The sequence below is a fragment of the Xiphophorus couchianus genome, chromosome 21 (genome assembly GCF_001444195.1).
Source record: "Xiphophorus couchianus chromosome 21, X_couchianus-1.0, whole genome shotgun sequence".
NCBI classification, from domain to species: Eukaryota; Metazoa; Chordata; class Actinopteri; order Cyprinodontiformes; family Poeciliidae; genus Xiphophorus; species Xiphophorus couchianus.
This window is the reverse complement of record NC_040248.1, coordinates 2904139-3032010: the sequence shown is the minus strand read 5'-3', so window position 1 is coordinate 3032010 and position 127872 is coordinate 2904139. Positions and strand designations below refer to the sequence as shown.

Genomic DNA, 127872 nt, shown 5'->3' with positions numbered 1-127872 from the left:
TAATAATGTCTATAACATCAAAAAATTCAACAAAAATGGCCACAAAATGAACGTCCTAAGAAGAATTCTTCATAAAATTTAAAAACCTGCCCCCCCAAAAAATAAACGTTCTTAATGTCTTCAGTCAGAGGCTTCACTGAATTAATGTTATACAGACTGCTACCGGAGAAACTGAAGAAACTTTAATAATGAGTTAGAAAAACGTAGTCATTTCTGTCTTTAAACGGTTAAAAATGTAAATTTTGACCTTTTTAAATGAAGACTAAGCGACTCATTAAAAAGATGTTTTGTTAGTTTAGAGTTTTATGTTCATTAGACATGCATTCAAGTCACTGTGGATGTTAATGTGAGCAACATTAAGCGTCGGCTGAGTGATTGATTCAGCCGCACGTGTTCCTGCCGCAACAAGGCAATAAAAAGATATTTGTAAGATTTAATGAGCTGATTGGGTTACGCTGCAGCTTAAATTTCTCTCAGCTCCCTTATTAGCTAATAATGGCAGATTTTATTCACACAGACGTGTTGCCAGATTAATTTTCTCCCAATTTTGAAGAGTTATGATTATTTTTGCGGGTTTGGAGGTTGGGTGGTTTTGTTCAAGATAAATGAGGTGAACAAAAGTTTTGTCAGTATGTGTGCAGATGAATGCACAGAGAGAGCTTTCTTATTAAGCACCACTTCTGATTCTAAAAGCTCTCTCATTCATCATTCATAAACATTTGTTTTGTGCATCTCTTTCGTTGGCTTCTTTTAGGAAAAACGTGTCCGTTGATTAACCGCGAAGCAGCTCTCCGCCCCGCCGGCTCCTTTTAAAGCCGTTTAAAATGCACTGGTTCTATACAAAACCAAATTTCTGATCTCTTTGCGGTGTGAACGCGTTTCCACGCGCCGGCCACGCGGACCGCCACACGCTGTAATTTGTCAAACAGGCGTTTCATCCATGCTGATATTTTCCATTAAGTGTGGCTTCTGTGTTGACCAGGAAGTTAATTAGCAACATGTTGCTATTTTGTTTTCTTTTTTATTCGCTGGTAAACAGCTTGTCAAGTCTTTTACCATATATTTTACATCTTGCTCTGGAAACAGAGATAGAAATGACACATAGAAAATAATTAAAAGTGATGTAAGGAGAGATTTCTGCAAACGAGGTAGAGTTAAGTGGAAGCTAGCTAATGAACTCAGAATGTCAAGCTCGGATTTATCCGTCCGTTGGGATTTTTATTTTCTCTCTGCCGGCCCTTAGCAGTGTTGTTTATGTCTCTTCACGCCGTTCTGATGGTTTAATAAAGATTTCTGAGCTGCTACATGACCCAGCAGCCCCGCTTCTTAAGTCCTCGCTGTTGAATTTCTCTGCATTGATGTCGGCTGCAGCTTAAAAACTCCCCCACCTCTCAGCAGCTTCTCCCCTTTTTCAACTTCTGCACATTTTGTCACATTAAAACCACAAAACTACATGGAGTTTATTGCCATTTTCATGTGGTAGACCTACGACAGTAAGCATATTTACACAACCAGTCGCCTTAATAGCAAAACATCTGTGTTTAATTTGATTTCTGTATAAATGCACATGTTTATATCACAATTAAAGAATAGTCTAAGTTTGGTTTCATACAAACAATGTTGGGGTGAAATTTTTCTTAATTGCAGGCTGTTCAATTAAATCTAAAATATAAGGTGCAAAACAAAATATTCATCCGGGGTTTTGTTTTAATTTAATTTATCTGCAACAGGGACAAAAAACATCCCATATAATAAACTTGGAAAAATTAAAAAGAAAGAGTAAATTTTCACCAAAAAACTCAGAAATTTTTAGATTAATCTCAGAAAATGTTTAGTAAAAAACTTTAAAATTTCTGAGTTTCAAAACTTAAAAACTTTGAGATATCACAATTTTAATCTAAACAAACAGACATTTCAGAGTTTTAAAAGTCGAAATTTAGAAACTTTCTGAATTTTAAGTCTAATTTTTTTTACTTTTAATTCTCTATTTTTTCTATCTGCAATGAACCTAATATCCTATTATTGTTGCTAAAAAAACACACCAAAATATCCATAAAAAGATGAAGCGTTTTCGACGGTTTGCTGGTTGTTTTTTCTTTGAATTTACAAAAATTTACTGATCCATTATCTACAGAGATCTGTTTATTTTTTATTAAAATGTTCTGTTTAGTTTATTGTTTATCTAGCAGGTAAACAACAAAGTTTAATAATTTTTGCTTTTATAATTAAGAAGAAAAATACAAATAATTTTGTTCAACTTGACATTTTTGGCCCTAACTTTTCACACTAATGCTGTAAAATGTCACTAAACATGGAATATTGAACATGCATATAATTTATTAATACTTTATAAATATTTCATTGTATTTATCTCAAAGGAAAAAAGGAACATTTAATGTTGTTTTAACTCGGGTCCAAATATTTTCAATATTTTCATGGCATGATATGCTACTCCAGTAGCAGTCGGTATTCCAACAAATCTGCAGAGGCCTCTGACTTAGTATTTAACACCTAATAAAAACTGTGTTTTGATTTACATGCAAAATATAACATCCAAAAAAGCAAACAAAAAAATGAAATCAGCCAGAGGAAAACTTTTTCACAACATGGAGAGCTTGGTTTGTTTTACAAAGAAATGATAGAGATGTCACTCATATTTCACATTTTTATAGTTAAAACATGAAGAAAATCATTTATCCTTGTTGTTGCAACTTTACATTTTGCTCCTTTTGTTTGAAAGACATAAAACTTTAATAAAATACTCTGTAGTTACTTTATTGTTAGCATTGTGCTGCTTTCTCCCCTGTGTTTCCTGATGTGTGATGGAAGCCATGTTGCAGACAGATACTTTAAGACACTCGTCCCTGTCAAGAGAAGTGGAGTTTTGATGACTACACTGAGCCCTCTGTGACAACTGAGGATGAAGAATCTGCATCTTCACATCCCAAACGAACCTCTTCTCTTTCTAGTGGATGAGGACGGCGAACTGCAGGAGGGTGATGGACTCCCAGCATGTGAAAGGTCTGACCTCATGGAGGGGGTGTCAAGAAAATCCGAGCTCATCCCACTTCCCCATGCTGGAGATTTTAGTTTAACAGTAATAATAAATAAAGTTATCTTTAAAATGAATCACTCAAGTGACATCAGGGCCCAGCAGTAGACTTAAGTGTCAATAAAGTTAGTTTAACAGTAATAATAAATAAAGTTATCTTTAAAATGAATCACTCAAGTGACATCAAGGCCCAGCAGTAGACTTAAGTGTCAATAAAGTTAGTTTAACAGTAATAATAAATAAAGTTATCTTTAAAATGAATCACTCAAGTGATATCAAGGCCCAACAGTAGACTTAAGTGTCAATAAAATAAATCTAGTTGTGTGTGTTGTTTTTGTCTCATGCAAACTTTGCTTTAATTCTACTTTTTTCTATCTAATCATAAAAAATCATAGTCAGTCAGAGAGAGTCATTAAACAGGAAAAGCAGGTTTCCTGGAAAAAGAGGAAGTTTCCAGCCTGCAGATTTATAAAAATAGCTGAGACTATTTCTTAGTTTAAAGCATGAAAGTTTTAAAGAATGAAATCTAAACATTATTAGTAATTGGATAAGATTCAAAGTAAAATACTTATATTAATATTGGTTTAATTGTAATAATACTTACACTTACATTTGTGGGAACACTTACAAGAAAAACAAGTAACTGTAACTTTAGTAGTAAATAATTAGAATCATGTATTATTCTTGGTTTCTTTTCAGAAAAACATCTGTAATAACTCACATTAAGATTATAATAAATATAATTAATAAGTTATAGTTATAAAATTATAAATGAATGCTAAATCAGAGAAGCTAAAGAAAATAAATGTGATATAAATGTGATTTTGACATTGAACTTGAAATGGTGTAAAAGGTTGTAAAACTGCAATTAAACATCACTGATATGTTGGAGGTAGATGGTAGGTGAAAGGTGACAGGAAGGGAAAAAGGGGAACTAACAGGAGAGCAGAGATGATCAGCACCTTATATGGAAACAGGAGGTTGAGCAACCCTGAGACATTGGCACAGACATCATGACATGATGTCTCTTAAGACAGTGACGGATATGAGATCATCTGTCTAAGCAGACGGATAAACCCTATAAAAGGTGGGTGCAAAAGAGGAACCGTTCGTTGGATCCTCCGGGCAGCTTCGAGCCAAGATCGAGATGGACAAAGAACTCTGCAGCTGAAGAAGAGCCGGGGCCACGGAGCCGGAGACTGTCCTGCACATGGAGACCAACCCGTCTGGCCCACAATCTGTGGCTTCGAATCGCACTTCTCTCATCGGCTGGGTTCAGACCCCAAAGACAAAGATGAAGACAAAGACAAGGAAGAAGAACTGGTGCCTTTTTTCCTGCCAGCACCAAGTCCTGTGTGACCTCAGCATCCATGCGGAGAAGAAGCTCATCGGACCTGCGGAGATCCTGGCCTTCGCCGATCAACATCTTCCTCCTGTTGCAACACCTTCTTCATCATCGTGCCAGGTCTGGGGTTCGAGGCGCCAAACTCCGTCCGTCTCTCTCTAAGGTTCCTTTTTTAGTACTCAGTATCAGCAGTAGGGAAAGATAGACTAGATGACTGATTTTACTTATTTGATTATTTCTGCTACTGAATTAAGCTGTACTGACCCTTGCAAAAATGCCTTACTAATAAAATATTTAGCATAAAGAAAATCTAAAGATGTTGTGGACATTCAGTTAATGAGTCACCTTAAAGTTCTTTGATGGTTGTAAAATAGCTGTGATGTTTGATTCTGGAGAGGAAAAAGTGGAAAATGTTTTTAGGTTGCTGGTAGCCCATATTTAAAACCTCATCCTTGGGACTCGCCCGAGTTACTAAAACCTACCTGGTTCAATAACAAATGCAAGTTGCAAAATAGAGAACGAGCGACCGTTAACAGGTGTGCTCTGTGAAACTAGTTGGCTGTAGGCTGCTCAGTCTGGCTAATTCACAGGGGGAAGAAGGGTGGGACACCTGGATGTAGGCCGTCAGATAACCAGGCGAATCGTTTCTCGAAACCAGCTTAAACAGAGTTTACTTCAGTTCTGGACAGGGTAAATCCCAGCAGATTTAGGAAACTCAACGGACCCGTTAGACGGAGAGCTGGTAGCACATCTCCCCTCTCAGAAGAGGAAGTACGAGAGTGAGAGAGTAGAGACAGAAAGGAGGGGGGGGGGGTGTTGCGCAACAACATCCCTCACAGTAATAACAGTTTACTGTCTTTCCTGTCATCTGACTGCTGAGTGCCTCCAATCTCTGTATTTAAGAACCTCCTAATTGGCAACCCAACTGAACCTAATGGATCTCTAAAAGTCTATTTGTCGCTGATTCTCCGCCATATTCGACTGCTGAAGAATTACTGCAGATTCAGATGATGCTGCATGTGAAACGCTGTTGGTGTGTGTGCAGGAAGATGTTAAAAAATTGACTGGAGGGAAATGGATTCTATTTCTCGTGTGTACAGGAATGTTTTTGCGCTGTATATTGTTCATCTGTGCCCCCCGCTGCGAACAGCTCGGTATCTGTGATTGTATCTGGTTGCTGTATGCAGGCATTCCCTCTCACAGATTGCGGCGGCTCTGTGATGCGCCCGGCTTCAGACTGCAGAGGATGCCTGCACTCCAAACTGCTTTTTCTCCTGCAGCTATACAAGATGTTCACTATCAGTGCAGATTATTTCCAGCCAGGCCTATAGCTTTCATGTAAATATCAGTGGGAGAGGCGTGTCGGGAAGATAAAAGGCCAGATATGGGAGTCCCATCAGTGGTGTAGGGGGAGGAGAGGGGCTTGTGTGCGTCAGGGTGAGGTATTGATGGATGCTGCACACTATGAGCTGAAGCGTCACCGTGTGAGATTGACATGTCTTTGTAAGTAGCAATCTAACATTCGGCTATCCTGCTTTTTGGCTGTCTTCGGTTTCTAATGGACTGAGCCGGTTTTAAAGTTCCAACACCTGAAGCTTTCAGGTTGTCCAATATGGAGGAAAGAAAAGAGTTCATCCATTCATCTGTCGATTACATCAGGCACCCTTCAATTCTGGCGTTGTGTCTCCAGTCTTTTGTGAGTCTGTTGTTTCTCCGGTCATTCGTGCGTCGGTACACTGCTTCTACGATCCTTTTAGCATCCGTTTGTCGTTTCTATGGTCATCCGTCTGTCCGTTTGTTGTTTCTACAGTCTGGTACGTCCATCAGTCGTGTCTTTGGTCTTTTGTGTGTCCATATGTCGTTTCTCCTGTTTGTCGTTTCTACAGTCTCATGTGTCCATCGGTCATGCGTTGGCTCAGCGTTTTCACATTCTTTTGTGTGTAAGTCCATTTTTATTTGAGCATCCGTATGTTACTTCTGGAGTCTTGTGCATCCATACATTGGTTCTCCCTTCTTTCGTGCACACGTATGTGCTTTCTACTGACATTTGGACATCCGCTAGTCGTTTCTGTGGTCTCATGCATCTACCAGTTATGCATCAGTCCATCGTTTCTACAGTCATTTGTTTGTTGGGATGTTGGCTCTACGATCTTGTGTGTCATGTCTAGAGTCTTTCGTCCATCCTTGCGTCTCTTCTACAGTCATTTGTATCCATTGTTTGTATGGTGTTTTTGGTGTCCTTACGTAATTTCTCCAATCTTTTGTGCATTTGTTCATTGTTTCTCCCTTATTTTGTGTGAAAGGTCATTTCTCAGGACCTTTGTGCATCCGTCCATCATTTCTCCGGTCGTTTGTGTGTAGGTATGTTGTTTCTGCTGTCCTGTGTCCATCAGTTTCTCCGGTCATTCTCCGAACATTTTGCAGGCAGGTTTCTTTTCTCTGGTCGTTTGTGCGTCGTTTTTCCAGTCAGTTGTTTCTGTTGTCTTTCTTGTTTCATTTCTTTGGTCTTTAGTGCGTCCGTCCGTCCGTCCGTCTTCCCAGGTCAGCCCAAAAACACAGTCCGTCTGTGTCCTGGGTCTTTCTTTTGGCTCTCACTAATTTACACAAAAGGAGTCCAAAACAAGTACCTAGTGCATAAATGCCTGTTTTGTTACTCTAAATATAACATTGTGTTTTCATGAGCTGTAAACCATAATCATCAAATGTAACCACAATAAACAGTTATAAATAGAATAATTTCTCAGTATCCCAATTTAGTGAAATGCACCTGTAGGTGAGGAAGAGTTATAAAAGCTTAAATTGGAGCCAGATTACCTGACTGCGGGAGCAGCAGTTGAATTGACCCGTCGCGTCCCAGATAACATTTTTAGATGATTTAACAAATAATAAAATAATAATTCATCCAAGGTGAGGCTGATTTGAGTTTTTCTTCTCCTGCAATCAGTCAAATTGAAGCCACATGGTGCCTCTGTGCCATCAGTGATGAACGTCCCCTCTTACCTTGAACTCCAGGGTCACGACCTCGCCCTCCCAACATCTGATTTCGGCAGGTTCGCTCGAATCAGACTCTGTGTTTATGCTAAGTCGCAACGATTGGTTTCACGGCACGCCGAGGATAATTACCAAGGGTTTTCCCTTATTGAATGGTAATTACAAAAGACAAATAGACTCGAAGCGTCTGACTTCCTGAGCGGAACGGCTCGGCGCGTGTGCAGCTGTGGGTGGCGACGGCACCGAGAGTCAGCATGTTTGTTTCTGCAGCTACGCACTCCGAGTACTGAGATAATTACATTTCAGGTGGCTGCTTTGAAAACCAATGACACAACTGTACAGTTTACAGCTTCATTTCAGCCATTTTCTGACTTGTTTTACACATCAGCTCAAATTAGGGTAATAAATCAACGGAGTACCACTAAATCCACAGTTTCTGAGCTCTTTTCTTAACTTTTTTTTCTTCTTTTTTCTGGATTAATATCATAATGACCTTTGACAGTTTGCCATTTCAAATGCTGGCTCGTTCCCGCGGCCGGTATGGACTTAACACGCCGTCCCTGTAATTGACTTCTGTCCAGGTCCTGACTGAAGGTCGCTCCGGCAGCCAGACAGCAGAGTAATTAAAATCTCTGCTGCTCTTTAAGGCACTCGTTGAAGTCCACCCTTCATTTAGAAAATCATTAGTCATGCTACAGCTAACCCCAGCTTTATATCACAAAATTTCGCATTCATGAACAATGTATAATCATTAGCGGTGTCTGGAGTAATTGAGGGTGGCAGTGGGGAAACGGCTACCTGATGACGACAGGTAGAGGCTTCGCTTCTTCAGTCACAAACTGATGTGAAGAATTACAGGGGATCTGTCATTCAAAATTCACATTTTTATGTTTTTTATACTTTCATTTTGGTCTCAGCTGCTTCTAAAATCTGTTTAAAACAAACTACCAATAATTTTATGGTGTTTTTTTGGTGTCTGGAAATTTAATTGCACCAAAAACTTCCCGATTATTGAGTCACTTTTCATTGGCACTGTGCTCGTTACTTAGCAACCCCAGCCGAGCCCAATCTGTTACCTAGCAACCAAAGCGAAGTTTCTGCACCTTTGGTCAGATGGTTTTACCGCTGTGAGCACAAACATTTCCCCTCTTTCTACCGAGCCTTTTCAGAACCCGAACACAAGGTAAAAAGATTTATTTTTATTTCTTTTGACAAACTAGTGTGCCCACCCATCCTTCAAAAGCCTTAAAGTGTAAGTATTTTTGTAAAATCCATATTTTTCACTTCTTTATACTTCCAGTTGGGTCTCTACTGGTTCTAAAAACAATGCAGCTGGTTTTTGGCAATGAGTTGATGTTTTTGGGTGTCTTTAAAGCGAGCCCTTTCTAACACTTCAGAATTGTTAAGTCACATTCTTCAAGCACGTCACCGTTACGTAGCAACCCTGCAGAGTTCTGTCCGTTACCAAGCAACCCAAATGGAGCTCCAGCATGTTTGATCAGCTGGTTTTACCACTGTATGCGCTGTACAATGGCTGCTGGAAAAGACAAGTGTTTTGTTGTTGATTTACCTACCATCCAGGAACGACTTGCTGCATTCTTGTTGATTGTGCAGGAGGCTCCACTTTTGCTTTTCGAAGATGTAAGGTTGTATAATTTTGAATCTGTTTGCAGTCATTTTTACCTGTGAGTGTAAAAGTTGAGCAGCAGCAGCTCATTTGGATTTGTAGCGACAGAAGGCTCTAAAACAGCTCACTCAGACTAAGAATGATTTTATGCAAAAAAAAAAAAAATTAATAACCATGTCTTGAATAGCCTATCCAAACCTGACCAAGGAACCATAACAGGTCATCTGAACTTCAAATAAGCTCTTGTTGCTCAGCTTTGAAGGCGATTAGATCCATAGCCGTTGTGTAAATATTTAATCATCTTCTGTTAAACAATGCACAGCAGAAGAATCGCTAAGTTCAGCCCAGTGTGTGCTGAAGGTAAGCCTTCAGTCATCAGCAGCTTTACTTCTCTGATTGTTTCCTAAAGCTTCTCCAGATCCAGTTTTAACATCAATAGAGGACAAATGTCTCAATTCATTTACTGTTATCAAAGAAATGAGTCAGCTGGAAAAACAGAGAACAGGATAAAACAGAGGAGATGAGCTGAATACTAAAGGCCAGGAAAACAGGCTGGTTCCTATATAAATCCATCCTACCTCCATGTGAAACCCCTTTAAACTTCTATCTGCCCATTTTACTACGTCAAACAGCAAATATACCTTCATATTTGTGGAAAATCTACTGCAGAAGTTTGGAATGGGTTGGTTTTATGGACTGCTTTTACAATGAAAACAGAGAAAATATGGTTCCAAACACCAACAGCTCAGTGGAAATGTAGTAAAACAACACAGAGAGATTTTTTAATTGTTCTTTATCACATTTTCTGTTAGTTTTTTGGTCCTTCCTTGGATTTTGGAGCCTTTTTTAAGCCTAAACCACAATGAGTGAGTTTGAATCAATAGAAAGTTGCCAAAGTCCAAAGAAAATACCATCTTACCAAGTATTTTTCATCTAGTTTCTAGTGTAAATATCTTTGTACATTTGAAAGAAAACGAAACTAACTTACAAGTAACTTTTCAGCAACATGTTTTAAGTCAGTGATTCCTTGACATTGATGTAAAAGTACTACTTAAACTGGCAGGTTTTTTAATTTAAACATTTTTCCATTCATAAGTGAAATAATCTGCCAATAAAAATAGCAAGTTTTCATCATTATTAAGGAATTATTGACTTAAAACATGTTGCTGAAAAGTTACTTGTAAGTTAGTTTTATCTTACCTTCAAGTGTACTAAGAGATTTGCATTAGACTGGACCAAAAATACTTGGTAAGATTTTGTTTTTTGCAGTGTACAGCAGCACTAAAAATACCATGACATAAAAAATCTGAATCATTTCAAACTTCCACCTGAACGTTTGTTTTCCAAGCAGTGAAACCTGCTGATCACTGTGAGGAAAAGCTGTGCGAATCGAGTCCCAGGCATTTGTAATTAGTTCGACTCTTCAAACCTTTTCCAACAATCAGCAGCCATTGACTCCACTAAACAAATACCTGGAGCTCTGAAAATGGAGTTCAGCAAAACATCTCCAGGTAATGTGTTTACCAAGTGAGGACAAGATGAGGTTAGGAAGACCAAAAACCATCTGAATGACTTGGTCATAAAATAGTTAGAAACATGGATCAGACACAGGTCTCCTTAAATTATTAAACCTTTGAAACCATTTAAATAATTTTTTGCTTTTGGGTCAAGTTACAAAAGTATGATAGTCTTTGGAATAGTTTTGCATCCTTTGGACCAGATCATGAAATTTCTAGAAAATTAGTTTGTTTTTAACGGACATTTATAATGTAAAATTCACATTTTGTATGCTTTGGTGATTTCTTTTACATTTCTGCTGCTTCTGAAAAATACCCAGATGTTTTTGGCAATAGGTTAATATGTTTTGGTGTCTGGAAAATTATCCGTTTTCCAGCAACTTCAGCTGAGCTCCCACAAGTTTGGTCAGCTGGATTTACTGCCGTATGCGCTGCACAATGGCTGCTGGAAAATACGAGAGTTTTATTGTTGACTTTCCATCCTAAAACCACTTGCTGCATTCTTGTTGTTTGTGCTTTGGGAAAATATTTGAAATGATTTATTGAGAACTCATTTTGTAATATCACAAAAAACCGAGAAGATGATTTGAATTTCCTCTGAACCAAAACCCAACAGCTTGTAACTCGTTTCCAGTTGAAAAACTGTTTAACAGACCAGAGACCAGTCCAACAGCAGGAAGTGGACTACACAACAGGGCATTATGGGTAAATACAACCAAAATAAACGTTCTAAACTAGCGCTAGCAACCGAAATGGATCTTAAGACAACCTAGAACTGCTAAAACCTGACGTTTACATTTCATGAAGATGGAAGTTGTGCTCAGTGTCTTCTTGGGTTTTCATGCCGTTTCCTTCAGTGGTTTTTGGTGCAGCGCCCCCGCAGGCGAGGAGGGGAACAGGTTTTTCAAAGGATTTGGTTTGTTTGACGTAGAACAGTGTGAAAGAGAACCACAGCAGCTGGAAATGTAACAAATGTTGCGACTTTGGTCCTCAATCGAACCGAGTCTACTGGACTATGAGGTGTGAAATCACCATTAGACTTTGTAAGGGCAAAGTGAAGAAGATGGAGATGCACCAACACAACCAGCTGCTTCATCCAGACACTATTCTCCTTCCGCAACGCCAAGACAAACTTCTACCGTTATTGTACTTGGCATATAAAATAATTGTGGTTTGGACTTTGAAACAACGTAACCATAACAGGGAGAAACTCGAGCAATCACAGCTTTGTTCTAGTTGGCTGTGTTGAATGAAGGGAGGACAGACGCATCAGAGCAGCCTGCGGTGCTGATGGAGTTGGGCCCATCCTCGGCCTTGCCAATCTGTCATCCGCTGTGTGTCCTGCAGGCTCGCAGAACAAACACACACATTTCCACACACAGCCGGCGAGTCAGCCCATGAATCAGTCATCTCCTGCTCTTCTGCGACCTCAGTCTCACCACCGTTCGTTGCCTGACTGATAAAAGCAGCAGGCCATCCTGTCACAGCCTTCCTGTCCATTTGGAGTATCCGCTCTTTGATTCCTGTGTGACCTGCAGGTACGAATCATTCTATAGGTTAATTTTCCTCTGCCTGGTTTCTGTTACAAATGTGCACTGTCTGTGTTCTGTTAATGTCAAAAAACTAAATTTTGTAACTCCTGTGTTTTCGTTAAGAAATTAAAATCACATGTGAATAAGTTTGTTATTAAAAATCAATCGGCTGTGCTACACACAGTCTTGTTGCCATAGCAACTGGCAACGACGTCACTTTATGTTTCAGGATTCAGCACCAAACAAAACACATTTCCCACACAAAGAATGAAACATTCAAACCATTACAGTTTTATGTTTTCAGGCTTGATGTTCTTTTTGTGATTATTAGTAAGTGATCGCTTTGGTTGATTACCTTCCTCTGCTATTAGAGCTATTAGCTCATCTAACACAGTGGTGGTTGATTAGCTAATTTACACACCTGCTCTACAGATGATCTATCAGAGATGGCGAGTGGATTGTGTGTTTTTATTTTGTAACTGAACCAACACACTGAATTCCACATCACATCTGCATGTTAAAGTTGTCATAGTCAAGCTAGCATAACTGAACTACTTTCCTCTCCCTCCCTATTTATTTCTTAATAAAACTTTTTCCTGACCTTGATATCTAGTTGTTGTAGTGTTAATAATTAGTATTTTTTCTTTTTTATATCATTTAAGATTTTGCTCATTATATTGACACCTTAAACCAATGCTAGCCGTCGTTAGCGAACAGCTTTTTGCCCTCCACCTGGGAGATCGGGCGGGAACTTGCGCACATGACATCACGCTGCAACTGGTCTGTAAAAGGGTTATGGATTCAACACGTTGGAATAACACAAGTTTTTATGAACTGCACAATGTCTGGGAAAAATCTAAATCAAAACATCATCCCTCTACCACTTCCTGTCGTCTTCTTCGGCGTTTCCACCAGTACATCTGGCTGTAAATCACATGACTCGTGTGATGCAAAAAAAGTATTTCTAACTGCAGTTTTGCTAAATATACTAATTTTGACGAGGCCGAAAAATCATAGTGCAAAAACTTTTTATAGGAAAATGTGCATCTTTTCAAAATTGGCTCGGCTCCCTTGAGCTAATTTGTTTTCATAATTCCAGTTTGCACAATTTTATGACTAATTGGAACACAGTTAGTGACACTTTTGATGCATTTGAAAGACCAACGCTATCTGACCTCCATTTTCATTCAACCCTTCAAGCTCATCAGTAGTGTAAGTACCAGTGCGCTGGTTTGTTTACTTCGTCAACCTCAGTGCTTTTTTTTTTTTTGCATTTGGCTCATTTTAAGGTGGCCAATTATCAGCCAACCAAGCATCGGAAACAAAGTCACAGAGTCGCATGTGGCCGGTTAATTGGACAACTTTGGCTAACCTGTCATCTTGGCAGGTTAGATGTTTTAAAGATGCTGCAGGGGGTAGAGGTAGGTGGCTATGCAAACACCTCTGATTTGATGCCCTGTAGTGTCCCTGCAGCTGATTATTATTGATTTGTTTGCAGGAAGTTACAGAAAAGCAGATGATTATTAATGTTGCCGTCAGTTTGTCTCTTTCTGCAGGAAAACACATGCCAATATCCGGCTCGTCTTCCAATAAATTAGCGTGGTTGCGGTTTGTTTGTGTTCCTCCACTTTCTTTTCTTCCAGATAAGGAAGTGGAGAAAAGGTCTTCCAGCACTTAAAACTTAAAGTATTTCTTTAGAAATGTGGACAGGAAATCTAAACATACTTCTTTCTGCTAAGTCTATTACATTTATGAAACTTACCTAAAAATTATTGTTGTAAGAAAAAGATGCTACTGAGTACTTTGAGAGGCACTGACAGAAAATGCTGAGTCACTGTGATGACTCGTTAAAGTGAGCAAAATTTTAAAGGTGACCTATTATATTTCAGGTTAGGATATGTTTATGAGCAACACAAAACATGTTCATTACATGTTTTGCACAAAAATCATTCTTAGATAATGAGATTTTAGTCAGAATTAATAGTTTTGTGGTGTCTTGTCTCTTTAAATCCAACATCCCCCAACTCAACGTTTACACTCTCACTTGAAAATGGCTGCAAACAGATGCGCAATTATACACCACCACTTCTTTGAAAAGCAGAAGTGGAGCCTCCTTCACAACCAGCAATAATTCAGGAAGTTGTTTCTGGATGGTAGGTCAACAACAAAACTCTGGTCTTTTCCAGCAGGCATTGTACAGCACATACAGTGGTAAAACGAGCTGACCAAATGTGCTGGAGCTCAGATTGGGTTGCTAGGTGACGACGCTGTGCCTGTGGATTGTGACTTAACAATCAGAAAGTTTTTGAAATGGCTCATTTTCCAGACACCAATATACATCAATGTATTGCTTTAAAAAATGTCTAGATGTTCTTTTTAAGTGCATGGAAGCAGTAGAGACCAAAATGTAAGTACAAAAATGTGAAAAATGGGAATTTTGCCCAATAGGTCCCATTTAATATCGGATCATATTTACTCATCGGACCAAGATTGACATGCTAAAAAATGACTAACAGATGCCGATACCGATGCCAATATATATCCTTACTTAACTTCCAGGATGAACCTTCTAAGTTGCTGAAAATTAGTGGAAAGTGAATATATAATTCCCTGAATTCCCACATACGCAGGTCTGTCACAATAACTAATTTTGCTAATCAATAAATTGTCCCAGAAGTTATTCCGATAAACGATAATACAATAATTGTTATTTTGAGATCATTTTTCAAGTAATATAATGGTAATAAACACATTCTTAAAAATCAATAAACTTTAATTTCTAATGAACATTTAACACTGGAAATGTAAGACATTTCAAATAAACAAAACAACAAATAAAATCAATTATGAAGTCTCTGTAAACAAAATTGTCCTTCAGAAAAAGGGATAGTTGAGACCAAAACACTAAACTCAAGTCTTTTTTTAATCCAGTTTTTGGTAGAAAAAGAGATACAATAACTTGTAGAAATGGAAATGATTGAGTTTGTTTTCACTTATCGTGCGATTAATTGATTTATTGTTTATTATGACAGATCTACACGTAGGTAGAAACTCCCAACGTCCAATGATGACTGAATTATAAATATATGACTTTTAATAACTTACTGTGTTATTCACATGTAATTTTAATGTCATTTGTTATTTAATGGAAACACCACAGCAGAATATAGACATTTGTAATGTGAGAATCTTTACTCAACGTCGTTTCTTTCCTTCCCCCACAAAACGTCGCAGTAACTACTCATTCTGGACGATGTTGTCTGTTTTGCCAGCAAATCAGAGTTGGAGGTAAGCAGCTTCTGAAGCCGCCTGATGAATAAAACATTTCTAAAGACAATCAAACTCTGTTTGACACGTACAGTCAAATCACATCCCCGGCTCTCCTGATGGCTGTAGGCTAGAAGCGCCGGCCGGCTCTGCTGCTTGTTCAAAGTGTCGCGGGGGAAGTGAGAAAGAGAAGTCCATTATCTGCTCCCTCTCACTTAAACAAGGTGTCCCCCTCCCCACCACCACCAACCCATCACCTATGGACTTTCTCCCATGGTTCAGCAGCAGGGAAGGCTGATAATTGCTTGGACTGCTGCACAGTCAGAGCAACACTGTTCTTTTCTTACCTCATTAGAGACACCCATACAGCCGCGTTGAAATTTCAATAAGCCGTTTGATTCCAACCGCTTTGACATTTGTGAGATATTACATCGACTGAATGCAGACGCTGTATTTATATTTCATTGGCTCGACTTGTATGACAAAAAAACACATGTGAGCGGAGGATCAAACATGCTAGGAACGGTTTGTTCACACGGTTTGAGCAGCATGTATGTTTCACGATAAATATGGGGTTTTTTACCACTTTGGTTGGTTTAACTGTATAAAACTAAGCACTTTAATCCACCTACGCTTTCAATGGGCAGAGCGGTTTTGATCAAAATGCCTGTAATTGATTTGGAAGGCATTGTAAACATTGCTTTAATAGTTGTTTATACTTTAGGTTAGAAAGTCCCAGTGCTTTTTGCATTCATAATTCAGCAGATAAATGCTCTGTTTGTTTTAAAAGCTGAAAAGATTTCAAGAAAATTAACCTAAATGTAAATGCGTAACTCGCTGTCTCAAAGTAGAGCACCTTGAGACAAAATAGACGTTGTTTATTAAGACAAAATGTTTTTCTATGAAGAGACGTGTGGAAAAAATGCTGGAAATGTGATATTTCCCTGTAATTAGTAAATCACAGGGCTAATTAACATGTTTGTCTTTTCTCACTGTTTCACACATTCAGACACCTTTCACTTATTAAACACGTATTCTTGGCGCACAAGGTAAGGTATTATTTTTATGCTCAGTCTGAATGTGTTTTGCCGTATTTTTCTCTCTGCATTTATCAATTTACAGAACCAAAACTTAAATTAGACCCATGATGGTGGAGTTTATGTGTATGTGAGTAAATATGACTTATTTCTACTGTCAAATAGACATTCATTTATGTAAATAATGTAAATTTCAGTATGATGCAAATTTGACACACTAGGCACTTAAGGAATAAAAAAATATTTTTAACCTCAGTATGCTGATTATTTTATTGATGCTGCTTTTGCTGATACAAAACATTGAAATTTAGTCAAAATACACTGTAAATTAGCAAACAATTAGAGATAAATTGGTGTTTAAACACAATTATAATTTGCACTGATGTTACAAGAGCTGCTTTTAGTGATAATGTGAAGAATTCAGTAAGAATAAAACTGGAAAATCAAATATTTTACTTCTCTAGTGGAGAAAAGCATTAAGTTGGCTGTATTTTAGATGTTTAAAACAAAAAACTAATCAATAATTATCCATACCGACTGATTTTGATAAGTTTTTCAGCCGTATCTTCCAGCCCTAGTTTTAACTCCAAAGTATACTTCACAAAGTAAACATAAAGCAGCATAAATCTGACTTTTCCAGAGTTTTACGTTGAAGAAAATGATTGTTTCAGTGAAGCAATCTATCCCGAAGTTGGCTTGTTAAATAGACATCATGATCCGGGTTGTTATCCCTGGAACGACGGGGGAATCACTCGTACGGATATGCGGTTTCGTTCTTATCTTTACATGAATTCATCTGATAGGAAAAGCTTTAACAGAAGATGGAAAAAGCCACACGATTCTGGGTGTGAGCTCGCCACATAGGGAGTTCTTCACACAAGAACTGAATGTAAAGTGGATCATTTGCATCTCACGCCTTAAGACTCACTTTGCATTTTATGTAAAATTCTCATGATTTGATCACATTTGCAAAATCAGAAAGGAGAAAAAAATGTGATAAAAATGTAAAATATGTTTCAGTACTTTTGTACTGACATATTTTCATTTAGGTGAGGAATAATGAGGGTTTTTCAGGTGTTGGTTTAGATGTTCCCTCCAACCAAACAACACCTGTCTGTTTTACACCGAGGACCTGATTCAGCACTGCCTGCCTTCTGCTGCGTAGCTACATCTCCATAATGTTTTGGTGCTGACTATCGCTCTTATACTACAGATATATCTGGAAAATTTACCCCTGAAGCAAATTACCCCTTTTCTTTTCTTTTTCTTTCATCTTTCATCCACTCCCCCCTTTTTATTGTTATTATACAGCCTAATAGATATAGTTTGCCTGTGTTTGTTAGTGATTATATGGGTTGGATGAATTCCCAGATTGCTTTGGTTTTGTTTTGTTTTTTCTGCCATTTGCGAGGCCTTGTGGGATATAACTAATGTGGTGTTGTGCTTAAAGGATTGTAGTGTCTGGTGCGAGTGTACCCTGGGTCGCGGTGAAGTTAATTACCTGGGATTGAACAGTTACTTTGTCGCTTCTCCTGGGATCCAGTCAGCCGGCAGGAGAGAAAAGCGATGAGTCCTGAACTGGCCGTATATTCAGGTCGCTGTGGAAGATATTTTCTCTCCACATTTAGTTCTTATTTGTTTGTTCTGGATGTCATCGCATGGCTAAGAAAATATTTGTTGTTGTACCATTTAGTTACTCATGTATCCCCAAAATAAAAACTTTGAGAAAAGTAAACACTTCTGCCCATTCAGACGTCAACACCAGAGTAAACTACGTTGGTAAAAGAGAACCAGCAGAGGGTGCGCTAGGCTGATAAGTGGGACTTTAAGTGTGAGTTCACACCAGCCATGTTTAATTGAACTCCAGTTTGTTTGTGTAGAACGTCCGGTTCAGTTTGGGAGGTGTGAATGCGTAAACAAACCAAAAAGGTGAACTCTGGTCCGCCTTCAAACCTCCAACCTGGCTCAGATGAAGTGAACTCTGGTGCAGTTTCAATGTGAACGCCAAAGGGACTGGAGACCACTCCAAAAGCAGGAAGTTGACTACAACGCAGGGCATTCTGGGTAAATAAAACCAAAACAAATGCAAGAATCTAGCGCAAGCATCTGAAATGGCTTGAAATCCTACAACCACTAAAATCTGATGCCACTCCATTTTTGTTTACATTTTGTAAAGAAGGAAGTTGCGTTCAGTGTCGTCTTCAGAGGTTTTTGTATTGTTTTTTTCAGTGGTTCTCAGTGCAGCGCCCCCACAGGCGAGCAGGAGAACAGGTGTAGTGTGAAAGAAAACCACAGCAGCTGAAAATGTAACATGTTGCAACTTTACTCCTCAATCTAACCGAGACTACCGGACATTTTTGCCAGCCTCAGAGATGGGGGGAAAGGACACATGTCGTCAAGCAGATACGACACAAGTCTGATTTTTCTTTTCCCCGTGCACGACCTATATCTAACTTTCTCATGGCAGTCTGAACGGCTCAATTCCGATCATTTCAACCCCAAAATATCCAATTACAGTAAACTCCGTATGTGGCACTGATTCTGATATGAACCGGATAGTTTTCATATTAGCATTCATATTTCTTTTTATCCAACTTTTACGTCATGTGTGAAGTTTGATTGCGGTTGCATTTAATTAGTATGAATGATTACTCAGCAAATTATTCATTTGCTGAGTAATCGAACTTCTGTTCCTGTCTGTTATGCAAAAATAAATCTGCATATGAATTTACTTCAGCCAAACCTTCTCAGTCATTTTTGTCTCTTCAGATCTTCTGATGCACGGTAGGATGTTTTTATGCTGCAAGAAATTTCCTCATGTTTAATACTGATGTTGAGTAACTTTGTAATTAAATTAGTGTGTGGTTACAGGTACTAGATAACTTACACTTTTGCACGCAAAACAATTTACGGGTAACAAACTTTAGCAAAGAAATATTCAAATCAAACTTGGCCCATTTTGTATTTTTATGTAAGCTGAAAAAACTTTTTTTTTTTGTATCCAGCTACGAAAAACACTTATTTCTTGATTTATCACTCTGTCATTTTACCATAACAATATTACTGGACATAACAGAAATACAAAGGAGAAGAAACTGTTTTTTAAAATAAAGTAAACATTTTCCCCCTGCAGCTCGTAGAGTAAAGTAAGATTTCTCTTCTCCTTTCATCCCTGATTAAAAAGGTTTATGATAACCCGGATTTTGTTGTTGCAAAGTTGCAATTGCTTTCCTGAGCAGAGTGTAATTATAAAGCTAATATTACGGTGAAGCTCTGAAAACAAAACCTTGATTGCAATTAATTGGATTTAGGATTTAATGTGCTTTAATTTCCATGAACACCTGAGAGAATTCAGGGCTGATGGAGGAAAGCAAAACTCATTAAACTTTGTACAGTCATCACCTGGACTTCAATGGCAACGCCGCCGCAGAGAAGTCGACAATTTTTACCCCGCAGGATCTGAAAACAACAAAAATAAAAAAATCTCTTCTGAAAAAGGAGTGTTTTAAAGCGCCTAAATGTGGAAGTTGAAGAAATAAAGAGGGAGAAAACATGCAGAAATCCCTCTGAGCGTTGGAGCGTTTATCAGGGGATATGTATCCCAGACTAGTTGGCAAGTGTGCAGTGAAGCCTGCCATGGTGTCACGCCGCACTGTGGCTTTTAATAGGAACACGGCTTAAGAGGCCCTTACATCTTTCGTTTCACTTGAAGTTGTCACTCAGTAATCCCTCGGTAAAGTGTAATGCTGCTGGATTAGCGCCGCAACCCCAGATTTCCAAATTATCATCGGAAAAAGCCCTTTGAATGATGTCGCTAATAGGAACCAAATTATGCAAAAAAAGGAAGAGGGGCACTATTTCCTTTTTTTTTCCAATTTTTTCCCTCCCTGCACTCTTTCAATTTGTCACATCAGTTTCTCTCTCTCTCTCTCTCGTTCTGTAGAACTTTTATAACAGGCAGATTAGCATGGCGCTGTGTTCGTGTCCACTGGCTGCTTGGAAGAGGAGTCAAAAAAAAAAACACAACATCACAGGAGGTTTTATTAATAGGGGGCAGACTGAGTCCATCTGTGGTTGAGCTCAGGCCTAATCCTTCCCTCTCACTGAATGAGACTGTAGAAATTCCCCGTGATAGCTCGTGTCAGCGGCTCTTGGAGTGGGCGGGGAGGATGAGCAGCGCGAGGAAGAGAAGGAAAAGCTGCCTCCTCCCACCGCCGCCGATCCCTGGAGCCATCTTAACCGAAACGCCAAAACTAGAGCTGAAAGCCAAAACATTTCCCCGTCTTTCTGCCAACTCTGTCCAGAAGCCACACAAACACACACACACACACACACACACACACACACACACACACACACACACACAGTCCAAAGTTTTCCCTTTTCACAAGCCAGGGTGTCCGCACATCCTTCAGAACTCTTTACATTTACATTTTGCATGTTTTTTGTACTTCCATTTGGGTCTCGACTGCTTTTAAAAACAACACAAACACTTAAAAAAAACACCCAGCAGGTTTTAGGCAATAAGTTAATATTTTTTGGTGTCTAGAAAATTAGCCGTTTCAAAAACCTCCCCATGTTCTACGGGCATTGGGCCGTTCCCTAGCAACCCCAGCAGAGTTCCGCCTGTTACCTAGTAACCCAAGCTGAACCCCAGCATGTTTGGTCAGCTGGTTTTACTGCTTTATGGGCTGTACAGTGACTGCTGGAAAAGAAAAGTGTTTTGTTGTTGACTTACCATCCGGAAATCACTTTCTGCATTCTTGTTGGTTGTGCAGGAGGCTCCACTTCTGCTTTTCAAACACATACAGTTATATACTTGTGCATCTGTTTGCTGCCATTTTCAAGTGCAAACGTTGAGTTGGGGGAGGTGGGATCTTGGATTTAAAGAGACAAGTCACCACAAAACTATTAATTCTGAATAAAATCTTATTATCTAAGAATGATTTTGTGCAGAAAATGTAACGAACATGTACCGCTAACTAGCTGCTAATATAACATTGCTAACTAGCTAGCTAGCTTTACTCTATGAAGTTTACTGCCAGATGGCTGGATGAAGTTTGTACATTTCTGTAGAGGTATATGTCTTAACTTCATTCAAAATAGTCTTGAAAAGTCTTAAATTCATCACAAGTAACGTGGGCGAAGTTCATCCATTTCTGTAGAGATAAAAGTCTTAAATTCCATTCAAAATGGTCTTAAAAATCTTACATTTGTTTGTTTTCACCACTGGCTCGACCCACATAATTTCTTATATTTCTAGTTTTTTTTATAGTCTTAGACTTCATTGGAGTTGATTGAAAAGGTCGTAAAAAGTCTTGGATTTGACAGTTCCTGCCTCCTCCTTCGTGTCTCTCACTTTCACCAGCTCCATGTTCTCTTGCTGGACCTGAAAGACTTCCTCAGAGACCTCATCTGAGTCGTGTTAAAGCTCGTTTTACTCTGCTGTTCCTGACTTTGTCAGATTTGTATCAAAAAGCCCTGGATAGGAATCTACCAGAATGCCTCCAATTGTCCATCTTTTTTTCTTTTTTTTTTATTCCATCATTGCTGATAAAAGAGGAGAGCAGGGCGTGTTCCTGTCGTTCCACTTCTCTCTCCAGACGCAGCCAGGGGACACAGGAGGAGGGATGATGGGAGCTTCAACCTGCCCTCACAGCACAATTGGGCTGCCTGCCATGGGCCTCATGATTTATGATGCCATCAAAATGAACACCGTGTCTTTTTTTTCTTTTACTTCACCAAGGGTCACTGTGTTGTCTTAGATGCTGCCATCTCCCAGGGTGCCGGGACGCTCTCTGAACCGAAACAGGGATGACTTACAGTGGCTTTTGTCATGTTAGAACCAGAAAACCTTAATTTGTTTTATTGGGATTTTATGGGACGGGATAATTAAAGTAGTGCATAATTGCGAAGTGAAGTAAACTAGAGGGGTTCATATGTATTCACCCCTGATTAAATTGTCTTCACAAGTCGCCTAATTACTAATAGCTCTGGTCAGATGTAGCTTCATCCATCTTCCATTGACCTCTGACCTTTCAAAGTTCCTACAAGCTGCTCTATTTACTGCTTAGTAGGAGTGTAATGCTATCCAGTATGTTGTTTTATACCTGAATACATGCAGGATGTTTCTGTACACAACCAAGAGCACAGGGCAACAATCGACCTATCAACCTTAGAGTCACATTTTAAAGAAATAATAATTTAAAAAATGAATGAATCAAACCAATTGAAAAACCTGTTCCCCTCCTCGCCTGTTGGGGCGCTGCACCAAGAACCACTGAAGGAAACAACAATAAAACCCTCTGTAGACCCAGAGTGTAACTTTCTTCTTCATGAAATGTAAACAAAAATGGAGTGGCGTCAGAGTTTAGTGTTTGGGGGATTTCTTTTTTGTATTTAGTAAACAACCATCTCTCCTGCTGGCGCTAGCCTAGCTTGTTTGCTTTGGTTGTATTTACCCAAAATTCCCTGCGGTACAGTCCACTTCCTGCTTTTGGTGCAATCTCCTGTCCACTTGGTGTTCACAGTGGAACCGAACCAGAGTTCCCACCTCCCCAAACGAACCGGACTTTCTAAATAAACAAACTACAGTTGGATTAAATCGGACTCAACAGGATTGATGTGAATCCACCCTGAAACCAAACCGAGAGGAATCCCGGCTACCACTAAATCCTGCTGTTTGGGACTGACGTTTTTCATGCACCAACTAATTTCCTTCAATTGAAACGATGTCAAGTTGAACGCCCAGTTTACCGCCTCTTAAACACTTCTAACTGCATATTTTAATAGCTTACACATCAAAAATACATGAATATGTATTAATACAAACAGTGGAAACGTATTAGCACTAGGACCGCCAAACCCTGACTTTTGTGTCTTCTGGTTGTATTGATAGTATTTATTTAGCAGTATGAGCCACACATCATGCTTCCTTTTCTTCTTTTTAGTAAAATTGTCTAAACATATTAGCCCTTTTTAATATGCTTTATATTCATGTTCTACTTTGTGTTGGTCTCTCACATGAAATCCCAATGAAAGCCGTTGAAGTTTGTGGAAAATGAAGAAGTTTGAGGAGCTCCCACAAGGTGCTGTGTCTCCGGCAGTCTGTGTCCATTTATCTGCTGTGGCTGAATATGATGTTAAAATGCAAATCTTGAATTTTTAATATTCTGTTTCATTCCTGGAAGCTGTGATGGAAGTCGTTTTCTCCCTTTGTTGCAGAAAAGGAGCGCTATCTTAGATGCAGTGTGCCTACATAGTCTTTAGATGTTAGCACCAATTACCAGAGGAACCTGTAAAGCCGTATATCTACACAGGAAGGACTGCAAGGCTTTGAATATCACCTTAAATTGCAAGCTGCTGAATTCATCCCCCTTACATATGCATGAAGCGTATGAAAACTCTGCAGCGGTGGGGAAAGAACTCCCTCAGTCTTTGCAAGGCTCTAGAAGAATCATCATCGTTTAGCAGGACCCGGTCTGGAGAAGTGAACGTGACGAAATCTTTTTATAACACTCATCCAAACCGCCGCCGCCTCCTCCCAGCCGGAGCACCGCCAGTTCATCCTCTGATGGAGGGGAGACGGATTTGTCCCCGTCAAAGGGCTCGGCTCGGCTCGATTAGCCGCGCTCACTGAGCATGCCCAGAAGCAGAGGCCCTGCCGTTGAGAGGCGGAGAGGCATCGGCTCCGGTCGGGGAGGGGTCGGTTAATGAGTGCACGCTTCCAAACATGGGGTGTCATGCAGATATGAACCCCGCACCCCCGGCAAATATCGCTGCACATTTGATACAACCCCCCCGTGCCGCTGCGTTTCGCCTGTGGCGGAGGTCGCCTGAACCGCGGCTACAGATTTAACATCCGAGGTCCCGTGGAGCGGGAGGTCCCGAAAACTGCCGATTAAAATCCTTTTTAGACGCTCGGCTGTGATTTATTTTACAGCATAATGCAGAGAGGCTCGGACTCCCAGCCTCCAACTTTATTTTATTTTAATTTGATTTTTTTAGCAAATCAGGGCGTTCGCACAACCTTCAAAAGTTTGAAAGGGGACGTAGTTTGCAAAATTCACCTTTTGTAGATTTTTGCACTTCTGTTTGTGTTTCTACTGCTTCTTAAAACAACCCATGCACTTACAAAAACAACACCCAACATCTTTTGGCAATGAGTTAAGGTTTTATTTTTTTATTTAATTTTTTTGGTGTCTAGAAAATTAGCCATTTCAAAAACTTCCGGTGTGTAATGTTATAAATTACCTGGCAACCCAAGCTGAGTTCCAGCATGATTTTACTGCTGTAGCACTGTACAATGGCTGCTGGAAAAGACAAGTGGTTTGTTATTAACTTACCATCCAGAAACCACTTGCTGCATTTTTGTTGGTTGTGCAGGAGGCTCCACTTCTGCTTTTCAAACATGTGCAGTTGTATAATTGCGCATCTGTTGGCAGTCATTTTTCACATGCGTTGAGTTAGGGAGTGGGACCAGCACCTTATTTGGATTTAAAGTATCAAGAGACCCACCCCATCTCAAGGTCATCTGTAACCAAGCATCCTTCAATAGTCTTGAAGGGGCCACATTATGCAAAATTCATATTTTGCATGTCTTTGTGCTTCCATCTGGGTCTCTACTGCTTCTAAAAACAGCCCAATGTTTAAACAAACCCACTCAGGTTTTTTATCGCAGTAAGTTAATGTTTTTTAATATCTAGAAAAAGAGCTGTTTCAAATACTCCAGAATGTAACGTCACAACTTACCTAGCAACCCCAATGAATCCCTGTCCCTTACCTAGCAACCCTCGCTGAGTTCCAGCATGTTTTTTCAGCTGGTTTTCCCACTGTATGCGCTGTACAATGGCTGCTGGAAAAGAGAAGTGTTGTTGCGTTACCATCCAGAAACCACTTGCTGAATTCTCGTTGATTGTGCAGCAGGAAACATTTCTGCTTTCCAAACATGTAGAGTTGTATAAATTTGCATCTGTTTGCAGCCATTTTCTCGGGCGAGTGTAAACGTTGAGTTAGCAGCAGCTTATCTGGATTCAAAGTGACATTTAACGTTTGATGTCCTGTGAAGCAGGAGGTCCTGAAAACTGGAGCTTAAATTCCTTTCCAGACGCTCGGCTGTGATTTATTTTGCAGCGTAACCCAAAGTGGCTCGGAGTGCCAACCTCGGTTGAAACCAACACTCACGGGGCGCTCCGGCTGCAGAGTCATGACATTTTTATGCTCCTCAATAAACACGTCTATTAAAGTCAGATGACTCGCCTCAGACTGTGACTCATTTAAGAAGAAAAGTCACATCTTTGCAGTATTTTTTTATTAGGAAAATGCTATGTTTGCCAGCAGAGAGTTGGTGATCTGGGATGAATTAGCCTTGTGGCTCTTCGAGTTATTGCGAGTGCCTTAAATCATCCTCATTGACTAATCTGCTGATCAGCGTGAGGCGTGGCTGCCGATCTGTCAGGAGAGAATTATGTTTGATTATCGCGTCCCGTCAGGAGAGTCTCTGTGCAAGGTCACAGGGATCCGCAGAAACGGCTGTTTGCTCTGCTTCCCTCAGACTCCACTAAGCGGAGAGTAGTCACAACAATTTGTTGCGGGGATGTGAGAAAATAAACTGTCCAAAGATGGATCCTAATCCCTGCACTGTGAGCTTTTTCTCAAAAGGGAAGAAAAATTGCAACACCATTCACAACTGATTTTCTGCTGATGCTGAAAAGTGCTCATTGGAAACGGCAAAAAGGTCGTCCGATAATTGGGAACTGCTCATAGCGCCGTGTTCAGCATGTAGACATGCAGACCAGGGAGATATCTGCTTAAAGTAAATACGCATTATCATGTAAATCTGCACTTTAATTGACCTGATTGTAAAACCAGAACCTCTACCTATGGGGAAGTTCTGAACCAGACCGGATGTTGATTTAGTGTTTCTTCTTACAGAAACGTTGGGCAAATACACATCAGATATAATAATCAATGATCCAGTTATTATTAATCAAAGGCAGATCAATCAGGTGCTTCTTTTAGCCTTGATTGAAAATGATGGCAGATGGGATCAGTGTTTCAGCAGTTTTGCAGTTTTCTGGGAGTTTGATTCAGATTAGAGAATAGAAACATTCATCCATCCATCCATTCATAAATCCATCCATCCATATATCAGTTCATCCGTCAATCCATCCATCCTTTTGTCCGTCCGTCCATCATCCTGTCTTTTCGTCCATGTGGTCTATCCTACTTCGTGTTGTCAGTTCGGTTCTATTAACATGTTTTCATTGTTCCAGATGTTTAGTTCATGAATTTAAACCCAAAATCTTGTTAATCAAACCAATCCTGATTGGGTTTGGTTCTATTCAGGCCCATGAGACAGACCCAGCAGCCTCATCATCAGTTTAAGGACAACAGGTGATAAAGACGATGTTTGGAGTTTAGAATGAGCCAATCGTAGGCCTGGATTAGCTTCCTTCCCTCTGGACTGGCACAGCGATCGGAGCTCATCATGTCCTATGTTGTTACTGTCAGGTTCACAAAAATACAGAGAAACTTAAACTCCCCGAACATGGAACCAGGGTTCCACTACTAAAAAACTAAGAAACTTTTTCCTTAGATCTTAAAGGAGCTTCATTTCCATTCTAACTTTTATTTCTGTCCACTTTTACACAAGTTTATCAATTATTAAGTCTCAAACGGGCACTCAGAAATCGACTGCATGGACTAAAAGAGACAGGACTGAGTGATGATCCATGTCGGTTGGACAGCTGGCTCCTCGCTTAGCCCCGCTGTGTGGGGACGCCCTCTCTGGTCCTGCCAGAAATCATAAACTGGGCTAATTATGTGAAAACTCCTCGCTATCCTGATGTGCCCCATTACAGATTTCTTCTATTTTCTATTGTTTGTCAAGCTTAAAAGCTTCAGTAAATTAAAAAATAAGGGAAGAGAGCTACCCAAACTAATCTGAACCTATGTGGGAAATGTAATCGTACCTTTTAGTAAATCATGAATTGTAATTTATCACTTCTGTTTGATTTCTAAAGCTGCATACAGACTAAATCTAAGCAAACACCAGATTCATCTTTACCAAACCTTTACAGAAGGTTTGTGTTTGTTTACGTTTAGCGTAACGCTAACAAACACACTAGACATGCTTGTTTACGTCTAGCGTAAAGCTAACATAGCATTGTGTACGTTTACGTCTAGCTTACAGCTAACCTAGCGTTGTGTTCGTGTACGTCTAGCATAAAGCTGACCTAGCTTTTTGTTTGTTTACGTCTTGCGTAAAGCTAGCCTAGCGTTGTATTCGTTTACGTCTAGCGTAAAGTTGACCTAGCATTGTGTTTGTGTACGTCTAGCGTAAAGCTGATCTAGCTTTGTGTTTGTTTACGTCTAGCTTAAAGCTAACCTAGCATTGTGTTCGTGTACGTCTAGCATAAAGTTGACCTAGCATTGTGTTCGTTTATGTCTCACGCAAAGCTAACCTAGCGATGTGTTCATGTACGTGTAGCATAAAGTTGACCTAGCATTGTGTTCGTTTACGTCTCGTGTAAAGCTAACCTAGCGTTGTGTTCGTTTACGTGTACCATAAAGTTGACCTAGCATTGTGTTCGTTTACTTCTAGCATAAAGCTAACCTAGCGTTGTGTTTGTTTGCTTCTAGCGTAAAGCTAACCTATCATTGTGTTCGTGTACGTTTAGCATAAAGTTGACCTAGCTTTGTGTTTGTTTACGTCTAGCGTAAAGCTAACCTAGCGTTGTGTTCGTGTACGTCTAGCATAAAGTTGACGTAGCATTGTGTTCGTTTATATCTTGCGCAAAGCTAACCTAGCGTTGTGTTCGTTAACGTTTAAAGCTAACTTAGCATGTCTGCTGTGAAACGTAGTGTCAGGAACATTATGAGCCAGGTTTGCATCAACTTATTTATGCACATTTTGAAACATTGCCTTACAAATGTTCATGAAAATGATCAAATTTGAAATAACTTAACATAGAACATCTTTTATTAGATATAATAATAATAATGGATGAATGGTTGGATTGTATCCATCCATCCATGCATCCATCCAGTTTATCCATCCATCCATCTGTCCATCCAACCATCCGTTCTCCCTCCTATAATAAACTCTCTGATCCCTCTGATAATAAATGTATGTAATTTTACATACCCAATGTGGAGGAACCTGTTTCTTCCCTCCATTCTCAGGGGGACAACGTCTCTCTTTTATTTTTATTTCTACCTTTTCTTAAGTTAGCAGCTTGGTCAGCAGTCAAAACAAATGCGAATCATTCGGCAACGTCAAACCGCATTTGAGCCCCGAAGCCCGAGGCTTTGGAGAAACAATCCGCCGAGTCGTTGAAAACTTGTGACCATCATCTGTTTCAGCTGCGAATGCATGAAAACAGTGAGCCGATTCAAAGATAATTACACAACGTGTAACATCTGAACTGTAAACAAGCCTGTGTCTGAATTAATTCATTATGTTAAGTGTTGCTTTATCTGAGCTGCAATGACTGAAGGAATGCGGATGACTCAGGCAGGCGACTGTAAATGTGCTGCTTTATTTGCTGCATAGTCATATATTTTTCTTTCCTCAGAGTAGAAAGATCCAAATGTTTTCCTGTGTGTTTATTTCTCCTGGGAGCTGAGAAACTAAGTTGATAAAAACTTATCTTTGCCCCAAAGAACAGCGCAGTATCTGGTTGTCTTTAAGGAAGGCTGTGATATGTGCGATGCTGAGGCGCCTGACTCCTCTCTGCTGCCTTGTTCACTTTGCTGTAACGTATTGATCTTTTTCTGGGATTGTTTATAGGACTCCGTGTGTCTAAAAGGAGAATTATTGATTTCTCTTTTTTTAGGGGTTCTGCCTCAGCAGGACTCAAAATCCCACCTATCAAACAAGAGATTTGGGCTTAAACACAAAGCTTAGGAAATTATAGTTTTAAAATAGTTTTAGGTTTTTTGGTGGTTTGTTTAAAGAAAAGCAATTAGTTATTTTTGACTCGGATCAATAAATAAGCGTTTTCCACGTCTGAATGTTTCAGTGGAAAAAGCAGCAGATTTCTCTTCATCCGTCCATCCATTCATCATCCTGTCTTTTCGTCCATCTGGTCTGTCCTACTTCGTGTTGTCAGTTCGGTTCTATTAACATGTTTTCCTTTGTTCCAGATGTTTAGTTCATGAATTTAAACTCAAAACCTTGTTAATCAAACCAATCCTGATCAAACCCCAAGTATCACCACTGTCGGGTGTTTTTACCGAGGTCGCCCTTCACGTCTCCCGTCTCAACCCGGCTCTGCATAAACGTTGTTTTCTCCTTAAGTAAGACGCTGGATGAACAGCTCTTTGAGGTTTTCTTATCTGTAAAGGAAGCATCAAACTGACCCAGCAGCCTCATCATCAGTTTAAGGAGAACAGGTGATAAAGACGATGTTTATAGTGTAGAATGAGCCAATCGTAGTCCTGGATTAGCTTCCTTCCCTCTGGATTGGCAGAGCGATCGTAGCTCATCGTGTCCTCCGTTGTTACTGTCAGGTTCACACAGACTCTGGCAAGGTGAGAGACACATTAATGAAATATGGATGCCTGTAAACACAGAGACCCACAGTCCTGGCAGCTCTTTCTCTCCCTGCCTCTCTCTGTTTTCTTTTATTATTATTTTCAAACTGATCCTGAAGTATCACCACTGTCAGGTGTTTTTACCGAGGTCGCCCTTCACGTCTCCCGTCTCAACCTGGCTCCCCGTAAACGTTGTTTTCTTCTTAAGTGAAACGCAGGATGAACAGCGCCGTGAGGTTTTCTTATCTGTAAAGGAAGCATCAAACACTTGAGGCTGCATTCACACCAGCTCTGTTGGTTCACTTGGATCAAACTCCAGTTCATTTGTCTAGAAAGTGCGATTTGTTTGGGGAATCGAACTCTAAAAAAGACAACTCTGGTCTGGCTAAAAACCTCGATTGAAGTTGAATTCTGGTACAGCTCCAATGCATATGTGAACATCAAGCGGATCGGAGACCGCTCTAAAAGCAGGAAGTGGACTAAATCGCAGGGTATTCTGGGTAAATGCAACAAAAACAAACATGCTAGCCTAGCACTAGCGGAAGAAATGGCTTGAGGTCTTTTATCAAACATAAAAGAGAAATCCAACAATAGCTCAAATCTCAGCTACTCTATTTTTGTTTACATTTCCTAAAGAAGGAAGTTGCACTCAGTGTCTTTTTTGTTGTTTCCTTCAGTGGTTCTTGGTGCAGCGCCCCCACAGGCAAGGAGGGGAACAGGCTATTCCTCGCAGGCTGTTTTTTACTGTCATTTAATGGCGACAGGCTGTTAAATAACCTGCAGAGAGATGAAAAATAATAATAATACGGAGGCGATTCAGCAGCAGTGGTGCAGTCAAGGGCAGCGGTTACTCATCTCAGCCTGATCTCCTGATAGAACGTGATGCCAAATGCGGACGTCCCTTTGGCTCGGTGCATTTTGCGCTAAAGGCAAAGAGCTTGATGTTCGCTGGAGAGGACAGGACAGCAGCAAAGTGGATGCTTGGAGAGCTTCCAGGGATTAAACTCATGAATCTAACAGCAGCCAGTGGTCATCGTGACACAAACAGTGCATGGGTGGGAACGTGCGTGCAGCAGCGCTGCGGCGTAGCGCGGCGCTGCTGCGGATTTGGGGAAGCGGGGAGGGAACGAGGGAAAGCCATAAACGCCTGCAGAGCGCCCTTCCATCTTGATGCTGCACATTTGATGGGTGCTACATTTTTATTAGAGATGACACATGCTTTGTGGCTCGTGTCGCTCCGTGGCTCCGCTAAGTGTTTTGAAGAAGAATGTGGCTCAAATGATGAATAAAAGATTGGTGTATTTGGGGTTTTATTTCCATGACATTAGGGACTTTTTGTCTGCAGGATGTTTGTATATTTGAGGATTTTATAGCAGATAATCATGACCTCATTATCCCCCTGTCTGAGAAAATTACTTGGATTTACTTTAGACTCTGATTTTATTATCTTGTCATGTGCGCTGAGCTGCTTTTGCAACATCTTGGCTTAATTATGAGGCGGTTTATGTTTGCAGAGTCTGCTGTTTTCAGACCATAAAGGCAGTAAATCCTTAAGCTGGACAGGCAGCCGGATCCACTGACCGTCTGGATGGAGGGAAGTTTTCCCAGTTTTCACCAAATCAGGCTGGAAATGATGTCAGTTCAGTTTTAGAAGAAGAAAATGTTTCTATCATCAGTTTGTTTATTCAGTTATTTATCCTTCACCTGTTTATTAGTTTGATTATGAATGCATGAATCCATCCATTCATCCCTCCATTCATCCCTCTGTCTGTCCGTTCATCCATCCATCCATCCATCCATCCATCAGTCCATCCATCCATCCATCCATCCATCCCTCCCTCCTTCCGTCCATCAGTCCATCCATCCATCCATCCATCCATCCATCAGTCCATCCATCCATCCATCAGTCCATCCGTCCATCCATCCATCCATCAGTCCATCCATCCATCCATCCGCCATCCATCCATCCCTCCCTCCTTCCGTCCATCAGTCCATCCATCCATCCATCCGCCATCCATCCATCCATCCATCCATCAGTCCATCCATCCATCCATCCATCCATCAGTCCATCCATCCATCCATCCATCCATCAGTCCATCCATCCATCCATCCATCCGCCATCCATCCATCCATCCATCCATCCATCCATCAGTCCGTCCATCCACCCATCCATCCATCCATCCATCCATCCATCCATCCCTCCGTTCATCCGTCCATCCATCCGTCCGTTCATCCGTCCATCCGTCCATCCATCCATTCACCCATCCATCCGTCCGTTCATCCATCCGTCCATCCATCCATCCATATTAATCAGTTTTTCCGTCTCTATTATTTTATCCATTCATAGTTTCTGTTAGATTCTCCAAAACATCTTGATTTTATCTACTCAAACTTTTTACCTTACAGTTCTTAGGCTTTTTTAAAATCTGTTTTACCTCTGCTGTCTCCGTCTGTCATGGATGTTTTTTCTTCTCAGTCGCCCCAAAATCCTCGAATTCAAACTGCAGTTTAATCCCATTAAGTTTCATTTCTAATCTTTTTGTTTCAAACCTGCGACTAAATTGTCTCTTTAGGTTTTCTTATCTTCCACATAAAACACCGCAGACCCGTTAAATAACAGAATGTTTATTCGAGGTTTAAACTCTTCTCACTGCTTCTCTTCCCCATTTCCCCCACTAGAAGAAAAAAAAAATCAGGAATCACCATGGCAACCAGTGACTCAGCATTTCTTCTGGGTTCCTCCTCAGCATGATCTTAATCCGTCATGAAATGAACTCAAAATCTTTCATGTCTACCTGAAGCTTCTCCTTCTTCTTCTTCTACTCTTGTTCCGCTTCCATGTTTAACCTTTTAGAGAAATATGAATTGCATAAAAGCTTTGTGAACGCCTTCTGCGCCGTCAGCATGTGAACACAGAGTGACACGTCGGCCACGTCTTAACGCCACATGATGCTTCCCTGAATCTTTTTAGTGCACTGCTCTTCTTTAAACCTTCATGTTGAGGTTTTTTTTTGTTTATAACCTGATCTACCTCTTTTACGAATCACACTTTTGTTTTTATGAATGAGCAGTACCTTCTGTTTTCAGCCCAAACAGTGTATTAAAATGTTAATGTAGCCCCTGTTTTGTTTTTGTTTGCCATCCCAGAAGCTTATGAGGCCACTCTGTGCATCAACAATCAGAGGCAGAAAACAAAGATTACAGGCTAATCTGGTCAAAGCAGAGCTCTGGACGAAGCATTTATGAGCCGCTTTAGTTTGATTACACTGAAACAGAGGAGTTTACAGGCTCAAACAGATCCCAGCTGATTGGTTCAGGACCGGAGGAAGAGGAGGAGGAGGAGAGGCTGACCCGTCACACCAACTCCTGGATTTAAATACAATCAGGAGCCTGATAACCTTTTATTATCTGTCTGTGCCTACCACTGGCCCCAGCATCCTGCATACAATCACCTGATTAGCAAAATAGATGAATGAAATTAGCTACAGACACTTGAATTGTTTCATTTTGTAAAGTCTTAAAACAGTTTACCTTTAGCCTATTTTGTTTTTATGTTTGTTTTGTCCTTTAGTTTCTCTAGTCTGCCTCATATTTCCCATTATTCACCTACTTTGCCGCTCATATAGGCTCTTAAAGGGGCAGTATACATTGTACTCAGGCAATGTCTCACTTCCAGGGCCTTTGTAACTGTCAGCCATTTTGGTAGGCAGTTACTAAGACAACAATAAACAAGCCACAAGCGTAGAACTATCTCTCGCCTCCTTGCTATAACTTAAAAATAATCTGAATATATTACAGTTATTGCTGGATTACAGTTTTTGAGTTCTCTACCCATCTCTGTGTAATACTGAGACAAATATCAGGGATATTTACTGCCAAACTAGCTAAATTAGCTTAGCTAATGTAGCTTTTATCTGCTTGCTAAGACGGACATGTAGCCTATGTGTTTGTTACTACATGTACTCTGCCAGTCACCAGAACTTTGTTATTCAAGTGAAGAGCTCCTGTGTCCTTTACAAATCCAAAATATTGATTGTATGCTGATCAATATTGATTGATTCCAAGTGAAGCTCCTCCACGTTGTACGAACGCTTCCTGTTCACCACCTAGTGAACTATGTCAAAGAGGAGGCAGCTTGTCCACATTGTTGGACATGTTTCCTTCTCCATCTCATACGAGTCAATCCTGACAGCAGCATTTTGTTGATGCATCTTTCTCTTGCACACTGGTCAAGAGTGCCTACCAAGATGGCGGATCACTTCTGGTTCAAACTTGTTTGAATTACATATTATCTACAATCATACTATAATGTTATTTCCAGATGAAAAACATACCTGAAGTGTTGCCTTGATTCTTTCATGCTTGTATGAGAAATCTTTTAATCTCCATGGCAACCAATCAGCTGAGTGAACACAGCTCCTTCAGACTAGTCAACAGCAATTAGCAAACACCTGGTGGAACTGCTGACGTCATTATAGGAGCTACTTTTTAGTGAAACGCTGGTAAAAACGTTGCTAAAGGGTTAATAGAGGAGCCATGTTGTGATGACTTCCTGGAGGCGGAGCTTCGGAAAGAGCAGGAGCCTCTTAAAGGGACAGAGTCCTAATTTTAAGGTGTTATATTATAAAGTCATATTAGATATACATAGAATTTTTATAACAACTGAACATAGTTACTTGATTATGATATACAATGACAGTATGTGACTGCAAAACACCTGACACTGTAAAACTTCCTCTTTAATTTTTCACTTTTGAACATTGGGATTTTCTGTCTTTTGTTCCTGAGTTTTGTAGATTTTATTCATTAATCTCTACTGATGATGACAAAATTACCTAGATTCTTCATGAGGTTATTTATGTTTTTCACCTTTAGGCATCTAGAAATGGCAGCCAAAGTTGAACCAGACTTGTTTTCTTTTTGACGTATTCGGGTGTTTTTCAGATTTTCTTTTTATTTAAAATCTGTAAATTCATTTCACAGATGTATAAAACGTTACAAAGCTTTCCCCTCACTCTTCCTATATGCATTTTAATCATATTGCATTTAAAATTTCTGAGTTTAAACTAATTTTCTGGTATTTAGCAAACGGAAATGAATTGGATATTGCAACCTAAAATGGGAAAAGTTAGGTGTAACGTTTTACAGTGTAGAGAAATCAGTTGAACTTTTTGAATTAAATCAACTTTTCGCTGATTTTGCTCTCCGGTATAGCAGCCCTTTGTTTGCTCTCCACGGAAATTGATCATTTATTGAATAATCACGACGCGCCATCAACCTCTGACTGTTAATCAGAAATCAGAAGTTAAGCATCGTGTTTACGCAGCCTCTCACTATCTCCCCTTTGTTTTTCTCGGTCCATATCGGGGTGTGTGCGCGTGGGTGTGCGTGTTTTTTCCTTTTTTTCCCTCTCCTCTGCCTGTTCTGCTGGAGGGACTTGTGAATGGCAGCCAATGGGAGGGTAGAGTCCCCTCAGCCTCTCTGACATCCACACAGCGAGAAGTGATGCAGCGCCGCTGAGACGCGCAGTCGGGGCGGAACAACGGGCAACAAAAGCCGCAGCGAGCGGATACTCCGCGATCCGGCGTGCGGGGTTTTCTCTTTTGCGGTTTTTCTTTTTTTTTACTATTTTGTGCGTCGTGGGAAAATCTCTCTCCGCTGGAATAAACTTCAAGAATCAGGTAAGCGCGGATTTGCTTCGCTTTTAACTTCCAAAACGCAGATTAATTATTATTATTATTATTATTATTATTATTATTATTATTATTATTATTATTATTATTATTATTGTACATCCCTTCAGCTTAAATACCAAACATGCTCCGCGAAATGACAGTGTCCGGATTTTAGCGAGAGGTCCGCACGTCTTTAAGCCTCAAACGGAGCAGCAATGACTGCGTTTGTTAAATCAAAATATTTTCGATGCGCATCCAGGTTTCTTTAACTTTTCCGATGCGTATTTCTGCGGGGACGCGTTGCGCGTCCTGCGCCGATCAGATGCGCATCTTTCCTGCTGGTTTGTACCCGCTGGTGGCGGATCCACGCCGCGGACAGACTTCAGATGATGTGGAGTTTAGTCAAGTTGTCTAAAAACACCGCGTCCTCCAGGGTTATTGACAACCACGACCTGTCTGTGAATGTTTAATGTCCTGCCTGAATAATGCAGCGCGGCTATAAAAGGCTGTTTTACTTAAGCCTGAGTGATGGGGCGATGTGTGCAACCCAGGGAAAAGTTGCCTCCAGATTGCTCAACCTTTTTGTAAAAAACTGAGGTAATGTGTCTGATCGCAGCCAAGAAGTTGGATGAGTTTCTGCTTTGAACGGACGGAGTTTACATTTGAAAAGGAAGAGGGATTTTTTTTTCTGGTCTTTTTGTTTTTGGATGAAGAACTTCTGAGCTGCCCTGTGAAAGGCAAAGCCGGTCCGACTGGAGCAGACGGTCCAGGTTTGAAGTTCAGAGATGAAAGGGACAGAGGTGGAATCTGGCTGATCAAAGTCAAGCAGAGGAACATGGGCGGCGCTGCATATTTAAACCTGCGGGTGTGTGGGTGTGTGTGTGTGTGTGTGTGTGTGTGTTTTCCACCAGTACGAACAGGTTAACCGTGGGGAGCATCTCTCTTTCTCCTGTATATCTTCTCCCGGAGTGTTTTTGTGGGATTTTCCGACTCAAGATGAAGGGTTAGTCGTTGCTCTGACGTCACAGGATGATGGGTTTACCCCTCGGCCAGGCGACTATGACCGGTGACCCGAGCTGATTGCATTATTTGTGCTCCAGATGGACCTCATATCGAGCATTTCTAGTCGTCTGCACAGCAACATCTGGAGCTAATGGAGTCCCGTCAGCCGCTGTGGATCCTAAAAATGATCCGGTTCCCTCTGTGGTTCCGTCTCAGGCCCTCTGGGTGTCGAACCGGGTTTCCAGGGTCGTGTTTGGGTCGTTTAGTCAACATTTCCTCCATTTGGTGACAAATCAACTGAAGTTATTTGATGCCATTCATTGAAATGTAACATTTGTTTCTGGTTTTCTCAGTTGTTGACCGCATGGTGTCTTTTATGACTTTGTATTGTTGTTTTTATGACTAGAGCTCTTTGAACTGCCTTGATTGAAATCAGGATACTGGAGTTGCGTTTCATTTAATGTCCAAAGTTTTTGCGACTAAAATAAAGTGAAATGCTCCATAATGAGATGGATTCCTAGCAGAGAGCAGGTGGACAGACACACTTCAGGTCCGCTTCTCTTTAACCACGCAGACAAGAACAGCTGGGACAGATATTACATTTTGTCAACTGTCATCGTCAAAATCATAAAAACACATAAATATGTTTAATTTTCCATCTACTGTTAATTACTGTTGGTTTAAAGGAGCTCAGTGTTTCGGTTGTTTTGCCGTTTTTCCCAGATTTGTTTCCTCATAGAAGCTGAATGTTTGGTTCTGGTCTTGTAGATTAAATGAGTCTAAATCTGAGTCACACAAAATGTTGCCAAAATCTTCTATTTCAGTTCAGGTGTTTTACCTATTTTAGCCAGAAAATTAGATTCACTAACATCTTTATTTAACACAAAGGAATCCATTGAAAGTCACTCTAACCAAAGCTAACAACCGTAGCATATATTAAACCAAATTAAATATTGTCTCTATTGATTCTTCAAACTGTTTGGTTTCCTTCTACAGTCCAATAACGTTCATGTTTGCTTATTTTTACTAACTTTGGGCATGTGTGTTTTTATGTCTGAATGATTCATAGATCAGAGTTTCACTGCAAAAACACAACATGTTACTTCAAGTATTTTTGGTCTAGTTCTAGTGCAAATATCTTAGTACACTTGAAATAAAACAAAACTAACCCACAAGTACCTTTTCAGCTTGTGGTAAGTCAAACAAAATTCCTTAATTTTGATTTAAAAAGTACAAATTTTACTGGCAGATTATTTCACTTATAACATAGAAAGAATGTCTTGTTTTAAGTAAAATAATCTGCCATTTTTTCATCATTATTAATGAATTACTGACTTAAAACAAACTCCTATATTTAGCTGAAAAGTTACTTATGAGTTAATTTTGTCTTATTTCAAGATATTTGCACTAGAAATTAGACCAAAAATACTTGGTGAGCTTTTGTGTTTTTGCAGTGTAATCCTTGTGTCTCTAATTTAGCAGAGATTTTCACAATAAAACTAACTTAGACATCTTGGATTAAAATGTCTAAGCTGCAAAAATTAATCTTACCAAGTATTTTTGGTCTAGTTAATAGTGAAAGTATCTTAGTTCACTTGGAATAAGACAAAACTGACTTAAAGGTAACTTTTCAGCTAGAAATAAGAGCTTGTTTGGAGTCAATAATTTGTTAAAATTGATTAAAACATTGGAGTTCCACTGTTTCCTGTTGTAATCTGCCAGTGGAACAAGAACATTTTCCTCAATATTAAGAAATTATTGATTTAAAACAAGCTTAAGAGTTACTTGTAAATTAGTTTAATCCTCATTCAAGTGTAAATTAGACAAAAATCCTTGGTAAGATTTTGTGTTTGCTGACATGTGGCTTAAACATCAAGTAGAAAGAAATCTTTGTGGTTGTATGTTGGTTGTTTGAGGGCATAAGACTTTTCCTTCATGTGACAACAACCCATGATTCTCGTGTTCATTGCTTGTTTTCCTCATAAGTTCAGGAAGTTAATGTTTGGGTTTCCTCACAATTACAGTAGCAACTTCATGACTCCCGATGAGACAGATTCCCTGCAGAGACGTCTGTTTGTGGAACAGTAAGGACTCTAGAAAGTGTCGCATGTATAGATGGACGTCTCGCCTTTTAATACGAATTCAAACAGGAAGCAGAAACTCTGACGTGAGTTCATGGAGCAATCAATATCACGGCCTTCTGGGCCGTATTTGGTTACTTCAATGGGTTTTTGAGTGAACAACTAAGGATGTGGGTTGAATGTTTGAGGTTTTTAGAACCAAACAATACGGAAAAGAAAATTAGGATGCAGTAAAGTCAGTCTGTTGATGTTACTGCAAAGATTTGAGGACTCTTAATAGACGATAAGTTGTTCCAGAAGTTATTGCAATAAACAGTAATATTGTTTTCAGGTAATTTGAAATTATTGAGCTCGTATTAGTTTATCATGCGATCAATTGATTTATTGTTTATTTTTAAATTATTTTGTTCAGACAAGGTTTTAATAATTTTGGGTTTTCTGTTACAGTTTAGTTTTATTTTGTTGTACTTTTTGGTTTTACTTAATTTTTTTGTTTGCTAATTTTTTGTTAAGCATTATTAGTTAAATATTGATTCGTTTTTTTTATAAGTTACAGTAGTAGATTTAATATTTTCATACTTTGGTCAGAATCAAGTGCAGAATTAAAAATGGGTCAAAGTGTTTTGATTATGTTTACATCAGTAGGATAATAAATACTCAATAGAAGAAACCATTTTCAATCAATCAAGATAATTAGCAAAGTACATTTCAGCAACAAGGCAGTTCAATCATAAAAACGTTAAACAACAACATACAGTCACCGTTTGAGAAACCAGTCACAAACATTTTGATGAGTTCCATCGTCAAAGTCATAAATTCACGTCAAATATGTTGGTCAATCTTCCATTGATTATGGTTCAAAAGTTTTTATTTTCAAAAAAAATTTTCCAGTTATTGTTAAACAACTGACTGACTTTGCCGTTTCATCCCAACTTCTGTCATCCGGCATTTTGTGGAAAAGCGTAAGTGTCGCCAGGAGGAAAGAGTCAATTTCAATCAGACTGAAAAGCTAATAAATAGATTCATAAACACGAAAATAAAGAACGCTATGTTTTAGTTAGCTTGAATAATACACAATATAGTTCCAGTTAGTTGTAGTTTTCACCATTTAATTAATGTCTTTATTTATCTGGGTCATTAGGTGAACATGTGCACCATGTGAGCTGGAAAGAAAGAATCCCTCGGAGACGCAGTTGCCCGTTTGAGGGCATTGGTCAACATTTCCTTCATGCAATGAGAAGTTGCTTTGTTGCGTTGATCATTCGTTTGTCCGTTGGAACAAATTTCCTCGCAGGCAGAGTGGGAACTTCATAACTCGGTCTTTGCCTAATGAGACGGATTCCCTTCAGAGACGTCTATTTATGGCACGGTTGGAACTGTAATTGGAGGGAAAGCAACCTAAAGGGAAGAGATGATATTCGACTTCTGATGCGTGACATGAAACGATAACATTACTGTTGCTATGGGCAACGGACTCCACAATGTGGAGAGAGATTTAGGTCAGTAGCTGCGTTTTCATTACAAATGTGTTTGCTAAACTTCGTTGATATTCCGCTCATGTCAGAAAAACACAATTTGTACCTTACAGAGTTTCCAACTAACTAAGAACGTGATTAAAATTACAGATGAATAACTTGCACAACAAGTCATTAAAAATCATCCTCCAACCACTTCCTGTTGTCTTCTTTGTCATTTCCACCAGTAGTAGCATCCTCTGTAGATCAACAACAAGATCTGGGAAAAAAACAACAGAATTCAGATTTTTTTTTTTTCTCATAAGTTTGACATCTTTTCTCACAATTCCAATTTTGTTTAAAAGATTTCAGACTTTTTTTCCTCAAAATTTTGGCTACTTTCTCAGAATTTTGAAAATTTTTCTCAGGATTTTTAATTATTTTTTTGAATTCCGACTTTTCTGAGAAATCCGTTTTTCTCTTCATAATAAAATGTTTTTCAGAATTTTGACTTTTTCAAACATTTTGAAATTTCTTTTTAGAATTCTGACTTTTTCGTCAAAAATAAATAATATAAAATAAATAAATATATATATATATATATTTTTTTGTTTACTTTTTCTCAAAATTCTCACATTAATTCTGATTTTAAAGTCAAAGTTATAATTTTGTCAATTTATGCCAAAATCCAAACAGCCAAACATTCATATGTGTCGACGTCAATTATGTCGTTAGCAAATAAAAATAATCACTTAACTGTTTCTTCCATGTGATAGGATTTTCACGTTATCCACACAGAAAGTCTATCCCAGATGAATTTACCACAGTAGATTTCAGAGTAGTAGTAGTAGAGTAGTTTAAGAGTAGATTTACTTGATGGTGCAGAAACTTGATGAGAAAAATATCCTCTTCCATATCGATCATGTGACTCGTATGATGTGAAAAAGGTGTTTCCGTTGCTGATTTGCGCCATGCACTAATTTTGATGCGGCCGAAAAAACCCATCTCATCCTCCCTTAAAGCCTTTCCTCGAAAAATATGATTTGTTTTTAAATTTTATGTGTTTCCATTAATTAAGCTAATTAATTTTTGTAATTCCAACTGTAGCTATTTGTCCTTCAATGAGACGTGAAGATAGATTTTGTAGTTCACACCTTGCTGAACAACAGATAATTATCTCTTCCTGCTTTGTGTAGGTAAACTCCAATTACACATAATTAAACTCATACATTGATTTACTAAATGACCAGACAGAGATGCTACGTTTTAGGTAAAACTGATGAGCAGCGGCTCAGGATCTGGTCCTGGGAATCCAGAGTTTCATTATGAAATCACTTAGATTGCTGTTATTTGGATGTGAGACGGAATAGATGGCTGCCAATGTTGAATAATACAAGCTGCCAGCATATTTATTTTTTATTTTTTTATTTTTATCCTCCCTCCTCTTAAACTTTGGCTTGGCTCCACAGCTTTTCTAATTACGAAGTGTCTGAGAAATTGCTTCACAACCAGAAAGCCAGCAAGCAGTCGAACTGCATCACCAACAAAACCCTGACAGACAGAGGTTAGCGAGCTTTTTTTATTTTTAAAAAATGTATTTTTATTGGGCAAACACATTCCTGCGTTCCCTTTAAACTGGAGGATGCACACATTCAGAGGGAGGCAAACAAACGACGTACAAAAGAAGAAAGGTGTTTGGTACTCTGCGCGCTTCTCAACACAATTTAACAAGATATATTATTGAGCCAGGAGGCAGCGGAGAGCCAGCAGTGGGCTGCAGTCTGACAGGGGCAGATAGTGATTTACAACAAAGCCCCCTGGACCGTGGCACAATTCCAGAGTCACGGAAATGACACTCCTGAAGCAGGCCATGGAAGCCATTTCTTACCTTATATCACCTGAGGACATTATCGTATCGTTTATCATTTATCGCAATGAATTTCTTATCCTGAATCATCGTTTCTCAAGATAAATTAAAATTAAGGCTGTTTAAAAACTCTCTGTGTTGTTAGTTTTAACTTTTTTTTTTCTAAAGAGCATTAATACATTTTAAAATTTGAAATGCGGTTTTGATTTACAGTTTAAAAATGTAAATCATGTTTTTTTTTATGTGACTGGAGTCCTACACTGCAAAAACACAAAATCTTACCAAGTATTTTAGGTTGAGTTTCTGGTGGAAACATTTTACTGCGGCTCGGGCGGTTGCTGAGGCAAAAACTCGGGCGTGGGAGGAGTTTGGAGAGGCCATGGAGAAAGACTTCCCCACGGCTTCGAGGCGATTCTGGTCCGCCATCCGGCGTCTCAGGGGGGGGAAGCAGTGCAGCACCAACACTGTTTATAGTGGGGATGGTGTGCTGCTGACCTCTACTTGGGACGTTGTGGGCCGGTGGGCAGAGTACTTCGAAGACCTCCTCAATCCCACCAACATGCCTTCCACTGAGGAAGCTGAGCCTGGGGACTCTGGGTTGGGCTCTCCAATCTCTGGGGGCGAGGTCGCCGAGGTGGTTAAAAAGCTCCTCGGTGGCAAGGCCCCGGGGGTGGATGAGATCCGCCCGGAGTTCCTTAAGGCTCTGGATGTTGTAGGGTTGTGTTGGTTGACGCGACTCTGCAATATCGCATGGACATCGGGGGCAGTTCCCCTGGATTGGCAGACTGGGGTGGTGGTCCCCCTGTTCAAAAAGGGGGACCGGAGGGTGAGCTCCAATTATAGAGGGGTCACACTCTTAAGCCTCCCTGGCAAGGTCTATTCAGGGGTCCTGGAGAGGAGGGTCCGTCGGATAGTCGAACCTCGGATTCAGGAAGAGCAGTGTGGTTTTCGTCCTGGTCGTGGAACACTGGACCAGCTCTACACCCTCAGCAGGGTCCTGGAGGGTGCATGGGAGTTCGCCCAACCAGTCTACATGTGTTTTGTGGACTTGGAGAAGGCGTTCGACCGTGTCCCTCGGGGAGCCCTGTGGGGGGTTCTCCGGGAGTATGGGGTACCGGGCCCTTTGATACGGGCTGTCAGGTCCCTGTATGACCGGTGTCAGAGTCTGGTCCGCATTGCCGGCAGTAAGTCGGGCTCGTTTCCGGTGAGAGTTGGACTCCGCCAGGGCTGAGCTTTGTCACCGATTCTGTTCATCACTTTCATGGACAGAATTTCTAGGCGCAGCCAAGGTGTTGAGGGGATCCGTTTTGGTGGTCTTAGGATCTCATCTCTGCTTTTCGCAGACGATGTGGTCCTTTTGGCTTCATCAGATCGTGATCTGCAGCTCTCGCTGGAGCGGTTCGCAGCCGAGTGTGAAGCGGCCGGGATGAGGATCAGTGCCTCCAAATCCGAGGCCATGGTCTTGAGCCGGAAAAGGGTAGAGTGCCTTCTCCGGGTCAGGGGGGGTGTCCTGCCCCAAGTGGAGGAGTTCAAGTATCTCGGGATCTTGTTCACAAATGAGGGAAGAAGAGAGCTGGAGATCGACAGGCGGATTGGCGCAGCGTCTGCTGTCAAGCGGGCGCTGTACCGGTCCGTCGTGGTGAAGAGAGAGCTGAGCCAAAATGCGAAGCTCTCGATTTACCGGTCGATCTACGTTCCCACCCTCATCTATGGTCATGAGCTTTGGGTCGTGACCGAAAGAACGAGATCGCGGATACAAGCGGCCGAAATGGGTTTTCTCCGTAGGGTGGCTGGGCTCTCCCTTAGAGATAGGGTGAGAAGCTCAGTCATCCGGGAGGGACTCAGAGTAGAGCCGCTGCTCCTTCACATCCAGAGGAGCCAGTTGAGGCTCGGGCATCTGGTCATACAATGTTCTTTCTTTGTGATGACTTCAATTTTTTTGCCTTTTCTTCAAAGTGTAACAATAAAATTTTATGTCACATTTCCAACAGCTTGAACTTCACAAAGTTAAATGCAAACAAGGTTAAGTAAAATGGAAAGTGGAACAATCAAATGTATCAAATATAAATCATATATCAAATCAAATATATAAAAAGTGTTAAAAAGACAATAAAACAATAATAACAGATAAGCTGTAAGAAAGTATTTTGGAAAATGCCTTTTGTAAGTGAATTAATCTTCCAGTAAAACTTGTACTTTTGACTTAAATCAAGCTGAATATGCTGCTGAACAATTACTTATACGTTAGTAAGATTTTGTGTTTTTGAAGTGTTGTTTTACAATTTGTTACTCTATTGGGTTTTTATTGTGAAAATCACTTTGGAGTCCCTTGTTACACTTCAAAAACACGAATTCTTACCAAGTATTATTGGTTTTATTAGTAAACTTGAAATAAGACAAAAAAAAAACGTACAAGTAACTTTTCAACAACATATAGAAGCTGGTTTTGAGTCAATAATTGATTAAGATTGTGTTTTTGAAGCGTATTAGAAATGGGTGTCTTTCAAAAAGAAATAATAAATACTTTTCAGCACCATAAAATATTGTGATAAAACTTTGACGCCAGCCAGAACAACCCCGAACGTCCAAGGACACCAAACATCCACCTGTGTGTTAATATCGAGGCGTAATCGATTTCTGGGCCCTGTTAAGACTCCGGATTGGATTTGGAATTAAATCTCTGTATCCAATGTGAGGTTTGGGCGAGGCGGTGGCGGCGGGGGCAACAATAATCACCTAATGGTAGAAATCACAAGTCGAGATCACTATCAAAATCTCATCAGCTGTTCCTGGCTGCAGGCTGAGCTCGCCGCCCAATTTCATGGAAATTTGTTCGCGGGTTTCCGCAGACGCCACGCAGACACTCAGATTATGTGACGGAGGTGAAAATACAATTTCCTGCAGAGGTAAAAATGTAACGCACACCCTAATGTGTTTGCATTTCGTCCAGATTTCCGGCTGCAGTCCAGAAGGAGCTCAACGTTTCTTTCCTTTTTCACTAAGTCAGGAAAAGCAGAGCTGGAAATCCCATTCGGAAGTCATTTCTCGAATGTTTTGGCGCTGTTGCCTTCAGGTAGGAAGAGTTTGAGTGAGTGCAGCAGACAGATCATGTCCGCCGGTCCTACCCCCCCCTTCTACTCCTTTACTCTTCTCTAGTTGGATTCCTGTCTGAGCAAAGCCCAGAGGCTTAACTCTGGCTGCAGTAAGTGGACTGAGGAACGCTAAACACTATCTGGGGGAGGCTGCTGAACATGACAGCCAGTTAATAAGAGTATGGAAGAAGAGAAAGGAGGAGAAAAGACTCGGTGCTGGCATGAAGGAGGAGTGAGAGGACGGTACGCAATCATGGAAAAATATCACGGTTTTATAGTTCCAGCCCTGAAATGTGTTGCTTTGCATTTCTTTAGCATCGGCGATTTGATTCTTGGATGTTTGCTGATTTTTGGGTTGAAATTAAACCTTCGGTTTCTGTACTTTGTCAATATTCCGCCAATGTCAAAAAACCGCAATTTTGCAATTTCCGCTGTTTCCATTAAATAAGAGACATGATTAAATAAGTTTGTCATTAAAAAACATTCATCCTCTCACCATTTCCTGAGTTTTTTTAATTGCCATGTTTCTTTTAAGCAAATTTATTTTTGTAATTCCAATTTGTGTATTTTTATGTGACATGAATAAACAGCTAAAGTCAATTTTAAGCATCTTTTAGATCAAAAGTTTAATACTGAAATTGTATTCGCCTCTAATGTGTGCATTTATACTTTCTTGTTTAATTTTTGGCAAGTAATCAAAAGAAAACTTTTGAAATTAAGAAATTTCCAAATATTTTTCCCAGAAAATTTATTTAAAAATTTCTGAGTTTTTTCTAGAAAATTCGTGACTTTTGGAGCTCTGAATGTTTTTTGTTTTATTCCTGGAAAATTTTAGAGATTAATCTCGAAATCTCCGCTTTTTTTCTAACAAGCTTGTGACTTTTCAGATTCTGAAATTGTCAATATGTGGGTTGATTAAAAAACTTCTGAGATTTTTATATATTTTTTAGAAAATTTCTGAGAATAATCTTCAAATTTCTGTGTTTTTTTAACAAGTTTTTGACTTTTCCAATGCAGACATTTCCAAGTTTTTTCACATTTTTTCAAGAAAATTCTGAACTTTTTGAGCCCCAAAATTTACTTGTTTTTTCTGAAGAATTTTATATTAATCTCAAAAAAGTTTACATTTTTCTGTAGAAATTTACTCCTCCTGTTTTTTCTAACTACAATGGACCAATACACCGTCATACCCTCGAGATATAGGAGCTTATTTTAACAAATCTGACTAAACAATTGGGACGTTTTTGAAGTGGCTCATTTTCCAGACACCAAAAAACATTAATTTCGAAAAGCTGTTTTTATATGGAAGCATAAAAAGATGCAAAATATAAATTTTGCATAATAGGACTCTCTTAATGAATTATTGACTTAAAACAAACTCCTATTTTTTACTGAAAAGTTGCTTGTAAATTAGTTTGTCTCATTTCAAGTGTACTGATTTATTTGCACTTGAATCTAGACCAAAATACTTGGTAATACTTTCTGGTTTTGTAGTGTATATCTTGAAACCGGTGCCCAGACATGACTGTCTGAATATTGGGATTTTTCTCAGTAAATCAGTTGGTCAGGTTAGTGGCATAATATTGGTTGTTGGTTGGTTGGAGGGTAGAGGTCGATCAGGAAGAGAAGAAGGGATAAAAACGGAGGTAGAGTTTAGAAATGGGGAGAAGGCAGTAATGATGCTTGCTTTGCTTCAAGAGCTGTCAACTTCAGGCAGCGCCGGCTGCTGGGACTCTCTATAAGACGCCTTGCGACTTTAACCCCTCACACTCTGGCAACAGCCCGTAATTGCGTGTGTGTGCGTGTGTGTGCTGGAGTGTGACTCGGAGTGTCAGTTTTTCTTGGCAGCAGTGAGAGCAGAGTGATGTGATTTTCCCTCTAACAGCCTCCAGGAGTAATGATCCAGGTTATCTGGGATGACGTGGAACACCTCAACCCGCCGGCCATCGGATCGCCACAAACCGGCCCGGCAGCTCCAGGGAGACGGTGTGTGGTGGCGCTGCTGCGCGCGCAGCCCCTTCCTCTGTGGATGATAGCCTGCTGTCTGTGCTGTGAATGATATCTGGACTCTATGTGCTGCACAATGCCTGGTCTTTATTTTTCTGGGCTAGCCGTATTGCTAGTTGCTACAAATGAGCAGGGAGACACACCAGCAGAGATCCTGTTTACTGTCAGTCCCCTGAGCTACCAGAGCTACCTGAGCTACCAGAGTTACCTGAGCTACCAGAGTTACCTGAGCTACCAGAGTTACCTGAGCTACCAGAGTTACCTGAGCTATCAGAGTTACCTGAGCTACCAGAGCTATCAGAGTTACCTGAGCTATCAGAGCTACCTGAGCTATGTGAGCTACCAGAGCTACCTGAGCTATCAGAGCTACCTGAGCTACTTGAGCTACCTGAGCTATCTGCTGTTGGAATTTTGACTCTCATAATTGTCTTTTTATTATAATTATTAATATTTTTTCCTAAAATCTCTTTTGCCTCAAATTCTGACTTTATTTTGTCGAAGTTCTGGTTTTAATCTTAAGACTCTCAGAAACATTTTCATTTAAATTTATAAAAACTAAACAGCTTTTGTTTTTCACTTAAAATTCACTTTTTTCAGATTTCCGATCTTTTTCTCAACATTTCAATTTTAATCTTAGAATTTTGACGTTTTTCTCAGAATACTTTTTTCTCAAAATTCCAACTTTTCTCTCAAAATTATGATTTTCATCCATGAATTTAGACTTTTTTTCTCAGAATTCTTTCTTCTTCTCTCAATTTTGACCTTAGTTCGAAGTCCTGCCGTTTTTCCCCTCAAAATGTTTACTCTTTTTCAAAATTTAGATTTTATTAATCAAAATTTTTATTTTTCTTAAAATTTTAACTTTTTTCTTAAAAATCCTGATTCTTTTCTCAAAGTATAGTAATAATCTCCTAACTGATTCTTCCTGGTGTCTGGACCGGCCAGGGTTTTGCTGTGAAATCACGTAGCTTTCGGTCTTTGGGTTTTGTGCAAGTTGGGTCAGTGTCCCTCCCTCTGTGGATCCAGTCTGCTGTCTGTGCTGTGGAGGATATCTGGTCTCTATTGTTCACATTGTGTTGCACAATGCCTCGTCTTTATTCTATTTTTTGTGCTAGTCATATTGCTAGTTGCTCCAAATGAGCAGGCGAACAGTAAGCAGAGGTCCTGTTGCTGTCGGTCCCCAGAGCCAAAGAAAGGAGAGGTTCTGCTGTTGTTCTGCTGCCTCTCAGAACATCAGGACGGTTTATTGTGAGCCAGGCAAACAGAAAACCGATACGCACGCTACCTGTCGAATCAAAGCGAGCGCGCCGCGGTGGGACCGCGTATTCCTCTGGGAAGGACACAAAGCAATAATAACATCAGGCTTGTGTTTCAGGCGGGCGTCTCTCCGCCAGCAGGAGGAACTCGTCTCCTTTGTGGAAAGGTCGTCGCCGCCGACCCCCAGCAGCGTAACGCTGAGCTCTGACACGACAAACTGACAAACGGATGTGGTTTGGGTCTGCAAGGCCTCCAATTACTGCTTGATGCCGCTGTCTGTCAGAGACAAACGGGGCAGGAGACCTCCGAGTTGAGCCTCGCGGTCTGCCGTAGTTGGAGTGGCTGCGAGCGCTCGCCTTTAATTGAGTTTGATCGAATGAAGGCAACGTCAAACTCGGGTTATTGTTCGCCTCAGGGCAACGCAACAGAATTCAATCTATTGTTGGAGGGGAAAGATGCCGGGAGAGTTTCTTTGAAATGGGAAAACTGCATTAAACATTCCATTTGTATTAATTACATTGCAACGCTCATTAGCATGGCGGCTCCTCGGAGCGGCAATATGAGGGGCAACCGTCAAACCCGAGGCAGATCGGCTGAATACCAGCTGAGTCTGAAGCTTTGGTCCTACGAGGCTTCAGTCACTCAACGTTCAATCGATTGACGCTTTAATTCAGTCTGATGGTTGCAATGTGCAACCGGATCTTCTTTCAATGTCAGACCTTCCAGCTGTTCCATACTAACCCTAACTATTTATGTGAAAAACCAGAAGTATTCAGACCCAACTCAATAATTTTCATTTGAAAGATTTATCGTTTTCCTCTTTCTACCAGGGGTGATAAAAGTCTTTGGTCTCAACTCGTACAGTTTTGTTTAGAGATTCCATAATTCGTTTTATTTCTGTTGTTTTTGTTCATTTTTTTTATATTTCAAATGCCTTCCACTTCCAGTGTTGAACGTTTGTTACATTTTAAAGTTTATTGATCTTTGAGAATGTGTTCTTGCATTATCACCATTTTATTGCTTGAAAATGGTCGCCAAGCAACAGTGTTATCGTTTATCGCGATAAATTCTGGGTTGTTTTATCGTCCAGCAGTATTTGGTATTGTTAAAAGCCAAATCCGACCCAAATCCAACGTTTTCATCCACCAAGACATCAGATATTAATTCGGATTCGTCTGCAGTCTGAACGATGATTTTACATCATTGATGTGAGATTTGAGCCATGATTCTACACCGGATGACGATGGACGTAAACAACGGCTGAAATTTGTTTTTATTGCAAACAGTTTTCATTTTCTTCATGTTCTAAGTGAAATAATCTTCCAGTGGAACCAGAATATTCTCATCAATATTAACTTAAAACAAGCTCCTCTCTTTACTGATAGGTTATCTGCTAGCTAGTTTTGTCTTGTTTCAGGTGTATTAAGATATTTGCTATAGAAACTGTAGAAATACTTGGTGATATTTAGTTTTTTCAGTGCATGTGGACGGGTTGGACAGTCAGACGCAGTGAGGAACCTCCCTGGTTATGTTTAGCAGGAACTCCCAGCGAGTGTTTAATGTTGAGAGAGCGCTGACAGATTTAAGTCAACAAACACGTTAAGGCGGCGGAGGTGTGTGTTTACTGCTCCCTGCCACCTTGTGAGCAGCTGTGTGTGTCTGTGTGTGTTTACATGGAGAGCAGGACGGATTATTTTTTCCACTTTTATTTATTGAACCACAGGGAGGTCTTCGGTGTGCGGGTTGCTCTTTTCTCCCGGTGATTGAGTTTGTGTCTACATGTGCGGCGAGCGCGTCTGAAGGAGGTGGCGGTTGGTACACCGACCCATAAATCAGCAGACGAGACGGTGAGGGCTGTTCCTCTCAATTCTGAAGTAATCTCAGAAAACTGACTTTTTTTCTTAAATTTCTGCTGTACTTTTCTCCTAAATTCCAACTTTTTTCTTAGAATTCTGACTTTTCAAATTTGTGACTTTTTTCTCAAAATTCCAACTTTTACCATTAAAAGTCCAAATTGTTTTCAATATTCTGACTCATCTTACAATTCAGACTTTTTTCAAAAATTTCAGCTTTTTTTCTTTGAATTCCGACGTCTCAAAATTTTGACTTTTTCTCAGAATTGTGATTTTTTTTCCTCAATATTCTGACTTTTTCTCTCAAAATTCTGACTTTTACTGTCAAAAGTCCAAATTTCTTTCAAAATTCTGAATAATCTTATAATTTTTGACTTTTTTCAAAATTGTGACTTTTTCTCTCGATATTCCATCTTCTACTCTCAAAATTTTGACTTTTGTATCTCTAAATTTTGACTTTAAAGGGAAAAAAAGTGTGTGTGTTTACATGGAGAGCAGGACGGATTATTTTTTCCGCTTTCATTTATTGAACCACAGGGAGGTCTTCGGTGTGCGGGTTGCTTTTTTCTCCCGGTGATTGAGTTTGTGTCTACATGTGCGGCGAGCGCGTCTGAAGGAGGTGGCGGTTGGTACACCGACCCATAAATCAGCAGACGAGACCGAGGCGGTGTGGGTGGGAACCGGGCCGCGGGGGAAGGGGGATGCAACCCGGCGCTGTCTGACACGCGTGTGGAACGGGGCTGACAGGAAAAGTTGACAGATGCCTCACTGACGTCCATTATTTATGAGAATGAGGAGAACCACGCTGCAGGTCGGGTTCTGACGTCGTTCTCTGCGCGGGGCGATGAGCCAGTAGTTGAATACATATGTCCACTTTCTGACTCAAATGCACAAACAAGAGGTCTGAGGAAAGGTGGTGAGTTTCCCTCAGGTGTTTACATTTACACCCAGCTTCCACACATGGTCTGTATCTAGTTATTAATTAGACTTTACATTCCAGTGAAGTCGACTACACGACTAATTCAGGATTTTATTTCAAAAACACAAAATCTTACCAAGTATTTCTGTCTAGTTTCTTGTGCAAATATCTTTGTACACTTGAAATAAGACAAAACTAACTTACATATAACTTTTCAGCAAGATTTACAAGCTTGTTTTAAGTCAATAATACCTTAGTATTTATGAAAAAATATTGGCTTGTAATCTAGTGTTTGCTCTAATAGCTAAAGCTAATGCGAAGTCAAATCTAATTGAAAGATGATTCATTGTTGATAAAAGTTACAATGAATCATCTTTAAGTGTTTGTAATGAACCATTCTATCATACTTGAGGAAAGATTCCTGATGCTAACCATGAATAGCTCTTTGTAGCGTTCTGTCGGATCAACATTTCCAGCCACACAAACACCGACTTTTTCTTTCCTCTTCCTCCTCACATTCATTTTCTCTTGTCATTTCCTCACTGCAGTTCAAATTGAAAGGGCTGAATGTTACTTATTGCTCAAAAATTACAGTTCTGGCTAGTTGGTGCTAGCGCTGTAGCACCTAGCATACAACAAATACAGTGTAAACAATATGGCTTCGTCTGTGTGACACGTTTTTATTGCAATTTATAATAACCAAACAACTTACTGTTTCACTCAAAATTAACTTTTTTCTCATATTTCCCATTTTTCTTTCTCAAATTCTGACTTTTACTATCACAATTGCAGCTTTCAACAGTTTAAATTGAAAGTCGATTGTCAAAAATTACAGTTCTGCCTAGTCGGCGCTGTAGCATCTAGCAAAGAGCATAAACAGTATGGCGTTGTCTGTGTGACATTTTTTTATTTAAATGTATAAAAACTAGACATCCTTCTGTATTTCACTGTGTTGTTCTTACATGTTTCTCAAAAGATGTTTTATTAAAACTGATGTGCGTCTTTTAATGGACGTTAGCTTGACGTGAAGCTCCATGTTTGAGGTTTTGGTGAGAGAAACCACAAACATGTCCTTCCCGTCTGCAGCCCGTCTGGTTCTTCTTCTTCTTCTCATTTTTCCCAGTTTGGATGAGTGGGTTGGCGGTTCCTGTATGCTTGCTTTATAGACTAAAGCGCCGTCTTCCCGGCCTTGTCGTAATAGAGGATTCAGCTCATAAAGCAGCATCATGATTTGCAATAAGCAGAGTTAGGGTAGAGTAATGAAGGCGTAAATCAACTGGGCCTGTCTCTCTCCTTTTTTCTTCTTCTTCTTCTTCTTTTAATCTGATGTTGGCAGTTTCCCTCCCTTCTGTTCTGTCCTCCTCCTCCTCTGCTGCTTCTTCTTCTTCCTCGCCTCTCTCTGTTTGCAGTAATGGGAACCCTGGCACTCTGTAATAAAGCCGAGCAGTATTAGTAAACAGTTTCAGCAATCATTATGCCTGGTCTGACTCCTTTATTTTTTGTTTGCGAGGTATTTCTTCACCTCGCAAGGCGCTGAGGTTGAAGGGGGGGCTGTTAATGAATGAGAAAGGAATGAGGAGTATTTAAGTCCAGGCTGGGAGACGGAGAATCAGGGACTGTTCTTCGGGCCGCCTCATAAGAACGCCTTTGTTTTCTGCGGGAGTTTGGGACAAAAGCCTTCCCTTTTCTGTCAGAGGCAGCTCTGGGAATGTAAATGCAAATGTGCAGCATACAAGCTGTGCAAAAGAATCAATCAAGCATCCATGGCAGGAAACATAATGCCCCCCCATCCCTCGAATAAAGCAGAGTTCCTGTTCAGTCTGCAAAGACACAGAATTTGATTTCAGCATTTTTCAGGTCTGGATGCATGTAGAGAAAGAAATATTTGTGTTTTTTTTCTTCTCTCATGTATCATCAGTCAGTAAGCAATCCATTTCAGTTTATTTATATAGCAGAGCACTGCAAAAACACAAAATCTTACCAAGAATTTTGGGTCGAGTTTCTAATGCAAATATCTTAATATACTTGAAACAAGACAAAAGTAACAAAGTAACTTTTCAGCAGGACAGAGGAGCTTGTTATATTTAAATAATTCCTTAAAATTGGAAAAGAAATACCTGTTCCATTGGTAAATTATTTCACTTGTTACAAGACATTACAGTATTTTTCTTGTTATAAGTTAAATAATCTCCCAATAGAACTGCAACTTTTTCATCAATATTAAGGATTTATTTTCTTAAAACAAGCTCCTAATATTTGCAGAAAGGTTTCCTGTTAGTTTTGCCTTATTTCACACGTACTGCGATAGAAACTAAACCCAAAATAAGATTTAATTTACCAATCTTCCCAGGCCGCCATGTCTGTTAGGATCACCAATGCTGGAAAAGACAAGTTTACTTGTTGACTTAACACCCAGGGGCCACTTTTTGCATTCTTGTTGATTGTGCAGGAGGATCCACTTCTGCTTCTCCAAGTTGTACGGTTGTATAATTGTGCTTCTGTTTGCAGCCATTTTCACATGCAAGTGTAAAAAGGTAATTGTCATGTTTTGTGTAGGCCAGAGATTTATCCTAACCTGTTGAAGGAAGTGCAATATGTCACCTTTAGTGCAGCGGAGGTTCGAGGAGGAGAGCAGCGGGAACGTTTCACATAGAACCGTATGTTTACGTCGGAGTGGGATTACTCCCCTCCACGTTGCCGTCGTTTAACTTCAGCCAGCCTCTGCGGACGCCTTAATGCGGTATCGATTGTTTATCTGCGCTGCTTCAGCTGGACCGGCGTGAGGCGGCAGCAGATAGCGAAGGAAGCGACACCCTGTTTTTGACCGGTCGCTGCTGATCGACGATCTGCGGGCGGAAAGCAACCCCGGCTCAACTAGCTGGCAACAGTCCAGGTGTGAAATGGAAACAGAAACTGGAGGTGGAAACGTCTCAGCAATGTGGCTTCCGCTTGATAAGGCGGCTGTTGTGACAGCGAGGGTCCTCCGCGCCCGCAGCCCATATGGCCGACTACAGTGCCGCTCTTTAACCTAAAAGGTTGCGGCTATTGTTGAGCTAACATCCCCACCCCCAGAGGAGACTGGTAATTACAAACAATCTGGAATCCGGGGGGAAAAGCGAGCGTGATTAAAGATGTGTGCACTGCAAAGTTCAGAGGCCGTGGAGCGGCTCGGGATTCGGACGCTAACGTAAATCAATCAGGGTTCTTTTCCTCATTACAGGGATAGAAAAACAACCTGAGCTTCATTCTGCGTTTACCGTCAGGAATAATAAATTGAGGAAGAGAAAGCTCAGAGTTTAGATCGTGTTTGTCATTAAGACAAGGCACAACTTTACTAAAGTTTACCTGTTTGGAACAGAAACCAGCAGCAAAACAGTTTATTTAGAACTTTACTGCAAAAACACGAAGTCATACGAAGAATTTATGTTTAGTTTCTACAGCAAATATCTGAGTTCACTTAAAAAAAGACAAAACTAACTTACAAATAACTTTACAGCAAGAAATAGAAGCTTGTTTTAAGTCAATAATTTCTAAGCACTGATTTAAAAAAGTCTTAGTTTCACTGGCAGATAATTTCACATACTATAAGAGAAAAAGTGAAATAATCTACCAGTGAAACCAGAACGTTTCCATTAATACTAGGGAATCATTGGCTTAAAACAAGCTCCTATTTCTTGCTAAAAAGTTACTTGTAAGTTAGTTTTCTCTTATTTCAAGTTTTATAAGATATTTGCAGTATAATCTACATGTCAATATCTGCTTTCTGTTGCTTTCTCAAGCGCAACCCAAATAAAAACCAGTAATTTGTTGTCATCACACGCACAATGTTATTACTTTCCCTTACGGAAACATCTTGTTCCGGCTCTTGTGCCGAATAATGAACCTTCAGTCCTGAATTATGGTTTCAGATTGTGTCAACATAAACACAACGAACAGCAGACTTCTGCTCCACACCACTTCTGGGAATTAATTGTCTAAATGGGAGCTTAAAGTCATTATCTCCTCTTGCCAGTTCTTCAATCCTGCACTCACGGCTAATAAATGGAGGTCCGATTTCGCTAAATGTCCCCCGTGTAATGATTAATAACGCCTGGTACCCTGGTGGCGCGCAGATGTGGTCGTGGCAGCGGAGACGGCTCAATCGGCCGTTTGCACACGAGCCGTCGCCTGTTTGCTCTGCTGTGCGATCGCTGGCGCACATGTTTGGTCACCAGCAGCCGTTTGGTCAAACACAAACGCAGAGGGAGAGAGAGAAGGAGGCTGAATGACAGCTCTGCTTTCCCCCACTGCGGCCTTTGTGGGAACACTGGTGGTGATGGGAGCCTCCGACTTCATGCAAATCAGTGTTTGCTTCCCGAGTGCAGTCAGGCGTGTGAGTTTTTTTCTTTTTTCAGTCTGGAGCCAAAAGGCCGGAGCTGGAATAACATCCACTCTGAGCCTTCTAATTAAAGGTTGTTATTTCTGTATATCAGTTAATAATATTGCCTCCCCCTCCCCCATCGCCTGGATAGCCGCATCGTTTGCTTTTTAAACGAGTCGTGCGTCTGTGGAAGCAGATGCATTGATTGGGGGAGCGCGAAAGGTCAAAGTCGGCGCGGAGAATTGAAAATCAGCAGAGGAGTTGTGCCGCCACGTCCGCCTCGGCGTCCCCGTTGTGACAATTACACGAAGGAGGAGCGACGCCGAGCCGCGTTTCCACTCAGGCGCTTTATCGACTGTATCAACGGGTCAGACGGCAACAAACACGACTGTCACACGTCGACCCATCATGCAGCTGAAACAAAGACATCACCCGCCTAAAATATGGCCCAATCCAAGCCTGCGTGGAGAAAATGAGCCTCTGCTCCACCATTTTTACCGAGAGCAAAAACCTTTTTATGAGCCAACCCAGACAGTCAGGAGCATCTGTTTGTTTCTCTACTTTGATTGCACCGATTTGAATATCTGGGCCGATATCAAAAGCTGATATTACTATTGCTGTTGTTATTTCATTACACTTTTGAAACGTAAAAAGAAAACTATAATCCTTTGCTACCAAGATGGAAGTAAATACCTGTTACTAATATCAGCCCAATTGTATTTATCGGACCGATACCAATATGTTAAAAAATAACTAATATCGACCGATTCTGATGTTGGTGAGGTAAATTGTTTAAAAAGTATAACGTCTTACACGCAGGATCGGTTTCAGAAAACCTTTCAACATGAACCTGCATAAATTGGCCACTAAGAGTTAGTTTAAACACTCCAAACCTGTAGGGGGCAGTGTAGCGCAAAGCTAGAACTACATCAGCCAATCAGATGGAGGGTAACATTAACTTAATCCATTCTGTATGTCGACTTGAGCTTTTACGACAAAATTAGATAAAAAGGTAATGTTAGCTTTATTACTGTCATTATGTTTGTTGTTGCTAGCATGTTGAGTAATATTAACTTAATTCGTTTAGCATGTCATCTTTAGCTTTTAAGATAGAATTAGCTCAATTTAGCTGCCATTATATTTGTTTATGCCAACATGGTTGGTAATATGAACTTAATCCATTCACTGAGTCACCTTTAATTAGCCCCAAAAACTCATGTTAGCTTAATAACCATTATTATCATGTTGGCTTTACACTGACATGCTGGGTTACATTAACTTAATCCTTTCACGGAGCAGTCTTTATCTTTTTATACATTAGCTTAAAACGTTAATGTTAGCTACAATGCTTTTTGGTTGGTTCATGCTAGCATGTTAGGTAGCATTAATATAATCCATTTAGCAAGTTAACTTTAACGTTTAAGACAAAATTAGCTTAAAAGATAATGTTAACTTAAATGCTATTATGCTCTAGCATAATGATAGCATTACTGTAGCTACATTGACATTAAGTTAATGTACGGAAACACTAATTTGGGAAACATTTAGCAAGTCAACTTCAACTTTTAAGATAAAATTATCTAAAAAAGGTAATGTTAGCTTAATTGCTGTCATTATGTTCCTAGCATAATTAATTGATTTTGGTATCAACAACAGTAGCAATGGCAGCTACATTAATCTTAAGTTAATGTAGGCTTAGGTTAACATTTACTTGGGTAACATTAACTAAATTTATTTAACAAGTTAACTTTTAACTTTTAAAACAAAATTAGCTAAAATGCTAATGTTAGCTTAAATGTTATGTTTATCTACATAGATAAGAGTCCCATAAAGTGTTGTTAATGTTTTTAAATAAATTTTGAGGAAAATGAAAAGTTATTTAGCTTTATGGCTTCTGAATGTAAAAGTTGCTTCTTTTTGTGCTGGTGGAACAATAACGTCTTTGTAGCTCTTCTAAAAAATGTAAAGATTTTTGGTCTCATCTCAATAAAATCCATTGAATTCTGTTGTTTTAATGTAGAGAAGCACTTCTGCTTCGGCACTAGAGCGGATTGAGGGAGGCCTTTTTTCAAAATGAGCTAAGAGCCTCCTCTTCACCTGGCCTGTTACTCCCTTGTAAACACCGGAGCTTATAGAGGCCCCATCTTTGTTTTTGTCAAACTGACAGCCGGGAGAAGGCGAGGGGAAACCGTGAAGACAGAGCTGAGAGCAGAAAGCTGGCAGCCTGCAATTTAGTCCAGACTGAGCAGACATAAAATCAAGCGCGCAAGAGGAATGGTTACTTCAGGAACCCTCTGCGGCTCCTAAAGTAGGCCACTCCGTCGATGGCTGTAAGAGCTGAGTGATGCAAGCCCTGCTGAGGAAATAACTAGAAAACAGGCAAAATGGCTCCCATTGACTTGGCCTAGATTGTGTGATTTATATGGGTTATTTGCTATGCATTTGGGCAGCGAGGCGAGCTAATGTGTTTGCAGTGAGCTCTGGAGCAGGACATCTGACAGGGACAGTATGAGATAATTTATTGGAATACCGTCGTCTGTTTAAAGGGACAGGCTCGTGTTTCCGTCCTGCAGGATTCCCAGGAGGCGGTTTAATCCGGGACAAAGTTGTTGATCCAAATGGATGGAGAGAAACTGGGATTTATGGACTTCAGTGCAAAAATACAGCATCTTATCAAATCATTTTGGTCCAATTACTAGTGCAAATATCTTAGTGCACTTTAAAAAAGACTAAACTAACTTATAAGTATTTTTTTAGAAGGAAATATGAGTTTGTTTAAAGTCAAGAATTTAATAATAATTATGAAAAAGTGGCAGATAATTTTGCTTAAAACAACAAAATTGTCCTAAGTGAAATAATCTGCCAATGAAACTAATAATTATTCATCACTATAAGGAATTATTGACTCATATTTATTTTTTGAAGAGTTATTTGTAAGTTAGTTTTATCTTATTTAAAGTGTACTAAGATATTTGCAATAGAAACTAGACCGAAATGCTTGGTAAGATTTTGCATTTTTGCAGTGCAAATCTTAATAAATGCCATCTTTATGCACTTTACAAATATTTTTAATCTGCAAATATCTTAGTATTTAATGAAATAAGACAAAAGTAACTTAAAAGTACATTTTTAGGAAGATGTAAGAATTTGTTTTTGGTCAATAATTTCTTAATATTGAAGGGAAAAGTCCTTAAAAATGTAATATTTTAACAAAAATGATCTGCTTGTACTTTTCATCAATGTTAAGGAATTACTGACTTAAAACAAAGTCGTGTATCTTGCTGAAAAGTTACTTTTAAGTTACTTTCTCTTATTTCTAGTGTACTAAGACATTTGCACTAGAAACTAAACCACAAATCCTTGGTAATATTTTAGATTTGTGATGAAATCGGCTTGTTTGGAGTAGGATTGGAATAATATTCCTCCTTAATGTTGTGAGAAACTGAAACAGAAACAACTGCTGAGAATAATTGTTGCTAAAGGTGTTTTTTTTCCAAGCTGTCGGCTCACGTTGCTAACTGTAGAACCTCATTTTATTCCCATGATGGTAAAAATTACTCCAGATTCTGCGTGCTTACCCGTTAGCATGTTTAAAGTAGCTTTTGGTTTGTCCCTCGTTATTGTTTTGCTACAGTTTTAACAAAAAACAATTCAAATTATTCCTCCTTCTGTCCTCAGGTGTGGTATTCGTTTGTGCCTGAACATGCAATAACATCCGTTAACTGGAATCATTTCGGTGTTCGTGTCTTTCTGGGAATCTTAATGTGTAATTTAGAAGCAGAGAAGGGGGACTTGTTGCACCAGTAACTAAATTCCAGTGTTGTTGCGTTGAATCCTAATTTGGACTAAGAATCCTCTGGTGTTTTTCCTGCGATCCGTTCCAATTTCATCACAGACTTTCAGAGTTTTATGATGATGATGAGGCTTGTTTTCGCTGAATTTTGTTATATTTTCAGTGAAGTCCCTTTTGTTTACTTGGGGGGGGGGGAAGTCATTTCCAACACAATGCGACGCTGTGTCTAGACACAGCAAAACAAAAGATCAATATTAATGTATTGATCAGTTTTGAAGGCATATTTTGGAGAAACAACAACAAAGAAAAACAGGTTTTCTTCATGATGCACCAAACAGGCGGGTAAATATCCTGCGTTTGGTTATTAGCACGATACATAACGTTTTTCAGAATGAGATGTAAGTACATCAGCAAACCTGTTAATAATGTGTCGCCTTTAAGCTAAGAGAGACAAAGGTCAAAGGGCATAAATCATAATTGACCTTATCTGTGTACAGGCAGAATTATTTATTTAATATCAGAAATTGTGAAAAGGAAAGTGAAAGGTAACAAATTAGAACAAAGAAAGCTAAGAAATTAGCCAAAAGTTGCTTAACAGTGATACAAGCAGTAATTTGAAGATCTAGTATAATGACACCCAGTCCAGGGATTTAAAAGCGTTGTCTGTCACCAGAAACTCTATCATTCTGGCTGTATTCAATGATCTTATTAGTTTTGCTTCTGTCCTGACCAGCATTAACTTGCTTTCCAATTAAAAATGAGTGCAAAACTTTGTGAACATGATGAAAAAACTCAATTTTGCGATTGCTGTTTCCATTGAATCAAAAAAGCGACTAAAATCACACCTGAATAAGATTGTTCACATGATGAGTCATTTTATGTCAGAAATTGAGAAAAAGAATCTGAATCCAAGGATGGTAATAAAGCAGCCAAAAGTTGATAATAGTGATGAGACCTAATAAACTGACACCCAGCTCAGGATTTTAAAAGCGTTGTTTGTCTCCAGATCGTCTGTTGTGGTAAAAGCTGTAATGAGAAACAACTTTGCTCCAGTTCTGACCAGCATTAACAGTGTTTCCTTTACAAATATCTTCAAATATTTTTCTTACTATAAATTTTCAGACTAAAAAATTCCAAGGAAGAAAATATAAGTAATTTGTATTGGCGGCGGTGGGAACAGTGGCAAAGTTTAGGAAATACTAATGATAACATCAGGAGTATCAAAATCTCCAGGGAAGAATATTATATTTTGAAACATGTATCAAAATACTTCATATCGTTAGGATATATGAAGCTGTGAGTTTTAGTTTCTCACTTAAAAACATTTTTTTGTGACAAATTAACCTTGCACTTCCTGATTTTACTGAGGATCTGATATGATTTGTTCTTTGCTTGACTCCCCCTAGTGGTCTGGAGCAGCACTTCCGTTTTGTGCAGCGAGTTTGCAGTTTTTTGCTCCTTTTTCTTGTGATTGCAGCATTTTTTGTTTGCATTTGTTTTTGTGTTTGTGTGTTTTGGAGTTTGTGTCACACACCTGTCGCCTATTATAAAAAAATACGTCTAAAAAATTCAAACAAACATTTTTGTTGCTTTTCTTTAAAGGAAACTAAACATTTTAATAAAAATAGGCCAAAGTTCTTGCAGTGAAATGTTTGTTAGAAAATAATGTTTATTGGTCTATGATTGCGTGTTCTTGCTTCATTATGCCATTATTATCATTACATTACCTGAAAATTGTCTCAAAACAACAATATTATCGTTTATAGCAACAACGTCTGGTACAATTTATCGGCCAGCAAAATTTGTTCCCAGAAAAAGGAAACCCTTTAGGTATATTTTTATATTTTATTAGCTTTCTGATCCAGTTTTTGCACAGATTCCTGTTAGATTTGTGGAGCAAAAGTTCATCCAGCTGCTGAGTTTTGGGCGGTATTCAGCAGGGAGCCGCATTGTGAACCACTAACCCACATGGGCAACGAGACAAATGGGAAGCCCCGGATTTGGGTCGGAGCTGCATGAAACGACACGGAGTCGGAATCAAACCGGCGGGACGAGCAACCTGCTGCAGACTCCTCCGGACGTTAGCCGCCTTTAAGGGCCTCCTCTGCGGATTGCGATGTTACCTGTGGCTTCACTTCCTCCCCCGTCTCTTCCCTCGCTCGACCCCTGGCTGACATTCTCCTTTCTCACTTTTAATTGCACCCAGGGGGTTTTCTGCGGGTTGCTGTGGAAGTCTCCGGCTCAACAGGCGCGCCGGGGCGCTTTTTGCCGTGTTGCTCGTTAGCGGGGGGTTCGCTTGGCGGTGTGGGACCGGAGCAGAACCTGGGAGAAGTGAAGCTAAAAAAACCTGATTAGGATTAAAATACTGGTGGGAATGACACACACACTGCAAAACACAACATCTTATCACATATTTTTTTAGTTTCTAGTGCTAATATCTTGCTACTGTTGAACTAGCATTAAACTAACTTACAAACAACCTTTCAGCAAGAAGTAAGAGCTTGTTTTTAAGTAAATAATTCCCTAATATTGATGAAAATGTTCTAGTTCTACTGGTAGATTACGTTTTTATTTTTAACAAGACATTTTTCCCATGTTATTTTCTGTTTTTGCAGTGTAACAATGCAGTTCAAAGTCCTTTACAGCATAAAAAACATTATACAGTAATAAATTGTGGAACAACTGCAAAAATATACAATTCTACAAAATACTTTTTGTCTAGTTTCTTCTGAAAATATCTTAGTACACCTGAAATAAAACGTAAAAAGTAAGTTTTCTGTAAGATATAGGAGCTTTTTAAAGTTAGTAATTCCTTAATATTGATGAAAGAGTTTATATTTTTGTTTATTTTTCTGGTATTTTTAGCCTTTCTTTATACAAATCAAAAAAGAAAAACAACTTGCAAGTCTGAAAAAAAATGCAAAAGCAGAAGAGAGATGATGTTTAAATTTCTATCGATGGCAACAACACAAAGTGTCGACTGAAAAGTGAAAAGTTTCCGACTTTTGAAACTCTTATGTAAAATTTGCTAGAAAGAATTTTGAAATTTTCAGATAAATTTCAGAAATTTTCTGGAAAAGTTTCAATTCAAACATGTTTTGACTTTAAGAACATTTCTAAAATTTCCAAATTTGTTCTAGAAAAATTCGTAGATTATTCTAAAAATGTGAGATTTTTCTAACAAATTTGGGGACTTTTCAAACTAAGAATTCTTTTTAGATTAATCTCAAGATTTCTGGAATTTTGTTTTTTACTTTTAAATGTGAAATTTTCTCTCTTTTTTTCTAGAAAATTTCTGAAATCTAAAAATTTCTGAGATTCTTCTAGTGAATTTTTGACTTTTCAAACTCAGAAGTTTCCAAGTTTTTTCTGGAAACTTTCTGAGATTAATCTCAAAATTTAAATTTTTTTTTCTGGAAGCATTTTTTACTTTTAAAACTTTCAAATTTATTCTAGAAAATTGTAAATTAATCTAAAAAATAAAAAATCCAGCAAATGTTCAACTTTTCAAACTAAAATTTAATCCCAAAGTTCTAAATGTTTTTGGCATGAACGTACTGCTGTTTTTCTCTCCTAACACATCGTCGTTTTTATCCTCCCGTTGTGTTTTTGCAGTGCAGTTTCATTCAGACCTGCAACAGGAAGGCCATTAGCCGGCCAGATCCAATATGTATTGACGAACGCATTTGTGCGCGGTGTATCGTCCCCGTCTCTATCCTGACGCGTCGCGGTTCGATGCGACCGATAGATACATTTAATAAATAACCGCTCTGATTCCGAGACGTTATCCATTTTGTTTTCCAGCCAGGACTCATTCAGAAACTGGCAGCAGACACATTAATCTCCGCATTGCATGAGTCTTATTGCTCCGTGCCAACTCAACACAATCTGTGACAGGCAATTTAAAGTAATTTACTTTTTTTTTTCTTTCAATTTTTCATCAAGCTTTTTTTTTATGCAATCAAACGGCACATGATATGTAGCGACGGCGAGACAAAGAGGGAGAAAACACAGGCAGCCTCGTCTGGTTGTAAACACTGGCTCTTAACTGAGAGAATATAATTATGGTGTCATGTTCTATTACACACCTTCATTATGACGCCGCCGCGGGAAGATGAGACCTGAGGCTGTTTTTAAAAAACTCGCCTGGAGCCACTTGGAGACGAGGAAGACGCCGTCCTCTCCGTTTCAACGGGATCGTCATGGTTACAGAGGCGGTTTGGATCCAGACTCTTCAAAACGCTCCTCACTCTTTGTTTCGCGCGTAAAACAAATCCTGGTCATGGAAAATCGCTGTTCGACATGGAGAAACACAAATATGCATATCAGAGGATTTTAATGAAACTGTACAGATAATTTTTAAGTTGTTTCCAAATTATTATATTCATATTAAATGTGGAAAAATGTCTAAAAAGTTGGATTAATTTTATCTTTGACTTTCATTCAAACTACAGTTAACGGAGAAACATCATTGGGCTCTAAGGCAACATTGATGAAATTTTTTTTATAAAGAATAATATAAAAAGTTGCAAAAAACAATCTTGTAAGAATTAAAAATTTAACTGTAAAAAAAGTTTCAAAAATATATTTAAAATGGGAAAACAGTTGAAAGAAAATTCACATAAAATAAAGACATTAAATATACATCTGAAAAGTAAAAAAAAACACAGGTAAGCTACATTAAAAGAAAAGAAACAAACAAAAAGGAATTAGAAAATAAAGAAAATATAGTTTAGTCAAATTTAGGTTAATCATTAAGAAGGAAAAATACCATTTTATTTAAAAAATATAAAATTTACTGCAGCCTTTACTATGCACATATATAAAAAACATCCTTCACCTCAGTCCATCGAAGAACTCGTAATTTAATATTAGTAATTTTATGTTGAGATACTTATATTTTTAATCCATATCTGCTGGAGGAAAATGTTACAGAACCACCATTTTATTTGTATTTTTATGTTTGGATATGTTTTCTTGTATTTGGTGTTGATGTTTGAACAAAATTATGTTTAAAAATAAATAATACAAAAGGATATTTTCCCATTTAATGGTCCTGTGGATTCGTTTTCATTGTGGGACAAAAACTGCAACATTTCTAACATTTTCAGTGGCTGCGATTTGCTGTCAACCAAACAATACTAATTTAAAAACCTGTTCCCCTCCTGGCCTGTGGGGGCGCTGCAGCTGGTGTTACCACTCTATGCGCTGTACAATGGCTGCTGGAAAAGATGAGTGTTTTGTTGTTGACTTACCATCCAGAAACCACTTGCTGCTTTATAGTTGGCTGTGCAGGAGGCTCCACTTCTGCTTTTCAGATATGTAGGGTTGTATAATTGCTCATCTGTTTGCAGTCATTTTCACATGTGAGTGTAAACGTTGAATTGGGGGCGTTTTTCACCTTGTAAGACATTTTTCTCATATTTTAATAATAAGTTTTGCTGGACGATAACTTGTCCCAGAAGTTATCTCAATAAACCATAATATTGTGGTTTTGAGATTATTTTCAAGTAATAAAGGGTAATAATGGCATAATAATGCAAGAACACACTCTGAAAGATCAGTAAACTTTAAATTCCGATGAACATTTAACACTGGAACCAGAAGACATTTTAAATATCCAAAATAAACAAACAAAACAACAGAAACAAATCAAATGAATTATGAAGTCTGCCTAAATAAAATGGTCCTAGTTGAGGCTAAAGCGCCAGACTGAAGAGTTTTATCATCCAGTTCTTGGTAGAAAGAGAAAAAAAACAATACATTATGCAAACAGAAATAATAAAATTTGTTTTAATTTGTCCTGCGATTAATTGATTTATTGCTTATTGTGATTATTGTAAATAGTATTTTTTTAATCAATCTTAAATGAAAACAAACTCCCATTTCTTGCTGAAAAGTTAATTTTGTCTTATTTCAAATGTTTTAAAAACTAGACCAAAATTACTTGTCAAGGTTTGCGTTTTTGCAGTTTTTTGATCTTTATCCTTCCTGATAAATTGCATCGTCTCCATTTGAGTCAAAATAAAATCCTCTGCCAGCTTCTTCTGCTCACCAACGTGAAACAGAAACGTTTTTTTTCTCGGCCACCAGCAAACATGGCGCTCGCTCTTAACCGGCTCCGACATTTTGTGACGTTGCAGAACAAAAGCTTCCGCTGACTCGCCGTACGTCGTCGCTTTCTGTCGCTTTCGGCCGTTTTTACAGCTGCGGTCAAAGGTCGACGTCTCCTCGCCGAGCAGCCTCGGCTTTTCCACTGTGACATTCTGAAGAAGTCTGTGGGAAAAGAACCGGGCCGGCGGAGCGGAGGGACCGGCGGTGGAAAGCTTCCTGGGTCGGCCCCAGAGACCGGCTGGTATTTCCAACCAGCCCTACAGCAAATCGATAGCTCAGAGTCCCACACGCTCCTCAGCAGCGTCAATTAACTAAATTCATAAAGTCGAGTGTGCTGGGAGCTGGAGGAGGAAAAAAGAGCCAAAAGTGGAGAATCCATCCAGAAAATTTGGATAAAAAGCTGCAACCTTGTTCCATTTGCTGCTATATCTGGTATCTTCAACTATTCTCTAGCAATAAATTCTGCTTTTTCCTTTTACATCATCCTGTCCCTCCATCCCTCAGTGTCCCTCCGAGTTAAAGACCTGGTGCTTTTTATAAAGCTTGACAAAATTAAATACAAAATGCCGATGTTTAGTTTGTGGGACCAGAGCAGAACCCGGAAGAAGTGGAGATAAAAAAAAACTTGATTAGGTTTAAAATACTGGCGGAAAAATGACACACTGCAAAAACACAAATCTTACCGAGTATTTTGGTCTAGTTTTAAATAAGAACTAAAGATGAGAAAAACTAGCATAGAAGGAAGAAAACTGGATGATAAAAGTGCTCAGTTTGGTGTTTTGGTCTCAACTGGCTCTTATTTTGAAGGTCAGTTTTGTTTACAGAGACTTCATAATTAATTTTATTTGTTGCTTGTTTGTTGTTGTTTTTTTTATATCTAAATTGTCTTCCAGTACCAGTGTGAACACTACAAAAATCAGAATCTTACAAAGTAGTTTTTAGTGCAAATATCTTAGTACAATTGAAATAACACAAAACTAAATTACACATAGCTTTTCAACAAGATACAGTAGTTTGTTTTAGTCAATAATTCCTTAATATTAAAAAATTATTGATTTAAAATAAAATCATATTTCTTGCTGAAAAGTTACTTATAACTTAGTTTTGTTTTATTTCATTTGCACTAGACACTTGCAGCAACAAGAATTATGTATTGTAATTTGGAGAACTACTTGGTAACTACTTAATTTACTTGAGTGACTTTTTTAGAGAAAATGTACTTTTAGGAGTATTTTTACTACGCTGTACTTTTTTCTTTTACTTGAGTAATTTTATTATGAAGTATTTTTACTCTTGCTCGAGTAAAATCTCTGGATTTTCTACCCACTGAATGAAAAACAAACATATTTTAACCACAAATTTACCAGACACAGACACACACCAGCAGTTTCCGTTAGTTTCATAATATTTTTTATTGAAAGAAACTGATTTGGAAACATTTTCTTTGTTATTTTTGGTTACTTATATGAGTTTTTGTCATTCTGGTCCATCTGATGATGTAATTTTTTTATTTTAAATGATATTTTATTAGTTACCCAGTAATTTAATAGAATTTTTACCAAATATGTTTTTAGTAATCTTTTGGACGGCTACTTTTTACTTTCACTTCAGTAAAAACATGTTGAAGTAGTGCTAATCTTCCTCCTTGTTTCTGGTTATTTGTTTGATTGGCTCTAATAATGTTTCTAAAACAATAACTAACTTTCCACTCCGGATGGGCCTGGCAGTCCGTGTTTTTTCCCCTGGCTGTGCTGATTCAGGCAGAGGACACATGCAAAGTGACTGGCTTTCAGCAAGCAGTGATAATGCATATGAGGGAGGAGCTTTAAACTGCAGCGCAGGGGGAAAAGAGAGGCGGCGGACCTCACCCCGGCTTCAATCTGCCTCCTAAGGGGAAAGCGGGCCGAGCCGTAACTGCCTGTGGAAGACAGGGCGGGTAATGGATGGGGCCGCTGCTGCTGACGCTGCTCTGACGGGACGCTTTTAACTCTCCTTCAAACCGGCTCCTCTCCCCCCGTTAGCGTTGTCACGGTAACTACATCTGATGGTCTGACTTTAAGCACCTGAATGCTGAAGTTCCTGTTTCTGCATCTGGAGGGCAAAGCGCCGGGAACAGGAGTTAGCAAAGTCTGCAGAGGAGCCGGAGATGGGAATCAGAAATACTACCAGCAACTTTTACACTGCAAAAACACAAAAGTATTTCTTGTCTAATTTCTAGTGGAAAAATCTTAGTACATTTAAAATAAAACAATGCTAACTTACATGTTCAGACCTTGTGACGGTGGTTAATGTCCGCCTCGCCACGATTTGACTGGTCTGTCGAGGTTCTCATTTAAAAGGAGACCTATTATGCAAAATTCACATTTTGTGTGTTTCTGTATTTCCATTTTGGTTTCTACTGCTTCTAAAAACACCCCAAGAGCTTAAAAACATCAATCCAGATTCTTTTTGGTAATAAGTTCATGTTTTTTGGTGTCAGGAAACATGCTGTTTCGTAAACCTACCAAATGTTAAGTCACATTCTACGAACACTGCGCCGTTACCTAGCAACCCACGCTGAGCGCCAGCATGTTTGGTCTGCTGGTTTTACCACAGTATGCGCTGTACAATGGCTGCTGGAAAAGACAAAAAGTTTTGTTGTTGACTTACCATCCAGACATCACTTGCTGCATTTTCGTTGGTTGGGCAGGAGGTTCCACTTCTGCTTTTCAAATATGTACGGTTGTATAATACCACATCCGTTGGCAGCCATTTTTACATGAATGAAGATATTGAGTCGGGGGGGTAAAAGTCTGAGGTTTGAGCACATTGTTCTGTTTTTTTGTTTGTCTCTTCACTTGGAAGATTTGCTGCACAATACCACCAGTTAGCAGCTGTGCTTTAGCACTGAAAAACACTTGTCAGATGCTACAGCACAGCTGCTATAAAGGTTACAAAAAGAAAACTAAACCCACTGTCACCAGTGACTGTTCTGAGTTTCTTTTATTCTCTCTTTTTTATCTCATGTTGCAGTTTTTCTGAAGGTCCACTCTGCTTTAAGTGGGCGTGTTAGAGTAGCAACAGAAGAAAAAAAACCGAACAACAACCCGACTCGAGCGTCTTTAGGTGCCGTTGGACTTTGTGCCCCTGGTAAACTCTGCGATGGGGCTTGTGGGTGTGAAGTAAACAAAGACAGTCAAAACGTCTTTCAAAATCACTGCTGGAGGAACAAACGAGAGCCATAATAACAGCTGAAAACGCTCAAGTGTATCAAACTCTCCATTATGTTTTGAACCTCTGTAAACAGCTTGACAGACTGGCACGGCAGTGAAATATGCAGCTTGTTTTGTTTAACGGCCTACAAAGACGCCGACATCAAACCCCCCCCTCCCCTGAACAGAAGTTGGTACAAAGCCGTCCCAGTCGGCGTGGCGAGGCGTCTGCGAGTTTAAATCTCAGCGGTTGTCTTGTGTGAGATTGCTTGTTGGTTTTTCTTCTCGGCGCTAACAGATTTCTTTAGATACGAGAACAAACTGGTGTGGAGATGTGACGAGCAGCACCGCACTGCAAAAACATACTTTGTCTAGTTTCCAGTGCAAATTTCTTAGTGCACTTTAAATAAGACAAAACTAAATTGCAAGAAACTTTTCAGCTGGAAATAGAAACTTGTTCTAAGTCAACATTTGGACAACAACAAATTGTTAATTCTGCTGGCAGATTATTTCACTTTAGATATTTTCCTCCAATGAGATATCAGTGCCATAATAAGAATAAATACATGAAATAAGATTATGAGAACAAAGTTGCAGAAAAAGAAAGTCGAAAGTGCAAGAATAAAGTTTTAAAATTACATAAATAAAAATGTAAGAGAATATTTGAAATAACATAAGATTAAAGTCTAAGAAATACGAGAATAAAGTAAAAAAGAATCAAGTGAAGTTGAAAAATTATGAGAATAAATTCATATAAAAATAGTTGAAAATCCACAAGAATAAAGTACAAAAAATACGAGAATAGTTAAAATAACACAAGAATTAAATCAAAATATGACTTTTTTCTTGTATTATTATGCGTGCTTGTTTATTTTTGCACTTTAATAATTCCAAGAATAATTTATTTTTATTTTCTATACCCTAATATTTATTTTCACCATGTAATAAGTATTTATCAATATTGAAAAGTTACTTGTAATTTAGTTTTGTCTCAATTCAAATGAATTAAGATATTTGCGTTGGAACTGGACTAAAATACTTGGTGATATTTTGTGTTTTTGCAGTGATCAAAGCCGTGTTTCTCGTATTGTAGAGTAAATATCGCGGTCGAGTGAAGAACTGAAAAACAGCAAATGGTTTTTCTTTAAAGGATTTCTGCTGCTGCTGCTGCTGAGGTTTCTCTTTGTCGCCTCTGTTGCCACTTCATCAGGATATGATGCAAATTGCTGCAATTTCATTAAAATACAGACTTGTACAAAACATGTTTGTCCTGGTAACTAGTTCCCTGTTTTCACGGCGAGCTGCAGCTCTGCAGAGGAAATCCTGAATGGCCCAAAAATCAAACTGAGAAGCTGCACAACTGGATGCGTTAGCCGTGGGATTCCTGTGCGGATAAGGGAAGTAATGACTGTTTGAGGCCAGTTGTTGGCAGGTGGAAGAAGGACGTGGAACAAGATGGATAATGCTGGACGGAGTGGGGTGAGCGGCCATGGGTTTCGTTTTGTTCCTGTTATTCCTGGATGTTGGGCGGTTTCCAGGCAGCCAGCGTTCCTCAGCTGCAGCTTGGGAGGAGGGTTATCAGTGGGTCGGCTGGGGAGCGTTTCCAACGCGTTTCCAACGCTCTGCCGTATCGCGCCTGTTCAGTCCGGGCGCGCCGTGTTGGGCATGTAGGCAGGATGTCTCCGGACATGAATTAAGTACCCTGACCTGCATGCAGGAGAGGAGCCAGAAGAGGAGAGGAGAAGAAAAGAGTTACACTGAAAAAACACAAAATATTACCAAGTATCTTCATCTAGTTTCTACTGCAAATACTTTAGTACACCTGAAATAAAACAAACTAACTTAAGAGTAACTTTTTAGCAAGATATTACATGAATAATTCCTTAATATTAATGACAAAGTTTTACTTCCACAGGCGGATTATTTCAGTTTAATGTTAGTGCCACTCTAACAAAAAACCAAAAATAAAAATTACGAGAATAAACTTATACAAGAATAGTAATTTTTACTAGTTTTACTAGTAATGGCAATATTACCTTTAGAAGTCATGGTAATAGTAATCACTAGTATTACTAGTCACTAGTATTGTAAGTAAATCTACGTTTTCTTAGATTTACTTCTAAAGTAAACTGTTTACTTTGTAATATAAAGTAAAGTTTATTTTACAAAATAAAGTCATAATATGAAGACTTTAATCTCACCATTCTATATTTCCATACAAGTTTATTTTTGTATTTTTTTCTACTTTATTTTTATACAACTTTTTTCTCCTAATTTTATAAATTTAAGTTTTATTCTTTTTTTTTTTTAGTATGGCCCTAAATCTCTGTTGTAGGAAAATGTCATGCTGTAGTTGAACTTGTACGAACTCTGTTCCGCCTACAAACCTCGGTTTGGTGCGGTTGAGGTGAACTCTAGTGCAGTTCAAATGTGAACGCCAAGCAGACCAGAGACCGCTCCAAAAGCAGGAAGTGGATTACAGTGCAGGGCATTCTGGGTAAATACAACCAAAACAAACGCGTGAATTTAGCACTACTGAGAGAAATGGACCACAAGTCTTTGGAAAATCCTCCAACCACTAAAATCTGACACCACTTTATTTCAGTTTACATTTTGTAAACTGAAATATTTACAAAATGTAAATATTTCAGTTTACATTTTGTAAAGAAGGAAGTCACACTCAGTGTTTTCAGAGGTTTTTATGTCGTTTCCTTCAGTGGTTCTTGGTGCAGCTCCCCCACAGGCGAGGAGGGGAACAGGTTTCTGAATTGGTTCATTTGACTCAGTGCAGTGAGAAACAGAACCACAGCAGCTAATAATGCAACATATGGGGGCGTGCTGTGGTGGCGCAGGGGGTTAGCACGCCCCACGTTTGGACGCCTTAGTCCTCAACGCGAACGTCGCGGGTTCGACTCCCGGTCCCGACAACCTTTACCGCATATCTTCCCCCCTCTCCTCACCCTCCTTGCTGTCTGCCTACTGTGGAAAAAATACGAGCCACTAGCGCCGCAAAAACTCTTCTGAGAAAAAAAAAATGCAATATATGCTGCAGTTTTTCTCCCAAATAAAACCAAATCTACAGGACTATCACGTGTGAAAACAGCCAGATGCTACTTCAGTTGCTACCAGATTGCTACCTAGAAATGCATATTTTAGTTCTGGATTTACCGTCTGGTCTCAAGCATCTACATCTTTAGATTCATCTTACAAAGACCCGCATTAGTTCTGGTTGTTTTTATTGTATTCTGTTGGTGAAACATGTCAGAAGCACAAAGACGGAGCGCTGGGCTCCACATCAAGCCGTTCGCTGCAAAAGGTTTGGGTTCAGGGTTTAATTCAGCTGTTCAGGATGCAAGTCCAAGACGCTGACAGGAAAAACGTCTAATCTGATATTTATCCAGTTATGCGGCTCTCAGTCGGCCGTCAGTCAGTTAGCTGACAGAGAACCTGGATCTATAACGGAGCTTCTGGATGGGATTCAGCATTTCTGTCCCAGGTTTTCCTTTAGCCTTGAGTTAAATATTTAATATTTCATGATAAATAAAGAGAGAGTAGACGGCCGAACATAACAGAAATGCTTTGAGAAATACTGTTGGAATTGATCGCACTAAATGTGGAATCATGGGATTTTTCGGTGGCAAAGAGAAAATCTGAAGAATTTTAAGGGTTTCTAAATCCACAGTGGAAAAACACAAAATTTTACCAATTTGTTTGGTCTAGTTTCTTATCTTAGCACCCTTGAGATACAACTAAACTAACTAACTTATGAGGAAGTTTTCAGCAAGAAATGGTTTTAAGTTAGTTATTCCTTAAAGAGAAAATATTATGAAACATCAAACATTTTGTTATTTAAGGTCAAAACTTTTTTGGCAACAAGTTCATGTTTTTTGGTATGTGGAAAATGAGCCATTTCAAAAACCTTCCATTAGGAATTGTGCTGTTATCTACTGTAGCAACACATACTGAGCTCCAGCATGTTTGGTCAGCTAGTTTTACTGCTGTATAATGGCTGCTGGAAAAGACAAATGTTTTGCGGAACCACTTGCTGCATTCTTGTTGGTTGTGCAGGAGGCTCTACTAATGGTTTTCAAAAACATACAGTTGTATAATTGAGCATCTATCTGCAGCCATTGAATGTATGAATGTAAAAATTGAGTTTGGGGCATTTTTCACCTCAGAACAAGACATTTTGTGACATAATCTGCCACTAGAATTGATGCTTTTTCATCAGTTTTAAGGAATTATTGACTTAAAACAAGCTTCTATTTGTTGATGGAAAGTTACTTGTAAGTTAGTTTCCTCTTATTGTGATTGTACTTAGACATTTGCACTAGAAACTAACCAAAAATACTTAATCTCTTTTGTATTTTTTAAGAAAAGCTGATACATTTTGGTCTTTTGAACTTGATTTTTGTTTAATTTCATCTTTAAAACCATCAGAGTTGAGTTTAAGCTTCTTCCCCATCTTGCGTTAACAGCCTGTTTGCCTGTGTTTTCGTTCCAGGCGCTGACTGACTGCTGCCCAACGTGAGTCCTGCCTCATCCTGCCTCAGCAGATCACAGCATGAGAGGCGAGCTGATCCTCTGACCAGGAAGCGGTGGATGCGAACCAGCGGGGCGGTTTGAGGCTTGCTGCTGCTGTGGTTATGGATCGGAGGAGACTCTGCGCTCTTATGATGCTGTGGGCCGTGGTCCTGCAGCCCGGACAGCTCAGCTGTCCGGGCTGCAGCCTCAGGGCGCTGCGAAGGACTACAGGGGGGCGGAGAGGGCTGACGGGTCAGGACGCCAACGGAGTCCCGCTCCGGCGCTCCAAGCGGGGCTGGATGTGGAACCAGTTCTTTCTGCTGGAGGAGTATACTGGGACGGACATGCAGTACGTGGGAAAGGTAAATCTCTGCATGTTTCCCTTAACACAGCCTTTTATTTATTTATTTTTTGTTATTTTTAAACTTAATTTAAAAAGTAAAATATAAATGTGTATGTTTTAAAGTAGACCGATTATGCAAATGTTAAATTTTGTACTTTTTTATGCTTCTAATTCGTTCTCTAATGCTTCCAAAAACAATCTAAAAAAACCCACCTAACCTTTTTTTTGGCAATACCTACATGTTTTTGTTAAAGCCTTTAAAAAAATCTCCTGATTGTTATGTCACACTCCATGTATACTGTGCTGTTGCCTAGCAACCGAAGCTGAGCCCCAGCATGTTTGGTCAGCTGGTTTCACTGCTGTATGTGCTTTACAATGGCTGCTGGAAAAAAAGAGAGTTCTGTTCTTGACCTACCATCCAGAAATCACCTGCTGCATTCTTGTTGGCTGTGCAGGAGGCTCTACAAATGCTTTTCAAAGATGTACGTTTGTATAATTGTGCATCTGTTTGCAGCCATTTTCATGCTGAGTGATTGTTTCACTTAAAACATGGGAAAAATGTTTTACACTTAGTGGAATTAGTATTTTTTTTCATCAATATTAAGAAATTATTGACTTTGAAAAGCTGTTACTTCTGGCTGAAAAGTTTCTTAAAAGTTATTTTTGTCTTATTTTAAGTGAACTACAGTATTTGCACTAGAAACTACACAAAAATACTCTGCAGAAATGTATTTTGCAGTGTTGTCTTCTATTCAGTGAATGTAAATATCTGTTTTTAACTCTATGTTGTGTCAGCTAATGTGGACGTGCCTCAACACTTTGACGTCTTCCTTACTCCATATTTCTACAATCTCTTTTATTTATTTCTTGTATTTTATTTTTGTCGGCTCCAAACTTCAGACACAGCTGAGTAGGAACAACTAAGATTTTTTTGCCTCACGCGGTTGAATTACTTTCTGGAGTTTTATAATCCGTACCATTATTTCAGCTGACAGCTCTTTTGTTGGAGGCCAAACTTCCCGTCAGTAAAGCAGCTGCAGCAGCGCGTTTCGTCTGCAAGCGCTTCGTTTTAAACTTTGAAACAGTTTGCATATTTACAACTGTTGGTTTTAGTTTCAAAATGCAAAAAAGAAGCAACATATTGGCTGTAATAGTCTATGGTTTTTGTCCTATATGGTTCAGCTGAGATATTTTTCTACCTATTTCTTCTTTTAACTTTGGGTAATTCAGGAAATACTACCTGAGTAATTCGATAAATATGTGGAAATGCGGCACTTTTTCCTATTAATTTAGGAAAAATTCCCAATATTGTGTGTAGAGGAGTAAGACAGATCATCAGGGCCAGACTAAGAGAATAAAGTCATAATATCAGCAGAATAAAGAAGCAATGCTAGAAAACGTGCCTTTCTTTCTTCAAAATAGATACACAAAGTCCTGATACTGATAATAATTTGATGCTGTTGTGTTAAAAAGTTAATTATTTTCTTATTTTTCTCATTTTAATGAAGTGGTAAAATTACTTTTCCTGTAGCAGTTGCTACAAATTTACTACTTCATTCTGGTAATATTGAGACTTTATTCTTGTACTATTTTCACTTTCTCGTAATAGTTAGACCGAAAACCGCTCCAAAAGCAGGAAGTGGACTACAGCACAGGGCATTCTGGGTAAATATAACCAAAACAAACGTGCTAGCCTAGCATTAGCAGGAGAAATTGCTCGTTGTTTTTCACCCAAGAAAAGAGAAACTCTACAAATGCTCAAATCTGACTCTTCTCCTTTTTTGTTTACATTGTGCTCAGTATATTATTCTGAAGTTTTCATGTTGTTTCCTTCGGTAGCTCTTGGTGCAGCGCCCCCACAGGCCAGGAAGGGAACAGGTTTTTCAGGTTCAACACAATGTAGCGTGAAGGAGAAACCGCAGCAGCTGAAAATGTAACAAATGTTGTCTTATTTTAAGTCCCGGATCGAACCAAGTCTACTAAATGAGCTTTACCAAGTCGACCGAGGAGAGTCTCTGCCAAACGAAGGCTCCGTTTTGTGCCTGAGACTTCAGGGATCGGCCCGTCTTCTGGTGGCTGACGTGACGCGATGCTGTCGTTCAGTCCTTCAATCCATCCTGAGGCTTTGTTTGCCGTTTCTTGTCCAAGTCGCTTTCCACTGGCTGCTTGCTTCGTGTCATTTCTGCTCACATCAAGTCAAAAATAACTTCCTCTGAAGGTATTATCCGGTCCGGCCTCATGAAAACTCGCTGTCGACCCAGATATCATTGGCAGGGAAGATTTGGGGGGGGTCGGGGGGGGATTTGGGTTGTGTACAAGAAATTGGGTGATATAATGCTTGCTTTACATGCAGCAGAGCGGAAGTCAAGCTATTGGCCTCCTCTTCCAATCTACTGTAATTGAGGCGATTGTGGAGCATTGTGGCAAGGTCAGGGAGACGGAGCGGGGGGGAAGAAAGGCAGTTTTGTGCTGGGAGTTGAATGGACTTGGCGCTTTGCATTCCAATCGCGTCTCTGCTGAGGATAGAGTCATCCAACCAAATGAGATTCTGCAACATACGTCCTCCCCGGCTAAAGGTTGACTTTCAGTCCTGGACAAAAAGGATTACAGCCACAAAAAAAAGAAATTGAGTGAGTGGAGATCAAATGTAAATACAAAGCTTGATCAAACCACTTTGTCTTTAGAGGCCGGTGATTGATGTGCCACTCGTCCTTTGAGCTTGTAAAGCGACTAATAGCAGAAGAAGAATGGATTATCAGAGTGTGGTGTACATTTAGAGAGCCAGAGGCCGCGGCCTGAGAGGCCATCTCCACTTAAGCACCAACCTTCCAGCCGCATACTTAATCAAGACCCCGGCACTTGCGTTTTTCTCTGAGTACGTGCAGCTGGATGCTTTCCCTCATTGTCTGCTCCAGTATCCAGTTTTACCGCAGGATTGCATCTTTTCTGATTGCAATTACAGTTCGTTAATTGCCAGATGAAGTACGGGCGGGGAGCTCTTAAAGAGGGAGAGCGGCTTTCGACTTGGGCGCATCTGCGTCCTCAGGTAGAGGGAGGCCGACGCTTTCCGGGAGGAAAATCTGGAGAAGCACAAAAGAAAACGGCTTTTGTCACGATGAGTGACATCACATCAACGAGGGGAGCGCAGCGCGGGACAAAAACGGGCTTTGTTTGTGCCCAAAAATGAACAGGAAACAACACAATGGCAGGTTATTATGAACAAGAGGGCAGCTCTTGATACTTTGAGTTAGACTGAATGAAGAAACCACACTTGAATTACAGCATCCTGCCTCTTGTTGTTTGCGGCCTCTCCCTGCCGTTTCTTTATAGAGTTGTGAAGTGCTAACAGATGAAATTTCAATCTTGTTCTGAACAATCTTAACAAAGACAGTTGGGAAAGAAAGAAGGAATTTGGACAATTCGATCAGGACTTGCAGGAAGAGGCGTGGCTTCAGCCTGCAGAACAATTTATCGAGCAGTTTGAAATGCTCCTTTTGTCCTTTTACAACTGCAATTATTCAGTTTTTTTATTGTTATTGTTTCTTTTTTATTTCATAAGAATGTGACAATAGAAAATACAAGAAAATAGATGCAATGCAAAAAATACAAAATCTTGCCAAGTATTTGTGTCTAGTTTCAAGTACAAATATCTCAGTACTCTTAATATGAGACAAAACTAACTTACAAACAACTTTTCAGAAGATTTAGGAGCTTATATTACATAAATATTGATGAAAAAAATTATAATTCCAGTTATCAATATTAAGAGATTATTTAGCTAAATCAATCTCCTACATATTTCTGAAAAGTTACTTGTAATCTTGTTTTGTCTTATTTCAAGTGTACTAAGATATTTGCACTGGAAACTGGACAAAAACTGTTTTCCAGTGTTACTAGTTGTGCAAATTTTGATCCAATCTAAGACTGCAGTTCCCCTTCCTGGCCCCCGTAGAAGAGAACCTAGACACGGCCCTGCCCGCAGGATTTAAAGATACTCTGAGTTATTTTAGGAGTTAGTTGCTGGTAATCTTGCTTTATTAGCTGATGAGTTTTTTTATTTAATTTTGGTGAAGTAGAGGAAGCGAACTGCGGCTCTCATTAGCAGTCGAGCCGCGCGGCGTTCTCAGAGGAGCTGCGCTGTCACCGGGGGAAGGGAGTGTTTGTTTATTTCATTATTTCTTACTTTACCAAAGGGCACATATCCACTGAAAACGGTTAATGGCCTGTGGTTGAGGAGTGTTTGTGCTGCACTATCATATCTCATAAAGTATTTACAGCCTCTGATAGGCCCCAGTGGTTCTGGGCCTGCTGGGTAGACTGCTCTACACAGTCCCTCGCAAAGAGAGCTGCGCGCTCTGCATGCAAACAAACAAACAAACACCGGTGCAACATGCAAACAGCCGCCTGCAGCTACTGCTTACAACTCACAGGAAAGACAAAGAGAGGTTGATGAGCGCAGACGCGGCGCGCCTCCCCGTCCTGCGTGACTCAGGAAACCTGAGGGAAGGGGCTTGTTTGTGATTTTTGTTGTTGTTTTGTGTTCATGCGTCCCTCATTATCAGCTGCTCACCTTGCAGAGAGGCAAGGAGTTTGCGACGCGATGCAACATGGCGCCCTGCGGCGGCGGCGCCCTGGCGGTGATTGTTGATTAGCCGATACGTTTCTGAGCTGGGCGGTTTCCACGGTGACGTCTGTCCGAGGAGTAGTTTGGGTGTGGAGCGAGAAACTGCAACACATCCGGTAATTTTCGCCGTGATTTCACCTGTTTCTGAAGCGCGTTTATTCACGGTTCGCTTGAGGTTTCCGCTAACACGTGTCTGAACAATAAAAAAAAAAAACAACAACAATTAAAAACAAAAAAAAATAAGTTTAGCATTTTCTCTGAAATGTAGTGAAAAAACAACAACAAATGAATAAAATCTCACTAAGTTACAAAACTTTTTTGACTTTTTTGTCAAAAAAATAAACATTTTTACAACAGAGAATTAGGGCCATGCTAAGAAAACAGAAAATAAAACTGTTAGAATAAAGTCATAAATTTAATATTATAACTTTGATCTCTTAATATTATGACTTTATTCTCATAATTTTACTTTTTTATTTTTTATTAGTATTCCCCTAATACTCGGTCGATCTATTTTAACTCTTCATTTTTTAATATTATAATTTGGACTTATTCCATTTTCATTCATTTTAATTACTACACTGCAAAAACAAAATCTCACCAAGTATTTTTGGTTTAGTTTCTAGTGCAAATATCTTGGTATGCTTGAAATAAGACAAAACTAACTTAGAAGTAAATTTACAGGAGATTGATTTTGTCAATAATTCCTTGATTTTCATGAAAAAGTTTTAGTGAAGTGATTAATCTGCCTGTGAAACTAGTAATTTTTCTATCAATATTAAAGAATTTGGGCATAAAACAAACTATATTAGTTAGTTTTGTCTTATTTCAAGTGCACTAAGATATTTGCATATAAACTAGACCAAAATATCTGGTAAGATTTTGTGTTTTTTCAGTGTGATCAACAGTGTGGATGTAACTTTTTATCTGACAAAAACCAACAGCGTCTGCGTAAATCCAATTAGTAACTAGTAACTAAGTGGAGTTGTATTTAGCTAATTCATTACAGGATGTTTTGCCTGATAAATGTAAACAGAGGTTGATGGTAGGTTTATGTAGATGTAGGCAAATCTCCTCTAGGTTGTAGTTCAGTTCTTATTATTGGTTTTGCTTTGTTTGAACCTACATTTAGGTTTCTTCTGATTCTGAAAACAGTCCAAGTGCTTAAAAAAAAAACACCCGACTTCTTTTTTCCAGTAAGTTAATGTTTTTTGATATCTGGAAAACGAGACTCGAGCAAAGCTACAGCACTTCTGGATTCGAGGTTCTCTCTTTAAAGGAGTGAGAATCACTCCTTTAAAATTCACATTTTGTTTGTTTTTGTTCGTTCGTCCATTTGGGTTTCTGCTGCTTCTGAACAGTCCAAGTGATAAAAACGACTCGCAGTCATTTTTTGGCAAAACGTTATGGAAAACAATCCGCTTTAAATACTTTCTGAATGTTGAGTCACATTCTACGGACACTGCTCTGTTACCTAGCAACCCCAGCCAAGCCCAGCTCGTTACCTAGCAACCCGAGCTTAGCTCCAGCTCGTTTGGTTGGCTGATTTTACAATGGCTACTGGAAAGTACAGGTGTTTTGTTGTTGACTTACCATCCAGAAACCACTTGCCGTATTCTTGTTGGTTGTGCAGGAGGCTCTACTAATTCTTTTCAAAGATGTACGGTTGTATAATTGCTCATCTGTTTGCAGCCATTTTCACGTGGGAGTGTAAACATTGAGTTGGAGGGCGTGGCCAGCACCAGCAGCAGCTTATTCTGTTTTAAATAAGCAGCTCATTCTGACTAAGAATGATTTTGTGTAAAAAATGTTTTGTATAGACCATCGTTCTGTTGTAACCTGTTCAAGGAAGAGTGATGGGGCACCTTTAATAAATGCAGCTTCCCACAAACGCTAACCAGCTGCTTTTGTTCAGACTTTGATGTTGTGAAACTTCAAACTAAAGCAACATAACCGCTTAACTTGACCCGCGCATCGCGATGGGATCGCTTCATTTGCATCAAAAGCTCTTGTAGCTCCTTGTGTGACTGGAGGACCTTCTGCAGTTTGCATATGCTTTGGTGCAGGACCGCGCTCAAACTGCTTCTACATTCAGACGTGACACAAAAACAAAAGATGCCTGGGGGAGACAAATATGTGCTAACTGACATTTCACCTTCGACCTGGAGTTGTTTCCATGTCAGCAGTCGTTATTCGACGGGGGCTATTTTTGTGCTCGGTCTGAGGCTACCATCTGGCTACGACAAAGGCAGCCAGTTCTCGACACGTGGCCTTAAAGGCTAACTGGCTAATTGCCCTAAGCAGGCCGTTTCCAGTGCCATCTCTTTTGGCCGAACTCGAGTGAAGCACAAATGGTGGCCAGATCGAGCCTGCGCTAACATTTGCTGCACTCAGAGCTGATTAATTTCACAAACAAAGACGGCTCCCTGATAAGTTCTCACGCACAGATGTCTGATGAGCACCACTTCACTCTTCAGCCCTCTTCAGACTGGAGGATGAAGCATGTGGGAAGAGATACGAATGTTTTTGCTGTGAAAGAAATGCAAACCAGGGGAAATAATACTTCTCATTTTCTCAGAAGGTAAACACCTGTTTGCAGTTCCAAATGCTCCAAGTATTCTCTAAAAAAAACGACGGTTCACGATTCGTGACATAAATTTTAATTGATACAACTCGAGCAAATCCTCTGACATAAAATAAAATTATTAAAATTTATTCCCCAAAAATGGTCACTTTACTTATAGAAGTTGAATCAGCACCTATTTAATTATGGGTGGTTTTGGTAATTGCATCTTTAGATGAGTACAAAAAGAAACAGTATTAATATTATATATTCCTGCACTGCAAAAACACAAAATCTTTAGTCTATTAAATATCTTAGCACACTTGAAATAAGACAAAACTAACTTTCAAGTAACTATAAAGCAGAATATAGGAGCTTATTTTAAGTAAATAATTCTTGAATATTGATTTTAAAAAAGTACTAATACAAATTACATAATATTTCACATAGGAAAACTGTCTTGTTATAAGTGAAGTAATCTGCCAGTGGAAATATCACTTTCTCTTCAATATTAAGGAATTATTGAGCCTCTAAGCTAATTCTGTAAAATTATGCTACTGAATGCAATTTTTACTGCAGTAACATAGGCTAAGAATATGCTAAGCTAGTCAGCATCAGGTGGCATTATTGACCTTTCTTACTGTACCTTAAAATATGCTAACTAGCTTTTCCTTCTTTCTTTGCTAAACTAATTAGCAATTTGACAAGTTAGGATGCATTAAACATTTAAAGTTGTTTCCGAATTTTACTTTTTACTCTAATGTTAGACTTTACAAAGTTAGTAAAGCTAACTTTAATTCTCCCTATCTTAATTTCTAAGGTAATACTGTAAAATTACGCTACGCAATGAACTTTTTACTGTAATGTTAGATATGCTAAGAATTTGCAAAGCTAACCAGCAGCAAGTAGTTTTATTGAACTTTCTTTATCTTCAATCTAAAATGTGCTAACTTTAAGTATGCTAACTAGCTGCTAGCCTCTTTTTACTTAAGTTAATATACACAAAGCTAAGCTAGCCATTCACTAGATTCAGTCTTTTTATTTGGTAAGCCAGTGGACTGTGTGCCAGGTTAGTATGCATTAAACGTTTAAAGCTAAGTAGTTGTTGAGTTTTCTCCATGTTTCACTTTTTACTCTAATATTTACGACAGCGTATTATGGGCAGGGTAGCCAAAAAACTCAAACATTTTGAGATTTAATCTCAGAAATTTACTGGAAAAGACATGAACATTTCTAAGTTTTTGACTTTAGGAAATTTTTTGAGAACATTTTTGAGATCTTTCTAGAAAATGTTCAACCTGTCAGACTCAATTTTCTTTCTAGAAAATTTCTGAAACTAATCTTGTTCATTTACTCCTTTTTTTATATCTACCACTGCGCCAAATATGCCATCGTCAATATTAGATTTTGCACAGTTAGCAAACCTAAACAGCTTCTAGATAATACTGTGAAAATATGCTAGCTATAAAACTTTTTATTCTAAGGTGAACTGATAAAACATTGATTAGTGAATATTTTCTAAGCTATAATGCTCCAAGGAAACTAATGCGCTCTTAGTTTGTGTTTATTTATTTCATTTTTCTAAGCTAAGACGAGCTAACTTATGCTAGCAACCTGTTAGCTGCAGTCTTCTCCTCATACTTTCCTTTCTTATAAAATGGAAGTTTTATTATCGACACGGTGACCTAATGAGATGGTGCTTTCTTTTTACTGTCTCTCTGTCTTGAAAAGACTAAGACCCACAGTGCTAATGGATATAGCGTCATGTTCTCTGCCTTTTTTTACAACAATTTGGGACCATTGGGGGGCAAAGGAGAAAAAGCAGGCTATTGATGTGCCGGGACCTTTTGGTGACCACACTGAAAGCACATGTGGCTTTCTTTTCTCCCCCTGTGACAGTTTAATTGTATTTTCAATATAAATTGATCAAAGGGCCATTGTGAATGCACATTGGGCTGCCACATTGATTTCCACATAAGTTTCTTTTCTTCTTCCTCCTCTTAATTTGAGGAGAAGGCCAGCGGTACTTTTTTCTCACCGGCAAGGTGGGCAGCTGGGAGGGACGGGGTCACAGCAGCAGGCATTGGAGTTGGATCCTCTGAACTGCCTTGTAATATCTTTCACAGAGGATGAGGAGGAACTCTTCAAAACCTCAAGATCTCTCTGTTTCCATAGAAATGACAGCCGACACGGCGCGTGTAACACTGTCTACCTCGCATCTCAGCCCAAAGGAGACGACTCGATGGTTATTAACTGAACAGTCGTGCAGGCAGAGATAGGCAGCTTGATAGACAATCATAGAAAAGGACATTGCAGCTATAACAGAGGGAGGAAGATAATAAAGTTGAAGTGGATTGTTTTCAGCCAACCGAGTCTGTGTTTGGAAGCAGAATATTCTCCCGCTGCAGAGCACTGCAAAGGAAATTAAATCCTACCAAGTATTTTTGGTCCAGTTTTAGTGCAAATTTCTTATTCCACTTCAAATAACATAAAACTAACTTACAAGTGACTTATACGAGCTCATTTTAAGTCACTAATTCAATAATATTGATGAAAAAGTGCTAGTTAATATGGTAGTTTAATTCACTTATAACAAGAGATTTTTCCCATGTTATAAGTGAAATAATCTGCCAGTGGAACCGGTTATTTTCATCCATATTAAGGAGTTATTGACCCAAAACGAGCTCCCATGTTTAGGCTTGTTGCATAAGACATTTTGCTGGATCAATCAATCAGTTAAATTAATCAAATTTCAACCACGAGACACCTCAAAGGGTTTTACATCATAAAAACACAAAATAAAAAGTCATTACATTTTCTAACTGTCGTTACAAATCAGATTGTTGATTAATGTTTCATTGATTATGTTTCAGCTCTAAACCTTTAGATTTAAAGGAACTCAGTGTTTCAGTCGTTTTCCAGTTTTCTGGAAGTTTATTCCAGAAAACTGTATTTTCAATGATAAATTATTCCAGAAGTTATCGCCAAGAATCATAATGTTTAGTAATTTTGAGACAATTTTCAATTAATATAACGGTATAATAGCAAGAACACATCCTCAAAGATCAGTAAACTCTAATAAACATTTAACAACTGGAGCTGGAAGACATTTCAAATATCCAAAATAAATCAACAAAACGACAAATAAAATGAATCATGAAGTCTCCGGAAACAAAAAAGCACCAAACGGAAGAGCAGTTTGGGTAGAAAGAGAGAGAGAAAACAGAAAAACAATAAATCACGTCAATGTAAAATATTTATTTCTTGCTGAAAGGTTATCTATAAGTCAGTTTTGCCTTCTTCCACAAGAAACTCGACCCATAGGATTGTGTGTTTTTGCAGAGAGAAGAGTCTCTCTGGCCAGGATTCAAAGCGACGGTGAATGAAACAGTCGAGATCCTAATCCAAACGTGGTGAAACTCTGCGACGCGCTCGGCTGAGGACGGTTAGGCAGCCGAACAAAACAGTGTTAAATACTCTAATCCAGAAAGCTGTTGGCCTCGCATGTGCCAGGCCCGATAAAACTCCATGAATTAGTAAAGCCTCCCAGCACCTGCGATGAAAAGCTTTTTAATATATGATGAGACGGGGAGACTTGGATTCCCACGTGACCCAAACGCGACGCAAGTATCTCCACCCTCGATCTGTCCTCGGTTTGGGCCAAAGGCGGCAGAAAGTCACACTGAAAACCGGGAAGAGATGCCAGAATCGAACCGTCTCTTTAGTTTATTGTGTCTGCAAACATTTTGACCCTCCGTGAAGTTATAATTATCATATTCATGATTATTGAAGCGGGGTGAAGGAGGAGGAAAAGGGGGCTGGACGAGCTTTTGATGAGTTCTCTGAGATAAATATGTTAAGGGGGATTTGGTGGAGGAATTAAAATGTCAGCGCATGCTAAGCTGGTGTTCATGTGGAGAGGGAGAAGCAGTGGTTCATCGTTTTATCACGGTACTTTATCGTGTTTTATTGGGATAAACCGACACAAAAGAAATGGAAATCAAAACAACTGAAAAATAAAGTAATTTCATTTAAAAAGTCAGGAATTTGTGATTTAATCTCATTATTAATGCAGATGTTTTATTTCTGGCTTTAAAGGCAGTGGTGCCCTTAAATGGTGGGTTAGGGGGGCCATGGCCCTCCTGGGAAATTGTTTTATTTTTGTCACATTTCTAGTTTAAACATCTTATTACACTTAAAATTGGACAAAACAAACTTACAAGTTACTTATCAGCAAAATATAAATTGTTTTAAATCAATAATTATTTGATATAGATAAAAAATATTGACAGATTATTTCACTTATAACAAGATATTTTACCCATGTAATGAACTATCATTTTTATCAATATTTAGCCATATTGACTTAAAACAAGCTGCTATGTCTATATATGCTTGTCTTATTTCGACTTTACTGAGATATTTGTACTAAAAACGAGACAAAAATACTTCTTCAACCAAGTAAAATGTAATAAATAAATACACAAAAATAATAATAAGGTCTATGGTAGTGGTGGGTCTGTAATTAATAGAACTTAATTGCACTGCAAAAACAAAATCTTACCAAGTATTTTTGTGTAGTATCTAATGTACATACAGTACAGACCAAAAGTTTGGACACACCTTTTAATTCAATGAGTTTCCTTTATTTTCATGACTATTGACATTGTAGATTCACACTGAAGGCATCAAAACTATGAATAACACATGTGGAAATATGCACTAAACAAAAAAAGTGTAAAACAACTGAAAATACCCCTTATATTCTAGTTTCTTCAAAGTAGCAACCTTTTGCTGTGATTACTGCTTTGCACACAGTCTGCATTTTCTTGATGAGCTTCAAGAGGTCGTCACCTGAAATGGTTTTCACTTCATAGCTGTGCCCTGTCAGGTTAATAAGTGGGATTTCTTGCCTTATAAACAGTCATGAAAATAAAGAAAACCCATTGAATTAGAAGGTGTGTCCAAACTTTTGGTCTGTACTGTATATTAGTACATCCATCCATCCATCCATCCATCTTCTTCCGCTTATCCGAGGTCGGGTCGCGGGGGTAGCAGCTTCAGAAGGGAGGCCCAGACTTCCCTCTTCCCTCTTCAATTGCATACAGAGACTGCAGGGCAATAGCAGATCTACTAGAGCAGCTTCAGATGGAAATTGTAAGGTCCCCTTTCGAAGAACCGCTTTTGCTCAAAGTGCTCTCCTGTCCTTGAGAGGATTTTCAGTTTTAACTCACTTCCTGTTGATTTAAAGTCTGTAACCAGTTTTAGTACGTTCAACAAACAAACAAAACTCTGGTTATGTCAAAAACAGAACTGTACCCATTTTTGATGTTTCACTGTTTGTAGATGTCGTCAACGTTATGCTGTGCTATTTTAAATGATTATCATTTTAACTTTTAGAAGTACTTTTTAAAAGCCCATCTAGGGACAAGTGCTGCGAATTAGCACTATGACGCAAACATGGGACTGCTGTTTTGTTCAGTTTGTCTATGTCGATGTGTGTCTGTCCCTGCCAAATAAACTAAAAATAAATAAATAAAAAGATCAGATGTCAAATTTATAACCACATTTCCTGGGTTCCTGCTCCGGGTCATATTTGAAAAAATCCGACCTGTGTTGTTCAGACTCATGAAAATATCAGATTCAGGTCAAATAAAGGCAAAGAAAAATATGGAACTGAGTCACTTCAGGCTCCAATGTGAACGTAACTCAAGAGTTGTTTAATGTAATCAATTTTTCAATATTTTATTTTATTTTTTTAGCAAAGGAGCATTTATTGGGTTTTCATACATTGTTGCTGTGGCCTTGTTCAATAAACATTTGTGATCTAAATCATTTGAAACTTGGTAAAATCTGAGCAAAACAACATTACATATGTCGTTGTAATGTAAACAATTTTATCCTGATACATTTTTCAGCCATATAATCCGGGCCTACAGCAGAATAATGAGAATGTTTCTTTTCTGTTTGGATTATTGGAATGGTGTTTCTATAGCTGTGTTTAAATACCTGCTAATTTTTGTTTTACCTGTAAAAGAAAACATGGTTTTAAATTACCTTGTATGAATGGTGCTATGCAAATAAACTTGCCCTGCTTGGGAACGTATATTAGTACAGTTGAAATAAAATGAAACTAACTTTTCAGCAAAATATAGAGCGCGTTTTATGTCAATAATTCCTTAATATTAAAATGTACTAATTCCACTGGTATATTGTTTAATTTAAAGTAAAAATGTATTGTTACAGGTGCAATAATCTGCACTTTTTCACTAATATTAAGGAATTATTGACATAAAACAAGCTCCTATAAATTGCTGAAAAGCTACTTTTTAGTTAGTTTTGTCTTTTTTAAAGTTTGTTCAGGTATTTGTGTTAGACACCAGACATAAATACTTGGTAAGAGTTTCTGTTTTTGCAGTGTATGAGCTCAACAACATATATTTATTGTTTTATAATGAGCTATTTAAGTTTTTCAACCATCAGAGTGCATTTACTTTCCAGTTTTGGGTTTGCGTAGGCTGCTCTTTCAGCGACGGCGGCGTTGTGAAAATCTCCACGACCGAGATCGTGACGACAAGAGTGCAACAGTCGCAGCGGCAACGAATGCAGCTTCTCTCGTGGCAGATTTTTCACAGAGGCGAGGTGAAGCCACGAAGCGTGTGTCATCATAACACGGTGACAGTTTACTAAAGATGATACGAATCTGTTAAATGACACCAAACACGCTCGATCAAAGCTGTCAGCGTTTATTTGCCAAGGCCCAGATTGGTCGGACCGCTGATGTTTGTGTGCGCCGCGTTGAAAAGTGCGACTCTGCTTTGAAAAGTGCTTTCTGCTGACAGTTTCTGGTACAAAGTGTTCATCGCAGGGATGTGTTTTTGACAGAGATTCCCTGTCAGTCAAGCAGTCAGCCAGTTCTCTCACTGTTATTTTTATTTTTTATTTTCCTTTTGCAGCTGGTGATAATTTTATTTTCCTGCTCAAAAAGCTGCAGTGTGGTGTTCATAAAAGCAAATTAAGCAAATGTGAAAGCTCTCACGAAGCTGAGTTTGAAACAATTAGCAGCAGAAAGTGGCAAAGTGGAAATTTATTAAAATGAGCATTACACAAACTGCTGCACTGCAAAAACACAAAAGTATTTTTGATCTAGATTCTATCTTAATACACTTGATAAAAACTTACAAGTAACTTTCCAGTTTAAGACAATAATACCTTAATATTGATGAAAAAGTTGTAGTTCCACCTATAATAAGGGAAAAATGTCTTGTTATAAGTGAAATAATCTGCCAAAGGGTCAAGTATTTTTTTATTAATATTGAGAAATTATCTACTTAAACCAACCTCCTACAGTATATCATTCTGAGAAGTTACTCTGTTATTAGTTATTACATATTTGCACTAGAAACTAGTCAGCCTGTAATGATAACAAATATTACAAGACAAAATATTATACTGTTGTTTTAACACTGTTTTCAAGTAATATTTTAATAATGGCATAATAAATGCAAGTTTTATCTCACAAAGACTATTAAACTTTAATTATGTAAAGAACATAACTAGAACTAGAAGATATTTTAAATATCCAAAATAAAACACAATTTTAAAAAAGAAAACTTAATTAAAATCCACACATAATCAGAATCAAAATAGTTAAGCTAATTTTAATTTATTATTAGATTATTTCAGTATTTTTTCATTATAATGGGTTTAGAAACTAGACAATAATACATAAGTTTCCAAACGGGCCTTGGCCCCCTTTGGCCATCATTTCAGAGCACCACTGTGCAACAGCTCCATTTGTAATGACAATAATTTACTCTCTTTATTAATTAGGTGTCTTCAAAATGAAATAATTTGCTCTGAATCTATATTGGTTATCTGTTTTGTTTTTCTTTTCTTTTCATTTCTCATTTAATGTGCTACTTTGGGTTGGTTTTTGATATAAAATACGTTAAAATTTGATAACATTTTGAACCACTGTATCTCCAAGAAAACCAAGACTACTTGGTGAGAGTTAGTGTATTTGCAGTGTATTGTTGCCGATTTGAAATGCTTTTGCTTTGTTTTGTAGCTCCACTCGGACGGCGACAGAGGAGACGGCAGCGTGCGTTACGTCCTCACCGGCGAGGGCGCCGGGACGCTGTTCAAGATCGACGAGAAGTCCGGCGACATCCACGCCACCAAGAGGCTGGACCGCGAGGAGAAGGCCTACTACATCCTGCACGCCAAGGCCGTCAACCGGCTGACCAACGAGGCGCTGGAGGGCGAGTCCGAGTTCATCATCAAGATCCACGACATCAACGACAACGAGCCGCGCTTCACCAAGGACCCGTACATCGCCCGGGTGGCCGAGATGTCCGACGTCGGTACGTTTCTCAAACCTCCGGGGCCTCGGGTTCGTCTGGCGGGGGATTAGGGCCGGTGTAGATGGGGAAAAAACAGGGAGGAGAAAAATCAAGGACATTCCTGAGTTTGAAAAGTTTTAAAAAATTGCCAGATAAACTCGGAAGTATTTAGATTAACTTCTGAAATTTTGTAGGAAAAACTTGGACATTTCTGAGTTCAAAAGTAAAAAAAAAATCCAACAGTCAAAACTTCAGTCAAACTTTTCAGTTTTTTTCTAGAAGATTTCTGAGATTAATCTCAAATTTTTATTTTTTATTTTTTTCGGTAACAAATGTTCAACTTTCCAAATTCAGAAATGTCAAAGTTTGTTCTAGAAAATTTCTGAGACTTAAGGCTTACAATTTTTGAGTTTGACCTCAGAAATGTCAAATTCTTTTGTAGAGCATTTTTGGGATTAATCTAGCAAATTTCTATTTTCTCAAACTTATTAATTTTCTTGTTTTTTCAAGAAATAAAAAAAAAATTGGCAGAAATTTACTCCATCATTTTTTTAATCTACAGTGGCCCTAATACATGGTTGAAAGTGTGACACCTCTGGTTTAGATGGTTTCAGTTTGGTAGATTTGGTTTGATTTGGGACCAAAGTTGAAACATTTGTTCTACTTTCAGCTGCTTTCGAATGATCCAAAACCTTTGAAAAACCTGTTCCCCTCCTCGCCTGTGGGGGCGCTGCACCAAAGACCATTAAAGGAAGCAACACAAAAACCTCTGAAGAAGACACTGATCTCAACCTACTTCTTCAGAAAATGTACACAAAAATTAAGTAGGAAAAATTTAGTGGCGGTAGGATTTCTCTTTAGTCTTTGGCTAAAGACCACAACACATTTTTTCGCACCAATGCTAGACATTTGTTTATTTTGGTTGCATTTACCCAGAATGCCCTGCTCTGTAGTACAATTCCTGCAGGAAACCCAGCCCTAACGATGAGCTGTCGTTCGGGATGTGAACCAAAAATGTTAACTTTTGTCCACCTACAAACCTTGAACTCGGTTTGGTTGAAGTGAACTCTGGTGCTGTTTGAATGCGTATGTGAACACCAAGTGGGCCAGATACCGCTCCAAAGCAGGAAGTGAACTACAGAGAAATGACTCATGGTCTTCAGCTATAGACTAAAATCTGATGCTAAAGAAGTTGCAAGAAGTTACATTTCATGTCACTTTCTTCAGTGGTTCTCTGTGCAGCGCCCCCACAGGTGAGGAGGGGAACAGGTTTTTCAAAGACTTTAAATTGTTTGACTCAGCACAGTGTGAAAGAGACCAGCAGCAGCTGAAAATGTAACAAATGTTGCAACTTTGGTCCCAAATGAAACCGAGTCTTGCGGACGGTATTAGAAATTTTCCTGGAAATAAACTTGAATTTGTGGGAATAAATTAATATATTTTAGCATAGTCTCGACCAAAACAAACAGATTGCATATGTGAGTCCTATTCCTTAATATTTCATGATATCCTGCAAGTCTTTTTGTCTCTGCAGAAGCTTTTGGCTGCGACCGACTGGTAAAAACCTAAATTGATCAACATTTACTCAGGTGAAGGTTGAGCTGCATTAACAGGATTATGATTCAGATGTTATAAAACTGCGGATCAGTGGGATTTGATCAATCATCATAATGACGCCAACTCAACAAAGAGAGCACGTCTAATTAAACGAGCGACGAGGAGACCAGACTAAACAGCCGCTGCAGCAGATAATCTTTTAAACACAGTATTGTAGTCTATTAAAGCAGAATTTAATTGAATTTAATTAGCAGCACTGTCGGCTGTGTCACTGCAGAGAAGTGTGGATTTTAATCCTTGCGGCTCCTGAAGCCGCACCATTTGCACCGTCACTCTCCTCTGAATGAAAGTTTAATTCTGGGTCTAAAAGCGGCTCATGAATATAGATAAACAACACAGAAAGGCTCCCAATCGATAGCAGCATGAAAAACATAAGAAGAGTGTCTCGGGGCGACTGCGGTCAGACATGTGACACAGTTGTCACTCGGTTCAGCGACCCCGAGTGAGAGAGGGCCGGCACTTATCTGAGGGCAGCACGGGTGCCCATGGCAACAGGCGAGGTGTGATGTCAGCGCATGGCAGAGCATGTGTTCACGAGTGACTGCGTTGAGACTAAAGTGACACTCGCTTTCGCTTTTATTGCTACAGACAGCGTTGCCACAATGAACACAGGTTGATCAAACCTGGGCTCCTTTTTTTTTAGAAAGGAGGAGATGGCGCTGTCCAAATAATGAGCAATTAGTCAGTTAATCGCAGGATAAATTTGTTTCCGTTTGCATGATTTATTGCTTTTCTCTTTCTAACAAAACCTGGATGACAAAAGTCTTCAGTCTGAATCTTACGAAGTGTTTTTGGTTTAGTTTCTGGTGCAAATTTCTTACTACACTTGAAATAAGACAAAACTTAAGTAACTTTTTAACCACAAATAGGAACTTGTTTTAAGTCAATAATTCCTTAATATTGATGAAAAACTATAAGTTGCATTGGCAGATCATTTCACTTATAGCAAGATGTTTATTCCCATTTTATAACTCAAATAATCTGCCCGTGAAACTAGTACTTTTTCATCAATAATAAGGGATTATTGACTTAAAATATGCCTATATGTTGCTGAAAGCTTATATATAAGTTAGTTTTGTTTTATTTCAAGTGTACGCTAAACACTAACCCAAAAATACTTGGCAAGATTTTGTATTTTTGTAGTGTGGTGCTTAAAGAACAGTTTTGTTTACAAAGACTTCATAATTAATTTTATTTGTCATTTTTATTGCTTTGTTTATTTATTTTGGACATTTCTTCCAGTCTCAGTGTTAAATGTTCATTGGGATTGAAAGTTTATTGCTCTTTAGAACCTGTTCTTGCATTATTATGTCATTATTACCATTATACCACTTGAAAATGGTCTCAAAACAACAATATTATTGTTTATCGCAATAATTTCTGGGACAAATTAGTATTGTGACAGGCAGAAAAGCACAAAACCTTTAATAAATTCAATGTTCTTGGACTTATTTTATATAAATGACTATATCTGGCGCTATCAACTTTTTGGGGGGTTTTAAGTCTTTTTTGGGTTGGAAACTGTCAGACCTGGCAACTCTGCGCGCGGACGATTACAGGCAGAGAAAAAAGCAGCAGCAGAAGAAGAAAATCCTGTGATGTGATCGCTCCTGACTTAAAGATTTAAAGGTGACTGATGTGGATCTGTGACAGAAAAAAAGCCTCTTTGAGTCTAACTCCATTGTCAGAGGTATTAGCGATCAGGGTTCGCTGAACTTCCTGGAGAATCTCCCTGAAGAGATCCAATCTCCCTGAACCGCCGCCGAGCTGCGCCTCAGTCTGACGGTTCTGGTTTTAACGTCTCCCTTCGCCTCGGCTCACATCAAATTAGCAAACTTCCATCAGGTCGCTCTCTTCTTCTGTTGCACAATTCTGTATTTATAGCACTTTGCCATTAAATATTTCTACTCAATTAATTTCCCTCTGCATGTAATGAGGCAACACTTGGCCCGCAAGGCGCCGTTTGGGAGCTAGCGCTTGGCTAACGGTCTCCCTTTGTTCTTTCTGGAGGAGAAACTGGATCACAAATGTTCACCTGCACAAATACTCACCGCTCCACTTTAACTTTTCTACAGTTTATCACATTAAACATCCAAAACTGTGTTTGCTAGGGTTCTGCTAGAGATGAAGAAAAAAAGTGTAAGGGATGCGTGATTTATCGGGATTAACATTAGTGTAGGTTAACATTGGTTTCTGTCAATGCTAGCCATTTTTAGCAATGGTATTGGTCGATTTTTTAAACATATGGATATCAACTAATGTTAGCCATTTTTAACTTTGGTACCAACCTTTGTTAGCCATTTGTTAACATTGGTCTTTGTTGATGTTTGTTATTTTTTAACATTGTTATCAACCGATATTAGCTGTTCTTTAACATATTTGACTGAGGTTAGCCATTTTAGCATTGGTTTCTGTCAACGTTAGCCATTTTTAACCTTGGTATCACTGACAGTAGCCATTTTTTAAATATATTTTTTCTGTCAATGCTAGCCATATTTTAACATATCAGTATCGGCTGATGTTAACCATTTTTTAACATTGTTTTTTGTTGATGTTCACCATCTTTTAACTTCGCTATCAACGCTGTTAGCCATATTTCAACATTAGCCAAGGATAACTGTTTTTAGACATACTGTATCAACTAATCCTAGTAATTTTTTACCATATCAATATTGGCTGATTTTTTGTCATTTTTTAGCATATTGGTAACAACACTAGATTTTTTTAACATCAGGATCAGCCAATTGTAGTAGTTTTTTACATACTGTATTGGCCAATATTAGCTGTTGGCTAATGGTAGCTATTTTTAAAGTCTTATCAGGATAGCCCAATTTAAATAATTTTTTAACAAATCTGTACCCATTTTTTTATATATCAGTATTGGCCGATATATATTTTTTGCATTGATATCAGTCCATATTTTTTTGTCAGTAAATATCAGGCATCAACCGAAGTAAGAATATGATAATCAGATATCGATATTGGCCCAAATTGTCAAATATGAATCTAAATAGTGTGGCCTGCATTTACATTCAACCTCCTTTAATCTGATTCTCTAAAGCAAATTGTATTCAGTAAAATCCAAATAAAATACATTAAAACTCACAGCAGTAGTGCAACAAAATGTGAAGAAGCTGAACATTTTTCCAGGCTCTGTATTTGTTTCTCAGACTCTCTGGAACCACGGAAACGTTGATGGGCGTCTTGGGGTTTGCAGGCAGAGATATGTTTACATTAGGGCCAATCGATTAGCCGCTGAGATCAATCATGTGTGGGGATATACGCGGCGTCGTGATAAGGATTGCTTCTGGTAACGCAAAGAGACAGAAACGATCATTCACATTCAGAGGAGGACCGGACGTCTCATCAGACGGAGCATCGGCCCGACCGATTACCCAGAGGCTCATTCTTCAGCCGCCATGTGAATCATTGTCCTGATGCTGTTTTCTCGCCGCAGGCACCTCGGTGATCCAGGTGACGGCCACGGACGCAGACGACGCCACCTACGGGAACAGCGCCAAGGTGGTGTACAGCATCTTGGAGGGCCAGCCGTACTTCTCCGTGGATCCGGAAACAGGTCAGCGTCGCCTCCAAAGGTCAAACTTTAACGCCTTTCACTTCAGTTTGCCGGTTTTAAGGATTATTTACAATAAAACTTCACAATAAGACCATAAACACTTTATAAATGATTAATAACTGTTTATTATGCATTTATTAGGGATGAAAAGGAGGGAAAATCTACTAATTCATTCGTTCACCTCTTTTTTCTTAATTTTTACTTTTATTTTCTTTAGTTTCATTCTATGTCATTATTTCTTCTGTCCTTCTAATATTTAATGTCCTGGTTTATTTTATTTTTTTAGCTTAGTTTTTGTTCTTTTAGATTTTCCTCCTAAAATCCAGAATTTTTTAAATGTACTTTTGTATTTTTCTTTTTTATTTCACTGTTTTTTTCATATTTTTAATTTTAAAAGATTTATTTTTGAACTATTTTTATAATTTTCTTTTGATTTGCTTCAACTTTTAAGTATAGTTTTTTTACATTATTTATTACTTTTACTTCTTTCTTTTCTTAATTCATAAACTTCTCTTATTTGGATCAAATAACTATGAGAAAACGGATGCTTCAGCAGGCAATGAGCCATTTTGATAATATTTTATTAATTACTTTTGTAAATCAAAGTTTCTTTCATTGGATCCACCTAAACGTTTAGTAAAAGCTGAAAGTGGAATCCTGGTGGAGCAGCTGAGCTCCAGAGCCGCTCCACCTACAGACTGGGTGCTGCCTGCAGGGCGCCATTGTGAGGAAAACACAAGCAAACAGAAATATTCAGAAGAGAAGCTGAACTAGAACAATCCCTGACAAGAGAACGCAGAGAAACCAGCCTGGTTTTCCCAGAAACCCGCCCGCCTCACCTCCTCTGAAGCTGCCGCCGCCGCCGCCGCCGCCGCCGCCGGGCGGAGCGGGGAGGGGAGGGGAGGGGAGACGGGATTTGCTGCAAATCAGCCGTCCTAAAGATCTACTTTTAATCATTACTGCGCGCTTTGGAACACATCCCGCTCGCATCTAAACAAAAGAGTCAGGGAGAAAAAAGCCATTTGCAGATTAGTGAGGGGATTAACAGTAATATGGTTTATCCCACATGTGGTATGTAAGCTGACATCCCCTCTTACACAAAGACATGCCTGGACATCGCGTTATAAGCAGGATTTGTTTCCCACTCCTCCTCTTCTTCTCTGGGTATTGTAGTCATTAAGGAATGACAAAGGTAGAAGCAGGAAGTGAACTCGCCTGACAAAAACGAAAGAAATCCTCCACCTTCTCCTTCGTCATTTTAAATCATTGTCTGCTCAAACTGAAGCTGAACCTCTGATGGTTTCGCTTCATTCAAGGTGAAATTGATTTATTTAACGTATTTTAGCGTTGCTATCAGTCGATGTTAGCCATTTTTGAACATACTGATATTGGCCAATGTTGGTTATGTTTAACATATTAATATCAGGTGATTTTGGAAATGATCGATGTTAGCCTTGTTTTAGCCACTGCAATTGGTCGATGTTAGTCGTCATTTAGCATATCTATCGACTGATCTTAGCCATTTCTAAACATTGGAATTGGTTGTTAGCCATTTTAAAGGTTAGGTGGTTGTTTTAAACATCAAAATTGGTCGATGTTAGCCATTCTTTACTGTTGGAATTGGTCGATGTTAGCTGTCACCATTGTTAGTTTTCTTTAATCATATCAGCACGGGCCGATTTTAGTCACTTTTAACACAGCTGTTCTAGTTGATGTTATCCGTCGTTTAAGATATTTGTGTCGACCCTTGTAAGTTATTTTTCAATATATGTGTGTAGGTTGATGTTAGCTGTTTTTAGCATTGGTATTATACCGGTGTCTGCCCCCTGATAAAATGCTTGTTTTTCATTGTTTTCCATTGAAAACCAAAGAAAAGTTGATTCAAAACATCCATCTCTTCCCTCGTCGCTTTAAATCCTATTCTTCTCTTCCTCGAGCCTCAATCCCTGAAAGTTTTGCTTTATTCAAGGTGAAATTTATAAATTTTGCATCGTTCTGAGTTTGAACTCCCACCAGCTTCTTTGCTTCAAATGAAAGCGTTTAGCAGCAGCCTGGATTTAGGGCCTGATGGGAGCCTGAGCACACCTTTTCAGCGTGCTGCCAATTACCACCTCGCTCTGTCCCGACGCCAAGCCGAAGGGGTTTCAAGGAGCAGGCGACTCCTCGGCGCTATAATGCTGCAAACATCAACAGAGAGGAGACGATAAACGATCCTGGAAACTTTCAGATGTTGCTTCAACTCTTAGAAAATTAAAGATTGTGCTTTTTAGCTTAAAAAACATACAGTGATTAAATTATTTGTTTTCAAATAACAAATAATTTATTTGTTTTCAAATAATTTAAAAAGAAGGAGAAATGTTATTGTGAACTGAAGTAAAAAGTGCTTAATGTTTGATACTTTATATTTTAGGCTGTTTTCTGTTTCTAGCACTAGAATGGCTTGAGTTAGTCCACTTTGACATATACCTATTTCGGCTTAGATAGTCCAACTGGCCTGAATGATTTTATCTAGCAGGTGCTTTTGTTCAGTAAATAGGGCCATTACCTTATCAGTACCCTGGTAATGGCCTCAACGCATCTCACAGTTGCACAATTGTTCCTTAGACTTCGACTTCGACTGACTTTGTTGTCATTTTGCATGCACGGTGTATACAGAACGAAATTTCGTTGCATACGGCTCAGGATAATGTTTGAGGTTCCAATGTTGTGAGTAAAATAAAATACAGTATAAAATATGAATATAAATCTAAATATAAAATATAAAGTGCAGGACTGACAGTAAAATAGAAGTTATTTAGCTCTGTACATATGCAAGGTATAAAGTGGAGACCAGTTTTTGAGTGCAATCCAGTTAAGAGTTCAGCAGTCTGATGGCAAGTAGGAAAAAGCTGTTTCGGAACCAGGTGGACCTGCACCGGATGCTGCAGAACCTCTTTCCAGAGGGCAGCAGGGAGAACAGTCCATGGTGGGGGTGTGAGGGGTCACTGATGATGTTTCGGCCTCAGGACACGCATCCTGCATCGATGGTTGACCTGACACTTCGCCCTTTTGCCTGAGCTGGGTGTGGAAGGTTGTTGCCGAAGCAGTTTCTCCTTGTGTGCCTTCTTCTCACTCACATGAGAGTTACCGAACTCTTTTGCAAGCTCAACCAGGAAGTCCACCCGTCTCTCCTGCACCCCAATGCATGCCTGATAAAGCACATGTGCATTCAGTGCTGCCATGTCAATCATGTTTGCCAGGTTTGCTGACCAGCTGTCACATAGTGATGGAACCTTGGTCACCCCCCGCAAGATTATGACTGAAATAAATGCCATTAGTTCTTGTGAACTAAATAGGTGAAGCAGTCACCTATTTATCCTCCACAGCACAAAAGGCTGCATGCAAATTTGCATGTGCAAAGTCTCCCAGATTTCTTTTGCTTACACTTTTTGCATGATTTTTTTGAGGTGGATCAACACAATTAATTTGGTTAGTTTATTTCTAAACTGTCATGTTATACCCTCTTAGCTTTATTTCAAAGAGAAACATTACTAATTTCTTTTAGAAAAACCTTTGCATATTTTTTGAAACAGATTGTATGTTTTGCAAACTCTATGTACATTTGGCAAAATGACCTGGATAATGCAGCACCACATCATGGATCAGCTGCAAAAGGTCACATCTCTCCAAAAACACTTCATGTATGCTTCAAAACTAAACTGAAGAGCATTACCTACAGGAGATCTGATCTCCTGCAGGTATCATAGATACCCACCCCCAACATGGACTATTCACACTCCCACCTTCTGGCCCGACGGTCAACGGCCACATTTACAATTGAAGAAGGGATGCTAATTTGAGCCATCAGAGTCGTCAGGGTGGACTCCGGCCTTTTGGCCCTGTTGAGCCGATATGGGAAGGACTCGAAAACTGAGCCATCCTAGTGCTAGTTGTGAGTAAAGCATTCATCTTGTGCAAATGCAGCCGAAATTCTGTTCAGTAGTCATGAAAAACAAACAAAATAGGAAAAAGAAACGTGTATAGTTTAAGTTACAACAATGTTTAATTTCCCTCTGGGATCAATTCAGAGTTTCTTTTAATTGAACTGAATAATTTTTTTGTGCTTATCCATGATCAATAAAGACGATCAAATCAGTTCAAGCCTGATTAAGCTGAACCAGGTGTGAATAATCATCTGTGTTAATAAACTGAATCTTTAGCCGTCTTACTAAATTACATCTGGGTTGTAATGAATAAACTGAACTGAATTTAACTTTATTCTTTTTTCATTTAGTAAATTATATTTTATTTACTTTGATTGACTTAGATTGAAAATGACTCCGTCTGATACTGAAACAAACTGGGCTGAATTGGACTGTTTGTAATCTGATCATGTTGCATTGAGTCACTTTGAGGTTATTTTGAAATGTTTTGGTGTGAATCAAACTGGACTAGACTTCAATTGGATAATTTGCAATTGGTTCAATTCTATTGGTCTTCTTAGACAAACAGCTAATTGTACTAATTTAATATACTAAATTGTACAATATTTCAATAGGCCTAATTAAAATTTGCAGCATTGATTGGGATATATGTAATTCTGACGCAATATCCTGACATTGTGTCCTACTGGTAGTATTTCTTGCATGTCCTTCAGTAACATATATCATGCATAACCAGGGGTTATTTGTATATTTCTACAGATTTTCATAGGGAAATTAAATGGGAGAAATTTTCATGGTCCAGTCCAACCAAAAGTCAGGTGCAAGAGCAGTCAGTGACCACATCAGCAAATAAACAAGTGGAGACTCTTAGTTTGCCTTCACAGCAGCCATGTTTAGTCCACTTTAGTCCAACTCCATGTCTGGTTTGTTTGGGTCGGTGTGAATGTGTAATCAAACTCTGAAAAAACAAACTCTGGTTTGAATGCATGTGTGAAAGCCAAGCGGACTGGAAACCACTCCAAAAGAAGAAAGCAGGCTATAGCACATTGCATTCTGGGTAAATACAACCAAAACAAACGAGTTAGCCTAGCGCTAGTGAGAGAAATGACTCATGGACGTTTACCAAATATAATAGAGAAATCCTACAATTGCAAAAATTTGACGCCACTCCTTTTTTGTTTCCATTTTATGAAGGAGGAAGTTGAGTTAATGTCTTATTCTGTGGTTTTTGGTGCAGCGCCACCACAGGCGAGGAGGGGAACAGCTTCTTCAAAGGCTGTAGATCTTTTGACTCAGTGCATTTTTAAATAGCTAAAAATGTAATAAAATGTTGCAATCAGTGCTGGGAGAAAATCTTGTTTAAAATATTTGATATTTTTAAAAAGTGGCTTCTGTGAGTTGTACTACAAAGTATTAGGGCCATGCTACAAAAAGTTTTGTTTAACTACAAGATGCTGTAGATTCCTCATTTTAATTAAAAGTTTTTTTTGTCATGTAGGGGTTTTCATAAAATAATACTCCATTCTAATATTACAGCTTAAACGTTATTATTGAATTATTTCATATTTATTGTTGTACAACTGTAATCTGGTAATATTGTGACTTTATTCCCAAAATAAAAGAAAAAATCTTAGTCTTGCCCTAAAACTTTGTCATAGAGTTAATAGAAGCTGTGAAACAAGATGGCCGCCCTGGGCATGCTAAGATGAATTACAGAAAAGGAGTACGTAAAAAAACAAACTGATTTTCTGAAAATTAAGTCTTCGAAAAGCAAAAATTAGCAATTTTGGTTCCCAATTTATTTGAGTTTGTAAAACAGTTTTTGCTTCCAGTGGGTTTGTTTTTTATAATTTGGGAGATTAATCTGGAATTAATCCCACTGTTTTGTTGCTTTTTTTGTCCCCAGGTCTGATCAAGACGGCGCTGCCCGGCATGGACCGGGAGATGAAGCAGGACTACCAGGTAGTGATCCAGGCCAAAGACATGGCGGGCCAGATGGGCGGGCTCTCAGGGACCACCACGGTCAGCATCACCCTGTCGGACGTGAACGACAACCCGCCGCACTTCTCCAAGAGTGAGCACAGGCCTTCTGGACACACATACACACACGCACGCACACACACACACACACACGCACACACACACACACACACACGCAGAGTGACCAGTCAACAGCAGGAGTCGGTGCCAGGCTGGCAGCCCCCATCTGGTGTCAGTTTCAGAATGAATTTGGATTATTGCAGGGAGCTCTGGGTTGTGTGCGACTGCGACGCAGCTCTTAAAGGCACAGAATAATTAAATATAGAGCCATATGACGGAGCGAAGGGTCCCGCAAAGTGCATCAGATCAGGCCTGTAATCCCTATTAAACGGAGAGAGAGCATTCCCTGGGTTTTATCTCCACTCCTCTTCCTCGCTCTTTGTCTCTCTCCGACTATTAAGTCGTTGCTTCAGCTTTTTACTCCATAAAACCGCTGTTCTCACTTTAGAGCGCCAACCAGCCTCGGTGCGTTCCTCTTCCAGCCATCAATCCACATGCAGGCCGACTCGCCTTTCTCCTCTCACTCCCGTCTCTTCTGTGCATCTGTCCACATCGGATGGACAGATTACCGTCCTCCTAGATCCCTCCAGCCTCGCTCTGTTTGGTGTGGCAGGACAACAGGGCTGCAGGGATCCCAGCAAAGCCTCCAGTTAGCGTTGGCGGGTCTCACCGGGAGCCCCAGGGCCGACAGAATGATGGAGAACAGTGGAGGTTCGTGGGACAATTTTAGGAGTGAGTTAGTGCGGAGGAGAAGAAGAAGAATTCCTCTCCTGGTGTCTGGGTGTTGCATTCCTCCGTTCATAAAACACTCCATCCATCCACCCATCCATCCATCCCTCCCCTCGTCCATCCACCCACCCATTCATCCATCCATCTGTTTTTTGCTGCAGTCTGACCTCTGCCCACTAAATCCTTTATGACCTTTTCTATAAATAGCTTAGAAACTGACAAAACAGGGATTGAGGGGATCTGTAACTCTGAGCCTGGAAACGTATTGAATTTCCACGTTCACGCGCGGCGAGCCCGGTGGCAGACGCTGTCATCTCCATGGCGATAGAACGAGGGAGGATGGAGAGACAGGCAGACAACAAAAAATAAATAAACGATATAGAGAGAGAGAGCAGAAAGAGGAAGAGAGATTGTAACGGGACACCCAAAGGAGGAAGAGTGTCAGGGAGCGATATCATTGTTGTCTGCCGGAGTGATGCCTCTTCTTCTGCTCCTGATGCTAAATACCTGTTAGCCTCGGGGAAACCTTCGCACAGAGCTTCCCCCTTTCAGTGAATGTGTTTGGAGTGAAGTGTCACACAGACCTGCCGACTCAGGCGTTGCCAAAACACTGTCAGCATGTTTTATTAGTGAGTGTGTGCTGTTTGTCTCCGCGGGCTGCACGCGCGTACATCACAGCCGATTCGTTTAAGCATACTGGATGCCGCCATCAATCCGTCGCCTCGCCCTGAACCAGGAAATCATTTGGCGCATAAAAAAAGAAAAACCAAAAACAAGGGGCAATTAATTTATGTTGAGCAAATTGGCCTTGGATTTATGCTGCGCGGGGCTTGTAGCGAGTCGGTTTGGAAGCGAAAGATGTTTTACATCTAACGGCGATAAATCTATTCACACGCTCCCGATTCGCTTCGACCTGAACTCTGTGACTCACCCACTTACCAAAGCTGCTGCTTTTCACATTAACAAGGTCAGAAAAGACATTTTCTCTCTTAGTAGCTCCTTCTGGGAGGAGCTTTACCTTTTTTTTTTACCTGTTTTTATTTTTTAAAAATCAACATTTGAAAAGATTAAAAGATTTGACCTCGGTTGTCATGACCACACACCTCTGATTGTTTCCTCTTCATATTTGCTAAAAATGTTGAATGTCACATTTTACATGTTTTTGTACTTCATTTGGGTCTCTACTGTTTCTAAAAACAACCCAACACTGCAAAAACACAAAATCATACCAAGAATTTTTGTTTAATTTCTAGTGGAAATATCTTATCATGCTTGAAATAAGGCAAAACTAACTTACAGGTAACTTTTCAGCAACATAAATAAGCTTGTTTAAAAACAAATACTTGTCCCACTGGCAGATTATTTAACTTGTAGCAAGACGTTTCCCTTTATTATAAGCAGAATATAAGCAGAATAATCTTCCAGTGGAACTGTAATTTTACCTCAATAAGACAAAACTAGCTGACAAGTAACTTTTCAAGAAGATGTAGGAGTTTGTTTTAAGTCAATAAATTCATAATATTGATGGAAAAGTACCAATTCCACTATAGATCATTTCACTTAAAACATGGGAAAAGTTCCTCCTGGTAAAATATTCTTTCAGTGAAACTAGTTCTTTAATTTTTATCAATATTAAACAGTTATTTATGTAAACAAGCTTATTTATCGTGTTAAAGTTACACATAAGTTAGTTTTTTTGTATACTTAGTAAGATTTTGTGCTTTTGCAGTAAAGTTTTTTTTTTTTTTTAAAAAGTCACCCAGACATTTTTTAGGCAACAAGTTGATGTTTTTTGGTATCTGGAAAATGATCCCTTTATAAAACCTCCGGAATGTCCCAGACACCAGCCGTTACCTAGCAACCCCGGAGAAGCCCAGCCCGTTACCTAGCAACGGTAAAGTAACAGGAGGTCCTAAAGCAGACCATTCTGAAAGCAGCTCAAAACAGGCAGAACTGACCAGACTAAGATCTCATAACGTAAGAATGATTTTGTACATAAAATGTGACAAACATGTTTTGTATCGACCATAGATTTATCCTAACCTTTTCAAGGAAACATAAACATTTAATTTCCCTTTTGGATCAATAAAGTATTTTCAAATATCAGGTCACTTGTAACAATCAGAAACCTCTCTCCTCGCAGGCCTGTATGAGTTCAGGGTGCCTGAGTCCAACGAGTTGGGCTCCACGGTGGGAGTCATCCACGCCATAGACGCCGACATCGGCCAGAACGCCGAGATGGACTACAGGATCATCGGGAGCGACGGGCCGGGCGTGTTCGACGTCTTCGCCAACAGGAGCACGCAGGAAGGCGTCATCGTGATCAAAAAGGTCAGCAGCTCTACACCTTCTGTCAAATTACAAACACAAACTCTACTGGATTTTACTGGGATGACAGACCAACGCAAAGTAGTGAAAAGAATTACGGAAAAATTTGAAAAGAGTTTCAGAGGCTCTTATTTCAGTCTTCCATTCTGGGAGTTGTACAACAGCATAGAGATACGAGGACACAAGAATTTCTGTTTAATTACGAGAATACAGTTATCATATAAAGAGAATAAACACACAATAAAAAAAATATATATATATTTTAGTGAGAGAAAAGCTTCTAGAGTTACCAAGATGTGATAAAAATATATTGGAAATATAATCAAAGTCCAAGTAAATAGAAGCTGTAAAACACGATTGTGAAACAAGATGGCCGCCGTAGGCGTGGTGACATCACTGAACTATGAAAACTCAAAGAGAGCAATGATGAAAAAAAAGACAGATTTCACAAATATTCTGCAAAAAACTAACATATTATAAAAAAAATAAAATACTTCTTCTGTTGGCAAATTATTTCACTTATTCCAAGACATTTTTATCTTTTCCTCATGTTTTCAGTGCCATAATCTGCCAGTGGAACAATTTTTATTAACCAGTATTAGGGAATTATTGACCTAAAACCAGCTTATATCAAATTTACTGATATTACTATTTGAAACTAGAGGAAAAATACTTTTGGATTTTGTATTTTTGCAGTTTTGTTCTGCTGGCAGATCATTTAATTTATAACAAGATATTTTCCCCATATTTTAAGTGAAATAATCTACACTGTATCTAGTAATTTTTCATCAATATTAAGGAATTATTGAATTCTTGATTTGCACCGGAAACTAGACGAAAAATACTTAAGATAAGATACTTACTTATTGGAAAGAATCTGAATTAAATCCATTTAGGTTTTCCATATGTGACAAAAAGTAAAATAATCTCTAAATTTGCGTCGCTGTGCATTACCCCTCATTTCTCGCTGTTTCAGTTTGATGTGTTCTGCAGATATGACGGCATTTAGCCTAAAGAGACTCACATCTCCAGCAGCTGAAAGCGTTTCCCCCTCAGTCTTGTCTGTAAGGCTGTCTTCAGTCTAATTGATGAAAGCGTTTATTCCTCCTCAGAGGCCGTCTGCAGACAGCAACAAGATTAAAACACAGAAACCACCATCATCAACTGCATGTTTCTCTGAAAAGACTCATTTAATGTAGATTTTTATTAACACTCAGAGCTCATCAAAGCAAGACGTGGCTCAGGAGCCTCTAATTGAGCAAATAAGTTCCCATTTTCCAGCCACACAGGCTGCATAACAACTCCAGAGCACATGAACATCCTGTGTACTCCAGGCAGAGAGGATTGTTGCTGCTGTTACAAACTGCGTAGACTCTGTGTAAATCTGTGTTTTTTCTCCTAAAAGAACGACAAACACAGATAGGATATTAAACTCTTGATCTTGAAGATTTTCAGTGCTTGTTTACACTGTGAGCAGCTTCTGGTGGGGGTCTATTACTGCAGCAAACACACACCTCTGCAGCTTGGCGCGTGTTTACAGAGCAGCCGCGCTCAGTCAGAGGTTATGTTGTTTTAATGCCTACTTTATTAAGTAGTTTCTACACATCAGCGGGGTGCAGTTTAACTGTGACCCGCAGCGCTTTCTTGCATCACTCTGGAATATTTACATTAAAATAGGATTAGGTTTTAGTTGGTGCGTTGCATGAAGAACAGGCTGGCTGCTTCAAAGTAAAAACTTTTCCATTTGGGCTTTTATGTGAAGAATTGTTGTTGGTCTTTATTAAAGGTAGGGCTGCACGCTGCAAAAACACAAAGTATTTCTCCAGCAAATATCTTAGTACACTTCAAATCAGACAAAATAACATAACAACTTGTTTTAAGTCAATAATTCTTTAACCTTAATTTAAAACCGTGCTAGTTCCACTGGTAGATTATTTAACTTAAAACTGTTATAAGTGAAATAATCTGCCAGTATAACTTCTAAGTTTTCTTTAAGAAATTTTAAGGAATTTTTTACTTGGAATAAGTTTTTACATCTTGCTGAAAAGTTACCTGTAAATTAGTTTTGTCTAATTTTAAATGTACTAAGATATTATAATAGAAACTAGATCAAAAATACTTGGTAAGATTTTGTGTTTTCACAGTGTAAGGTTGGAAAGTGTTACTGAACTAAAACGGCTCTGTCTTGCACATTGTTGCTGCTGCCCTTGTTTAAAGAGGAAGTAAACAGTTTACAGGAGTCCAGATAAATTCGGTCCAGTCCGGTTTGTTTTAGCAGAGTCCAGTTCGGGGTAATAGGATCCTCTGAGGATTCACAGGGAGTCGGAGCGGAGGGTTCCTCTTTAACAGGAAGAGACCTCCAGCAAAAGCCGGACTCCGTGAGGGCAGCCATCTGCCTCGCCCGGCTGGGGATTAATGCACCAACAGCATCACTGGATTAAAGTTGTGCATCCGAAGCCAGGCTGAACGCCGCACAGTGCAGGGCTGAGATGTAAATACAGTAAATACCCTTTTAAAAAGTTAAATGATTGATGTGATTTAATGGAACTAAAGTAGACGATCATCATCCACATACGGTGGAAATGTAAGATATTTGTAGCGAAGATGTTCAGCGTTTGTGATGTAAATTGTTGGATGTTCACAGCTTGATTTTCTCTGGTGTATACAAGCCGAAATCACATGCAGGGACAGCGGCATTGTGTTGCTGTTTACCGTTTCAATACCAGTTTGACGCTCGCAGTGCACAGCATAGCTGTGAAATGCATTAACAAACTGTAAAGTTTAAATGTGTGCATTCATCAAGGCAACCTGAACCTTTGAACTCTGTGTGAAACAAAACATAAAACCCAACAAATGCAGGATTCGGCATCATTAGGAGTTTATTGACTTGTAAATGGACATTATATAATTCCATACAAACAACATGCCAGTGACAGAAGCAATTCCCCCAAGCATGTTATATGTCAAAATATGTCAAAAACACAGTAAAAGTAAATAAATGGGTCAATGGCAGTTTAGACAAATTATTAAGGACCCTTGAAACATTAACAGAAAATAATTAGTAGTCATTTTTCAGAATCTTTAATAGTTTCATACACAAATTAAGCATATGTAATAAAATTCCACTATGAAGTTCTGTTCCGCTGTTTTGTTCAGACAAAACGGGACTAAAAACAGATTTAAGCAGTAAAAACAAAATGATCCAAACAATCTCAATGTCAAGCAGCTCACTGTTGAATTTTGGTAACTCTATATCAAATTTTTGTTAAGTTATGTTTTATAACAGCGCTCCTCAGTGGCTGGAGGACTGAACAGGCGATAGGCTAGCTGAAGTTGGCTACACGTTCGAAGTTACTTTGTTTATTTTTGCCCCACTCTTAGAAAAGCTTTGCTTTACAGGATTTGATTTAAAGCTGGAAATTATACCTAAACATCAACAACAGCCCACAAACTAAATACAGAAATATTGTTATTCACAAAGCTGAGCGATGATAAAAAGTTTCTTAAATGAGTTAGATTATAAATATATCAGTAACCCAACAAAATCATATTTAATTTAAAAACCTGAATTTAGGATGCTTTGCAGTATTGTCAATGTATTAATGTGTTTGATAATTTTTTTAGGGCTTAAAAATATAATTTCTAGTTTTTTCATCCCAGATCCAATTTTGAATTTTATTTATTTGTTTATTTTTTGCTTTCTTGTTTAGAAAAAGAAATTACAAAAGCCAGAATTTATGTTCAAAAAGTGGCTTTTTTTCAATCATCCATTTTTGTTGCCAGGCTCTGGGAATTTTTGTTTTATTTCGAGAATATAGTTATACTGTTAGCAGAATAAATATGCAATTGTGCCAGAATAATGTCTTAAAATTACGAGAAAAGTCATTTTAATGAGAAAAAAGCTTGGAGAATTAATTTGTTGGTATTTTTCATGGTGGACTTCTCATAAAATGACTTTATTCTCTGTGTATTGCAATTTAATTCTGGTAATATTAAGACTTTTTTCTCGTAACCACTGGACCACTGGAGAAAAATCTAGATGATCTCAAAGTGCGATGATCTGTTTGAAATACGTTTAGCACCATAATGAGTTTATGTAAGAACTTGGCCGTTAATCTGACTCCAGGAGTTTCTGTCTGATTCTCTGAGTTTAGATCATTCTGACTGTTACATCACACAAGCGCAAAGTAACATTAATAAAAATATTCTCCTCTGAAGCTACCAGCTGCAAATCTCTCAGCTCTGAAAGTGAATATTCTAAAGACAGTTGAACGCTATAAAAACAGACAGTTGGTTGGCACGGCGGTCAAACGAGTGAAGTATTATTGCTCTCAAATGGTGAATCTCAGCAATCAATCTTTATTTTCTGGTTGTTTTACTGGCCTAAAAGCCAAACGGGCCGCGCCGGTGCGGCTCAGCTGCACAGATCTAAAGCTCAGACTGGGAGAAATGTGGAAGTAAAAAGATGTTTTAGAAATTTCAGGGCAGCAGATCAACGAAGACAAACAACATAAACGTAACTCGATAATTTCAAAAGGAACCTGCTATACAAAATTCACATTTTGAACGTTTTTGTTCTTCCATTTCTAATGCTTCTCAAAACAACCCAAACAGGGTTTTTTTGGAATAAGTGAATGCTTTTTGGTGTCTGGAAAATGAGCCGTTTTGAAAACCTAAGGAATGTTGAGCCACATTCAACAGGCAATAAGCTGTTACCTAGCAACTCTTTCTAAGTCCAGTCCCGTTACATAGCAACCCCAGCAGAACTCTAGCACTTTTGGTCAGCTGGTTTTACAGCTGTACGCGCTGTACAATGGCTGCCGGAAAAGACGAGTGTTTTGTTGTTGACTTACCATCCAGAAACCACTTGCTGCATTCTTATCAGTTGCACAGGAGGCTCCACTTTTGCTTTTCAAAGATGTACAGTTGTATAATTGTGCATCTGTTTGCAGCCAGTTTCACGTGCGAGTGCAAACATTGAGCTGGGGGGGGGCGTGGATTTAAAGAGACAAGATGCCCTAAAACAGCTCATTTTCACTATAATCTCATTATCTATGAAAGATTTTGTGTGAAAAGTCATGAACATGTTTTGTATAGACCATAGATTTATCATAACCTGTTCAAAGAAGCATAATAGGTCACATTTAATTCTTACTCATTACTCTATACTGTACATTTTTGTCTTTCCCCCACAGCCTCACATTAAACACACCGACCCAATCAATAGCAGGAAAAAAAGAGAAGCAGAGAGTAACTTTGTATTTCCTCTCTGCTTCAGCGGGCAGAAGATGGACAGCGGCGTTATTAGATTTCATTGTACGCTTGCTCTCACTTCCAGTACATTTGTTTCGTGCGAGATCCGCTCTTCCTCAAGGTTGATGCAGGAGTATTGATGCCGATATGGATGGCAGTGTGGAGCTGAGGTCCGTTTGATGTATCCAACTGTATCTGGTCGTTGCCTCATCAGGCTGCAGCCTCCCATCGATCCCCTCCATCACGGCGTCATTAAGCGGCGGATGACATAATTGCCTTTTGTAGGCGCTGCGGCGCGGCGAGGCAGAACGGACTGAGCGTGCTCTAATTCTGAGCCTGATAATTAAACAGTCTCGTCGTCCCATTGGTCCTTCAAAGGAACATGGACCCCCTCCACCTTAACGGCAAACTGCAGAAATCAATCACTTCTAATATGCCGTGATTCAGGGGCTCCTTCCATCTGGATTTCATTTCCATAATTCAGGCCCTCGATGACTCCTCTTATTTTATTTTATGCGTGTGGTTGGCTGCCTGCGAGGATGTTCGCTCTGATCCAGCTGCTCCTGCTCTGCGCTCATTATAATGCAACACTCACCAATTAATCCCATCAATGCGGGGATACCTTCGCTGGCTGCAGCTTCAGAAACAAACCAAGTCAAAAAAATAAGAAAACAGCAGCAGCAGAACTCTAAAAACAGGGACATTAGCAACTGTACATCAGCTATAGGATTAACCAAAGACCATTAAAGAAGTTTTCTTTTGTTCTAAGCAAAATAAAATGCTAAAGTAGGATGTTTACACTGCAAAAACACTCAATCTAACCAAGTATTTTTGCCTAGTTCTCGTGCTAATCTTAGTATATTTTAATCAAGACAAAACTATCTTACAAGTAACATTTTAAAAAGAAATATGAGATTTTTTTAGGTCAAGAATTCCTTAATTTTGACAAAAAAGAACTTATTCCCCTGGAAGATTATTTCACTTATTAAAATACATTTTTCCCACGTTATAATTGAAATAATCTGCCATTGGTACAATTACTTTTTAAAATCAATATTGATCAATTATTGACTTTAAACAAGCTCCTATATCTTGATGAAAAGTTTTTGTATGTTAGCTTTGCAGTAGAAACTAGACAAAAATCTTTGGTAAGATTTTGTTTTCAATCTGTTTTATTGTTCAGAAATTTACATTATAGGTGCAAAATTACAGACAAAAGGATTACACTGCAAAAATACAAAATCTCACTAAGTATTTTTTTGTTCTAGTTTCTAGTACGAATATCTTAATACACTTTAAACTACAAAACTAGCTTAAAAGTAACTTTACACAAAGATGTAGGAGCTTTTTTAAGTCAGTAATTCCTTAATATTGGTCACTAAGTGAAATAATCTGTCAGTATTAAGAAATTATTGACTTATAACAAGCTCACATTTCTTGCTGAAAAGCTACTTGTAATGTAGTTTTGTCTTATTTCAATTTTACCAAGATATTTGCACTAAAGAGTAGAAAATACTGGGGAACATTTTGTGTTTTTGCATTGCATGCTTTGAAAAAACCAAACAGAAAACGTTTAAGCCTCATTAGCTTAATTTTCAATATTCACATGACCTGAAATAATCTTGTTAGTCGGCCTCCATCATCTGAAGGCTCATCAGACTGATGTTTCCAGTGGAAATCAGAGAGAAATTTAAAAGGTTCAGAGGTGAATTTATAAAAAAAAAACGCTCCAAGGAGAGAGAAAGAAGGAAAGAGACAAACTAATGCGAGGAACAACAGGAAAGACAGAGGACAAGATGAAAACAGAGACAAATTCAGAAGAAAGATAAACACATAGAAGACAAACTCAGAAAGAAAGAAGATGGGCTTTCTAAAAAACTGAAAGATAAAGGAGAGGCTCACATAAACAGAAATGAAAGTAAATTTTTGAAAACATTTTCCGTAATTTGTCATTTCTTTTTTTAGAAAAGAAAGCAAGGAATTTCTTCTTTTTTTTTTAGCAAATTTGGCATGGATTTTTTATAACTAATCTGTATCTCCCAGCCATACTTTCTGAGTATTTGTGTTTACTGAGGCTGTCAGTAATGATTTATCTTTGGATTTTAGTCAATAATCAACTATTTTAACCAGTTTAAGGTGTTTTATTGAACTTATTTTGTGGCGTTTCAGCATCTGAGCTGGAGGTTCTTTCTGCTTGGTCCACTTTTAATCAGAGAACCAGATGAGATTTCTGCACTTCATTTCATATTTTATCACGTCGAAGCCGCCGAGCGCTAATCTGTCGCGCTGATCTCTTCATTTAAAGAAGAAACACACCAAAAGGAACAGATGTCACCCTGCGAAGATCAAACCGCAGCGCTGATTGATTGTTACAGAGCCGCCGAGCGCGAGGATCAGGAAATCAAGCTGAAAAGCATCTAAAAGAGTCGACAGAAGAAAAGTTGTTTTATTTTTTTTTCTTCTGTTTCTGCTCAGTTCAAATTAATCAGATCTGGAGTCTTAAAACTCCTGACATAAATCCTGGCCTTTTTTAAATGAAGGCAGCCTTGTTATCTTCATGTTTAGTTTTTTTCTCCCGTACTGAAACGCGACATGAGTCACATTATTGGATTATTGGAAGTTGTGTCCATCAGAGGTCTTGTTAGTGTCTCTGAAGACACTAAGACCCTCACATGAGGTCATTAGATGATCCCAGAGACATTTAATGAATAAAAACTGAATCTGACCTTAAAATAAAGGTGGCAGGATGTTTGGATGTGAGTAGATAATGAACTCAGAGGAGCGCCGTGTCTGTTGTTTCAGCCTCTGGATTACGAGAAGAAGCGTCAGTACAGCCTCCGCATCCAGGTGGAAAACGCCATCATCAACCCGCGCTTCTACTCCATGGGGCCCTTCCGGGACGAGGCCAGCGTCAAGGTCGTGGTGGAGGACGTGGACGAGCCGCCCGTCTTCGAGCGCCCCAGCTACATCATGGAGGTGAGGGAGGACGCGGCGAGGAATGCCATCATCGGGTCGGTCAGCGCGTCGGATCCGGACGACAAACACAGCCTGGTCAGGTAACCAACCGGACCCTGACTCTGTCCTGGCACTGCAAAAACACAACGTCATAAAAAGTAGTTTAGTTTCTAGTGAAAACATCTTAGTACGCATGAAATTAGAGAACTTACAAGAAACCTTTTAGCAAGAAATAAAAACTTGTTTAAAGTCAATAATTCCTTAACACTGATTTTAAAAACGTACTAATTCCACTGGCAGATTATTTCACATATAACAGGAGGAGTCAAACTCATTTTCATCAACATCATGAATGTTTTCTACAGGCTGGTTAAGATGCAGAATGCATTGATAAAACCACCTATTCAACTTAAAATACAGGCTTTCTCTCGGTGTATCATAAGCCTGGTTGGCTTATGATACACTGTATTATCAGCCTGGCATCCCACCAGCCTGATAATACCAGGCTAAATCCATCCATTTTCTAACACCCTTGACCCCAGTGGGGTCAGGAGGTGCTGCTGTCTCTCCAGCTAACGTTCTGGGCGAGAGGCGGGGTCACCTGGACAGGTCGCCAGTCTGTCGCAGGGCAACACAGAGACAGACAGAATACAGAACCATCCACACACACCTAGGGAGAATTTGGAGAGACCAATTAACCTAACAGTCGTGTTCTTGGACTGTTTGTTAAGCCGGAGTACCCGGAGAGAACCCACCAGGCACAGGGAGAAGATGCAAACTTCATGCAGAAAGACCCCGGGCCGGGAATCGAACCCAGGACCTTCTTGCTACTTGAATAAATATTTTTAAATACACCAGTAACAGAAATAGCCAAGACAGGTGAATCTAGGTTTATGCAGAATAAAAAAATCTGTAATCTTCAGTTAGCAATTTAACAAAATAGTATGTGTTTACACAAACTACGGTAAGATGAGTTTTATTTAATCCATTGGTGTATTTTCTATGTTGTAGATGTTTTACTTCCAAAATTTCCTGTCAACTTTTAACATTATTTAACAAAAAAAAACAACAGTGGGACAACTGGTGGACGGCCATAGCTCCCCTAAAACTGGACTTAGATAAACATATGTAATTTGGCTGTTTACAGAAAAGAACTGACTTGGTTTGACAAATAAAGTTGTATTTTAGCACAAAACCCAATAGAGTCTTGATGGCCACATAAATAGGTTTGGTGGGTCAGATTTGGCCCACGGGCCTCAAGTTTGATGCATCTGACTTATAAAATGGGAATAAATTCTTATCAGTGAAATAATCTGCCAGTGGAAGTAATGCTTTATCATCAATACTATAAAATTATTTACTTAAAACAAGCTTCTTTCTGCTGAATAGTTAGTTTGGTCTTATTTTAAGAGTACTAAGATTTTTGCAATAGAAAATACACAAAATACTTTTTAAGATTTTATGTTTTTGCAGTGAAACTGTTGTGCAGATTTTCAATAAATGTACTTGAAAAATATGATTGTTGGATTTAATTGATTGCTGTTGGCTTCGGCTTAGAGAAACAAAACTTCACCTCTGAACTGCAGTAAAATCCTTCCTAACAGTTTGACTATATTCCTGACTCAAAGCAACATTACCTGAAAAATGAAGGAAAATGGACTAAAATCAATTCTGCTGAAGATTTTAGTAACTTCTGGATTTGGTCAATAAAAGCTCAGCGCCCTGGAAATGAAATACTTTTAGCTTTAATGTTAGAAACGGACAAAACAAACGTCTGAGAATAATGAATGTTTATTAGATCACTACAGGCATTTGAAACAAAGAGTTAGCACATCCAGCAGCGGGTCCAGAGTTCCCCCAGTTCATGCAGATCCGTAATTATCCGAATGACTCCAATAAACGGGAACGATGGCGGGGAGGTGCGAGGCGGCACCTCCTCTCCGGCGCAGACTTTTTCATTTTTACGACCCTCTGAGGGAGTTGGCTCTCAAGGTTGAAGTTCCAGCGCTTTACTGCAGGTGTCAAATATGATATCATTCTCTTTTATCGCCCGTCATCAGCGGCGAAGCTTCCCGGTGGCATTTACCGCCGCTCCTAAGCGGAGGAGGGAGGGAGGCCTGCAGGCTGCCTGGGATCAGGAAGTTTTTGGATTTATTGGCGTTAGTGACACACGCAGACACGTGCTCACAGGAATGCAAACACAGATCATGGGGAGGCGCAGCTTTAATGGAGATGAGGAGCACTTAGTTGCTGAGGTGTTAGAAATTCAGCCGGTGTCGTCGAATGATTAATTAATTACACTCAGGCCTTTAAAATATGTTTAGAGGACGTTGTCCTCATTAAAAGTTCAGGCTTTGGTTTTTGTCCAGCTGGCCGGCCTGACATGTGACTAAAGACCCCGAAGGTGTTCAAAAAAATAAAAATGGACGTTTTATTATTTGCAATCTGACAGCTGCTGCTGCTAATAAATAAAACTCAGGTTTAGCGGAGTTTACTCTACATGTTTGAGTTTGCGATTTGGATCAGCATAAATAGCAACAAGTTATTCCTCTAAAAAAAATCTCAAACATGAAGAAGAAATATTCAGGTTTTTACTCCACTAACCTGGAACAAACTTCCAGAAAACCTCAAAACTGCTGGAACAATAAAATCCTTCAGATCAAGGCTAAAAATCCAGTGGTTTACATTTGCCTTATTAAATGTTATTAAAGGCGACCTAATGTTTCCTTGAACAGGTTAGGATTGGTCTAACCTGTTTTTCTGTTTTTTCCACAAACTTATTCTTAGAGAATGAGATTTCAGCCTATTTTTAGCTCCTTTTAGAATGAGCTGTTTTAGGGCGTCTTGTCACTTTAAATCAGAATAAGCTGCTGCTGGCAGTGAAAATAACTGCAAATATGTACAATTATACAACCGTACACATTTGAAAAGCAGAGGTGGAGCCTCCTACACAGCCAACAAGAATGCAGCAAGTGGTTTCTGGATGGTAAGTCAACAGCAAAACATTTGTCTTTTCCAGCAGCCATTGTACAGCGCATGCAGCAGTAAAACCAGCTGACCAAATGTGCCTGTACTCCACTTGGGTTGCTAGGTAACGGGCAGTGCCTGTTCATCTGTCACATTTGCAAAGTTTTTGAAATGGCTAATTTTCACATCATATAATTCAAATTACAAAAATAAATTTGCTTAATAGAAACGCACCAATTAAAAAATACATTCAAGTTTTTCAATGTTGTTTTTCACAAAACTCCAAGAGAAACACTTTTTTTTGCATCATGAGTCATGGGATGAACAACAAGATGTTACTACTGGTGGAAACGACAAAAAGGACAACAGGAAGTGGTAGGAGGATGTTTTTTAATGACTTGTCCCATGAACGTCTTCATGTATGATTTTAATTGCATTTCTTACTTTATGGAAACACTCCAATTGCAAAATTGTGTTTTTTCGCAGAATACCAATGACGCTTTTCACTTTTTTCTAATGGAAATGCAGATATTGTCCAAAAATGGCTCAGTAGTTTTGTTTTAAACTCTCTTGCTGTTTTTCCAAAGCAGTTGAGAAACGAATGGAAGAATAAATACGTACAAAAATTTGAATTTTGCATAATATGTCCCCTAAAATGATTACCCAAAATTTAAACGCTTGGGTCTGGAAATGTCTGGAATTTTGGAAATATTTAGGAATCATAGTTTATTAACACCAAAGAAGTAAAATATGCTAGCTCAGCAAAAATACTGAAGAGGCTTCCTGAATGTTTCAAATGTTTTAGGAATAAAGACAGAAGGAGAAGTAAATAATCACAGAGGAGGTGATTTGTAAAGATGGCCGCCGTCCCCCGTCTGAAGAAGAATTAGCTGATCGCCAACATTCCCGTGACCCTCTGCGACCTCCCATCCGTCCAACTGGCTGGCGGCCTGCTTACCGCAGCACTTCGGATCCCCGGTCGGGCCGAGCCACCGCCGTTATCTCCGCGTCAGAGTCTGGCCCAGCCAGCTGAATTATTGCGATTCTTAGAAAAGCAATTAGCAGAGCCCACATCTGACACAGATTTAACGAGGTTAGAGTTTCAGCTTGGCCCGGCGAGGCGCTCCGAGAGGAAGGAGGAAACGGTCGGTGTTGGAGGAAGAGAAAAAACAAATCTGTGGAAGGAGGAGAGCGGAGCGGCGATGCGTTCAGAGTCTCCCCTCGGGGTTGTCCTGCCGCTTACGCCGGCCCTCGTGACGCCCGCTCCTCCATTAATCACGGCAAGCAGAGAAAACTCTCCACTGTTGTGTTGTTTGTGTGAAGAGTCGACTCCTCACCACAGGGCAAGGCTGCAAAAACAACCAAGTCAACCGATTCTCTTCACTTTAGCTTCATATGTTTGTTACAGATTAACTTCCAGGTTAATGTTCTGATTTAAATACAACATACACTGCAAAAACACAAAATATTACCAAGGATTTTTGCCTGGTTTCTAAAACTTGCCGTTATTTTTAAAGATCCACAATTTTATGACTTTTTTGAGGTTTTACAGTAAAGATAAATATAAACTTTTGCAAGAAAAGAACAGATTTGATGATGAAAAATGACAAATTAGTAGCTTCCAATCTATTAAGAAAAAACCATCTAAAAAAATTTGTAGAAACATTACTGGTACTTTTAGTGTCATTTTTTGAGTAAATTCAATGCAAGTATTGCAGAAAAGCATTGATAAGACCTGAATTTGCTGCATCTTCATTTAAAAGCATTCCTGGGTGCGGTTGGTCGCTGGCAGCTGCTTTGGCAGCGACGTTTTGCTGCTCATCAGTGACTGCCAGATGGACAGCTGTTGGGTCAGCAGTCAATGACTGTGTTGGCTTTAATGTGACATTTAGGAGATAAAACTCATTTTCTATTGATTTGATGTGATTTCCTAATTATCCACGAGCCATAATCATCATAATTAAGGAATATAAACTCCTAAAATATGCTACCCTTTAGTAAATGTACATGTGTTACTGTAGTGAGCTGTTTATTATAGTTTGAATTGTTGGTCTTTCTAGTTGAAAGTTGGTCAAAACTTTATGATATTCCTTTAAAATGGACTTTAAATAACAGGATACAGACTGTTGTGTGTCATTTTCTAACTGAATCATTTACTTTACATGCAATAATTAGGGCTGGGTTATAACAATTTTTGGTTTTCAAAGATTTAAGTTTTGGATTTATTGCGTTTTCATAGTTTAGAGTGACGTCAGCGCGTCTCAGGCGGCCATTTTGTTTGACAACTTCTTTGAAGTCCAGGGACAGGTTACAGTTTTTCCTTTTTATTACAAGAATAAAGCTGCTGACTAATACCAGTAGCAGGACTTTGGATTTCAAAGAAAGAACCTCACAAATTGCTAGTAATATCAGATCTTTATAACTGTCAAAGCTTTTTTTCTCATTAAAATTATTATTTTTTCTTAGAATCTAAAATGTCCTTCTGGTAAAATTGCACCTTTATGCTGCAACTTTATTCTCGTAATTAAGCTAAATTTCTGGTAGCCCTGATGTTCCATTGCATAACTGATTGAAATAAAAAACACTTTTTGCAAATATTTTGTCATTTGTAACTCCTTGTTAAAAAAAGAAAGCAAGAAAAACAAATCGATTAAAATTGTATCTGAAAAAATCTGAGATTTTATATTTAAGCCATATTGCCCAGGCCTAGCAATAAAATGTTTAGAGGACCTATAATGCAAAATTCACATTTGAACATTTTTGTACTTCCGTTTGGGTTTCTAAAAACAACCCAAACACTTAAACAAAAAACTTGATTTTGGCAGTAAGTTAATGTTTTTTAGTGTTTGGAAAATGAGCGGTTTCAAAAACTTCCAGTGTGTAACGTCACAAATCAGCAGGCACTGCCCGTTACTTAGCAACCACAGTAGTTTTACCCTTTACCTAGCAACCCAGGCAGAGTTCCAGCACGTTTGGTCAGCTGGTTTTATCCCTGTATGCGCTGTACAATGGCTGCTGGAAAATACAAGAGTTTTGTTGTTGACTTACTGTCCAGAAACCACTTGCTAGATTCAAGAAAATATATTAAGCATGTTTTGCGTAGACCACAGACCCATCCTAACTTGCTGAAAGAAACATACTTTAAGCACCGTCAGACTTGAATGGAGCCTTTAGTACGCCTCACTCCAGTGTTACACCACAGGTAGGCCGGTAAAGTCTCTTACCCAGACATTTACCTGATCTCTCTCCCCTTATTTACTCTAAAGTGATCGCTCCAGATAAACACACCACCGTCTCCACAGACTTTCATCCCTCTGTGTGTGTTTGGTGCAGGTACACCATCGACCGGCGGACAGACATGGACCGAGTGTTCAACGTCCATGCAGGAAACGGCTCTGTGTTCATCCTCCGGGAGCTGGACAGAGAGGGGAACGCCTGGCACAACATCTCCATCATTGCCACAGAGTTCAGTAAGTACAGCAGACGGTTCTGTATCCCTGCATACTGACAGCCAAATTGGGTTTTTGGATCTTTGGATGTTGAAGTGAAGCACTGGCTGGCAAATACTGTTCATCATCCAAATGTGAGTAGCACTTGTATGGTAGAAATCTGAATAAAGAGGCCTGATTTACCTGGTGTCTACCTCTGAAGCAGGGCTGTGAAGAGGCGTTTGCTCCACTGCACTGCAAAAACACAAAATATTACCAAGTATTTTTGGTCTAGTTTCAACTGCAAATATCTGAAATAAGAGAAAACTGACAAACAATTGGAGCTTGTTTTAAGTGAATAATTGCTTATTGTTGAAAAAATACTAGCTCCAGTAACATTATTCCAATGTTGTAATTGAAATCATCTGCCAGTGGAACTAGTTCTTTTTGTTTTTACCAATATTAAGGAATTGTTGACTTTAAACAAGCTCCTATATTTTGCTAAAAAGTTACTTGAAAGTTAGTTTTGTCTTATTTTAAGTGCACTAAGATATTTGTACAAGAAATTAAACAAAAATACTCGGTAAGGTTTTGAATTTTGGCAGCATACAGATTTTTTCTGTTTTCACTTTACCCAAACCAACCTGGTTGTTTCTGAAAAAGTAGTTTTCATGCCCTGAGCTAAAGAAATTCAACAAAGAAGGGAAAGAAAGTTGTTGGGATTCCAGAGAACCACATTGAGCTTTACCTGGACTGGACTGTCCACCAAAATTACTCCAAGATCCTGTCAACGAATGATCCAGGAGGTGACAGAAGAACAGCTGAGAGCGAGTTCAGACCAAATCTGTTCCACACATCAAAAAAGTTTCAGATGCATCAAGTTGGATGTGTTTGCACTTTGATTATAGTTACAATACACTGGGAGAAACCCTGAGAAGCTACATGGTAGATGAGGGTACAGAGGCTGAGGTATACATATCGATATATTTGTTTGTGTGAGTGTGTGTATTTGTATAATAAAAACACACACAGGCCTCATACACACATGATTAATGAATGACTGATAGGAGATGGCAGCTCCTGATCTGTGGACGCTGCTTTATGCCCCACAGCCACACCAAAGCACAGAAACTAACTCGAGATTGATACTAGAAAAACAAGCAGATGCATCATGGGTATCATAGTGTTAAATGAAGGGATGGACTTTTAACAGTCTCTTTAACAGCAGGTGAAATTGAGAAAGTGGCTTGGATTTAATTACTGGAAGCAAGAGAACGTTGGGCGCCTGTTAATATCTGGTGTCTGGATTGACCAGATTATTCAGAAGTGTTTTTAGTTTGGTGAGTTTCACCACATAGCTGTGGGCTTATGGTCACTTTCACCACCATTTTTGTCTCACCTGAGCCCGGTTTGATGACCTGCTGATCCGCATCAGTGCCCGGATAAAAACTCAAGTCTCTGATTGGTTGCTGCTAGAGTTTCCAACTCCAGCGTCTGCCGCTTTGCACTGCGGCACAGAAAATGGACTCCATTGGAGCCAGACTTTTGGAGAGAATCTTCTGTGGACTGAAGAGAATAACGAGGAACTTTCTGGAAGATGCGAATCCCGTTTCATCTGCTGCAAACTGAACAGCATCTCAGGAAAAGAGCATCACATACTCAAACATGGCGGTGGTTCCAACTTGATGTTTGGATTGAACCGCGGACAATCCTAAAGAGAAATGTCCATCAATCAGTGTAGGAAGCAGAACATTGATCTGAACCAAAGATGAAAACAAATGAATGGTGTGGAGCAACTTCAAATCTGGACTCATGATATGTGAAACAATTTTGCTGAATTAAAACTGTTTCTGCAAAAATTAATTTCCTGAAATTCCTCCAGAGAGACTCACTGGATCAACCAGGATGTTTTGTATAAATGAAATCGTAATCATATCTGAAATTCACATTAGTTTGACATTTAAAGTCTGTAAATTTCAAAAGTAATTTTTCAGCAAACTTCAGTTTTCAGTTTTTCAATCACTGTAATTACTTTGAAGTTGCAGTTATAATAAATTAACTTAATGTGTCTCATTTTCACTTATTGTGATTGAAACGCTTCAAACTTCTGCACAGATTTCACATTTAAAGTCTTAACAGATTAAAACAGTAAAAGCTGTTATTTGTTGTTGCATAGTGTTAGTTTCTCTTTCAAAACAACCCATTATTTATTTATATACACATAATTTGATTTAGATGTAAGCGGTTGCCTGGAAACGCAGCCAAAGTCTCACACATGTTCAGCACCACACTTGTGTGAGGGAATAATTATCCGTGTGAAGTCACTGTGTCCACCTTTGTGTTTCCCAGACAACCCGCGACAGATAAGCCGTGTGCCTGTATACATCAGAGTGCTGGACGTCAACGACAACGCTCCAACATTTGCCACCAATTACGAGACGTTTGTGTGTGAGAACGCCAAGGCTAATCAGGTCAGTTATTACAGCGCATAAAGCCATCGCCATGGTTTCATCCGGACCTCACTGCTAGGATTAGGTGTCCAATTAGCAGACCTCAGAGAGAATTTGCAAGTCTGTCACATGTGTTTTAAAAGGACTAGATGCTTGTTCCACATCTCAGGTCCTGAAAAAAACTCTCTCTTTTTCAAATAGAATAAAGAAATCAAAGGTGGAGCCAAAGGAATATCTATTAACTTCAGTTCTTTGAGCGTGGCGATGTGGGTTATTGCTACTGAAGCTAACAGCTACTCAAGCCAGCAGCTACAGATTACTTACTCAATCTAAAGTATTTTCCCACTTAAGCTTGGGAACCAAAGTTGCAACATTTGTTACATTTTGTGTCAAACAAACCAAACAGTTTAAAAAGCATGTTCCCCTCCTCACCTGTGGGGGCGCTGCATCGAGCACCACTGAAGGAAACAACATCAAAACGCCTGAAGACACTGAGCACCACTTCCTTCTTCATGAATTGTAAACAAAAGTGGATTGGCGTCAGGTTTTTTCTGATTTCTCATTTGTTGTTGGTAAAAGACCACAAGCCATTTCTCCCACTAGCGCTGGGCTAGCGTGTTTGTTTTGGCTGTATTTACCCAGAATGCCCTGCTCTATTGTCTGCTTCCTGTCCAGCTTCTGGAGCTGTTTCCGGTCCATTTGGCATTTGAACCGCTCCAGAGATAAATTTTTAAAAAAGAAAACATAGTTTAATGGCTTTAGTTTAAAGTTTAAAACACAAGTTGGCTTCATTTGCCAGTTTGGACACTAGAAGGCCAAATCTAAACCCCGTCTTTCTGATGCTGCTTTAAAAAACAAAACAATTTCCGCTTATTGTCTGCAAGGATGAAACTGTCTTTTATCTGTTTTTATGTCCAATCGCTGTTTTATTGTGTGATTCATGCATGTTGAAATGTTTGCAACACGGGAAGTCTGCAACAAAGGGAGGGTTGACAACCCGGCCTTGTAAATGTGGAGATAATGTATAAAAACATCAGGAAGCAGGCTGGGTCTCTGTCAGGGTTGTTGGAGACCCAGTAGGCTGAAGGATTGTCCTGTGAATAAATGAAGGCCTGACTTTATTCTCATGACCTCGTTTTTTAACTCCTGCTGTTCAAAAATGCATTCCAAAAACTAGAGACAAACTCGGACTGATCAACGCTTTAGTTTTAAGATGGAAAGCTGCAATAAAAAAATAAAGACGTCACCAATCTTTAAAGAAAGGATTTAATGTTGTGTTATTTTTCTTTTAGTAATAAATGTGCACTGACTGTCAGACATATCTGAGTAAGGAAGTATGTAGGATGCCATGAAAGCCATCTTTAAAAGCAGATGAACAAAAATAGCATCGCTTGAGCTGCTTTTAGGTTTACTTGGGTTGATGACATCACAAAAGGCACCAAAGAACTGATTAGCTTTTTTTTTTTATGGTGTATAAGCAACTTTTTACAGATTTTGAAGCATTTGAGTTGCTCCTCAAGACCAGTACAAGCTTCTCAAGATTGGAAAGATATTTTCTTTTTACCCAAGGAGGCAGGAACGTATGACAGCGTACTGAGGCCATTGTAGATTTCCACCAAAAATCTAAAATCTATAAAATGCAAAGTTTCTTGGAAGAAATGTTCACCTTTTTTCTATCTACACTGATCCTAATCCATCGTTGTAGGAACCAGAACAACATTAAAGTCTTAAAGAAGACTGAAGGATGTTCCACATCTGGACAAAAAGTGTTGCTTGTTGACATTATTAGTACCTGCAGGAACCAAGTATATATTTTTTTACTTTACAAGTCATGTAAGAATCAGTTCAGAGTTTAACTTGTGAATTTGAAGCAAAAAAATTCTTTAATTACATCATAATTAAAAAAACAGGGATTAAAGCTTTAAAACAGTTAATAAATTTAATCTGTTTTCTTTTGCTTACAAATCATGAATCTGTTGTATTGATGGAGGAAAATTGTGCTAAAATTATTTTAATGTTTGTGCTTCAACTTTCCTGAAGGTCATCTGACTGTTTAACAATGGGCCGGATTTTACGTTAGCCTAATTCCTTCTAGAAAAAAATGTTGACTAAAGCAACGTTAAAATACATTAGAGTAGAGCTCAGTGCAGCAGTTTATTTTAAAGAGATAAAAATAAAGTTTGGTTCTCCTGAATCGAGTCAGTAAACGACCAATCAACACCCCCCCTTTGTTGGGAAAGTCCTGGATCGGTTCCTGCACATGTGCTTTTGTTTTAATGACCCCATCCTGGAAACCCACCAAGGATCCTCTGGTGTGTAATGCTGGAACGCATCCATGGAGGCTTTCTTTATACTTTCCAGGTCAAATCACATTTATTTCACATCCACTGTTGCAATTCAGAGCTGTTGTTATGTTTTGAACACTTTTAGGGTTCAGAAACGGGTCACTGTAACATCTGACGTTTGCGTTTCCTTCGTTGCAGAGGATACAAATCGTGAGCGCGACGGATCCAGACGAGCCACTCGGAGGACATCGCTTCATCTTCAGTCTGGCTCCGGAGGCCGTCGGAAAGGCCAACTTCTCCGTACGTGACAACAAAGGTCAGTTCACAACCTCTGGGTCTGATGTGGAGGTGGAGGCCCACACCTTCGATTCAGTTCATCTACACCAGGGGTTTTCAAAGTATGAAAGGGTGAGCCCCCCTCCAAGGAGCACAATGCCTGCTGCCCCCCCCCCCCCCAATAATCAACCCACACACAAACAAAACACCTTCTAATTGCTTTTATTTTAGAACCATCTCATCTTTTAAAATGACACTTTATCTCAATGAAATTTAGCACATGAACATTTTAAAACATTTCCTCCCATTTTAATTATTTTATCAGGGTTTTTGTATGGCATTTTTCTAATGATAAGAACAATAAACTCATTTTTCAACCGTTTTCTCAAACAAACGTTACATCTGAGATTCTGAGTTTAATGTTTGAGATACCAACAGTGTTTTCACATCTTAACAAAAACATTTTGATCAGATCTTTGGAACACATCTGTAAATGTTGCACATTTCCTTGAAATTAAAAAATAAATCAAAAACCTAAACAGTTGCAAAATCGTGGAGCTCTTTTTGTGGCTCATCTAAACAATTTATCTCGAGCTAAAAGAGCGAGCTGTATGAAAGAGCGGAGGCATACAACGGAAAAAACAATCAGCAAGCAGATAGCTTCTTTTCCGGTTTATTTTTTTCCTCGCACCACGCCTCCCCTAAAGTGCTCTGGCGCCCCCTAGGGGAGGCGCGCCTCACACTTTGAAAACCGCCGATCTACACAGTTCGTTGACAAGAGTCGTCTCAAAACACATTGCAAAAGAACCTTTTGTAATAATTTTGTGCTTTAATTTGTGTTGCTTCTAAAAATGGTCCAATCACTTAAAAAACAGTTTTCTGTCAGTTCACATTTTTTTGTGTCTGGAAAATGAGCCGTTTCAAAAACCTCTGAAATGCTGAATGACATTCTACAGACACAGTGCCGTTACCTAGCAACCCCAGCTGAGCTCCAGCACATTTTGGTCAGCTGGTTTTACTGCTGTACAATGGCTGCTGGAAAAGACAAGTGTTTTGTTGTTGACTTACCATCCAGAAACCACCTGCTGTATTCTTGTTGGTTGTGCAGGAGGCTCCACTTCTGATTTTCAAAGATGTATGGTTGTATAATTGTTCATTTGTCTGCAGCCATTTTCACGTATGAATGTAAACGTTCAGTTGGTGGGTGTGACCAGCAGCAGATTATTTGGATTTAAAGTGACAGGACGCCCTAAAACAGCTCATTCTGAAAGGTACGACGGCGCGTTATGGCCATTGTAGATGGATTATAAACTTCTGCCAAAAAACGTGGAAATAACTGAGTTACAAAAGTCGAAAATGTTCCACTTTTAAGGTTCTGAAACGTCTGAGTTTTTTCTAGAAAATTTCTAGATTTCTTGTAGCGAGTTTTTGATTTTTCCTAAATTTGTCTAAACATTTTTTGAGATTTTTGCTCCACATTGGGCCCTAATACGCTCTCGTAGAAAGGCAAAAAAAATGTAGCAGACATGTTTTGCAAGCTAATCTATTTAGCTAACAATAATGGTATTTCCCATGAAATCCCACCATTTGTGTCAGTAGTGTAACATTTTGCAGCCTGCATGCTGGTTCTGAACCTGTGGACCTGTTTGTCTCCAGACAACACGGCCTGGATCCTGACCAGGAGGAACAGCTACAACAGCCTCCAGAAGAGCGTGTACCACGTCCCGGTGGTGATCACGGACGGGGAGTTCCCGGTGCAGAGCAGCACCAACACGCTCACCATCAGGGTGTGCACCTGCGACCGTGAGGGCAACATGAAGCTGTGCAACCCGGAGGCGCTGACGGCGAGGGCGGGGCTCAGCACCGGCGCCCTGGTGGCCATCTTGCTCTGCGTCGTCATCCTGCTCAGTGAGTTAATGAGCTCCACTGCTTGGAGGAGTCCGAGCCCTGGCAGGTGTTTCAGAGGCGGTTTCATATTTCACTTCTTAATTTGAAGCGACTCCTCTGGTGGGTGGATTATTGTCAGGAACAACAGCTGCCGTCATAATTTAGTTTGAGCCGACTGTGACCAACGGCGCCAGAGTTTCACTGGAGTTTCAGGGTGACAAACATTAATAAATAAAAAGATAAATTAAAATCCTGAGCTTTAGAAGGATGTTTACGTCTATAGTGCAAAAGCAAAAAATCTTATCTAGAAAATAGTTTACCAGTCTTTGACAGAACGGACTTACATTAATTACCTGAAAATGGTTTCAAAACTACATTACAATTTATTGCAAAATTATTGGAACAATTGATCATGACAGGCCAACTAAAGGTAGATGGTGACGGATTATTACCTGAAAACCTGATTTGAACGTTGATCTCAAACTGAATTGAATTATTATTTTCTAGTAGGCTGTCAGGATCTCAAACCGTAAAAATGAACTACTGCTCAGTCCAGATGTCACTGAAACATTTAGACTACAAAAACACAAATCCTACCAAGTATTTTTATGTCGTTTCTACCCCAAATACCTCAAAAGTAACTTTTCAGCAAGTCAGTAACTCCTTAATATTAATTAAAAAAAGTTCTAGCTCCACTGGCTGATTATTTCACTTATGTGGAAAATGTCTTGTTACAAGTGAAATAAGTGAAACTAATAATTTGTCATCAATATTAAGTAATTCTTGACGTAAAACAAGCTCATATAGTTTGCTGAAAAGTCAGTTTTGTCTTATTTAAAGTGTATTAAGATATTTGCACTTGAAACTAAACCAAAAATAACTGGTAAGTAGCTTTTCAGCAAGAAACAGGAGCTTGTTCTAAGTCAATAATTCCTTAATATAGATAAAAAATACCAGTTTCATTGGCAGATTATTTCACATTTTACCAGTCTGCCAGTGGAACTGGTATTTTTTATCAATATTAAACTGGCAGTTAAAATATTTGAACTGGAATCTAAACAAAAATCCTTGGTAAGATTTTGTGTTTTTGCAGTGTAAGACAGAATTAGGCTTTGATTGAAGCTTCATGTCTTCATATGTGGTTCCTTCAGTTGCTTAAAGACGGTGGCCCTGAGCGGACACAATGCATAATGTAGTGGTACCAGTCTGTGCTGAACAAAGTCCATGAACATCAGTGGAAAACATGGACGATTCCCTCTGGAGGGTCGGCGGCCTTCAAAACAAAGTCTCTGATTGGTGGTGTTTGTTTGTGCTGCAGTGATTGTGGTTCTGTTCGCTGCCCTGAGGCGCCAGAGGAAGAAGGAGCCTCTGATCATCTCCAAGGAGGACGTCAGGGACAACGTCGTCAGCTACAACGACGAGGGCGGAGGAGAGGAGGACACACAGGCCTTTGATATCGGCACGCTGCGCAACCCGGAGGCCATCGAGGAGAGCAAGCAGCGGCGGGACATCATCCCCGAGACCTTCTACCCGCCGGTCCGACGGCCCGTGGCGCCGCCGCCGCCCAGCCGAGACAATAACGGCGACGTGAGGGACTTCATCAACCAGCGCCTGCAGGACAACGACAGCGACCCCACGGCGCCGCCGTACGACTCGCTGGCCACCTACGCCTACGAGGGCAACGGCTCAGTGGCGGAGTCGCTCAGCTCGCTGGAGTCGGTGACCACCGAGGGCGACCAGGACTACAACTACCTGAGCGAGTGGGGGCCGCGCTTCAAGAAGCTGGCGGACATGTACGGCGGCGACGACAGCGACTCCTAACAAGAACCCGACGCACGGACGGAAGCGTGACGTGAAATCTGGACTTTCAGGCGGTTTGGGCCTGTGGAGGCGCGGCCGGCGTGAACGTCGGGTTCCCGCGCAGTCCAGCCGTTTCTCCGGTGACCAGACGTAGGCTTTGTGTGTCCAGTCAGTGTTAGTTGCGTTTTTGCAGGGACGCAGTGAAGACTTTTTTTTTTTTTTTTCTGTGTGTGTGTATACAAGGTCCAAACGAGGCCCGAATATATCAACAGATATTATTTAGTTGTTTTTTAAATTTTTTTCCCGAAGCTGCCTGAGACTTCCGGACTCTACAAGCAGCTTGGTGACCAACGGATATGCCGACGTATTTTTCAGTGTTTCTGGGACTAAAACATGCTGCATATTGTGAGTTCTATCTTAGCTTGTGTACGTACGGTAATATGACACAATCCGCTGTACAGTTTCCTTTTCTAGGGATTTTTCTCTCTCTCCCCACTTCTTCAGTCTGAGCTTAATTCACCAGGCAGTAGCTGCGTTTCTATTCACCGTAAAAATTGTGCAAATTGTGACTATGAAAATAAATTTGCCACTTTCTAAAAAAACTAAGAGAGATGGTTTTCAGTTGCTATGCAGAATTGGTCACAACTCCGACCACTAGATGGCAGTGAAGTGCTTCTAACACGATCAACGGTTTGCTTACAATAACAGGCATTGAATAAATGGCTTTGTTGTAAATTTACAAGTTGTTAAACGATTGAGATTCCATCCATCCATCCATTTTCTGTTCACCCTTGTCCCTAATGGGGTCGGGAGGGTTGCTGGTGCCCATCTCCAGCTACGTTCCGGGCGAGAGGCGGGGTTCACCCTGGACAGGTCGCCAGTCTGTCGCAGGGCAACACAGAGACATACAGGACAAACAACCATGCACACACACACTCACACCTAGGGAGAATTTAGAGAAACCAATTGACCTGACAGTCATGTTTTTGGACTATGGGAGGAAGCCGGAGTACCCGGAGAGAACCCACGCATGCACAGGGAGAACATGCAAACTCCATGCAGAAAGACCCCGGCCGGGAATCGAACCCAGGACCTTCTTGCTGCAAGGCAACAGTGCTACCAACTGCGCCACTGTGCAGCCCACGATTGAGATTGTTTTTAAATATTTTAACTAATTTATCTCATATATCATTCTTCATTAGCTGCGTTTTAATTAAATGTAAAATTGTGCAAATTGGAATTAAGAAAATAAATTTGCTTGATGGCTGATATGGTTTTTAGCTGTATCAAAATTTATGTATTTGACGAAACTGCAATAGAAACACTTTTTTCGCATCCAATGATTCATGTGATCAACAACCGGATATTGTTGATGTTTCTCCACTG

General features: G+C 39.3%; 1 protein-coding gene across 1 annotated transcript; it reads left to right on the top strand.

Moving 5' to 3' along the window:
• Nucleotides 1-35361: 35361 nt before the first annotated feature.
• On the top strand, nucleotides 35362-127092 carry LOC114136629 (cadherin-6-like). The gene is made up of 12 exons (XM_028004748.1): nucleotides 35362-35588; nucleotides 73077-73458; nucleotides 88698-88992; nucleotides 94046-94165; nucleotides 99995-100162; nucleotides 103001-103188; nucleotides 111241-111494; nucleotides 117694-117830; nucleotides 120138-120259; nucleotides 122722-122839; nucleotides 124456-124707; nucleotides 126005-127092. Exons 2-12 carry the CDS (start codon nucleotides 73219-73221, stop codon nucleotides 126505-126507), a joined length of 2397 nt encoding a protein of 798 aa, XP_027860549.1. The 5' UTR covers nucleotides 35362-35588; nucleotides 73077-73218; the 3' UTR covers nucleotides 126508-127092.
• Nucleotides 127093-127872: the final 780 nt, after the last annotated feature.

Excerpts from the sequence above, each read along its gene's own strand:
- LOC114136629 (XM_028004748.1), top strand. The coding sequence starts at position 73,219 with ATGGATCGGAGGAGACTCTGCGCTCTTATGATGCTGTGGGCCGTGGTC. Across the intron at positions 111,495-117,693 it reads GACAAACACAGCCTGGTCAG|GTACACCATCGACCGGCGGA; the intron begins GTAACCAACCGG and ends TGTTTGGTGCAG. Across the intron at positions 120,260-122,721 it reads AGAACGCCAAGGCTAATCAG|AGGATACAAATCGTGAGCGC; the intron begins GTCAGTTATTAC and ends CCTTCGTTGCAG.